Source organism: Diadema setosum, chromosome 7 (genome assembly GCF_964275005.1).
Source record: "Diadema setosum chromosome 7, eeDiaSeto1, whole genome shotgun sequence".
NCBI classification, from domain to species: Eukaryota; Metazoa; Echinodermata; class Echinoidea; order Diadematoida; family Diadematidae; genus Diadema; species Diadema setosum.
This window is the reverse complement of record NC_092691.1, coordinates 23,418,229-23,526,345: the sequence shown is the minus strand read 5'-3', so window position 1 is coordinate 23,526,345 and position 108,117 is coordinate 23,418,229. Positions and strand designations below refer to the sequence as shown.

The window sequence follows — 108,117 nt, the reverse complement described above, 5'->3', positions numbered from 1 at the left end:
CATCAAGTAACAGCAGTGTTTGGGTAAAATGTTACTGCTTGGTTGAAGTTAATTTCATTCAAAGAGAATATAAGATTGTAATATGCCAAAATCTATTTCATTCTCTTCCAAGGGTCTCCACATTAGTTGTTCACAAGGGTCCCTGAGTCCCAACCCTCCAAAGAGTGCACAGAAGGAACATTATCACCACATAAGACAGGCTCAATTTGTAGCCAACTGCAGCAGAGCTTCGGAGCATTAATGATGGCATACAGGTCAGATTAGTGACGAAATGACGGACAGGTGCTTCTTCCGCAATGCCTGCATCTTGGGCGACTAGAGAGAGTACCCAAAACCATCTTTTACAGGGAAGGACAGACCAGGTGTTCGATGGCAGGAATGCACACCAACAAATTCCTGCTTTTAACCACAGCGAGCGCATTCAATCAAAGTGGCTGGCAACCTGCTCCTAATTCTGTGCAGATGCGGCCATATATTTGACTTGTGAAATGGAAGTGCCCACACGGATCAGCCCCTAATTGGTTCTCATAAAATTTGATACTGCGCCACAGACTGCAGCCATTACATCAGCGCCGCGGCTCTCAAAGTACGATGTAACCGAATCAAGGGAGACATGTCTGGATAATTTTCAATCACCCTGATTGAAACAGACACAGTAGAACTTGCCTCATCGCTCCGTCTGAAGCTTCCAAATTAATTTTCACAAAATCTGCCAAATGAACAGGGTGGGAAAGACCAGTGATTTCAAGAGGTATCTAATCTATGAAATGCACATATATTTTGTAGAACAAAGACTTCTCTTTGACATTGTCAGATTGTTTTCCTTTAAACCATTCAGTGCCAGTGACTTTGGAGGGCGTGTACAACGCTTTTGGGTTTTCTTTGCCAATTGGCGCTCAAAGCATGCAAAGGGTTAAGTCTAGCCATTATTGACCCATATTCCCTCACTTTACTGTGTACTGTATAAATCTTATGTCATTCATTTCAGAGTTTTTATTCATCTACAAATTACATGAACAAAAATCATTCCTTTTGGTATTAACAGAGATGCATTGCATGTCTTTCAGGTGGAATTTACTTCAAACTTTTCTCCTGAAAAGGGATAACACCTATTTCTCATTCTGCCCTTGTGACTCATAATCAGAAATTCAACCACCCACAGAAATATCTCACAAATCCTGAGTACGCAAATATTGCAATTACAAAGTAAGTAACATATACAGTAATTTCTGCAAATTTTGAATAAATCAGACCTTCTTACTTTAGAGTCTCATAACTTCCTCCCTAAAAATAAGTGGGTTGAAACCAAGCAGGTTACTGTCATGTCATTGTCCAATGCGAGTAATTTGAACTGAACTATACTTGAATCAAATTATACCATACAAACTCATATAAGAATGTACTTTTAAACACTTCTTTGGGTAGTCTTTTCCTAAGATGTTAAGATTGGATCAAATCATAAAATGCATTCATTGGCTTGGTACCATTCTCATAATCATTTCACAATCTTTTCATTATTCTAAAATTAAAAATATTCACTTCAATACGAAAAAACAAAAATAAACCTCAGAGCCTCAATAAAAACACTGTTCCATTTCATTGTAAAATGACAAAAAAAAATGCTAAACAAAGATCATGCTTTTTATCTCTCATACCAATTAGAAATGATACAGTAATCTAAAAATTAAGACAAATCCAAGGTATACATAATACATTCCCATCTTAACTGAAATAATTATGGCTCTAACAGCCTGTAAAATGTTGATGGGGTCACTGAACCTTCCAAATACATTTTTGCCTTTTGTCTTGCTGACTTTGTCAGAGAACAATTACGACACTCTTCGCACGCCAGAAGTCACGAAGCTGCTCTCCCATAAAGTCATTTCATGCATATCAGCACATTTACCATTTCCCCACACCCAATTTAGAAACGCCTGCTCTTCACTTACCCCTGAAATTGAAAATCGTGCCACCCAACCTCGCAGATGATACACTTATGGGGGGGGAGGAGGATATATCCCCACGGAAACCGATGACAGGGCTGTACACTGCAATATCCTTTCCCCCCATGCCCCCTCAAATGCAGGGGGATATTAATGAAGGCAGATGGTAAGATGCATGCCTATCCAAACAAGACACTTCTCCAGGGACCTGTTCACATCTAGTAAAACCTTCTCACTTGAATGCGCAAGTCATATTAAACGTAGCAAATTATACATATATTTCTGCATAGTGTTATTTTTTTTAACCTTCAGTTTTCGTCTTTTCAGCGGCATTGGAATAATCTATGGTAAACAAAACAGGACTCGTAGAATGTTTGTCCAAATTTATCATGTAATGATTCACTGCTATACTTCTTGTCACAAATTTTGTCCAGACATCACCAGAAGAATTTCTGTGAAGGAAACTGCCTTTGATACGAGGGAAGCACTTATTGTGCATGGCATGATTCTCAATACTGAGGATCCAGACTTCCAGTTTAAACTCCAGATTTTCACAAGACATGTGAAATTCATTATAATCAAAAGGCGAAAACATGTGTGGTCTTGTGTGAAATCTATTGCCACTGCGGGCACTAGTTCACAAAGAGCATTTTGATGTGAGAAAAATGTGTGACTGAGGTCTTTAAAGTACCTCCCTTAGAGCTCTACATCCAGCATCTAATGATCGCAATTGCACTCTTCTGCAGGTGTGCTCTTTCCCATCTCGATCGCGAAGTCGGGCGCAAGAGGGTATTAAGGACACCGGGTTCATTCATTGTTTAACGCCTCTCTGGTTCTTATCGCACAATACCGTCTTGTCCATTATAACTGCTACACTAAGTCACAGAGGTGACACGACTAAGTCCAGCGACGCCATGTGAGCGCAGAGTTCGCACTCAATCTGGCTAAGGGAGGTATGAGTTACGCCAGCAATTTGTCAGACAGAGGTGGAAGCTGAGGTGCTCCTTGGCCACTAACTTGATTACCAGATGGGAGCCTCATTAGCTCTTTTCTGGGGGGGGGGGGGGGGGAGGGGGCGATGGGGGATGGGGAGGAAGAGGGGGTAGGGGAGGAAGAGGGGGTAGTGGAGGAGATGAGGAGAGTGGGGAAGATAGAAGAGGGGTGGAGAAGAGGATGAAAGGGGGGTTGGGAAGGGGAGACGTAGAGAAAGTAAGAGGACCAATGCAGTGCAGAGTCCATCTCTACGGTGGGATACATTGTAGGAATGAATAATACCTGGCATGGATTTGAAATTTTGCTTACTGGTTTATGCGCAATAGCATAGTGGATAAGACTCCCGACTCCCATTCGGAGGACCCGAGTACGAATCCCACCCAGTGCTTACATCCTTGGACAAGATGTTTTTACCCACTACGTCCCTCACGACCAAGGTTTATAAATGGGTACCTGGCAATGCTAGGGTAATAATAATAGCAGGGCCCTTTAGTAGAGCAGTGGCAACACTGAAGAGACTACCCTGGGTAAATAAGACAAGACCTTCTTATTATTCTTATTCTTGTTATTATTATTATTATTATTCTTATTCTTATTCTTCTTCTTCTTATTATTATTATTCTTATTATTCTTATTATTATTTTTATTATTATTATTATTATTATTATTATTATTATTATTCTTATTATTCTTCTTATTATTCTTATTATTCTTATTCTTATTATTATTATTATTATTATTATTATTATTATTATTATTATTATTATTATTATTATTATTATTATTATTATTATTATTATTATTATTATTATTATTATTATTATTACTACTACTACTACTACTACTACTCCAGGCGATTCCCCCCCCCCCCCCATCATAGTTTTGCTCACTTTTTCGAGTATGTGAATCATGCAGTGGTGCCAGCTAAGACCAGGCATCTACAAAATCTGGAGAACTACATAATGGAGAATGGTGCATCTGGAGAATTCTGTAAAAAAAAACACTGTGCCACGGGATCGAAAAATGGTTTGCAGTCCGTGTTCCACATTAGGTACTACCATGACAAATATGACAAAATACTGCAGAAATAACAATGCTTTGACATACCATGAGGAATCGGACAAATATTGTATGGTTTAATACACATATCTCGTGCTTACAGTCAAAGAGAATGTTATTTCATCAGCACAATTGTCAGAGCAGACTGGTGAAAAAAAATCTGACCTTGCAGTGGACTTACACCATGTCAAACCAGACATCCCTGCTGAATCTGAATCAAGAGCCACAAATCGCAGTCACCTCATTTATCAATCCCGAGTATGAATCTATGAGTCCTCTCCCTCATTAAAACTCCTGGCGTTCAGCATTGCTAGAGAGGGAGGTCACAGCTCTGATTTTTTTCCCCCTACCTTATTTCTTTTTTTCATTTTTTTTCTTTCTCTTCTATTGTCACTTATTGAATGCAGGTGCTTCAATAGGGTTGGGGTTTGGGGGAATAGGGTTATTGGATGCTGAAATGAAAATACTGGCAATATTGGAGTCAGCAATCACAGCCGAGCATGGCACATATGACGACGGTAGGAAGGGGGGAAAAAAAGAGAGGGGAGCTTGATGAAATGAAGTGGGAGGGAGGAATCAATACATCACTGGTGGTAAACAAGGATCGGGTGGCCTCGCATATAAATAGTGTTGTCATCCAGGCACTACGGCTGTTACAAATCTAAGCTGCTACAGTTCTATAGATCTGGGTATAATGCAACCTCTGTTGATAAAGCTCTACAACTTAATTTTCTATTTCGTGCTCCTCTGGTATAGCATTTACTCATAAGTCACCTTGAGTGTCATTAAACTCTTCGTGCACTAACCTCTGGTAACCCACATCCCCGCCCCCTCATACATTAGATGGGATTAACTGATATATTACGATCACATTGGTTTGCCAGAATGTACAACAGTGATTAACTTGTGTTATCACTGTCTGCAAAATATACTGTGTAAGCTATCGCTTGAATCTAGAACACTTAGTCCTCAGAGGGTGGAAATGTGTTGTGTTTTCTAAACTATCATCTAATATTCATTATCACTTGCTTCTATTTCCCTCCTCTTTCACTCCATCTCTTCACAAGATGGAGTATGTAGGCCTATTGATACATCATCACTAACCAGCAGTATGACCTCATCAAAAATAAACTCTGCCCTCTGACTTACTCTGGCATTTCAGTCCTACCACTTGTCACCTCTATGCTCCACTCCAACAGCTTTTTAAACTCTCCTTTTCATCCTTACATCATCTCTGCACCTAGACACAAAGTCATTCCTATACACCCCTTATCACCTATAGAGTAATTACAGACCAAGGGGGCCATCCATTTTCTTAAATGTTTTCCTGTATCCCTCTGTTCCTATCCCAATCATAGATGTTATTGGTGTCAGAAAGCAGGGGGCAAAGCTGAAACCCTACAAAAGGCACGCTCATGCTCAGATCAATTAGTCACCGCACAATATCAAAATCCATACAGTTTAGCCGGTCGATTGGGCTGCCTGCTATTATCGGGCAGGGCGCGACGCGTTGCTCCTAATTAACGTGATTACAAAGGCGGAGGAGGTTGCCATCTCGCTGTGGCATTTATCAGCTAATCTCCAGCTCCATCTACACGCGTCCTCCATCCGTCTCAAGGTTTGAATAACACAATTAAAATTTGACTGGCGCTCATCTGTCACAGAGCTGTAATAAATGGTTGGTAATCAGATGCACTATTTTTTTTTTTTCAATTTCAATTTAGAAATACAAGGACCACCAAAGGGCTTTTAAATTGATGACTCTTTTGTTAAACACTGCTTCATAAGTGTGCATAATGTGCAGAATACGAGCACTGAATCGATACCATCCACTCATGTGTGGATTGTTTTAATCAATTGTACACTCGGGATCTCTCCCTCGTTACTCCGGTGAGATGTAGCAATGACAGTTATGACAAAACAACAGAGAACACCATAATTACCACATGGAAGCTAGACACTGGTATAGAAAGACATTAACCAGTCCTCTGAACTCATTATACAGACACTTGCAATGAGCATGCATCTATGTCCCATCAATCATAATGAAGATGATGAATATTTTTACTGCAATTATGACAATTAACATTATTATTGTAACTATCATCATCATCCTCATGACTGCTGCCGTCATCATCATTATCATCACCATCATCATCATCATCATCTAAAATTTATATTGTACTTATAATGGGGTAGTGTGTTGTGAACAGAAAGGATCTAGACTTTCAATTGGCAGTCCAAAATTTGCATCCCAACTGATGATTTTCTCCTTGGATGACATGGTTTACCCACAATGTCTGAGGTATAAAATATGGGTAAATGGCACAGGTGGGGTAATAAATGATAGCGGTAATGCCCTCTGGAAGAATAGTTTTTACACTGAAGAGGCTACTCATTATATGATTAATATCATATGAAAATCACTATTATTAAAAGAGGTACCATCATCAACTTTTAGTTATGATTTCATCATCATCATCTTTACTGCGAGCCTCAGCCTCAGTGCCAACAGGCTTCATCTGCTGCATGTGCTCCAGAGATTGTAATTCAAGATTGAGACTATTCAGCCACTGAAGGCGGTGCAAACTTCTTGCCTAGTGCTACACCACCATCTCTTGAGATGAATAGATGCTGGACGATGATCTTTACTACACAGGTGCATGCAGGTCCTCAATGTGAATATATAGAAACATTTCACTGTAGCATAATACTGACTAGCCTATAATCTAGGCAGAGGATGCAGCTATTGTCTATGCTGTAATGCTAAACATCTTATGCGGTGAGATTATTGTTTTTGCTAAGCAATATGTCTGATGCGGTAAGACTACGAACAGTGGAAGCATCCACCGCCTATATCCACTTGTTTTGCTTTAGTTGTTGTTTTCTTATTATCGACTATGAATCAGTGGCAGTTTTTTGTACAAAAGCTGCCACCAATTCAAAATCAATAATTAGAAAACAACGACCACAGCGAGACGAGTGGATATAGGTGGTGGATGCTTCGCGTGCATCCACTGTTCATAGTCTGGCTGCATGAGATGAATCCCTTAGCAAAGACAATAGTCTCACTGCATCATATATTTTGCGTTACAGCAAAGACAATAACTGCATCTTCCTCCTGGATCATAGGGTAGATGCTGACTGGATACATTACATTATCAGTCTCCTCCCAAGCCACAAACTGGATTTTTGGGATGCAATGGATCATGTGACCAACCTCCAGGACTGGGTGACCCTGGGAGCGTTGGCGGACATACAATTTCAATTTAGACAAAGATTTCCCATCTCTGTATTCACTCTTGCCTCTGACGATCGCGAACCAACATATGTCTGATAGGCCTATATCCTATATCATGAGAGAAAACAAAATAAAGACAAAGAATTCGTCTGAAATATATGGTGGAAAATAAACCTCCCCTTTACACCAAAGGTACCTTTCAGTATTGACATCCTTATTGGGAATTGCAAATGCGAGACATTTCTCAAAGTCATCACAAATCATTCACAGATAATCTCTTAGTTTTGTTCATTTATTGTTGCTTTGTTTTTGGCAAGCTGGAGATAACACAGTTTCAGGAGATGCCCAAATGGAGAGAGAAGAATGAAAGGTAAAACCAAGCATACAAAAAAAAAGGGCAAGTGAACAAACAAAAGATATATAAAACCATATGTAAAAGGAACACCAAACTATTCTAAAATGTCAAAATTGTGGAAAAAAAGAACCTTGATAACTGTCAATCACAAAAAAGAACAATATTACAACACGTACATGTCATTCAATTCATCACAAATGGAGTTTGGCAGGCTACTTTCAATGTAGCTCTTCGGTTTATCAAATCCCTCACATTTCTGACAACACTTCATCCATGGGTGGAATTTGGAACTGAAATGGCTTGTATCAAGTTCTGGCTCAAAAGTACCACAGGTGAGAAATGAGAGGTGCTGTTCCCATTACCCCAGCAATAGGGAGCACAGGTCATCACATAAATGTTACACTAGACCACAGCAGAATGAATGCTGTACTGTGTCTGTTTTCTGCCTAAAGGTAGCTTCCATGTCACATTAAATGAGTTCTATGTGATTTCATGATTGCCAATACCTATCCTTTCCCAGGTTCTCCTTCTCTTCCCCCCCCCCCCCCCACATTATAAGTAAAAGTTTGGATAGTGAGGGTCACTACCATAGATGTCCTTGATAACATTACTTAAACAGTATTCTCATTTCAACTCATGTCTGGGTTGTTTTTTCCCCTGCCTGATTTTAAATGCAGATTTCAGGAACCCAAATATCCTTCTTCCTAAGAATGTCAAACTGTATCTCCTTGGACACACTGGGAACATGACCATAACACCTTTAAAAGCGATAATCCTGGCACGGACCCAAATCATCACTCCTGTTGTTGCAACATGCACACAGTGCGGCTGTTTGTTCAATAAACATGGGATATTGGGGCTGAGATGAATTCGGTTGCCCTCACGAACGAAAACACTGCCGTGAAAGGCTAACTACAAGGCCAGGAGGAAGCTTCTGTGCCCATAAATGATTCCTGCCATTGAACAGGGAGGTCTCTGCCAAATGGGTCTTATAACATATTCCCACTGACTTAAAGCCACCATACAGGTCATTATCATCATCGTCATCTACTATACAACACCTAAAATGATTCTAGCTATCTGATTGGTCAATTGCTAATCATGTGACATACAGTCAAAAGTACTATGGCACGCTGTCGCTGTTGAGCCATGCAATTTTTGTAGAGCAATTTGGATATTGTATTTTGTCGACTGACATCACCAATTTGCCCTGACTTCTAGTGGTAAAATGAATTCATGTAGACATGACAAACTGAAAAACACATACATATTGACAATGTTTAGTTTCCCTTCAATACTTGCATCACATCACAAAAATGTGTGCAAATTTTCACACAGTAAAATAGTTCTTCACATATCAAGTTCTGTATTTTAATCATAATAATATGATGCATAGGTGTGTGTTAAGTTGCTACTATAGTTTGATTGGCAGGTCTTTGACAAATAGAAAATGATGTTGACCAAGGGAAATTTGTACTACGATGAATGTCATGATTTTTTTTTTTTTTTTCTGTAAGTGACAAAAGATTTGACTGAAACCATCTACACACCAAGGTATTAGGGGGTAAGATATACTTTCCCAGGTAACTGCATGACACTGTGCATTCAATGGGTTTACATATGAATAATATCAAAAGACAGAATTATTAAGCTATAATATATCCAGTGTAACCAAGGGGAGTCATAACCCCTGTGGGAGGTCAATGTACTACCCATTTTGGCTGTGGCAAGCTACAATTCTTTTCCAGCTCATTTCTCACGCGCAACATAAGCGACGGCTTTAGCATAACACACACCCATGCACACCCACTAACAAAACAACAAAACAACACACACACACGAATAAAATTAACTTGATATATCATTGTCACGGCCCACACAAATCCATTATCCAAATGCCGTGCATGAATACCCCAGCCTGAAATCCCAAGGCCGGGAGTTATTTGTCGCTTGTGTTCTGCCTGTTCTAATTGAAACTTAAACATAGCAGAGAATAATTACTTGTATTATATGTGCTGAAAAACAACGGCACCACCATTATTGTTTGTGTTAACAATATATGCTGAACAGTGGGGAAGGGGAAACTTATCACAGTTTGGCAATTTTTCTTGGTGAGTTATTAAATTCTACATTTACAAAAATTCTCCTGAATGGATTTTTCTCTTTTTTTCATTTCTTAAAACCAATTCTGATCTTTTTAATTAATGAAACTTTGTTTACGATATCTTTAAATGCAACCTGTTTGTGAATAGTGTGTGAAATATCCATTAATTGTCACCACCCTGTAACAAAACTAAAATCTCATATCAATCACATGACATATCAAATCTAGCACTGGATACATACACAAAATATGATAGCTCCAGGTACACAATATATGAAATTTACAGGATGAACACATTTTTCATTCATCGAATTGGTACTTCAGTGAATGATTTGATAATTGATTGTAATCATCACATTGACATTAAATTACACATATTTAATATCAAAACTGGAAACTGCAAATATTATGGACTCATCTTATATTTTCTTACCACAAAATTCATGGATATTGTGGGCCAGGGTAAAAGTGATGGTATCACTAACAATGAAAAAAAGAAAGAAAAACAAAATAAAGAGAGCCAACTGCATATATGCAAACACACTGGTAACAATGCATACAATACAGAAGAAATAGTTTTTATACCAATAAAGTGTCTATTCTTAAAACAATACTTGCTTTTCTGTTCCCATTGAGAAGGAAGAACATTTGAATGGTAGGGGCACAAATGTTCTTCTATTACACATACGGTACTCAACAAACACAATAGTTTCCTGTTGCTGCTGTTTCATGATGCAGTCACAGGAATTCCTGTACCAGGACACCTTCAAAGAAAACAGACTTAAAGTCTGAGTACAAGATATATGGGAGACCAGAAAATACAAGTTCACACCGCTCTTTAAACTGTAATCATAAGGAAATATTTACCATTACACATGCATGAATAGAATATAAATCGCAGAAGTATGGGGGCCACAATTTTGGCTATACCATGCTGACATGAATAGCCACCACTGCATGCCCCACATATGCAAATCTGTGTTAGTAGCTCTTGGTCTACTTGCTATTTGTGAAAAAAAAAGTAACCAAAAGACAAAACAGTGCTCTAACAGTGGTCATGTTTATGTTCATCACCAGGACTGAATTAACTGTACAGTATCTGTTAGAAATGACCATGTAAAAAAGGTTTCAGCACAATTTCTCTTAAAAAAAAAAAATAATTCCAGTAATTAACACAAGTATAGTGTATCCAATTACAACTCAGGTCTTTAACAAATGGAAAAGGAAGAGGAAGATTATAATCACGTTTTATGGAATTGAAACTTGACAGAGTGAAGTGGCGTCAGAATTTGTTGACACAGGTGTTCAGATCTGACTTTTGTGGGACGGAGTACGACTGAACTACAGGAGAGAAGTGGGGGGGGGGGGGAACCTAGTACAGCAACTTGTATTGCAGTAATAGCTGGATGCGTTGTAACGTTCATACACCCAAGCATCTTGTCATTGTTTGATAGAGCAAGAGACTGAGGGAAGAGTAAGCCACAATTGTGAAGGAGAACTCTGGAATTATTGTTCGGTTTCCTTTTTGCTTTCAAAAGCCAAAACATGAAGGTGGAAATAACTAAGCAACATGTTTGACTTCTCTGGAAAGGTAGTGTTGACAAGTCCTCTATTTGTGTAACAGACAAATAGCATCTGTTCCATCCCATTTTTTGATCATTTTTTATTTCTTCATGAAACTATCTTGGTAATTTACATTCATAACATCATTGACACCAGTGGACAGTGTTTCTTTTCACTATGTACTCAGTGTAAAATACTAATCACAAAAACTATGATATACGAGGTTGCATGGAGCAAGTATCGTATTTGCACTACTTGAAAAAGAGGACATAACGGACAAAATTTCATTATCTTCTTTTTTACAAGGCCAGGAGCACTCTACTTTGTGAAAATAAACCATCATATTGAAATATGAAAGAGAAAGTTGAAATATGAACTACGAGTCTCATATTGAGATGAAGCAGACACATTTCATCATTTCTCATGTTTGTACTATAAACTGTGACATCACTGTGGCATCATTATACACACTTACGCATCACAGTACAAGATGTTCCCATCATGAAAATATTTTCGAGATGAGAAATATGTTTAGTTGCTGCTTAGCAAGATTTAAAGAAAAAAAAAAAGTATGACAAAGCGATGCACAAGCGATGTTATCACGCAGATGCTAACGTGCGCTTTTGTTTATTCCTGACAGCAAAGTGCCTGCCAACAAGGAAATATAATAAACTGGCATTTAATTTGCGGAGGGAATGTCAGAGGATGAATACAATGGTGGTGAAGTAGTTCCAGCAGAGCTGATCGTGATGGGAGGGAAAGCAAAAGTTGGCAGAAAACATCCCATGGACAATTATCCCATCAGTGGTTGGCCAGTGCTCTGTCTTTTCTAGAGTAGAAAGAGCTTTTAGGGGCCATGATAATTTTTATCTGCGTACCTGGGAAAAAGCTGACACACCCTATCGCATGATTCTGTTGGCGCGCATATCCGGGTTTCGATTGGCATTATGCCACAAACAGTATCAAACCTTTGCACGACAATTAGATGAAATGGTGGTGACTTTGGTTTTCTGTTATATGATTAGGCCTACATCCATGGCATAGGATTGCCCGTGCATTTCTAACATGAATAACACATCCAGACTTTCTTTACGTGTAGCTATGGCCGTCATTCTCAAGAAATTCTCACTGCACATAGAATCGTACGAAAAAATGCTTGAACGTTCTTGATCTTACACACACAGAATGACTCCTGGGTCTACATTTTCTCTCCGTATCATTTCTTGTAGATAGGAAACTAAAAATGCGCACATAAATGATAATGATCTTTTGGCCTTGTAAGACCATGCTTGAATACCTACCAACTTTCAGTGACTACAATTTAAGTGTTAAAACGATCATTACAACGGAACCTGTATATAGGCCTACAGTCATTTGGTTTTTATCACAACTTGATGTAACCAGACATGTGATTGTCACACAGCACTTTGAGAGGGTGAATTAGTATGCACTCTCACATGACGTACGGCTGTCACTACCGATATCACATCCCATGCTGATCCTTGCAATTTATGAATGTATCACGTGCCAATGCTTTTTCCTCCACAGTATGTATAAATGATTGGAGGGCCATCATAATGACACAAATTGTTGAATAACGATCCAAGATATTTCATGAGTCCTCAACATTATAATTTCTAATACTAAACATCAGGAAAAACTCTTCTGCAATACGAATATTCTTATCTTCAGTTTTGAACAGTGATTCTCTTGCTCTAACTCCTAGTGTAGAAACCCTTGTAGATGAACATTTCTTTTTAATAATGCTAATAATATTCCAGATTTTCTGGAGATATACAACATGTACCTCTCATTCATAAACAACACAAACAGCTTGGGGAAAAAAAAACTGTGTGTGAGGATAAAATGGCTGAGGCACAACAGCAATAATAAAATGGCATATGATATCCACTTCAACACATGTTACTCCAATATGACATTCCATTGCTATTTACTAAGCATTGTCAATACACTGCATAACATTCCGATCACATCATGCTGAACATTTCATGTATGACTGTATCTATCACACCATGACCATTTTAAACGCCGACACTCTACTGTCAAAAACCTTAACATAAACAAATCATAAAACATACAGCATGTAAATTATGCTGGAATATAATGACTGCCTCTCCTGAAAGCGAAACACATTAAAAAAAAAAAAAAATGGGAGACAAGCAAAGAAATAGCATCTTTTTAGAGAAATCGATATCCCTCATCCTAAGAAAAGTCAGGCGTCAAACTGTACACAAACAAACATGAATAAATAGAAAAATCACATGAAATGGCCAAAAATACTCTGGTGAGTGGAAATGCCATCTAACCACCAACATGGCATAATTTGAGAGAGATTGAGTGGTGAAATTATTTTCTGATGTGTGGCATCTGCATCATACAGCCCATATTCAGATCATGAATATGATTTGACAGCCCAAAATCTCTCAACAGTCGCAGGGCAAACTGCACCGGTTTCCCCATCTCGATCTGACCTGGAATATGTTCCTTGCAAAGATTCACTGATGTGACGCTTATTAACCCATTCCATACGGGAAACTGGTGGCCTATGTATTAAGTCGATGGGAATTTCACAATTTAGTATGGAATGGGTTCATGGAAAATGCTTCTCAGAGGACAGATAGACAAACTCTAGACATGCAGTGAAACAAATGACTGATCATCAGTGAAAAATTTGAGAAAACTGTGTGAAAGTCCAGGAAGTGGCAACCATCTCAAAGGTTGGCAGATCATCTAGCATTTAGTGGCAACTATGCATGCTGCTCCATGCACACCTAAAAAGACTTGTTGTCATGGCAGAACTTGCGACATTGCTTGAATAATACTCTCTTTGATGCATCAAAGTTCACCAATATCCCATTTCCTTATGACATTACCAGTTTCTCCAAACCTCCACAATAGGCATGTCAAAGATCCGTCATGGGAAGTCGAGTCCACTCTAAAGATACACAAAGAAGCATGATTGAAGTCTTTTGGGGGCTTTCCAAATGAATAAAGACTTTCCATAAAAAGCGATGCCACGATGACAAAATCAAGACAGCGGCTTTGAGGTCTTCATAAAATGACATGCCAAAGACTTGCTGGTGTGTGTTTCAATCGTCGAATCTTTCTTCACAGTTGTACATCGTCAAAGAAACTTCCCCTTATTTGGTTTCACAGAGTTCACTCCAGACAGCAGTTCCTCTGGGAGTGAAATCCCCTGCTAGATTTCATTCTTTCATCTGACACAGCCCTAGCATATCAAAAATATCACACAGAAACTTTCTCTCTCTGAAACATCACACACTTTTGAAACTTCTCTGAAACTCTACACTGATTGAATTAACACATATTCAATTCTCAACTATCTCAAATCTTGGTGACAGATTGTCATCCTGGTATTTTGTGTTCGTGGGAATAAGACTACTCTAAGGGAGGTGGGGCGCAAAATTCCAAGAAACTACTGCCAGCGGATATCATGATCGCTTGCTTCCTTGATCACTGTTGGAATGCATCCTTCAAAACATTCACTCACGTGAGTCAAGAAACTTTCAAAGACACAAAGGGGGACAATGCACGTTTTCCACGGAAAGGATGGATAACAACAGACTTACCAGATTTGATTGGTAAAGAGGGCACGATGACAGTACCTAGTTTTCCGTTTGTTTATGCTTACTGGTAGCTGAATGTCTTTCCCCATAGAACTGGCTGATGACATCTTCAACTCAGAACGGCATCACGTTCTGCATGAAAACGAAGGCAGTCACTACGACTACAAAGAAAGATGACACTGTCCAGGGTGATTTTTCACACATCTCCATTCGGTTTGTGCTCACTGACCATCGCTGTGACAAGACAATGCAAATACCGCATTTGTCCAGTTGTGTCCTTCCAAGGGATTTGCACAGGCAAGGTGATATGTTAGAAAGAGCTTATGACTGGATCAAATTAGTCTCACATCGAAGATTTATTTGTCCAAACTGTGCTATAAGACTAGACAAGATGTACAGACATATCATTATGGACCATTGATCGCGACAGTAAATCCGACAACGGATGGTTCTACCTTCGGCTAATCATCAAATAGGAACTTATCACTTGAGTGTAGGAACATTTGCCCAATTGTGTGATTGGGCAAGTGGAGTTCCAACCGATATTCAAAACTGTAGTGTACAGAAATTTTTACTCTGCCTTTTATTGCACAATGGGTTATGACTTTTCAGGAGTAAACATTAAATACAAAAAAAGAAAGGAGAAAAATCTCTCACTGCTGAGTTGTATCCAAATTGCTAATTTTCTGTCTGGACTTCTGATTACCTTCAACTTTTCAAAGTGACTGGATCTTGTAATGATCCGAGTTGCACCACTTTCAGATTATCATAGATGCAGAAAAAGTAGTTATCAAGTTGCCAGAACAACAAAGAGCAGGAATGCAACTGGACTAAACTTGTTCACATTGTTCCTGCGAGTAGTCCTATACACAAGCATGTTACACATTGTGCATCGGGTATAAGGTATGGTACAAAATGTAACTTGATACGTACCATACTGGAGCCCGAGCGCATCATATGTTTCCTATTATGTACAATGTGTGTGGATCTCCCCCTCCCCCCCCCCCCCCCCGAGAAAATGAATAAATAAAAACAAAGATATCTTTCATATACCAATAGCTGCTGAGACTATGGGCTCACCCTCTCGCATTGATAAAAACGGTTACAGCTCGTTATTCCGAAGGTTCGTTATTCCGAAGGCTCTTTATTCCTAAGATTCATTATTCCGAAGGTTCATTGTTCCGAATTTCATTTTCGGATTAACCAATCTTAGGAATAACGAACCTTCGGAATATCGCCACAAATTTTCGGATTAACGAACCCTTTTTCATTTTCGGAGTAACGAACCTCTAGGTATAGGGAATTTGCGTGTTTCGGATCAACGACCCTTCGGAATAACAACCCTTCGGAATAGCGAACCTTCGGAATAACGAACAGCACCCATAAAAAACATGTCATCATAGGATGGTTACTCTAAACCCATTGAAGGCTAGTCCCAAGTATACTCAATCAGGTGCCTATGGGAAATGCATGTTATAGTAAAATCAACTCGTGAAGTATGGACCTATGGTAATACAATCTGTGTGGTCTTTATCCACATTAATTGAATGTGAATAATTCCATGACAAATACTAAATACCATGACCATCAATGTCGTATGCTGAATCAATGCACATCATCTGTAGAGGTGGACATACAGTTTAATACTAAACACAGTGCTCTGGGAGACGTAACAAACTTCATTCATCATACACTGAAGTCTGATATTTTAGACTACACAGCCGCGGATGACATCTATGAGGATCACAGACACGTAATGCAATGTGTACCCCAAGAAGGCCCTGTGAAGCCAGGTCAAACAAAAGAGGCCTCCCAAACTCTTGGAGGACTTCATGTGAATCCACTTGTGACATCGCCTGCTTTTGATCGCGGGCAACAGCGGATTGAGGCCAGTCTCTCTGGTAGGCAGCTAGGAAATGCATTTAAGAGAAAATCAATAGCATTGAGCTGCACCAGGCAGCATGATACATGGACGCTGATCACTTAATTACAGTAGCATTGAGCGCCTGAATGAGAATCATTATCAGAAGGTGATACATGTACACACACATACCACTAACAACAACAACAAAAAATCTAATGGGTAAGTAAACCTACTGAAGAGGAAAGTTTATTTGGAATGCAGGTAAGTGAATCCGTCTCCTCCCCCTCAATAAGATAAAGGAAGAAAGAAAATGGAATGAGAAAACTCCATCATGCAATTGCCCCGGGGACTTTTTGAAACAATTCCAGCCAGAATAAATGGCTTTCACATGCACAGGAAGATATGTACACTCACACAGCACCCAAGATGGAGCTGCATGTGTATACTTTGTTTGGGTTTTAATTGTGAAGTATACCGTAGCGCATTTGAAGCAATCAAAGTAATATCTACTCGTACATGATCTATACGCAAAAAGAGAAGTGCACAGGTACAGGCTACTATGGCTCATGTGGTTTTTGGTAAATAAGAGCCAAAATTTAAAATCTACATTTTACAGACCATTTTGCCACTGAAGCCACAAAAGATAAATTGTATCATTGTGAATAAATGCGGAAAAGTTGCTTTTTACAGGTTAAGCCGACCCTTAGTCCCATCTATGCATATATATGTATACAGTGAGTGAGTGCAGCAGGGACACCCATCGCTGAAGAGGACTGAATGCCACACAGCTGACGGGCCAACATTGTTTTCTGTTTTTAGCTGCAACATGTGGCCACTGCTGCTGAGGTCTGAAGTGACTCAATAATGGCAGTGCATGTGGCAAGCTGTAATTGGTGGTTGGGGGAACCCTTTCACCCGACAAATTCAGGTACAAGAAGATACCTCCCAAGAAAATATGGTACTTCCACTCAAAATAAGAATTCCGATGGAATCCCATTTTCTTTGCTCATTTTTCCACTAATAAAATAAGAAATAAATACATAAAAATCCACAAAGAATTCCTTCTCCCACATCCCCCTTTTTACTGACATTCTCAACATATTAACTATTGCAAGTGATAGTGTCAGACACTCACAACATACTGACTGTCGCAGGCCAGTGTCAAAGTCCTTTGTTTGCAGCCTACAGCAGCCTACAGCATTCATTTGGGACATTAACAGTGCCAAAAAAAGGGAAAAACATTTTTTTTTTTGGTTAAATATACCAGTCACACTGCCAGAAACACCAGAAACTTTCCTGTGTTTTGGCAAGATAAGTGCATGCGCAAGAAAAAATAAAAACAAAAACAGAATATTCAGGCTTTTTTTTGTACATGTAATTGCCATGCACAACTCCCCGCTGTCTTTGAGTGTAGACAGGTGGGCGGGGGTAAATGCAGAGTGTAAATGCTCATTAGATTACCTTCTACATCTTCCTGTATTTCTTCTGACACTTATAAACAAATCAGCTGCAGGTGATACCGTTAATATCTCTTTGTTTACAGCCTGTGTGTACTGCAGTCATAAAAATATCAGTCCGAGATGAATACAAAAGGACGCGAGAGAGACAATTCTACATGTCATTTGGGACAAGGGGTCCAGCTTGGAATCCGACAATGGCATAGCGATCTCTCTGCCCCCTCTGCGGTTTTCCCCAGCCTACACATATTAGTGTGATGAGAAATAAGGGCCAGACAATCATACTAAAACAGCAAAGTAGCAAATCTTTGTTTTCTTTTCTCTTCAAGAGGCACGATCTCACTTTAAAGCCGTGAACACTGAGCCAACCGCAGTGAAAGGAATACAGTTTGCCTACAGACCACAAATCCTTATTCTTGTCAATCCGGAATTCTTTCCTCTTTTTCTCTCTCTTTCTATCCCTAAGACGTTGTACAACCATAAAGTCTTGACTACACTATCACGAGCTATTACTTCCTCATCAAAGACATCCATTCTGCCTTTTTAGTGTTGTTTTCTTGTTCCTAAATCCATTGCTATAATTGTGCTCGTATCAACAGCTTTGTGGTCCTCTCTCTCTGTCTCTCTTTCTCTTCCCCTCTCTCTCTCCCTAAACGCCAAGCCCGCCTTAGAGGCAATTTTGGAACAAAGGTTATACCTCTCCACAACTATCAGGATATTGTGCACAGTTTGGCGCTTCAGCTTGTTTGTGATTGTTGCGTCCGGCAGAGCAGAGCATGGGATGCTAATGGTTTGACCTGGGCTGAACTGTGACTAGATAGGACATGGTGTTTGGAAAACTGACTACTGGTATGTGCAAGCCACCAGTAAAGATAACAGTTCTGACATACAAATCTAAGAATGGTACGTGAAATTACATTGGGTTTTTTTTTAAACAAAAGTTTGCACCTTCAACATTTGTAATGGATACTAGTATGCAATAGAGAATATCATACATCTTTTAATCAGCATATACTCTAGCATGCAGTCACTGTGACAACTGAGGTACAGTGAACTAGTAAAAGTAGACACATTTCGCTCTGAGTAACAAGAACACATGTAAGAGCTACAAAAGATTTAAACACATTTCTCCAAACAACTTACTAGTGAATAACTTACTAGTACAGTTTATCTCCACCTTAAACAAGTACTGCGCTACCTTAAACTTTGAACTTTGAAATATACCAGAGGCACACTCAATAGCGTTATGAGGCACGCAGTAAGAGTGTGCAGCTGTTTAAGTAAAGGATAATCAATGCGTCTCCATCAAGATCTAGAACCTATATCGATCTTTGGAACAAGTTCATGGTGCACATTTAATTACTATAGATGTGAGGATGGCTTGGGAACTCCAGGTAATCAGAGTAGGAAAGAAAGGCAAGGATCCACCATAAACATGACACAAGGTCTGAAAAGTTGGAACTTGAGGAAATCTTCGCAGAATACCTTCACAACAGACAGGGCAGCTTCCCCCCCCCCCCCCCCAGACATTGGAAAGGGAGAAACTTGATAGCTAGCAAACAGGGCCATGTGAATCAGGAACATCATGGCCCCCAAGTCTAAAGGGGAGCATCTATGTAATCCCCATTCAGGGATCTTGGGAGGTGACATTGCCACGGAAACAGTCAAGGTGAACCCCATTCCCCTGTCCCTCCACCCCCCCCCCCCCAACAAAAAACCCCTAGTCTTTCAAGGCAAAAGAAACATTTGTTAATGTGAGTGTGGGGGGGGGGGGTTGAAGGGAGGACGAACGCACAGATTTCTACAAAGATAAATCCAGACAACACATTCACTCTGCAAGCTGCGTAGTCTTTGTCCATTTCAGCATAAATGAGTCCTCACATTCATATTCAGGGAATAATTTTCCCGGTATCGCAATGCAATTTGCTATGCATTGTTACACCACTGCTACACAAACTAACTTTTGTGTAGCAGTTTTCTTACATAGAAGTGTACAGGATATCATTGAAGATATTTTTCATCAGCTGAAATTGCTAAAAAAATCAAATTTGAGTTTGAAAATTATTCCCTGATATTCCTCTCTCACTGGCATTGAATGTGATGCAGACTTCTGGATGAATCAACTAAATGTACTAGATTTTATATATTGTTGCAATGGATTCTGACCTTAATCTGTGTTTAAAGACCATATTATGTTCCTCTAATCACTGGTGCGTCACATATACACTGACCTTCAAATGCATTCTATCTTTATTCTCTACTAGAAATCTGGCTGGCATTGGTTGTTTCCACAGCATTAAAAATAATGGCAAACGAAACGAGAATCCCTGCACAATCATTCAAAATATTGCAGTATTAATTCTTTCTTACTCTGCCTTAATCAGTCACGGAACAAATGACGACTTCCTATGGCACACTAGTTTTGTAGCAGGCCAGCTCCACAGAAACTATATCTTTTTGATTTGGAGGGATGGAGGAAGGAGGGATATGACACAATAATATAACAATACAGAAATTGGGTCTGGATTTAGACTAAGATGGAGGTAACACTGTAATAGTGTATGAGCATTCACCACCAGAAATGGTGTTTGTGCCTCATGCAAATAACTGCATACATACCTAGCTAGCTAACCTCCATATCACGGCAAAATGTCATGAGGTGCAAAGGTTGAGGTTGGAGTCATGGGAACGGGCTTATTCTAGATTCTGCCTGGAATGCTGTTGCTCAGCATTAATTCTTTTCTTTCTCTCAGCTCAACCCCCCTTCCCTCCATCAAAACTGAAAGTTGTTTACACCGTGCGTTCTCCTCCTCTTCCAAAACCTACTTCTCTGCCTTGCCTCCCCCATCCCAACCTCTTTCTCCTCCTCCTCCTCCTCCTTTTTTCACCCCTGGCCACTTGCCCTAGCTTCTTCTGCCCTGAGCTATTTTGGCCCCCTCATTTTGTGCCTCTTCCTCTATGCAGTCAATCTAGTTTTCGCATGCATGTTGCCGGAAACCCATCCCAGACGATTCCTGGGATTAATAGCATCATTTCACGGCACATTCCTCCGTGTTGTTTTCAAACGTGGCAGACATGTAGTGTAGAACATTATACCGAATTGCAGGCTACCATACTGGACGCTTAGTATTTCGTTGGCACTTTCTCTGGTTATATTCTATGCTTGATGTCATTAAACACAGCAGCATAAATGGAACATGTCCATAAAGCATACAATGAACAAAAGAGTTCACTTCTCGTAGCAATTGAAAATTGCGATCTGTGATTTTTTTATCAAATCTGACAACTACTGAAATTAGTAATTTGGCCAATTTTTTTTCCATGAATGTTTATGTATGAATCATTCAGAAAGACAGACGCCCCTTTTTAAATGGTGTTAGTGAACAGTACAATGATAACATTGATAATGATGATAATGATAACAATTGAAATATCATTCTATGCCCTGGAAAACAATGCAAAACACTGGCAAGGCCCATCCGAACTCTTGCCTCACATGTGTTCGCTTTGTTCTCCTAGGCACACGACGATATAACAAATCAGAACATAAAGAAATAAGAATAATACAAAAATATACAATAGTGTCAACAATAAAGAAATTGGAGTATATATTGTGTACTTCTACAGGTAAAAAAAGCTGTTTGAAATTCCCAAACACTGAAATATCCATACTTAAAATCTCATCTTCCATGAAATACTGCACTGAACCGGAGCAGCAATATCACTTCCTATTAATACTCAGAGATCACACAGTAAAATCAGTAAACAAAGAAACCAATTATGACTACGAGATGATAAACAAAGTGTGTGTATTATTCTGCAATAGGTCCACAACAAGGCATAAACTGCTGTAAATACATGTATGTTACTTTCAGCAAGATAGCATAAATCACAATAAGACAACACCCTTCATTTTTTTTTTTTTTTTTTTTTTTGGGGGGGGGACATATTAATTACCCAATCATTTCCTAAATATTACACTTGGACATGGGTAGCCGGGGGTCTTACAGGAGAGGTAATGCAGGTATTGTATATCCTATGGCACAGCTCAGTCTCATTGCCTCAGTTCTGTTATACATGTACCTGTTCATCATGTGATATCTTTCAGATTGGAGATACAGTACCAACAGGCTGTTGCTGTAATCCAATCTAGACATTACTGGTGACCATGCTGCCACAGAAGGATGAGGTAGTGTCACATTTCTTTAGAAAGGAAGCCATCTGCACTCACACCCCACCCCCAAAAATATATCAAAATTCTGATGGATGGATATATTTTAAATACATTTCACTCATCTGATGGTCACTCATAGACAAAGGTCAAGGACTTATATTGATAAGATTGAGAGGAACAAAAAAAAATGAAAATTGACAACTTTACATGTTTTCACTGAAATGTCACAGGAAATTCAAAGATTTTCCCTGATAAAATCATAAAATAGATAATGTAAATCCAAGATGAAAAAAGTAGGCCTATATGTGTGTTAACGCATGCTTTTGATATACTCATACATTATATTTTCCATGGAATAAAATGCTTTACAAGTAGTAACATGCTGCTGAGAGGTAAGCACAAGTAAAGTACGTTGGAAAGATAGATTGAAGTTGTGCAGAAAGAGAGAGAGACACACACATGCACTGAAAGAAGCAAGAATCCGAACTCCATACCGATTAAAAAAAAAAAATATAAGAGGATATATAATCTTTTGTTACATTCCCGCCTCGTGGCTGTCAGTTTGAAATGAGCTGAGCAAACAGTGGCAGCTTGGATAGGTTTAGCTACACAACTGATATGTCAGAAAAAAAAGGGGGGAGGAAGAGGAGAAAAAAAAAAGTCAACAAAAGGAGGCAAAGTCCTATGTCTGCCATATTACAATGGACATAATATAGCTTGATTCAATAGTCCCGCGCTATTGATTTCAGTACACCATGTGCTCCAACTACTATCGGTATGTATGCTGCCAAACATGCATTGACTTCCCCCAGCCAAAATGCAGGAATGCTCGTGTGAAAATGCAACATGGGACATTCCGCACAGCTACTCACATAGCGTGCGCCATGTTGCATTGATATAACATGTGATCCGCCATCATGAAGCGCGGCATCGAGCCGACAGAAGACTGAATATAGAGTGATACACACAGGATTGACTCTATTCTGAGTCGCAAATGAGGAAAGAAGAAATATAGTTATTTTTATACGTAGTGAGGCAATGTATAATGATGGTATCAGTGACGATATCAAAGTAGTGTTAGATTAATCTGTAGTAGTCGTAGCAGTAGTAGAAGTAGAATTAGTTGTAGTTAGCAGTCACAGCAGCTGCTGTCATTAGAAGTAGTGGCAGAAAGTGGTTAAGTGGTAGGAGTATAAAAAGGAGTTGTAGCAGTGGGAGAAGTAGTAGCATAGTTGTAGAAAGGATAGCAGTAATGGTACTAGTAGCAATAGTTGTTTGGTAGTATTAGCAATAGTAGTGGTAGTGGTAGTAGTAATGGCAATAGTAGTACCAGTAGTAATAATTGTATGTTAGTATTAGCAATAGTAGTGGTGGTAGTAGCAGTAGTGGTGGTAGAAGTAGTAGTAATAGTAGAAGTAGTAGTAACAGTAGTAGTAGTAGTAGTAGTACACGTAGTTAGTAGTAGTAGTAGTAGTAGTAGTAGTAGTAGTAGTTAGTAGTAGTAGTAGTAGTAGTAGTAGTAGTAGTAGTAGTAGTAGTAGTAGTACTGTAGTAGTAATAGTAGGAGTAGTAGTAGTGGTTGTTGTTGTTGTTGTTATTGTTCTTAATGAGGACAAGTCCCGAGTGTACTCGGGCAAGTGTCTATGGGTAATGCGTGTTGTAGCAAAATAAGCCCGTCCTCATACCTAAATACAGGGTAAATGTTGAAGCAGTATGGCATTAGTGGAAGTAGAAGCCGATAGTGGAGACACGGAACAGGTATTAGTAGTAATGCATAGATGACATTAAACTCACAGAGAGAGTGATGTCATGCTTCAGGATCAAACTCTACCCTGTTAAGATTTTATGTAATACAATCATTTAACATACAAGATGAACTGACATATCAGTACGCAAATAAAGACAACAACCTAGATGTGCAAGAGTGCACAGATATCTTAAATATAATTGCAATATCCAAGTACATAATCCGACCATTGCACAAAGATACAATGCCACAATGTCACCTAAATATCAAGCAGTGCAAATCACAACTGGGATGAATAATGCCTGTGTACAATGTAAATGTGACATATCCAACTTTGTTTTTCAAATATCATGTACAGGCTCATAACAAATAAATAATGATGTAGAAAATACATAAAATTGACTGAACATCAGAGGACTAATGATGTGTTACAAGAAATGCAGCCATACAATATTGATACAAATGTAAAGTCAATGTCATTATCGATCTATGTAATAATGGAAATCAGAAGTGCTACATTGTCATACAAAGTGGTTTGCCACAAACTGTACACAAGCTGAGAATAGCCCGACACACACAGCAGACAGTGTGTAAACTGGGCGATGACTAAAGCTATTATCACAGCTCATTCAAATTCTCTTACATTTGTCTGCTTCTCGGCGTCCATGTTTGCATTCCAACCGCGACGAGTTGACAGCGATACTTCCTCCTATGCCGCAAGATACCCAGCAAACACAGGCAGCGTGATATCTACAATGAGGCATCAAATCGGACTGGGGCGAGATATTATACTATCCCCCCCCCCCTTTACTCGACAGAAACAGATCAGCACTTACTTTATACTGCTCCTACGCAACACACGCATCAATATCATAAATGCATGTACATCATTGTATAGGTATGAGCCGCAAGTAATAGTCGGAGCTGTGTATTATATATACCTCTTACGCTTAAGTAGGCCGGCCCTGGAGCTGATTGACTGAGTTCTGAAGCCAGAGAAAAACAGACAGTAGTGTGAGAGCAGTCGAACTCCATTGCAGAGATGCAATGGTTGACTGCCATTCAATGGCCTTGCTCATAGCGCTTTGAAGAATGCCCACGCTACATGCTTTTATTGCCACTCAAGAGCGACACTTCAACCAAAGAAATACAGCACTAATCTACAACAGGCAGAACAAAACAAACAAAAAAATTATCTCTCTCTTTTCCTCACTCCCGCTCCCTCTGTACATCTCTCTCATTTAGAGGGCTTTAATGGGTAACTCTGGGTTAGTGATATCGAAAATATAAATAAATGCTGCTATAAAAACATGAAGTATATATCACACTGGTTTGTTGCTGTTATGGTAGTAGTTTGAAGTGCTGTTTATGTTCCTGCTATGAAAACATGGACAATATCAACATAATGAATGCTTGCCCCTTATAAATACTTTACTTGCCAAATAGTTTCTTTCAAGATGTGCTGCCACACATTAAGTGACGATAGTGATTACTTTTCATGTATTCCATAGAATTTCTATGAAAACAAAATGCCAATGCCCACATAAAGTCGGCATGGCCAGAGAGCTTGAGATCAACTCGTGGTGATCGACTCCAAGAAGTGACTGACCACTTTTATGCATGACTTCTAAATAATTTTCATCATAATTTACAATGAGACTGGCATAGGCATGAATATTTTATGCTAAATATTAAAATCTCATTATCCTACTTCAACCTTTCACAAAAAACAACAACAATATGTGAAGGTCTTTCCCTAGTTGATTAGATACCTCCCAGAGGTAAATCTACAGTATCAATTTTTGTACCAAAATTTACAAATCACTTTCCCTGATCAGCTTCTGTCTGGTAATATAAAAAAAAGAATAAACCTTCTACAACTATGTTTTGAACAATGTGATATTAAAACTGTTTGACAATCAGGCAAGAGTCAATGTGGGGATCTACACCTTCCACAATTTTGAGGATGGTGATCTACCGGTTTGACTTCATGCAGTCAGAGGTCACAGATCACACACAATTTGGGTTGTGGAATCGTTTCATATTTTAAGAAATCTTAGAGACTGGACATTATTTAGGGATACCTGGTCCAACCAAACATTCAAGAAATCACAAAACATGAGTTGCTCAGACTAGGTGGCAACTCTGTTGTGGATATGTACAAGATTTGGAACAAGATAGCCATTCATAATTCTTTTCCAATATATACAACAAAAAAGGAAGTCATTTGTATTGTCCAAAACATAGAAAATCTTACTTTGAGGCTATCTTTTTGTTTCTACACTGTAATAAGATGAACATGACACGTAAAACCTAAACTTCCAATTACTGTGTATGTCGGTGGTAGTTTCTTTGCAGATTTACACAACCTATGCCAGAAAAAGAAAACATGCACCATAAGGAAGAGAAACCTTTGGGTCATAAATTTATACTAATATTGACCTGATGGTGCTCACCGCTAGCATAATTACCCATGAAGAGCTTCTCGTAAACTAATTAGGTGATGGCCTACTTGACTCTGTGCAACAAGTCTTCAGCTGAAACAGAATTCACCATTAATCACAAGGAATGAGCAACGGCTCCACATATTCAAACATGTCCTGTAGTGATGTGTAAGTATATCAATGCAGTAGTTTTCTATTAGTATTATGAGTGCTTATTCAGTTCTCAATTGGTAATGGACAGACCATCTCTTGCATGGTGAGGATATGCCTGTTCAAATGATCAGCTTCTATTCCGGAATTCTTGATTCAACAGCAGCATGGATAGACTGAATATAAGATTTATTGATTCAATTCTTCTCCATAACATTTTGTTTACGCACAACTTCATCATTTGAAAAATACTCTGTACATGGGATACTCCACGTCATCATTTTCCTTCTACAGTTTGTATAAAATCACTGCAATCAATGTTGGCAAAATACTTCAATATATAATACAAGCACGCTATACAAATGACAGAAACTGATTTGAATAGCTTCTCCTATTAGGGTGTACAATATTATATCCCATTATACTACCAAGCACGCACAAGATATTACATGACGAGATCTACCTCTTTCAGTATGTTGTACACCATGTAGGAGTTGCCGGTTTCAATGAAATGCAGTCTTATTCAACAGGAAACGTTCATTCTTCCCATTCCTTTTTTTTTTTTTTTTTTTTTTTTTTACAATCACATGGCAACACGTATTCATGCATACAGCAATTGATACTGGATGAATGCATTGGGGGTGAACTATGTATATATGATAAGGATTTAGTCTGCAACAGTTAAACGAGAGTATAAAGTCCACCTGGGTGGAAGTTGAACAACATGGCTTTATACTATCAGCGGTATCGAAAACACAGGTAGGCTGTCAACAGTAAAATGCATTGACAAACTTCAGACAATAGACACACCTGTTATCTGTATTGTCAAGCAGAACATACGTGTAGACAAGTCCATGACAGATCAAACCAGGGACATTTGTGGCAACTTGCTTAATAGGAAAATCACCTTTACCATAGCAAGCAGACTGCATACACATGGAGCTTGATACATTTGATACAGCACTGCACCTTGAAATTAATGACTAAATAGATGAATAAAAATATGAACGAAGTGCCAGCATTGTGGAGGAGGTTTTCCGGACATTTCTCACAGAATCTCGAGATAACAAACCGGAGGCCACAGACAATAGATGTCCCGTATCTTCACATCTTACTCATAATGCACTATTGCAACAAAGACAGATGAGGGTTTATTTCATCATTTTGGCAAGGGGAAGTACTAAATATTACTTTCAGCAGTGCTCATTCTTCAACCTGTATATACAGTTTGTAATCCATTGTAACTCTTCATAAAACAAGGCCCTGATCTTGATGATAACTAAAGTATTTATTGAAATCAATAAAAAACTAGAAATATCACTTAAGGTGATTAATACCCCAGCCCCGTGACGACAGTCTTACCCAAGGAATGATCTTTCCTTGATCTTCTGCCATTTAAATGCCATTACCATGGCAACGCAGCTTCCGACACGTCCGAAAAATATGTCTTGCGCATCTTCCCACCAAGACTATTGTGTGTGCCACATTTCATAAGCTTTTGTCAAAAACTGAGGAAGTAGTTCAATCCACAAGATCTTTCCTTGATCTTCCACCATTAATATGCCGTTACCATGGCAACGCAGCTTCCGACACGTCCAAAAAATATGTCTTGCACATCTTCCCACCAAGACCAATGTGTGTGCCACATTTCATGAGCTTCAGTCGAATACAGAGGAAGTAGTTCAATCCGCAAGATCTTTCCTTGATCTTCTGCCATTTATATGCCGTTACCATGGCAACGCAGCTTCCGACACGTCCGACAAATATGTCTTCCACATCTTCCCACCAAGATCAAGGTGTGTGCCACATTTCATAAGCTTTGGTCAAAAAACTGAGGAAGTAGTTAAATCCGCAAGATCTTTCCTTGATCTTCTGCCATTAATATGCCGTTACCATGGCAACATACTTTCGGGTACTGTCAAAAAATGCGTCTTGCACATCTACAACCAAAGGCACACATCTGTACCAAGTTTCATGGAAATTGGGCAAAAACTGAGGAAGTAGTTTGCAACACAAAATTTTCCATCATTTTGGCTCATAATATGTGAGCTGTTACCATGGCAACATACTTTTTGTCACTGTCAAGAAATGTGTCATGCTGACCTATATCCTAAGACAAACATTCAATATGAATTCCATGAGAATTGGAAGAACACTGATGAAGCAGTTTTGCCATGAAGCATTTTGCCATATATTTTACCAATAACATGCCGTTACCATGGCAACGCACTTTTTGCCACTGCGGAAATATGTGTCTTGCACATTAACATATTCAGATGAACATCTGTACCTAATTTCATAAAAATTGATCAAAAACTGTGGGAGGAGTTCGCGACGCAAGATTTGTACCCATTTTTGCCCATAATATGCCGTTACCATGGCAACGTACTTTTGGGTACTGTCAAAAAATACGTCTTGCACATCTACAACCCAAGGCACACATCTGTGCCAAGTTTTATGGGAATTGGTTGAAAACTGAGGAAGTAGTTCGCGACGCAAGATTTGCAATGGATCGACCGCCCAACCGCCCGACCGACCGCCCGACCGTCCGCTGATTCCTATATACCCCCTTCAAACTTCGTTTGGCGGGGGTATAAAAAAATGAATGACAGCAATGTGTCAGTATAGTAGCATATGTTCAATCAAGGCACATGCCAGACAAAATGTGTTTTTCATAAATTTCACAGACTTCTGCACCACTGCGTGGCGTTCTCACCAAATCTGCCAAATTATCAGGAACTCCCATCCCATCCGAGCCTAATTAAGTCGGCCTGTTGCAGGAGACCTGAGAGAGGTGGATGCTGGCCTCAATGCGAGGATAAACACGTCAAAGCCTGTCGTGAGCCTTCCATGCAAATCGTGCCACTGTTGGCACACAGATCACAGGATCACGGGTGGCGCCCGCACCGAGCACAGAGGCATGACCTGCAATTTGGGTAATGATGCAGGCATCGCGGACGGACCCCTGCCGAGTTTCTCACGTGGAATGACAAAAGGTCTAATGACTGTCAAAATGCTGCGTGAAAAGAGGGAAAAAGGGGTTACAACACCAGCTATTAAGGGGACCATGAGCTACCGAGAGCTTCTTTACACATCAGCATGACACCTTTTTCCTGTGCAACCCTGAACGACGGCGCAGAACATCTTGCCGCACAAGGGGAGCCCCTTTCACAAGTCACATGACCTCGCCATGATTTCTCACACCATTATGTCCATAGTTCCCTGGATCTCCTCTGAATCATACAGGTAGCGCTCTTCACAAATTATTAAACTGGACAGGCAAGGAAAACAGGATTCGTGAAAGCCAAAACATCGAGTGCATTGCGCTTGCAAATAAGCAAAACATGGCCATCATCACTGCATAGAATAGTCGTGCCTAGAGGAAGCGCCATGACAGAGATAATCATAATTTGTAAACATGAGTAAAGCAATGTCTATTTAAAAAATCTGATCATTGCTGAACTTCACAACACGGAAATCAGTAATGACAAATCACTCAGATCGATATTGGAAGCGTGTAGGCCTACTGCTTTTGTGAATATCCTGTCATTGAAGAAAAGCAAAATAAAGATAGTTTCATACCACGTAACCATATGTCAATGTCATAGTTCACTTGATCATTTCATCCTTTTTTTTTTTTTCTGAGGAATTTTCTCTTTCTGGGGGAAAAATGAAAATACAGACACTCCAAATGTCGTCTTTAAGAATGAGTATTCCCATCTATCACATTAAAGTCTGAAGCCAAATCTGTTATGACAAGATATGGCTTTGATTTTAAGTGAGAATCGCCACTGGCATGATGCAAAATGTCAATTACTGCTACATCTTGCACTCAAAAGATATACCTACTTTTGTTGCCTATCTCCTTCGGCTCCAATATCCTCTCTCTCTCTCTCTCTATCCCTCTCAGGAAGATAATCAGGAAGTATCGTGGCTGACGGAATTATTAACTGACCACAAGAGAAATGGGTTACATGCGTGATACTCAATCACGACATGCAGCGAAGTCATTAACTTGATGGCAGATACAAGCAAACTGTATATGATGTCGCCGTAATGACCTACAAATTCAACAACCACTTGACATCATAAAGCCACCTGTAACATTGCACATTATATGATATCAATACACACTTGACATTGTCACACAAAGTTATCAAACATCACAATTACTTAGGTCTACAAAGAGCAGACTAAAACAGTTGTCTAAATTTGTATGGCAGAAAAGAATAACTTAAAAGTGATAAACCAAACATAAGAATAAATCTCCATCATCATGCTTTATTCTGCCATTTACATTCTGGTAGCAATGACCACAGTCTCTCCCACTTTGGCTCTTTGACTCCGAGTTAGTACATGTATTATTGTTTCAATAATTTTTGTACAAAAAAATGGAAATGATATTATTGTATAGTAATAATTGAAATAATAATTGTTACTTATTTACATTTGTTTCTTATTTTTGTGAACTCAAAGTGGAAATAAATTCAAATCAAATCAAATTAAATAAAAAAAAAATAGAATTATATCAAGACATTTGCCAGTGCTGCCACAACTCGCACATCAATATCATGGAGATTCTGTGCAATGCCATATCTCAAAAGGTGAAAATGATCTTCACAAAATTGCGAGGCTTTGGTGTTTTGTCAAGACACAGAGAAATATTCAAATTTTCAGCAAGTCTACAGGAAAATCTGCTGCTCTGCACTTGCTTGAATTTACACCATATAAGCAACAGTGCAATTCAGAATCATATTGTCAATTACGATAAACAATAATGAATAAAACATCAATCAGCCAGGAATTGCAGTTTCTGTTATCATACAGACAATCTCTATACATATTTTGGTGAACAACTGCAGTGAGTTCCCTGGAGATTGATCTCAAACAGCAACAACTTCAGTGTGATGTGCTTAACAAACATCCCATTCTTGCAATCAGTTTAGTTACTGCATCACTGCACAGGTCTGGGGCAATAGGATGTAACTACTGCCTCATCTTATCTCATATTTATATATAGGGCCTATCCCTTGCACTAATGCATGATCAGAACAAGAGGGGCAAAAAAGGTGAGAAAACGACATTAATAGTAACCGGCCACAGAGTGTCTGCAGCCTATGAGTTCCTTTCCCCTGTGGCCGCGAGGCCATTGTTTTACGTTGTCCCCTCAGCATCGAAATCCCTGGCAGATGGCACTGAACTTGACACAGTAACGAGATCCCACACCCTATCACTGACTGTTGGCTAGACGGATGAAGGGGGGGTGCAGCTAGAAAGGGGGGGGGGGATATGAAACGATGGGGCCGATACCTATGGGAAAAATCAACTGCCACCATCCAAGGACACTGGGCAGCCCTGTTCTCACACTCTAGGTGTAGGTGTTGGCTGAAAGATAAGTTCTGGATTATTAATGGTTCCTCCTCCTCCACAATCGCCCCCTCCAGGAAAATCCTACTTTATGACCCTGATGCAATAACCTACAAAACTTGTTTCCCGTTCCGTGGAATGGGCCATCCTCCTCAAGTAATCTCTGGGATACGAGAGGAAACTGAACGCCAAGTCCTCTTGAAGTGCACAGGACTCCCGCCTATAATTGCCTCAAGAGGGAGATGCTCCTTTTATTGCATTACCGACATGACTTGTTTCCATAGCAACCAAGAAATGCATCATCGCTGCTGCATATTCAATCCTGGTATATCTTCTCCCCAACACCCCCCCCCCCCTTCAGATCAAGGAAATGGTCGTTAAGCTAATATCCCTGAGAAGAACAACTAAGGAGATGCTTACGAAATTGAACCAAAACTTTACAGGCAATGCCTTGTAGTCTTGTCAGTCACAGACTCAATTCTGCTCTTAATTTTGAACCAAATAATGTCATTCCATGCTTGGCATCAAAAGTCATAAATTGTATGGAAATCCTTGCATCAACGTTCCACCTTAAAGTATATTATATGACCCTTCACATAGATTATTTTATCATTCCTATCAATTACAGTCAAAATTTACTGTCTTCATTTAATTTACAAATCACAGCTATAATATCGCAGCTTGTACGATAGCCATAATTACTTGTAAAGTATAATGTCTGATGAACTTCAGACTATGCAATCTAATGGTGGCTGATCGCTCATAATGGCCAGTTCTTCAGTTCACAAGAAAAGACATGACTGGTATCATATTGCAGCCAATCACAGGACAGCTTAGAGAGTGGGATGATTCACCGAATCATGACCCTGACTAGAGTGAGGCCGTAATTGGACTGTGCCTTGGTGTCACCCAGGGTCATCAATTATCTAAAGTCGTCTGAACTCCCAACGAGAGGGGCTACGCTTGTTCCCTCAAGTTCGGAGAAATGAAGAACCCTATGGCCAAATTGTACATTCTTCCTCCTCCTCCACCCCCCCCCCCCCACCCCCTCCCCATCATCATGATTGATGTCTGTAACTCTGCGCTATCTGTGCTCATCTTGCTTATCATCATCTATCATCTTTTAACAGCGTTGAATAAATATCAATTAGCTTGACAATGTAAGTGCACTTGATTCTGCAGTATATCCCAAGTATGATGAATCATAATGAGGGAAAAATCTGGTCAATAATCAGAGAGGGTGAGAAGGCAATAGAGGGAGAGAGAATACGACAGGAAGAGGAAGCTCATAGCCTAGATACATGATGACTGCTAAAAAAAAAACATGCTCTGTTATTCCAATCTTGTTTTACTCTTAGCTTTCATTGCTATATGTATGTCAATTTCGGATACACACCATTATTGCGTACAATCACCTTAAAAGGTTTTCTGCTTGTCCTCCTTTCTCTTGCGCCTCTAATTTCACTTCATTTCATCATAACCAAGCTATCTCGTCAAATTCTCTTTTTGTATCCCTAGCCCCACATGGATGAATATTTAAGAGATGGTGCATGTTCCTCATCAAGTACACATGTATCCTTCATCTGTTTCTGTACAACAGTACAATGTTCACATCGAGCAGATTCTGAGACAGCATCGTCTCAAATCATACATTCTGTTCATTATATAGGCCTAGCAATGTACGAAATTGGAAAATGTGAGCTGAATTATCAACACTAAATAGTCCTGCAAATATCAATTTCTCGAATTACAAAGCTAATTTGATATCTCCAAAGTTTCGGGGGGGGGGGGGGAGGGGGGTGTTTATTGCTCTTATGATACTCATCCATCCCAACATGACATGACTGACAAAAACCAGAGACCAGTGTTGAGTCCTAATACCAACATCACCATCTCTTCTCGCTGTATCCCTCTCATCCCTGTCCTCCTCCTCCTCCTCCTCCTCCTCCTCCTCCTCCACCTCCTTCTCCTCCTTCTCCTCCTCCTTCTCCTCTTCCTACTCTTCTACTGATCTCCCAACATGGCCGCCGGCCAGGGGAGCTCACTCTTTCGCAAACAAGAGATCGACTGTCGCAGAATGCCTGCGGCACGCCGACTGGCATCTCACGTACGTCCCCACACGCATGTTGCAGGGGGGGGGGGGGAGGAGCACACCAACATGAGAAGGATGTATGTACTAAGGTAAGACTGACTGTTGAAAAATTCGTATCTCCGTGAGCACCTTTCCCTCCCCCTCCCCTCTTTTCCCATTATCCCTTACCCCCATCTCCCCTCCCGCACCCATTTACGCCATGCAAACGTTGAACTCTTAATGTGTCCTCTGCCATGTGATCATGGAAAACTGTTCAAATACACTCCTAGAGGGTTGGCGCACATGATCCAGTGTAAATTTGTACGGCACGGGGAATGAGGAAGATGGATGAATATGTTTATACTCAATACTCAGGGTTGACTTTCAGCCAGTGGCCTGCATAGCAGACCAGCAAGATTCTATTAGACACCGTTGTCAATTCGCACCACGTAAACAAAGGCACCGATACATTACGTGTCAACACAGATAATCAATTTTGACAAGGACGTATTACTAGTATGTCTTACATTTGTCTCAATTTTGTAAGCTTTGGCATTTGGTATCTACACTAGTACATGCCACCATTTTCAGAACATACATTCAAACTTTGTTATGAAAACTTTTATTCTTGAATCTGGATTCGCCTGCTTAACTGATGGATTATTCATCACGATGAGGTTTCATTTTCTCACTTTCTGCAAGAATTACAATGACAATCAAAATTCTACAGGTCACAGTGATCTGATTCAGAATGCAATCTGAAGCAAACAGCTAGCACAGTGCAATTTTTAGCATGCCTCGCTGAGCAGGTCACATGACTGAAGATCAGCAAATTATTTGCAATAAGTGGTGGTGGGAGGGAGGGGCTCTTCAGAACCCGGATACGCTGAAGATCCGATATGCACTCTTGGTTTCACATGCCAATAGCTGGTTCTCAAATTACTACTACATTGCCTTTGGTTTCAAGATCATGAGAATGATTATTTCAGCGCCATTAAGTGGCAAGGTCCTGATTTTTCAGTGAGAAAGTACACGGGTCAGCCAAAAATGACAACTTGATTGCAAACTGTCAGATTTCAAGGACCCTACCACAGATTGAGACCACATCCATCAAACAGATAAGCCCTATACCACATTTCAGTAAAGAAGTACAAACTGTGTAATTACTTGAAGTTTAAAAAAAAGAAGTATTTTCATGAAAAATATAAATGGTTTTCAGAGGGCTTAGCCAACTGCAGCAATAACCATTGTCCAGCCATAGAAATGAGATTTCAAGAAATAGGAAAATAGAGTTACCAACTCCTTGTAATGTTCAAAGAAACATTTCTTTCAAACTTAACCATTCACTTATATTCTACTCATCAAGCAACAGATTATAACTGTAAAAATCCTAAATTTATCATAGCACAAAACACCATGGACCTGATGTTAGGGGACTCAACCATCTTACAAAAAAGTTTTTCTTGTAACGTATCACTCGAATTTGTAATCTTACTTTATACTGATTGACTCTCATATATCACAATCATAACTATATTTGCCTGCTACAGCAGGGAGGGGAAAAAATGAAATTACAATGCTTCAAACCAACGGCTAGTTGAGAATGGCTTTTGATTGGTAGTGGACATGTCAAAATCATACAGGCCTTATTGAAATTCATACTCTATTGAAGTCTGCATCTATGAAGAATTTTGCTGCCTATGTGGTTGCAATATAGTCAGATCTATATCAGAGAGACAATCAAAATGTGATTGTTCATGAGCCTACAAAGAAGAGGGGACAGAATGACCACAAAAAAAAAAAGAATCCCAAAGCTTCTGCTTCCTAGCACCAATGCAGACTTTGAATACCATCCTGTCACATGCAATTACAAAAGAAAAAAAAATGGGGAAGTTTTCCAACTGCGTGCGCCAAGCACAAACAGACATAATTTTGGTGTTGTATTCCCATAGACAGTCAAAACTGTTTAGGCTACTGTAAGACTTTTTTCCTCCTCCAGTAGATAACTAAAATCAATACAAATGTTTGGTCTTTTGTGATACAATAAAACCTAACAGGCATACTAAATTCCATTGAGTCACTATCTGATCTGTAACATAATAAGTACGCATCAACATCAAACTGTGTTTGGGTAGAATACTGGGGAACTATAGAATAATCTCTGTGAGGTGTTTATTGGTATTGGCCTTGAGCAACACTTTATGGCGGAGGTATACAAACTCATGTAGAAATGTCTAGTTTTAGTACTGTACTGTACTGTACATGCCATATATATATATATATATATTTTTTTTTTTTGATACGATATCTCTCAAATTGTGACTTTGGGACATTATCATGAGTAGTTGGATTTGCAATTGAGAACCCCACTGACATAAGTGAAAAAAAAAAAATTAACCTATCCCACTTTGAAAAACGATATAAAACATCCAATATGCATTGCAGGAGGCACTATCTATGAGTTGCTAAGTTTCTAAATATTGGTCAATTTGTGAAATTTTGTTTCAAGATAAAAAAATTGCAAAACATGTTGTTTTGTACAAAAGCTCAAAGGAATTGACTTTTAAATGAAGGTGACATAGTAATTGCTTCATAAAATTTCAGTCTGCTTTGCAAAAACAAAATAATAAAATACAATACAATTAAAAAGAGGTTATCGTACATCCTCCTTGTAGTTCCATGATCAGACCAGGCCTATATACTTTGCTTGTCTCCCTGCACCTTGTGACATTGTGCACACAGTCAGCTTTCTGCTCAAGTTCCACCATTTCATCCTCACATGACCTTTAGCCAATCACAGTCAATGACGACCAGCCTATGTAAAACCATACACATCTCTTCCCACTTGGGATCAAATGTACTTCTTGGAATAAAAACAAAGAAAAAACGCCCCCAACTTGGGCACAACCCCCCCCCCCCACGTCTTTCCCCACAACTTTGCCACATTCAGGTAGGAGGTGTCATCTGAAACTAAAGGGGGGGGGGGGAGGGGGAGATACCGGTAGTTGGAAATAAACTTGTTGGCACAAGGTCACAGTATGGCAAAGGAATCTGCTCTCCTAGTGAGAGAGAGAAGGGGGGTCTGGTTACAGAGACTACCTAAGACCTTGCTGTAACTCACACTCTTCTTATCAGGGCATCATGGTGTCCTCAAATGACCCTGTCTGAGGTCAGATAATTAAGGTCAAACAAATTTACACTGCTTGTGGAATTTGTAAAAACAAAAGAGGGGATTGGAGAGGACCAGGGGAAAAGGGCATGGCATGAAGAGGGAGAGAGGGTGCTAAATAAATTTTGGAATTTATTGCTGCCCCACTAACAGAGACCCAAGAAAAAAAAAAAAAAAAACATGAAGGCTATAGGCCTACAGCTCTTGAAGCAAGTCTGTAAGGCTATAGGCCTACAGCTCTTGAAGCAAGTCTGTGTATGTCAGAATACAGAATGAAAGATCTAGTAAAATGTACACCTGCTTTTGGGAATATAAATATCATATCTTCCATATACACTGACTCACATCTGTGGAGGATACGGTGTGAACAAATCACTTTTCATTTACAGCATAAATTGTCCAAAACTGAAAGGAGGTGTGTCAATGAGAATGCCTTCCGTGAGTGCAGTAGCTTTCGTCACTCTGGGTTTTTGTTTGTTTGTTTGTTGTTTTTTTCACACATTACATCAACATACATCAACTCTCTAACCGCCTTGACATTTATTATCATTATTTTTTTTTTTACAATCCATTACAGGAAGGACCACAGAAATAAATCATTACTCCTCCTTTTCCATAGTGCGTAGGCACGTATCACACCTATTATCCAACCTTATGCGTGCAGCGGTGCGCCAGTTTCCGAGATCAATTAGCGTTTCAGCTCTACATCCTCGCAGATAATATGCGCTTTCATGTAAACATCAAATGAGGTAGATTGAGTAGCTCTAATATAACGCAGTCATCGGCTCTGCACATATGTCTCGTCCCTGCTTGCAGCTTATAATTACGTCGGATGGGTCATCTACATCACAGTTGCCATAGCGATTGAAGCCAATGGGATGGGGAAAAGTCTGACTACCCAAAACTACCCTACAGCAGAAATCACAGAAACTCAAAATGAGACATACAGAGAGGAGAGAGAAATAGATAGAGAGAGAGAGAGATAGAGAGGAAGAGATGTGTTGTTCCTCCTGTAATACAAAACTTTGCTTTTCCTCACAGATCTTAATCTGAGCCTGAATTATAAAATGACAACACAAGCCGAGGAGAAATGGGGGCAAAAGACCATCAATCACAACACGACACGGAGAAGAAATGAATTGCGTTTACCTTCGACCAGCACGTGTGTCAGCCAGGGAGAGCAAGACCCAACACTTTTTCGGCGTGTGAATAAGATACTCCCGCTAATATATGTTTCCACGCTAATCAAATAACAGAGCTTCCTAGCACAAACGAACCTGAGAGGACCACATTGCGAATTGATGGCGACAAGTCAGGGTTGACGCAAATATAGCAAACTTTCCTCCTATGTGTGTCCCATCCCGCGCCGCTTTGGCTTCCCACACTGTCGCTTTTTTTTTCTGTTTTTTTTTTCCTCGCGGGTGTAATGTAACTATCACCTACAAAGTCTCAGGCCCCAAGCAGTGAAGAGTATATGTGTGTGTGGGGTGTGTGTCTCCAATACATCACCAGTGCCTCTGTATTGAGATATATGTGCATGTGTGTGTGTGTGTGTGTGTGTGCCCCAGTGTTCTTCTGCAGATGCGACAGGCATACACGTCCCTGCTAAACCTATGCCTCGCACACATACATGGGCTTTCACACACAAACACATACACACACACACACACAGACCAGACGAAACAGCAATACATCACTATGCAAAGTGCACGCTACATAAGCATCTCTCCACTGTGCCATGGAAGAAAAATTAGTCTATGCTACCAGAACACTGCAGGCTGCCCTACAAAAGCTCGCAGCGTCTCATGACCAAGACGTCTGGTTGCCACTAGACTACATTGTGCTAATGTTTATACAGGCTAAATCTTCATACGACTAGTCCCAGATTATTTAGTCTTGCATTCGAAACATTTTACTGACTGCAGTGCGAGAATCACTTGGACAACCACATGGGCAGGAATGGGTGTTCCAAAGGGTCTTTAGGAGGGAACTACAATCACAGACAGAATAAAGGATCATTATTTGCTCACAGGGTACAAACTCCAAATGGGTGACCTGGTACAGTAGGAATTGTTGATCACAGTAATTCCTGCTTGAGTCAGGCAGCTGGGCTGCAGTGCTAGTCTCAGTTCAGGAAATTGTTGCATTTGTTTGCTTTCTATTTTGTTTTTGTTCCTCATTGCACTCTAAGAGCAGTGAGAGGAATATATCATACCACATTTCCATAAATAACTGGCATCAAACTTAGATAAATACAAAATGATATGGATATAATTTATCAACCATCTTCCTAGAGGGGTACTTTAAAGATAGCCTATATCTCTAATTGCTTCAATTTCATATTCAATATTGTTTTATCTATTTTAATGAGGCCTCTATGCACAAATATGAATGTGGGCCTGTAACAGGTTACACAGTTTGGGTGAAGCGAATATCAATACATGCAATACATACTGTTGTATCAGCTACTGGAAAACTGGGGGGGGGGTACTGCAAATGTCTTAATCTCTCTATCCACTAATGATTTCCTTTAACAAAGTAAAATCACGGTATGAATTGATTTTATGGCTTCTACATATATGTTACATATAGATCAAATACAATCAGGAACTATGTAATGTTCATATTTGCCTCACCTCATGGCTTATGGAGCCTCTTGTGATAAGATTATGTAACAAGACGTTACATAATCATGCAAAGCTTAACACGTGTATATCAATAACAAGACATACTGAAACATTTAAGATAGGCCATCGAAGAATATGCTATATTACCGGTAAACCATTGTACCTTTCAATTCTGCAATAACGCATCATTTCCTGAAAGTGGACAATTTGAGGGCGCACTAAAACAAATGAAAGACAGCATATTGTCAGGGTGAAAGAAAGACATGTCGATTCTTCTACACCATTTATCAATCATTCTTATTAGAGCAGACAAATAAACATTCATTCATGCATACAGGTGTGATGATATTTATGACAAAACAATGTCTATACAGCAAGAGAGCACATGTCATATATCATATTGGATGGTAATGAACAGGATACCAATGAACATTGGCTCTAAAGAGTGCAATATTCCTTGGTATTCCACGAAATAAATATAATCTATAGAAGGCATAAACTGTAAAAAGCAATTACTACAATTTGAAGTAGACTGCACTAAAAATGTGGTGACTTGCACTTGTAGCAAGAGTTCGTGCACTTAGCAAGCATTATTCTGGCACTCACTAAGCATTCAGGCAACAGAAGAGAAAATCGTGATATCACATTTCACTTTCTTTGCTACCTGGAAATCTGTCGCCATTTCACACAAATAGATTGAATTTCCCTTGGACACAGTTCACACATTCCATTACAGTTTATAAGACAAAGAGAAAAACAACTTCTTAACATTTGTCTTTTGCTTCTGTTTTTATTAGCTGCAGCATCCCCATTTTCATTCGTGGATAAGAACTGATGTGATAAAACGGATTCATGAATGACTGTACTTTGACTATTAATGACTTAGGTAATGCACTACCCACAGCATAAGTGAGGAGCAATATTGAAGTAAATATTTTATTAACCTTTAACCGTAGAGGTCTACTAAACTCAGGCTGCCATCAACATCTATATGCTGTGGACTTGTTAGTGACATGGAAAGACTTATGATGACAGACAGGGGTGGGGTTGGGGGAGAGGCTTACAGACATAGCATCACAACAGAGACGAGTATTGCTCCATTTAACATCGTGTTCGAATGATGCCCCTTTATATCTCCTGGGGAGAGGAAGAACTGAAATATACAAAAAAATAGATAAATAAAAATCAACACAGAGGGCGGCATTCCATCTCGCCAGCAATGTTGGAGACTGTGGAGTGGTTAGAATAACACAGCGCATTGGGAACATACCAGAAGTATCTAGTCATTAGCCAGTTAACATGTATCAAGCATGAAATGATTTCATGGCTCTCTCAAAGGTGTCTCAAGGGAGGCGGCGGGAGGGGGGGGGGGAGAATCAGCTCTAGGTAAAAAAAGCAGCAGAAGATAAAGACAGATTAATTGCATCTTCCGCACATGATCACATTTTTCCTCCACTGCGATGGCCTCAATAGCAGCTTGTCTGCAACAGATGCTGCAAAATCACTCTCTCATTATATAAAGAGTTGTTTTTGTTTTGTTTTTCATACATTAAGACTTATGCTAAAATGTAATTTTTACCTTAAAATACAATAAATCAAATAAACACAGCAAAGAACGACTACAAGGAAATATGTATGAAACCTGTAAACAGTGAGGTAGCATGATTTCTTTCTTTTAACAAGGACATGACTATCCATCTCTTATGATATACTATTATACTATTAGAAATGTAAGTGATTAGGCAGAAATTTGAACTCCAAGACAAGAATATTACCTTGGTATACCAACCAATTTCTCCTGAAAGAATTATGTGGATTAATATTCCAATCTATAATCTATAGCAATTACTGTTACACAAGTGATTTACACTTCGAAAAGAAGCAGTCACTATTTGTTTTATATACCACATCCCACTCAATTTTGGATTGCCAATCTATGGTATTGAAATGAAGTTGTTGTTCTAACACTCACAAAAATTATGTAGAGTATAATTTGACAATGCACAAAAATAGATACTGTACATATGCAGGATACACTTTCACACATCTTGAAAAACTGCTGGCTGCCTGTAGGGCAGTACAGCGAAAACTAGTGACTGCACCTCTGACCAATCAGAATCGACAATTCATCAAATGAGATATTTACGTGCACACACACACACACACACAGACATACATACAAATATATATATATATATATATATATATATATATATATATATATATATATATAATTCATTTAAGTCAAAATCTGCTTGTTGTGTGGAATTACTTCGTATAAGAGGAACTGTAATCATTCACTTCTTGAATTAACTGTCAGTGAGAGAGAAGAGCTACCACTGGAACTGCCTTGAATAAAAAACAACAAAACTCCAGCGCAGCATGAACACTACACAATTCATATTTAAAATGATGTCATGGGAGATATACAGGCGTACGTTTACTGAATGCATCAGATGGCGGGTGAGAGAATGCAGACAGCGCAGACATACACCCCACCATGTCACTGGATGCACAGCAAGAGCACTGGAAGGCAGTCGAGGGACCGCGGGAGCGCAGAATTCATAATCATCGATTGTGGATACTAGAATTCGTACAAATGTCTCATTTTTGGGGGGATGGAAATGGTGCAAACATATTAGTCACACGCGGGAATCCAAATAATTTATGAGAGATATCGCCTTACATGGCCCAGGACTGACTCATCTGTGCATGCTGAACGCAAGTGAGCCTCAATGGTACGTGAGGGGGTTTGGGACACGCACGTTGGAGGGGATAGCTGCACTTATAACATGTATCTATGAATGGAAATGAGGGGTAAAGGAAAGGGGGGAAACTGGGGAGGGAGGGAGGGGGGGCAGGGGTGCAGTGTCTGATGATGATGGCTGGGCCATCTTCTGCAAGGGAGAAGGAGAGAAGAGACAGAGAGGGGGAGATGAATTGTATAATGACATATTACAACACAAATACATGGGCAGAATCCAGATGGCCCATCCCATCCCATCCCATCCTCCAGCTTGCATCACCGGTGTGTAACGACCGTGAAGTGTTTCATGGAGATGGAGCGAAATAATGTGACTCACATGTCATGGAGGAGGAGGGAGATGAACGAGGTGGAGGGAGGGGGACGGGGAACAGACAGAAGATGCAGGTGAAAATGATTGATTGCCGTGTCTGTCGGTATGGAGGATGCAGCAAACATGCTTAAAAAGAAAAAAAAAAGAAGCATGAGACGATGAGAATGGTCGGGTTCTTTCTCTGTACCATAATGCCATCTTCTATGATTATGAAAAGACAATCTGTATTCCAAAGAGCACTGTGCTATTGATGGACAAGACTTGAACGGGAGATTCAAACCCTGACAGGTGCGAACATCCACTGATGAGATGACTTGCCCTTTTATTCGCTCCTCCTCCTCTCCATGGAGGAAAACTGAGCAGTGGAAAATGGTGAGGCAACAATAATGGCTGAGCCCCCTGGAAGGCCAGTATTAAGACTGGAGAGGCAACAGCCAATAAAGATCGCTCACAAACACACAGATAATGATAACTACAATCATACCCATTATCATTAACATGAATATGATCATTAGTTTTCATTATGATTGTTATTCTTGTATTATGGCCATTATCTTTATAGTAATACCCATCATCTTTATAGTAATAACCATCATCATAAATTTAAACATGATTATTACTATTGCTATTATGACTATTATTCTTGTATCAAGACCACTATCATCGCAATAATATAAATCATCACAAACATTTAGATCATCATTACTATTGTTACTACGATTATTATTCTTGTATCATTATGACCATTATCACTGCAATAGTATCCATCATCATAAACATGAACATGATTATTTTTAATGTCACTATAATTTTTATTCTTGTATCATTATGACCATTATCAATGCAATAAAACATGAACATGATCATTTTTTATGTCAATTCTATAATTTTTTATGCTTGTATCATTATAACCATTATCAATGCAATAATATTCATAATCATAAGCATGAACATGATTATTATTGTTATTATCATTATTATCATTCCTGTATCATCATGGCCATCATCATCACATTAATGATGATGATCATCATCATTATTGGTAATTCACAAAAAAAGTGTTCCTGAACAATAAGCTTGCTATAGAAAATGGACTGATAATAGTAAATGCCAAGAATTCTGCAAAGTGTTACAATCAGTATACAAAGGATAAAACAAGAGGATGGGTCCAGAAAAACAAAAAGCATATCAACAATGAATGGTAGGGGGATCTGAGAGGCATTCATAACATAGAAGACACAGACAACACCAGGGTTTCTCTCACTGAACAAGCGGCTCACAACTTATCCTTATTTGGAAGTGTCGTTGTAAAGGGGGCTCAGAAGTGTTGACACCATCGCCTGTAATTCTTCTGTCTGAAAGCTCCAACCATAAATTACGGGAACATAGTGAGCAATCTCCCTGCTGCGACTCCTGGAAACCAGTCCCAAGTAACAACGCCAGCCCCTCTAGCATCCAAAATCATCTCACTGAGATGCATATTCTTCTGTTTGGTTTGTTTGTCTGTTTGGTTTGTTTGTTTGTTTGTTTGTTTTTGTTTGTTTTGCATGAACATGGGACTTGAAATGATTTACAATTTACCTGAATTACTGTTCAATACAATCTACAAAGTATATGAATTTCATCGCACCGCATTCATAGGGTAAAATTACACAGATGCATTTCTTTTCTTTTTTTTTTTAAAGAAGGGGCAGGTTCTAATGGGAATGACTTCAGAATGCATGAGAAAATTTGAAGGGTCACAATTCACGTTCTTCAACTTGCAGTGGATGATGATGATGAGCTTGAGAGTGAATAACCATATGGGATAGCAAGATTGATAGTACATGTACTGTCTATAAACAAATTGTCATGAAAATCAGACCACCAAAAGGACAGTTGGAAGTATGCAGTTGTTATGAACAAGTCAAAGAGATTGCAAATATTATGTTTCTCTTTTTCTCTCTCAAACACAGGCACAGGCAATCACAGACAAAACCGCCATACACGAAATACACATACACTTACAAAGTGCTAGGTAGAGCACAAAGTTAGATGTTTGGCCTGCCATACAAAACCACAACTAAATTTCAAGACAAATGCAAGAAAAAGATTTTGCTCTGACAGCTAAGAATCCTATAATGGTCATTTGATTCAGATGTTTTTTCAGCACAAAGTAAAACAAAACAACATTCATGTTGAAAGGATTCTGAAATCAGACCGTAGTCCCCTGAAATAAAACATCATCAGAAAATGGTTTCCTTTGCCAAGAAACCATAGACTCACAAACACATAAGCCCCATGAGAGACAGATAGATACAATCTCAGATGTACTAAATATCTTAATTTGCAACCATGCTAACAAAACACAACAATCACATAAATGAATGAGATATTTCTACACAAAATTCTTCTGTATCTTTTCTTCTTTTTTTTAACACCTGGAGTAATTTCAAGCACATCCCTAGGTCTGACATGAGGGTTGATGCAATGTGGGTAAAAACTCCAAGTTATTATACCAGCCTCGTGGCAAACTGCTCATTTGGTTTTCTTATATAAACAAATACATGCAGCACTCAGCAAAGATATAAATGTGTGATTGTTTCCTACTTCAGAAACTGCCACTCAAAAGGGCATGTGTATAACCATGCCATGAGGTTTGATCTCATGTTCGAGCAACCCCAGTATACTGAAACCATAATTCTGACAAGGTCACATGGCCCTATTTCGCTGAACACTTAACTGCCGCAATGAAATCAGAGCAAAAGCACGCCGCAGTGGATCCGGCTGTGCAGTCAGTCCAAATAATACACGATGCTGCTGACACACTTTCAATATCATTCTCCACAGATAATCGACAATGATCATAATGGAAAATATAAGGATAAAAAATTGGCCATACCTCGATCCAGATCATCTTTAACACACTTCAAGCTCTCTCTGTCCACCATTATCAATCACATGCCTTGGCTGTCAGTGCCGACCGTTCATCCATGAGCATCAGCAAGCATGACAACTCACACGGCTTTGAACGTCATGAGTTCTCGAGAGGTTTTCTCCCCCTTTTTTTCCCCCTTCTATCCCTCTCTTTTCCTTTGCTGCATTGTTGCTCCTTTGCCACTTCAAGTGCACATCATTCAATGTACAAGCTATGGAACATGGACCTTTGATCTTTGGAGTGGATGAACTCTGAAATCTGTGAGAATAGGAGTCTCACATGAGCTTTCAACCCCCCTCCCCCCTTTATTTTTTTTTTTCTTTCTCTCTCACACACAAACCAAGGCATACACATGTCCATGTGGCACATACAATACATCACGTGTAACATTGCAATTCGCAGACAGGTGCATAATGTTCATGCAAAAAATAATAATAATAATAATAAAAGAAAAAGTCTTCATAACTGGTATATGGGGTAAATGTTTCGAAATCACTGTTATTCTATGCTGTGTATTGTTCCTGTCTCCTGATATGAAACTTGGGGTACATGTTGGTTTGTCTTCCAGGGGGGTCAAATGTCAAGTGCAGCAAACACACCCAAGGGCTGCTTAGCACTTGTTGTTGTGATTAAGTTTGATTGTCTATGTTCCTTTGGTATCAATGTACAAACTCAGACATGGATGGAAAAAAAGGAAGCAGTCGTAGCAATAAGGAAATCCTAACTGCTTATCACGAATCTAGTGTACAGAGAGCGACATGGTAAAGACGAATGACGGGTAAAGTCTAAATGCACCCCAGATAGCTAAAGTTACAGGCATTGCTCTACTTTGGTACTAAACTCCCTAGCTCCCCCCCCCCCCCACCTCATCCCCTCAAAGAAAAACATTAAAAGTAGAAGAAATGCATCAACAACAACAAAAATACACAGCAAGTTTGTACATACACTCTGTAGAAACCAACAACAAAATTTGATTGATATTGAATCAGCTCCTTGCCAAATACAAAGTAGTTCACTGATGAGAACCCTAATCTCAATGGCAGTACCTAGACAATTAAAGGCCCTCCTGGCACACAGTACTGTAAAACGAGGAATGTTCACGTGCATTTTAATTTCGTGAATTTCACAAGCACCAACATTCGCGACATTAAACTGCATCAGCATGCAAAAGTTCTTATCTACACAATATGCACAGGATGCCAGTGCCAATTCGCGAAAATTTCATGCTGCGAGAAAGGCCGTCGGCTCCAATTCGCGAAATTTTCATGCCGCGAATGTATCGTTTTACAGTAATTCATGACAATGAAACTCGGTATGAGAAGGGGGAGGGAGGTTGTGCCTTCTTTTGGGATACTGTTATCTTAGTGAATGTTTCATTACAATATAATTGGAGAAGGTGTTAAATTTTCCTACACACTTATAGCCTATATACACAGAAAGGTGCTTAATTTCATAATGGGTCAAAATGTCTGCATGATAGGGTCTTCACCATTTGCAGTAATCTCTGACAATATTCTGTGTTCTACCAACACGTATCTACCATCAAGGTACTATTATTTCTTTCTCGTAGGAAGTATGAAAGGAACATTAAAGCAACATTATCACACCATTTCTTCATCAGAATCCTGGGTTTTTTAAACAGGAAGTGATGCCATTTTCCTGAGAGATCACTTAGCTTGCATGTATGTCCTACACAACTCTGCTCATTATGGTGAGCAGTGCAGTGAGAGCCGACAATGCTTTAATCTGTAGTCTGTTCTCCATGCAGTACTTGGTACCCCTCGCCTACAGAACACCACCCCCCCCCCCCCCCCCCAGCTGCTAAAACAGACTCCTAGTCCACACGTCAGTGCAGTCTCTGCTCTTCGCCTAATGTGACATAATTAGCACTTGCGGCAGCCAGGCCAATGCGCCGCTGTTTCGTGCAGGGCAACCCCAGGGGTGTCATCACACACATATTTTCCAATGAGTGGGACCATGGTGAATGACAGCCTTCCGTCTTCATTAAAACTGATTCATCACAGGTCTCGCTGCCCTTTGCGCATCTTCCTCTCGTTGCACCCACAGAGTAAGCTCCCTCTCTCCCAATATGACAATCTTCTTAAGATGTTGACTCATTGGCTATATCTCTTAGTATAAGTCTCTGTACCCTTCCATGGAGTCAATCATAATTATAATGGAAAGGTTTTTTACAACCTATTATAATGTGCACAAGGACTACAATGTACATGGATGCTAGAAAATACTGCAAAGCATTCTCAGGGTTACTGTAAAATAAGGAATGTTTGCATGCATTTTAATTTCGCAAATTTCACGAGAGCCGAGATTCGCGAAATTAAAATGCACGCTAAATATCTTGTCTACACTATATGCATTGAATGCTAGAGGCAACTCGCGAAAATTTCATACCGCGAATAAGGCCCTCGGCTCCCATTCGCAAAAAATTTCATACCGCGAAAAATATTGTGTTTTACAGCAGTGAAATCTAACTCAATCTCTTGATGTGAGGAAGGAATGAACAAATGTTTCACATTATTGCTCCTGTGCGTTTGCATCTTACGTTTTCCTGAATAGTGTCATATTCCAGTCGAGTGTAATCGTTCCAGCAACTATTTCTCATCATGGCTCATCATGTTCATTTGTTTGAAAGATTCATGCTTCTGGAAAGGTTCAACAGTGGACACCCATTGGGAACATGCCTTTCCATGTAAAATAAGAATAAAACCATGCTCAACAGATATTGTGACCTGTTCCAAACTGATGCAAAATATTGACGATCGAATAATGCTAGTTGATATAAACAGCAAATAAACAAGGCTTAATATCTGAGAAAGACTACTTATCAATGTTGTCCCACTAGCTCATCAACACTCAAACACAAAACCTGAGGCAACTTTTACAGATTAAAGGAGTAAAGCCTGACAGTCATCATTATTTATTCACTTGTCCGCACTTAGTGTGACATGGGAGCACGTACCTGTGCAAAGCTTGTGGGATTCAACAAATAATTTACTGTCAGTTTCTAACTGCCTGAACCTGGTGCGAAGCTTGCTCGGCTAGGTCCCGAGCATCATATGTACATTTTGACCATGTATAAATAGGTGCGCTGGGCTCACAATCCTCGTAATGCCGCACACACACAGCCAAAGCAACATGCTGGACTGGAGTTGACCATTACCAGTGAGCATACGCTTCAGTACACACATGCACTGATAGGGGAATTCTATCCCTGCAAACCTGCGCCAGTTGTAATTTTCATATGTAGTGTGATGGGCAGTGAACAAAGATGATTAATATTCAACTGAAGAACCATGATATTTGATGACCGACTCCCCTTAACATCTGGTCCAGAAATACGCTGCAGAGAATGTTATCACACAAGAGCATGAAGTTTGGTCTTTAACCTGTTGAGGACAGACTGATTTTGCTACAACACACAATTCCCATAGAGTATATTCAGGACTCATCCTCAAGGGGTTAAGATACATTATCATGATTTTAAGGCTATAACACTCTGCTGACCAATATTAAACACTGATACAGAAAGACAAAGATAATAAATTCAAAATTCTAATACAAAAAAAACCCATATCAAATATGGTAAAACATACAACTGGGCAGCTTTGGCATTTGCCTTAGGGGAAGCTGTTTGTTAATTTGTTAAATGCTTTTGTTTGTCTTTGTATGAGACAAATCATGTTGATCCTGATATACAGATGAATGTGCGGAAGACAAGAAACACCCAATGAATGTTAGGATGGCACAGCAGAAGGAGGGCACATTCTCGGGGTCGTTGGTGAAGCCCCAAACAACTGGCGAATTTCTTGCGTACGCTTGCAGTGCGTCGCTACGACGGGATGAGATGGACAGCAGCGGGGCGTGTGATGGCGTACTGAGTCACAATCCGCGCAGACAAGGAATTAGGTTGGCCAAGTCATCCCCAGCGTGTCCCTCAAGAAGCCAGTGAGCTAATAGGAGGTGTCACATCACAGGGGAAGGGTTATGGTATTAGTAATTACGGCTCTTTAGTTCAACCGTATCATATCTTGCGGTTTTCTTTAAAGGGATACATCATGCTTCATCAGTGTTTGCTTCCTGTGATTAACCCAGATTTCCTGAGGCAAAACACACACACAAAAAAAACAAACCCAAAAACCCAAGATGATGCAGAATATAAAATCCTCACCAATCCACATACCTGAGTCAACTTTGGTGTTAGTATAATATATTCGCCCTTGCTGGTTTTCCACTACCTTGGTGGTGATGAGAGTGTGTTCTTACAGCTGTAGGTTTTCAGAGCCATGGACATGGCACACATGTATCCCCCCCCCCTTTGACCAACTGATGACAACTTGATTTATACATGTATACAAAAGAAACCAATCATGTGCTGTCATGTTTTGCTTTTTTCCCCCATTTCTGGACACAGAAATAAATTATGTGTGGATAAAATTCATTCCTTTTTCATTTCATTTACTTTTTTTTGAAAAACTACACAAAAAAATTCCTAAAAAATTATTTTCCAATATTTCAAGAGCAGGAATTTTTTTTAATGCACACATATCTTTTTTAATATGTCTGTAAGGATCTCTGCAGAGGAACCACATGTCTGTCTGCTGAAAATATTAGCTGCAGTCACATTGGCAAAAGATTGAAAAGTTTAAGATCGCAATCTTTAAGATCTCGAAGTTTTGGTGGTGTGACCACAAACTTCCTGCAAAACTTCTTGCAAAACTTCTTGCAAAACTTCCCACTCAAACTTGAGCATCCAACCACGCATTCTAAACTGAAACTGGTATGTCATCATTCTTGTTCATTGTGATTTGTTATGAATTTTGAAAACATTTGTATTCCTCATCCCAATCACTATAAGTTCTGAAACTCTGCAACCAGCATAAACAATTTAAACTTGTTCAAATGCAAAAGTTTACAAATCATCTGGAGATCTCTTTATTGCCTGAATGGCAAAAACCTCACAGCACCATATTTCAGCAAATGAACATCTTTCTGCCAGTCAAAGTGAGAAATAGAAGGTTTCTTTGTCAAACAGAATCTTTACTTCAGGTTCACCCAACATTCATAAAGAAAAAGTCTTATACCCCTTTCAGGTAATCGTGGATGCGGATAATAGGAGCAATAAGTCGTAAAATTTGATTACATGAACGGGAGAGGAGTAAAAAAGTGCGCATTGTTTTGATGCTGCTATCATGCGCATTATTGCAGCATGAGGAGTTGATCGAGAATACATGAACGCGTTTTACGACTTATGCGCACTAACATTCCACAGTTCGGTCAAAGGTCACTCGATTTCCCGCACAACCGCTGATTGCTGAGCTTGAGCGAGAGCTGTGCATACGCGTGAGTATATATCACCGGAAACATTACGTCATTATAGAAGCGTGCGCAGTAACCATGACAAATACTCCCGTCTTTCGCACCGTTATATGAACGGGTGCTCATAAAAGTAGTGCGCACTTCATGGGATATATGAACGCGATTTTGATTATTTCATCCGCATTATCTGGATGCGGATAATTGAACCGCGATTACCTGAAAGGGGTATTAGTGAGATTTTTACTGTGAGCAGTGTCTGTTGTTCAAAATGTAGCTTGCTTCCTGACACATATGGTAGAGTCACTTCTTTTCTGCTTTTAATTCTCCTCTTTATGTCTTTCCTCTTCCTTAACATTCCTATCATTTTTTTTTTCTTCTCCTCCTCAAAATAGCAACGACAAACTTTAATTGAGATAGAGAATGGTGTGATAAAAAAAGAACAGCTTTAAACATCTAGCCTACAGCACTTGGGTTTCAGTAAGTGCCATACACTGCCACCGTAGTTGCATCGTAATGTTAATGACTCCTTGTAGATTTATAAAGCGCACCTTCGAGCAACCGCATCTTAAAATACTGCTAACATTATACAGGATCAGACTGCTCACCAAGTTTAGAATGGGTTCAAATCATTTTTCTTACTGTTTTCACTGTTTACGGCAGAAAAAAAAAAATCCCAGGATCTCGGGCTGTTGTGCAGAGATATTGCAAATTCCAACATTGCTTGCAATCTGCTTGCAAGTGCTTTTTTGTTTTTTTGGTGTGTCCTTTTTTTTTTGGGGGGGGGATTTTGAGGGAGGGGTAGGTGATGCGATCTCCATGCCCAAGTATGACTTAGAAATGTGCCAGACAGCATGGCTACAAAAAGCACTTTAAATGTCAAGATTAATTCAAGAGCATGCGAGGATTTCGGCATGCCACGATGTACCAGTGCAGTGGTTCCATTCTAACGGCCTGCTGATTTTGAGTAAATATCCAATGCTGCTGAGCTAAATTTGCAGTACCTCTTGATTACGCTGGATGAATCATTAACTACATGCAACGTCTGATAGTGTAAATTGCTGAGGTTTGTTTCATTTTTTTTTCTCCAACCATTTCTGACTAAATCCCAAATATTTGGGCTGCCATTTTAAAATGCACATGATATCAAATTCATATTTTCTTCACTGGGCTAATATTTGTACAAACAGACTCCTATGGTATTTGTGGCCTATTGAAAATTTCATATTCCATGTATGATCAAATTGATAATTACATGTGCAACTTTCTGAAATGATACTAATTTTTCATGACCAATAACAGGGAATAAATAAAAAAGAGAATTTTTTTAGCAGTGCAATATTCATAAAATGAGAACCAGTCACTACACATTACAAACATGGAAAACAAATTGCTCAAAGGGACTATGCGGTGCAAATGCATGTTGATTGAATTGATTCATAATACCCCAATCATCACTAATGTGGCCAAAAGAATATCGTATTATGTGCTTAATGCTTTATAACATTTGCATTATAACATTTGTATTTTTCTTCAGACTATTTGGATACATACGCACACAAAAAAAGTAGAACCAAACCAAGATTCTACCAATGATATCATTTGTTAATTAATGACAAATTACTAATATGATTAACAAAATGCTGTTTACCCAGAAGAACGCCATGAATGCAAGCGAGCGCGTAAGATGTATTATGCACTCATGTGCGTTCGCTGCATTTGCGTAATTCTTCCAGGCACACAACAAAAAGACACTGGAATGCACCTCCCCCTAGACCAAGCATAACTTGAGTGATAACATAGGTGATGTTGAGGGTATTATGAATTGACACACATCAACATGCATTGCATTATAGTTCATTTATAAGATCTTTCAAATATACTTCTTATAGTACTGTGAAAGCCGTTACTTTTGCATACAGATATTTTTGCGAATGAGGAGGACATGAACATTTTCGCAAAATGTTGTTTTAACACCAAGGCTATCATTAAAGTACACTAATGGTAGGCCCTTGTTCACAATATTCTTGCATGGTGCTAAATTTGCCACCAAAGAGTGATTTACAAAATTAGCAGAAATTAAACCCAAAATGACAATACAGCAATTATTGCTTCATAACCATAAGATACTTTACTGCAGATTAAAAAAAAAAAAATACGAGAGAGAAAAAAGACAGGAAGATGCTTCCATTGACAGCAGAAAAATCAATGTCATAATCATCATCATCACTATTGCTTACTGTATAAAAAGTGGAAATTTTCGCGGAGTTGGAATTTTCGCGCATTTCACGCAACCTTGCCAAAATAAAAACACGCGGAGATTTTTGCCTGCCGTATGTTCCAGCAGTTGATGTCTTGATTTAACGGAATGAAAAACATGTGAACTTCTTCTTACCCAGCCGAGCGCGAAAAATTAGTCGCGTGAAAATATTCACTTTTACAGTATGTTCCATGTCATGGTGTTCACAGTGTAACTACCCCAGTTACTGAGAAGTCTGCTAAAACATTGAACTCACTCTGATCCTCGGAGAGTATACATCTACTGGGCTAATATTTTTTTTTTTTTTTTTGCACATAAATGTTAAATCCAAAACCACACTTCTTTTCAACTTCCAACACCTCTCTACCCATTTCCTTTTCTACACTGGCGTAGAGAGAGAGAGAAGAATAAATTGGGGACAGCATGCGTCTTGCTCAAGGATGAAAGTGCCACGACAGGGTTTGAACCCTTGCCCCTTTGATTGAAAGCACAGATGAAATCATCACAGTGATGAATGAAAAACAACTGCTCATAAGAGTGGCTTGGTGTGATTACAACCTCATTTTTTTCATTCTTTTCCTTTCATTTTAATGATCATACAATATATCTTTTTTTGTTTACACTTCACCAAAAGCACACAATGTACTTCCCCAAGTTTATTACCCTGAAAACGTAATCTGATTTTGAAAAAACGCCCATTACGTGGTTATCTTTCAAAAGCATCTTACTTATGATGACCAAAAGAAAAAAGAAAATCATGTGAACTGTACACATCTTGACTCTTGAATTGCACTTTCAATTCATTTTCCAGTTTGTGGTTTTTCAACCTCACTGTTTTACACTTCATCGGCATGAACACACATGCACAAACAGACACACACACACACACACACACACACACACACACACACATACAAATGTGTTCAGACACTTCGCACATTGCCACATCTGATTATTAGTCCTTCCGGAACAATAATTTGCTCAATGCAATTACTCCAGCCGGACATAATGCTCCTCTTCCATCCTCTTCCATCAACTCTTCTTCTCCGTCTTGTCGATTTTGCCAGATTCATGCGCCAGTTTGTCATTGAACCACTAGTCTCTCTTCCATACTCCACGAGCAAATAATCATCTCTGGTACGGTGTCCATCTATGCATGCCAGACATCCTCCAATGAACAAGCTGAAAGGACTTCCACAAACTATTAATTGGCTCACAAGGATTTTCAGAGAACTATCAATGTCAATAAGTGTCAATGAGATGAAAGACCATCATGTTACTGCACTGATTGCTGAAAAGAAGGCTACCTTGACTAGAGATATAAATATATAGCTTCAATGGCAACAGCACCAATCTGACAAGTCATAGGAAAATTTACTGTGTTTTCTTTAATAAAGAAATGCTATGTATAAATTATGTAAAAATCCCTCATTTAGTGTATGTAACCCCCCCCCCCCATGTGTGTGTGTGTGTGTGTTGTGTCATCATTTTTTTGCAGAGGCAAACTACCAAGCAGTTTAAAGGTATTAGCCCACATTTGTAAACCTGCAGCAATTGGTCTCATAGTTAGCATGGAGTTTGGGTATGATTGCAGTAACACCTGTGCAAAATTTCGTTCCAATTAGTCCATTACTTTCATAAAAATAAATGAAAATGCACCGTAATCGGTATGCATGCGTATAACGCTCGCTACCTCCGGTCCACGTACGTGTTACATGTACAATGTACGTAGCTATAGCCCGCGCTCGTAATTCGATTTTGGGTCGGGTTGACCCGGTTTGAAAATTGACTTTAAAACGATGATTTTCTCTCTTTTATCGAATGGTATAGACAAAGAGCGACAGGTGAGGTATGTCACTGTTATAACTTGTACTTGAAGTCATATTGGACCTGTTTTATGCAGTTTTGATTTTCGTGGGTTTGCAAATGTGGGCTTGTACCTTTAAGGTAATTATTAATATGTGAGTAATTATTTGAAAATTTATTGCCACTGCACGTATCCCATGACAATCACACACATCTAAAGGCAAAGCCTGTGAATGATTGCTGTCCCTTCTCATCAGCCTGTGGCTTAGCTGAGCACTGTTTGCTCTCTGGAACTGAAAAAAAAATATCTGAGTGTCTGGGAGTGAGACTAGTGCACCTAATAAGAAACCAGGTTCAATACCCTACTCTCTCTCTCTCTGTCTATGCTATGTGGATGTTGGCCATTCGCGTTTGACTTGATGACGTGGGAGGTTTTCCTCCTTTTCTCTGAAATCCACAAATAAAACCTCAGCATATTGTTAACAATAACTGCAGAACAGACAGTCCCTTTTCCCCTCCCATTCTGCTGGTTGTTCTTTTCAAACCACAAATCAAGTTACATCACCAACTTTTTTTTATCTGCAAAATGAAATTAAACTACAGGAGCATGCTAAGTTTATCAGAAGACATTCAAAGAGAGGCAAAAACATCATGAGTAATTGGAACAAAATTACAGAAAGTGCTCACACAATTTTGTCTGATCTATATCACTAATGGTAGTAATACAGAATTAGATTCAGTACATCAACACAATGTTATTTTCAATTCAAATAATTGTTCCAAGTGATATCAAACAACATCTAAATGAAGTAACAAGACTCTGCTCTACGTGACAGACTGTGAAATTGATATGCATCATTAAACATGTTTCTAGGAAAATGAGACCATTAGACACACTTCAAACAACAGAAAAGGACTCTTATAGCAGGGAAAATAGAACACTCCAAACAATCTTAGAAAAGAAAAATATAAGTCTTCATTTCTCAGGATCAAATTCCTATTATACATAACTTTAACATCAACAACAACAAAAATCCCTTAAGAGCAGCATAAAGTATATAACTTTGTCAGAAAACTTTTCTGAGTCAATGTCAACCCCTTGACATTTGACCTCTTCTAGAATGGGGCAGAAACTTCTGGTGCGTCAAGTTGATTTAGACTTGGTCATATGCCTCGTATAATTTTGCATTCATTCAAAGAACAGCAGGGAAAAGAGAGTTCAAGAATTCTCGCTATCGCCAATGACGTAAAAAGTACCCGGATGTGGCTTTTTCGTCATGATTTAGTACACTTCGTAGCAAGGGCACTTCCGGCGCGGGGCATAATTTGCACAGCGCTAGCGTGCCCGTACATGTACCTTACCTATAGCGCCGCACCGACCACGTATAGGCGGCTGTACCGTACCGCCCGAGCCAGCGAGTGGCAGGCCTGTCGTACTCGTACACTGTTAGTCCCCGCATGCATTGCCCTAACCTGTCTCCGAAGCAACTTCTTCCAAGTAAGTACATTGTACGTATAGGCACTAGGCCTACTACCACTACTAGTAAGTCGCGCGTGCACGTACTGCGCTGTGGAGTCACCCGCAAACTTCACCCACGCGGCCATGTCACGTCTTGCATGCCAGTAAGGGTCCTATTTCTGCAGATTTTTTTCATTTATTGTCGTGCGAACAACACATGGCAGCTTCGCAGCAACAACCAATAGTCGTATTAACAGCAATTTCTTAAGAATTGAGAAATTTCAAATCATATTAAAGCTGAAATTCAAGTCGAGAAAACAGGAAGTACACGTAGAATACAGTCGGTTGTGTGTGTAAATAGCATTAGTCAAGTATCACGCGCATACGAACGGAAGTGATTTCGCTACCGGACTATCCCATAATGCACCGTAAATGACGCTTAAATCAACATCCGGGTACTTTTTACGTCATTCGTGATAGCGAAAATTGTGATCAGTCCATACTACACAACACAGTTTTGCTGCATGAGCTTGTTAAAACACTTCTATTGAAATACACACTGAGCAGTAGTTAATTTCTTGAATTGATCAGTTCATTTTTCACATTATGAATTTGATTATGGCTTCAAAAAACAAATTTGTTGCCCCGACATTTCATGAAAATATGTCTTGAGTTTCCAGCTAGAGTGGATTATATTGAGGTTGCCACCCTCATCTGTAGCTTACTGAGTTAATCAAGAAAGCAGCATCTAAACTTTTTGTTTTGATTCTCATGTTATCTAATGATTTATCTTATTACAAATAAATCAGGTAATGTGATACAGCAAAGCAATAAAAGGGTCAACAAGGATCCATTTTATCAAGAAGTGTGAAGCCTCCAACTGTTTCAAGTTCAGAATGAAGCAATATATATGCGGGATATCCATAAGCTTAAAACAGAGATACTTTTCATCTGGCACTGATCTATGGCAATGTATAAATGATGCTTTCAAAGAGCTATCATTACAAAATTTTGGTTAATCATTTAGCAGCATGTGTATCTGTTACCGTTGTGTACATCTTATGATTGCAATATAAATCATATATAGAAAAAAAAAAATCTTCTGGTAAATTCTGAATTGATTTATATAACTCCTAAAAAGAGGAATGCTTTTGAGTGTTCACCTTTTTTTTTCTTCTTCTTTTTCTTCTTTTTCTAGGCATTCAACATTGCCAGTAATGTAAGCTCATGCACACTTTTGGGAAATGACTCAAATACTATTTTTGGAAAAGGCAACATTTGTGCATAAAGTCTGGTTTAGAATGAAAGTACCTCTAAAGCCAACTTCATGGTGTTGGGATGATTTTTTTTTTTTTGATAATCTGATAGCCACTATTGAGCTTCCCCGTTTCACAAAACCATTTCTGTTTTTCTTGCAGTATGGAGATTTATGTGAAACACATGGTATGCAGCAGAGGCTTAATATCTACAAATAAGTTGAAGTCCTGTCAGAAATCCTGAGTCATGCTCTGGTATGTATGCATTTTTTTTCTCTATATATCCCTCAATCAACTATAAATATGTATTTTTTTCCTCTCTCCCAATCGATCAATTCATATATCTATCACCACCTTCCACAAACTTAAAAACATCATTCTCTTGCTTTCATTTAGATTTAAACATCTTTGTGCATTCACTGATCTATATTTGTTCCTTCTTTCACAGAGAAATAAAATAACCACACTAATCATATAATATCGGATCCTCTCACTCTCCCTCTCTAACCTATCTCCATATCTATCTATCTATCTATCTATCTATCTATCTATCTATCTATCTTTCTATCTATCTATATCTTTCTGTCTATCTATCTCTATCTTTAAATCTCTAGGTTGGGAACTGTGGTACAAACACACAAAAAGAAATCCAAGTAGTACTGGGAAGGATGCCATTTCAAAACACACCAAAGTTGGAGATTGGCGGCGTAGTGACTGTAACACCGGTGACGTCACCCTCCCATCAAATATGCGCTGCAGGACCAGTCGAACGAACGGTCATTGACCATCACAACATGAAGTCATCTATCCATCCTTTCCTATCAGCTGGGCGGTTTTCACTGTCCGTGTTTTCCATTCACTCGTATGACTCATTTCGGTTGTAAACATCGGTGCGTCTCAACGAAATCTGCTGCACATGTGACGCATTCCTATCGGTATCGCAGCAGAAACAGTCAATGCTATCTACTCCAGTGTCCTCTCTAGTCAACCACAACTGAAACTTTCACGTTAAAGTCAACGAGGGGTTCAATAACGGCAGTACATATGTAAGAAACTCAAGTAGGCCTACATATTACATTGTATATTTCATATTTTGGAGATGGGGGGGGGGGCACTAAAATTGAAGCCTGTAGATTGTTAGTCCAATTAGTTATGTTCTGCAGCAAAACAAAACAAAAATGAATAAATCAAAATAAACATCATGATCACCAAATGCAGTACATTAACTTTAAAGAATTAACAAAGTTTAATGTATATTTGTAAGTAAATCATATTTGTTTGCGGGCTAGATAGAGTATATTAATCTAACAGATATGAAACTAATGGGCAGTGTACAAGAAGAAGACAAGAATAGATAAAACCCTGCAAATATCACACGAGGCATACCTTGTTTCCACAGCCGATGGGTTGACTGTGATTTTCATGTGACACACAAACAATGTATAGGCCTAATCTGGCAATATATCAGAAGTTCTGATGCTGCAAGTTACCACTGCTTGCTGAATCAAATCCATCATTTCAAATTAATTGATGATGATGCTGCTGTGTGAAAAACTGGTTGAATAGCTTTGCAAAGAGAGACATATGCGCTCGCCTGACGTACATGTGATAGCTTTCCTGTGCTTTCTTTTAGCGCTCATCACTCCATGACAACAGAACATTAGTGAAAAATTAATGAGAAGATTGGGATAAGAATAGTGGCTGGGTGGAGAAATGCAACCATTCACAAAATTGTCTTTAGGATTCACCACTCTCTCTCTCTCTCTCTCTCTCTCTCTCTCTCTCTTTTTACTTAACACAAATCATTCTCTTTACTTTTTTTCTGGGGGTGGGGGATAGATGTCATCACAAAAAAAAAAAAAAAAACCTAAATCAGCCTTGCCCAGGGCAGTATAATTTGGAAGGGCAGGAAAAAAAAACAGACAGACATGATTAAACACATATTCAAGATAATGAGTGTTCTTTAAAAATGGAGTTAATAAGTATTTTTTTATGTTCATGTCATAATATAAACTCATATCGGGCCGACTTTCATGACAATGAGATGAACAACTCTGCTACACTATTCAAATTCTGACGACCTTTAAGGGAGATAGAATGCAGAATTCAGAGCCGATATAGGTATAGACAGCCAACTTGCATGGGAGCCCATCAACCATGGGCTTGACAAAGGTCAGCGAGATTACTGCTACGCTAAAAATTGAAACAGCACAAAGCCTCTGCTTTCTACAGTCTTGCAGACGAAGAGATCTTTGCAAGGAATGCTCGAATAGATTCCTCATCGACCTTCCTCAAGAGGCCATTTCCATTCGGCAGATTTAATCTCTCTCAGAAAGAAAAAAAAAATGCCACAAAAAGCTCACTACCATGATATTCTACAACCACATAAATATGTGTATGGGAAGGGGGGGGGGGGAGACACAGAGTTGGCCCAGTCCGAGGACAGTTCTCAGACCTCCAAGCATCTGCCAAATTGCAAACATAAACAGCTCGTTGAAATCAACTCGGATGGTTTGGACAATTGCATTGCAGAGGATGTGCTGAAGGATAAAGCAATTATTCGCATCAAATAGCCAATCTGATCTACCAGGGAAGGACAATGGCACTGAAAGGAAAGAAAAATACACATACACACAAATAAACAAGTTTCCTATTCAGATAAAACATACACAAATTTGACACCCCCACAGGGGATCTTTATACCCATACGAAAGTTTGCTATTGATGTACTGATTTTAATCACATACCTATCTCTTAAAAGGTATGCAAGAGCGATTTTACATTCTGTCACGTTTATCAGAATTTGTCTTTCAAGACAAACATAAGTATTAAACCATAATAATCACACAAGGCACTGAAATAATGGACAAGTTTACAGAATTCTGTTCTGAGAAACAACACGTGTTAAAAAGTAAGACAGCAATGTGCAATACATAAATGTTGAATCACGCTCAAGGTAAATGTTGAATCATGCTCAAGGTAAATGATGAACAGAACTCACTTCGAAATGATATAGAAATCTTATTCAAGGTGGATGATGGACCACATTTGAGGATATATCAGATACTTCATGTCATGAAAACCCTTCTGTAAAATTGATGTGCAATACCTTACACAGCCATGTTTCCATGTTATCTTTGCAATGTGTCTGTATCGTGCTAAGCATGAGTCCAAATGCAATTTAATCAATTTCACTGATTTTTTTCACCGTTTTTGTTTGAAATATTCTCAAATTTTGATAGAACTGATGCAGCTAAAATGTCAAGGAAGTGCTAGAAAGGTAAAAAAGAGCAAATTGGAATGACCGGGATATATAGGATCTGCATATACTGTATATCCAAATTATGATTTTACTGTATTCTGAAGACTTTGTGTAGCATGCATACAAGGATTAGAAGGTCCACACACACATACATATACATACACACACACACTAACACGTAAAGATGTATTGAAAGGTGCAGACAGAACTGCTTTACATACAATGTGCAGTGTATGTTAATGTCCTGCCAAGTTGTGCAGACTCTAGCCGACTGCAGCTGCACTTGAGCCCATGCAGCATACCTGCCACGGTGCATAAAGCCATCTAATAGGGTGCACCTGCCCTGGAAAATTTTGTAAGAGGGTAAAGTAAAACGGACAAACACAACAACAACAGCGTATATGCATGCAAAGATTGCTCCTGGCTTTAGCAGCGGCGATTCTGGCTTAAAGAACATGCACTGACGTACAGCACATTCTTTCATCTTCACGGATTTTCATTCTATTGCTTGTACATAAACTGTATGTTTTTTGAAAATGCATCCCAAGACCATGATACATTTGATTCCTTTGATCAGAGAGAAAAGAAAACAAATGCTATTTTTTCCAAATGCCTTTTCATCTACTCAAAATTTATGACATCATTTGATGTATATAGGTAGAAACATTTTAACATGAAAAGTGGATATGATACAAAAGCTTAGGCATCCAAATGCCCTCTTCTTCATGTTTATAAAGATACTGCAACAAACAACAAGATAATTATTTTTGAAAAATGAGTAAAAGCAAATATTTGGACCTAAGTACATAAGAAAAGTGTGTAAACACAGTCATACAAGAATACAGGCACCTGTCTATAGCATTGATAGTTGTTATTTGAAAAGATAGAAATAGGGTCTGAGTCAGCAGACTAGGCAAGGTATGTGACCTCATCGGGTCATGGCCCCCCTTGTCAGGAAGTATGAGACTCTTCAGGCCAATGGCAAGGGGAAGGGATTCTCCCCCTCATCATGCTCTTTTCCCCCCATGGAGATTTCCCCTCCCCACCTCCTCCTCCTCCTCCTCCTCCAGCTCCACCCCCCCCCCCCCTTTTTCTCCCCACAGCCCATTACCCTCGGGCAGGCGGGCAGGACAACGGAGGGCCTGGAGTGGGCTGGAGTGGACAGGGCGTAATTATCTCCCAGTGATGACTGCCCCTTGCTACATCATGTAGTGATATCAGCATCTCACACATCCCAAGTGAGAGGTTAAAAGAGAACAAACCCAAACCTCATTGTCATGGGGAGGAGGGGAAGGGGGGATAGGAGGAGGAGGTGATATTTCATGAAGGATAGATGGAAATAAGAAGAGGAAAATAGTATTGAAGTAAGAGGATGATCTAGAAGAGAAGGAAAAGAAAATAACAAATAAAAAAAATAGAAAAGGATTAGACTAAATACCAGAAGTTAGTCCCAAAAGAGTATGATGAAAAACCAAGGAGATATAAATAGTAATATGGCAAAAAAAAAATAAATAAATAAAAAATAGGAAGGGGAAAGGACAGGAAAAGAGAGAAGGATGAAATGAAATGACCAAAGAAAGGAGAGGTGATAAAACGAGCAATTAGCGGGATATTTCCATCTATCTGAACGGGCACTAAAACTCTCGGTATTTGGATCGCGATCAACACCCTGTTATCTCGCCTGTGTGAATGATACCATTGTCCACTACTAGTACCTGCACGTAAACATTCCGCTGCAATTAATGCTCACAGGGACGGATGAGGTGAATTATTTCCAATTATTTCAGATTAGATCAGTGCTTGTCCCTGGTAATTCAGTGGATCGAGAGATACAATCTGGACGAACAAATGACCACTTCATCATTTCAACCTTGCACATGCATTGCAAATGAGTGAGCATTTAATCACTAGTCTCCCATTTAATTAAAACGTCATCTTGTTTCTTCAACCTTGCCTTAATTTGTCAGTAAAGCAAATTGTTTCAATGTTGACACCTGATGTCAGCCATTAGATTGAAGTCTATACCTTAAAATATCAGAGGGACGTACTCCTGTGATTAAGATACATCAAGGATATGTTTTTCTTCCCTTTTTGTAAAAAAATAAATAAAATAAAATAAAATATCGTCAGAAAAAAAAAAGATAATAATACAGCCTTGATGGCCAAAACTGCCATTTCACTTGGTTGAAAGGAAGTAATTTCGGATAATCTACTGCTGTTGAACTGGTTCACCTGAAGAATTTGTATACAGAACTAGCATGAACAATAAATTGCCAGGCATGAAATCTTCCTGTATGGCAGGCTATTTCTAGGTGCATTCATCCTAAGAAACATACTTTAATACAAATCTTATCACATACATCTAGAGAAAAAAATTAACTCAGTATATGTCGTCTACTGCCATTACTTCATGACATGACATGGTGCATCGGCAAAAAAGAAACCACTAGTAATATCAAAATGTTAGGTTTCATGCATTCACTGTTGTGCATGCCAACACAACCTGCCAAATACTAATGTAATAGAGTATGTGTTTGATGTCAAACCAGACATTTGTGCGTTCACGAGGTGTTTCGCCCACAATATCCCTCCAGACCCACGTGTATAAATCAGGTACCTGGTAATTAACCACTATAGTGGTAATAATAATGGCACAGCCCTCCAGTTATCAGAGCAGTGGTAACACTGATGTGGCTACCCTGGAGAAAGTAGACCACTCGTATCATTATCGTTATAGACCAGGTTACACTTTGAATTACCAGATGCGTGTGAGCCCCCTGATGTAGTGGTACAGCACTGGGAAGGAAATGATGGTGGCACATGGATGAAAAAAAAAACACACAAATAAACAAACAAACAAACAAACAAACAAACAAACAAAGCTCACCACTGTGATACACACCAGAGAGAATATTGATGAAGAATTAGCCATACCAGCAAAACAGCTTTTTCTTTGGGGGGGGGGGGGGGAATTGTCTTCTTCAAACATATTCCACAAGATCGGCTGGCATAGTTTAAGTATCTAATCATAACAAATTAACAGACGATTTTTGTATCTAACAAAGAATTATGTGTGTGGGCGTGTGTATGTGTGTGCGTATGTGTGTTTGAGGAGACATAAATATCATTCGTCCACAATGTCTGATGATTAGTAGCATATGTGGCAGTGTCGTCAAGCATTTATATTTTTAGATACCCACAGGGCTTCATATGGTAGCTAATGTAAATTATTTTGATTGCACACAGCCCATAGATTATACTTACGAAATGATGGTGGGTATAAATGTGCCACATGGTTACTTCAAATGTGATCCACCATGCACAAATTTCCAGTTTGGTCCAATTATCAGAAAGATATTTCACAGCAGATGTAGGCAGAAAATTCTGCAGTCCTATTCACAAATGACTATAACTTCCCAACAATTGACTGATTGATCTGTGGTGTAAATGCAGCCTTTTTTCGGGGGGGGGGGGGGGGGGGACAGACAAGATGAAGAGGAGAGGGAGCTACGAGATGGGGTGGGGTGGGGCGAGTGTCAGAGAACGCATCCCTTCAATCCCATCATCTCAACAGAGCTCATCGGCCTCCATCCGTCCGAAGTGGTTGATCAGTATCTGCTCCCCGATTAATAACCAGCCCATCCTCTGGTACACACATAATTGCCTGCAATCCGAGACGGCGAGGGCCCCCCGCTTTTGTTTCAGGCGATATTGCGCGGAGGATTTGCAGGGTTCGCCAGCACAAGCAGGGGAGCCCCCCCGCGGGGGGCGATTGGGTTGCAGTGTTTTTTCTGGCCATTTATGGGTTGAGATGTAAGCGAGAAGGAGAAAGATGCGAGTTTGGGTTACCACATTGATTATTGGAAACATGATGATGAGGTGTGGACAGACAGTTCCGAGGTGCGCCAGACTCCATGGCACCAGATATGAAGCTGCAACGAGTAACTCTCCCCGGATTTAACTCGTCCACCACGCAAATCCTCCGCTGAAGAACATGTACACCATCGGATGTCATGATGTTTGCGACGTACACTTCTTAGGGGAAAAACAATCCTCCTCTTATCCACTGCATTGCAAATGCGAAGATGAGATCCTGGGACACTGCTATTATCTTCATTTCTTCATCTTCTCAAGTGGAGTGATGTATCAAATACTAAAGAAAGTATTAAGTTACCATCAGTATTTAAAGCACATTATTAGTGAAATTTGTCACAATGCTCTAATGCCATCATGATGCTCACATTGTAGCAATATAAAACGCCTTGTGCATTGATTAGGCATACAATAGGCATGTAGGGGGTATAACAACCATGGAGCTACTAATTTCCATGTAACAACACATACAGCCAAGTCAAGAATGACTGTTTTGTGTGTGTGTGTGTGTGTGTGTGTGAGTGTCTTTACCATATTAGGATTCACTAACTGTTAATTTATTCAGATTGTACATCAAATGAGGCAAGTCTCCCTATAATGGGGAATACGTAAAGTTTTTAATGATTTCCCAATAAAAAAGAAAAATGCATAATTAATTGAGCCATTTCTGATGATAATTACAGCTCGCTGCATATAATAGTAAGTGCTATCTACAATGTACTGGGAGAAAAATAAATTGTGTGAAATGTTGACTGAAATGAATCTGTACACCATGCTGTATCTTTGAATATATGTATTTTGAGAGGGGGGGAAGCAATCAAATCAAAATCATCAATCTTGCTTATAAGGCTTTTTGTAACTTTAAACTTCTTTTTTTTTCTGAATTGCTAGTTGACCTTGCAGAGCTATCATATGAATAACAACCCTACAGTGGGTTAGTGGAAGAAAAATTATATATTTCTGAACTTGTTACATACATGTAGTACACACAGTGAAACATCAAACTCTATAAACTCTATCTTGTTTCTTTGCCCAATATCTTTCTTTTAGCCAGCTCTAATTACTTTGTAATACAAGATCTGTTAAACAGGTTTGATGAAAATGAAACATCTTCAATATTTCTTGACTCACTTCAATTTCCTAACTTTCATGATACATCCACTATCAGGTACATTCACCTAAAGAACACACTTCATTGAGGAATGAATTTTGACAATATCAGCAATGAATTTACAATCTGACCTCAAACTTAAACTTGAGCCCTCCCCCATTTTTCAGTATCAAAAAAAAAAGAAAATAAAGCAAAAAGACTATCCGTGTCTTATCCTGTCATCTTTTGCCCGAATTTGATAAATTTAGAACATCGCTCAATATCACTGAACAGTCAGTCCTCTGCCCTTGATACACAGACCAAAGACCTTGACCATTGCGAGATTCTCCCCTCGAGCTACACACACACACACACACACACACACACACACACATACACACATACACACACAAAGTAACTATCCTGTCATACTTTGTATCTAAAAACCACAGTTGATATTATTATAATATTGTATCTATGTTGTGTTGAAACTTATGTGATTCAAAGTTCCTTAAAATATTATGTACTCATGTAAGCATTATGATTGCTTTGTATTACTTTATATGGAAATAATTTGAATTGAATTGAAAAGTACCAGGTTCGACGAAATTACAGCACACAATGTCCATCAAACGTTGTCCTACAATAGAAGAGGTAATACATGTTTATCTGACCTCGACATACATGGATGACCTGATGCGCATTTACTGTCCTCCAAGCCACCTTGGTGCAACAGCATAAAATTTTCTCACATCAAACATTGCCTGCTATCACTGGCATAAAACACCTGCAACTCTTCAAAATTTGTCTTGTAATTTCCATTTGTTTTGTTTTTATTTTTGTATTGATGCCTTTTTTTTTGGGGGGGGGGGGTTATGACAAACACTCGTCACTTTACAGGGAAGCACTGCAAAAAAAAAAAGGAGTCCTTACAAAGGTTGACCATCCAATGTCAGTCATGCAACAAATTCATGTCTTGCTCACACATATTCAAGAATGTTCCCTCCCAGCCAATTTCCACACTCTGGCGACACACGGAAATGTGGGCATCCATACAGCTTCTTCTCTCTGAGCAGAGAGCCCCAGCAAGCATCCGGTCATGCCTTAACCACTGCTAACACCCGCATCAGATTAATCGATGCACATCCGAGAATAGCACAACAGCACTCACTCCAGTGCAAGACGGAAGTCCTGTCTAGACTAATTTGGAGAAACCTGGACATGGCATGAGCTCTCCGCGTCTTAAAGACACTCTTCTTTGAGATTCATTTCCTCCCACATGTGCGCATCGGCTCTTTGTATACATTTTATGTAGGCCTACCACATAGTGAATCCAATTGTTTTCTTTTAACTTTTTCAGATATGGACCAAATGCCCTCCTTCTTTCATCCGCTTTATTCATCACAAAGATAAGAGTAGCACCTGTTCATTATGTTGCAGAAACATTGCAAAATGAAGCTGCTTTTATACACGGCATCATGCGCCACTGTGCACTTGAGCTGGAGAGTTAGAACTGTCATCAACTCATCTACGATGAAAGTTGAAAGCTTTGTATTTCTATTTGAACTTGAAATCCTCTCCCCCCCCCCCAGAAAAAAATAACTATGAATTAATAATAAATATCTGATAGATTATTCGACTTTACTCTTGACTGTATATGACTATAGAGTGAAGTAGACTTGTATATAAGGCCTAGGAGGGGAAGAGAAGAGAAGAGAGAGAGAGAGAGAGAGAGTTTTGAATTATTAATACAGGTTTGTCATTGGATGATGTACGAGTGTTTATTTCTAGGAAGTTGGATTGCATAACTGCAGCATTTTCCCAGCAGGAAGAAAAAACACAATACCACATTTCACAGTTCTCATCATGCCATGTTAAGCTTGACCATACTCAGCCTAAGAAAGAAAGAAAAAAAAAAGATGATAATAGGAAATAATAATAATTATAATGCTAGTAATTTTTAAGTAGATATTCAACATGAAAAACTATCATGTGGAGTGATGCTACGATTACACCATGTTCCCGATTGCCACAGCAAACACATTTTAGCCATCATGAACAAAACGGGATTGGCGTGAAACAATGTGGGGGGGGGGGGGATGGGATGGGCAAACATGACAGGCCATGATTGCCATGGATGCTATGCCACATTCTTATACAGTCAAAAAAAAACTTGCCATGGCAATCACAGTGTATATATAAAAAACCTGTTGGGCCGTAATAAAAAAAAAGGGGGGGGGGGGGTAAGCGCAACAAACATGACAGCACATACTAGGCCACGACAAAACTTGGAGCTGGTCCATAGTGGGACACTATGGGAAATATGTATAGTGTAGTCTGACAGATGCCGTGAGAATGGCGTCTGATACTGTAACTATATGCTCACTGGAGTGAGGATACCGTCATACAAAAAAAAAAAAAAATAGAATACAGAAAGAGGGGGAAAAAAATGAATAATATCCCACTTGCACACAGCACTGTACATTTCTGGCAAATACAATGTAGGGTCACGTGGCCACCATGAACAGGGTGCAAATGAAGCATGAGGTTATTGGTTTAAAATTGTCTCAAATAGGAAGGTTTCGTGCATCTGAAATTTTATAATGATGACTATGACTCAGTGTTTGAGGTTTATAGGACTATATTTTGATATACCAAGTTATAATACAAAGAAGTTTGTGCAACTTGAACATTTCAAGACATAGGACATAAAAAAAGATAAATACATTGAGGATAGATGAATATGAATTAAAACAAAAACCAAGAACACACACACACATACACACACACATACACACACACACACACACACACAAGAAGAAGAAGAGCTATGAAGAAGAAAAACCAATGAACATTCAAACAAAAAACCACAAGGAAACTGAGAGTATGAATAATGAAAAAAAATATCACTTGACCTGGTGACTGTAAAAGTATACGTTGAAAGAAGTACGAGGGACTAAAATAGCACAGCTGCTCCAAAGAGTTCCAGGCACTCTGCAAAGGAGCTTTGTACAATCCACAGTAAATTACTGCTCCCTCTTCCTTGTCCCCCTGGTATCACTCCTGTGGCCGTGAATGGGTTAAGGAACTCCTGAACTTGACCTCTACCAAAGAGATTGGAATCACCAGGGCAGAGAGGAAGTGAGCGGACCTGCAGGTCGGTAATCTGCCGGCTCCCAACATGGATGTTTCAATTGAATCCTTCCGCACACCTCTCTATCACTTCCTGTCTTGGCCCAGAAGTATGCATTTCACAGATTTTCCCCCTTTTTTCATTTCCTGCAGGTCTTTCTTTTATACACATATAAATAAATATATAATGTGTGTGTGTGTGTGTGTGTGTGTGTGTGTGTGTGTGTGTGTGTGTGTGTGTGTGGAGTATATATTCATCTTTCTCTCTTTTTTTTCTCATCTTCCAGGTGTGAAAGGTGTGATTACACAGCAATTATTGCTTTTTTTTTCACCAGTTCCAGACCCTTTCTGCACTGATCTCTTACTGTAAAGGCCACGTACAAGTGTACTTCACTTTTCCTTCATTTCTATTTTCCAGAAATATGACTGATATTGCATAAATTAACATATTGAGGACAGGCTGATTTTACTGTAACACGCATTTCCCATAGACATCTACCCGAGTATACTCAGAACTCGTCTTCAGCAGGTTACAAACAAGCAACGATGTTGTCTCCCGTAACACAATGCAAAGTACAGCATCTCCGAGGAGACAAATCCCAGATGTTTCTCTTGAAAAAAGATGATTTTTTTTTTGCTCATTCTTTTGTGTTTCTCTATGGTACAAAAAAAAAGGATAACACATGGGAAATTGTCCCACAAGTATTTAGATGCATGAAATATGTAGCACATTCAGTAAATTTTTTTTTTTTTGAAGGAGTCTTTATTAGAGGATGAGTGAAGAAATATTTTGCATTCATGAATGAACTGAAAAAAAGACATGTCTGTCCCATTAGCCTTCCTTACCATTTCATATACAAATGCAAGCCACTGAGCATAGAGAATGAACAAGTTCAGTGACCTTTAATCTTTGATATCAATCACATTCAGAATTGGCTAGGGCCACCATACATTATACTCCCTCTAATGTGCGTGCCCTGATCCTACTTCATTACATGTGGGTGCTGGAAGTCATCCAGCTGATGTGTTTCAATTTTGCAAGAGTTCGTTGACTTTAAGATTTTGGCCTTTGACACAAAGGTCCCTCACATTAACCATTCAGACTTGGCCATTGCCCTAGCCGAAAGAGGTGTGCGTAGGTGCAAAGAAGCACCTCCTTGGCTGGTGGGAGTAATCCAGCAATCCCATCAAAGCCGTGGGAAGCTATTGAGCGGAGAGCTTGTAAGCAGACGCACAGAAGCATTCAAGCATTCACCCACACAGAAACAGTGATGAACAGTATTTCCTTTGTCCTTTTCTTTGCAACAGCATGGGAGCAATAAGATCATCTTCTTCGACTTTCCTTTGATAGCAAAGGAGCTCATTTGGGGGCCTTCATGGAACCAGGAAAAAAAAAAACATCAACAACAAACCACGGATAGGGTGTTTCGTAAGACCATTGCCAAGTTTTCACCAGACACAAAGTCAGTGAACTCAAAAGAAGTTTAGAAAAAAAAAACACACACACACATGCACATACACATTATACACACAAAATGTAATTGAATATTTGAAGTTCTCCAGCTTTTGCTACTAACAGTTATGCTAGTGAAATACAGTTATAAACTACTCTCAGTAATTCAGACCATTTGTGAACTTTTCCAGGAGATTGTAAGATGGAACATACACAGATCAAATCAGTCTAACTCTCGTACAGATCACAGAAGACGATGCAAACCATCAACATGGTTGTGCTATGGATGTGTCCTAGACAAGAAGCTAGTTTATAGAACATTGCTCAACGATCTTTTCCTCTTTTTAAGCAGTCATTGGCAAAGCAAATGAATTCTGTTACGTGAATCCAGAATCCTATATGATCTATTTCAACTAAAGTAACTGGATTGTTTACGTTTTGAAATGCATCGACACATCGCAATGCTTGCTTTCAAGCATTGATGATTCAAGCATAATATCACATTTCACATATGATCCTGCTTTGTCTCTAAATTATGCCATAGAAACAAACACCCACCGCTCTTTTCAGAAAGTGCAACAACTGCAAATAAATGAACAACTTACCAGCCAAAAACTCAGCATTTATCCCGACTGTATCCTGCCCTCAAAGTGAGATATTGCGAGCATGCAGTTTGTTCAATGAGAAGCATGAAGCTGCACTACAAACATATGTCCGATGTCAACTTTGACCTTTGCTTCTGACAGCATGTCATATCATTATCAACAGATGAGGTAAGAAAACAAAAAAGAGAGAAGTGAAACCTTCCTGTCTTGTTTTTACGTTTCAAATTCAGATTTTAATCATGTGACAATGATATGACGCGCTACACAGTGAGTCATCCGCACAATCACATGATGCACTACGGGGATGCTGAACATACTCGTACACTGGAACTTCTCTCATGACCGAAGCTAGTGTCAAAGGTCGTATCCACCAATCATCTCATCCAACACAAAGTCATGGGTGACTTGGCTGCAAGAGAGAATAGAGAATTGCCAGGGCTTGCTTGCCGATCCTTCCGAGAGATGTTGCGATGAGACCTTATCCACGGTAGCAGCTCGACACGACGTCTCTGGTTTGGCACTGCAGCTGCATACCACCAGCAGCGCATCCACACACACACATACAAGTCTGCCGCAATCTTTTCACTTTCATTTAGCAAAGATGATCCAGGAGACGGCAGGCAAGACTACTCATCAATCACTCGGCACGGAGAAAATGGGATGCTGCCAACTCTATCTTCCCTCCACCTAGAACACACCGGAATGAATGCTTTAGCTTGTTTGTTTGCTATCATCACCACTTGGGCACAATCACCATCCCTAACCCATTGCATTCACAGCACATAGCAAAACGCGAAGTACTGACATGGCACATCTGGTAATTGATGAGACAACACGGTGTGATAGGTGTTGTGCCCTGAATATATGATATTCACGCAAAATCCACGAGCGAACTTCACAAGTCGGCGGCAAGCACGTTCCCGCGAAACAGATAAACCTCAAGGATTCGCGCCCACTCGGTTTCATGAGGTAGCCGAGTAACAGGTTTAATGTGTGCAAGTGCGTACATGACCACTATATATGGCATCCCACGTTATAATTCACTGTGTAAGCATTTTGCCTCCGATGCTACAATCCCGGAGTGAGAGAGACAGAAAGGGGAGGAGGAAAAAAAAAAAATGATTTGCGACAGTTGGGGGGCAATGTTGCTGCTGATGTGTGGGGTTGGAACATGAGGTCAAGTTAAGCCAGACACGGGAGAACATAAGATGGCGTCCCAATTCTCCTACAACCCCTTCTCTCGCTCACTGAGCTTCTTTCTTTTCTTTCTTTCTTTCTTCTCCTCATTCCCTCACTCAAAATGAATGCAAAATACATTATCGATAATCTGCAAAGGGGTCATATAGAACTTAACTTGTCTAAATGAAGACCCAGTAGAAATCTATAAGAAATGCTTTGTGCAGAATTTCTTACATACACTGTACAACCAGCACAATATTCTTATTACTTTTTTAAGGACATTATTTCCATTATCATTTCCATCATTATTTTGGATTGTAGCTATAGATGTCAAATTTTGCTTCTTTATTTTTTTTATTGTTTGGTAGATTGATGCATTTCTTTGCAATGATAAAACATGCTTTAAGAGATTCCATAAATTTGCCATAGCAATAAAGAATAAATATACACTGTATCAGCATATATTAGCATTATGCATGCATTCTAAGAAGTTTCATGCTAAGCACTAGCGTGCATTCTGATACGCCTACACACATCCATCTTTATCCTTATTGTGAGAAAATACAGCCAAACAAATAATGTGACTTAAAAGCAAATAGCCTACAATGTACCTCAGATTGGCATTTTTTTTTAAATCCGAAAATCATATTTTCTCTGACAAAGCAAAGGCTTGAAAATAAGAATTGCTATTATAATCATTTGGACATGTTGCGATTGTGCATCTGAAGTTTTAAAAACAGCATGCATAAGGTCATGAAAAGGGCTCAGGAAATTTGAACTGTGCAAACACATTTTACAGCCAGATAATAAATTTCTGCAAAACTGGTCCAATAACACAAAAAAATGAAGGAGAGTTTATTGAAATTAAAGTTTACTAAACAGGCATTGACAATAATAGATATCATCTGACTCTTGCCATATAGTTTCAAGGAGAGAGAAATCCTACACTTTGTTACACCAAACTCAGTACAGAATCCATTTTCACATGAATATGCGTAGATATACTGGTAGCAACAAAGTACTTAAAGTCAAGTACAAATGCCAATGAACTTTTTTTTTTTCTCTCTCTCTCACACTGTCTTACAAGTCTGTTGGTATACTTCACAAAGTATACTTACAAACACATTTACGTCCATGGAAGGAGACATAAACATAGTTGGCACCAAAACTCAACACTACCTTTTTTTTTTCCTCTCTCTCTCTGGTGGCCGATGTGGGCCACTTAAATCTGTCAAATATAAAATTTTGGTGGCCCAAAGTGGAGGCCCAAAACAAAAGCAAATGAAAAGATACAGAAGGTGATCTGAGAGATCTCTTGGATCACCATAAAAAAAAAAAGATCTATTTTGAATCTTATGAGGTGCCTGATGGCGCCACCAAAAGATTTTTTTTTTTTCTGGAAATCTGGTGGGCCAACATCAATTACTTGGCCTTAGGCCACCGGGCTGCCACTAATGTTGAGCCCTGGGTATATATTCTAGCTTCTGTTTCTTCACCTTTGAGAAAATGGAAAGACATTTAGAGTGTCTGTAATAACATCTATAAGAAGGCAGCTTGGAAATTAGAGATATCTGGGGCTCAAGTAACAAAGAATGACAATGAGGAATTCACTTTTGGTGACTTTTTTGTTGTTGTTAGAGTGAGTTTCATGGTTTGCCTACAATTTTGCATCATATCCCATACAGATGCTACATTCTCAAGTCAATCAAAGCTACATGTGTGTATAAAATATTGTGTAACGTATCATCTTACAAATGGATGAATGATTATCATATCTATATCATATCTTGGTACCTATTGGAGTAAGGCAGCAACAGTAAAAAAGTGATGATGATGAGGGACAATAGTTGTAGTGCCAGTAGTAGCAGTAGAGGTACATATGTTATAGGTATAACTACCGCAGTAATAATAAAAAGAGTAGTGATATTGCGGTATCAGTAGTAGTAAAACTGTAGTCGCAGCAGTAGTAGTGTGATATAATAGTTGTATAAATATTTGAGTTAGGTGTAACATTAAGAGATAGAGGTAAGAGTAGTCATACTGCAGTTGGAAAAGAAACAGTAGTAGTAGTAGTAGTAGAAATAGTAGTACTTACATGTAGTTAGTAGTAGTAGTAGTAGTAGTAATAATAATAATAATAATAATAATAACGATAATAATAATAATAATAATAATGATAATAATAATAATAATAATAATAGTAATAATAACTACTATTATCACTGCTATCACAGATACTATTATATTTTTATTACTATCATGCTACTACTACTAGTACTACAATGTACTAATGCTACTACTACTACTACTACTACTACTACTACTACTACTACTATTATTATTATTATTATTATTATTATTATTATTATTATCATAACAACTACTACTACTATTATTATTAACATTATTTTTATTCTCATCATCATCATCATCACTAGCATTATTGTTACTATTAATATTATTACTATACAGCAGTAATAAATTCAGCAAATATCACAGGCACATGATTAATACTTAGCTATTGTGGGGTCCTCACAAGGATTCCATATTATATGCCCTAGCATTGATATTCAAATACTTTGCTAATTTGGCTGAAATTGTGTTGATCAGTAATTTCAGTTTTGATTTTAATGCAATCAAATTTTTCTACAGGCCCACTGTCATCTGGAAATATTGCAATGATCTAAACGGCAATTCAAAAAATCACATTGATGAGGCACAAAAAAAAAAAAAAAACTCACGAGTTTTGCCATTGTCATACAGAAACACTATTGGCTCTGTCTACCACATACGAGTCACGTATGGCTATAGCTTGACCAATAGCCTGGCAGTATTCTGTCACACACTAGTCATGTATGGCTATAGCTTGACCGATAGCCAGGCAGGATAACTAGACATTTGATGTGTGTGGATGTGAGGAGTTGTATAAACATCAAGCGGAAGTCATGTGACAATGATGGCTGAAGTGAGGTTCATGCTGCAAAACAGTGCACGTAAACCTCATGCAAAGTTCGAAAAAATCACACCGTGGTGTGCAGTTAATTTTTTCTTGGTGATATTTCAAGTGGCTTTGCAGAATTGTCTAGCAACTTTCACTCTTTTCCACAATATAAATGCAAATGCCCAATATATAAATGCAAATCATTATTATTATTAATATCATTCACATTTTTTTTTCAAATGTTGCAGCCTTTCACTATAGTATGAATGGTTTTCATGAGTGTAATATTGCTAAATACGTGTCTCCACAAACTTTGAGAAATCTTATTAAAGATTAAATGAAATATTTCCTATACTGATAATTTGGCATAAATACAACCATGCATTTATCCTACACCCTGGCAATGTTATTGCTTACGCTGAATTTAAATACCACATATATATTCTCTCTCTTTCTTTTTTTTTTTTATTATTGTACAAATGTAATTATTGTGGTTTCACTGCAGATTCATGTTTATCATTTTTCAACATATGTTGCGTTGATTCGATGTTGAGACGACAGGAATAAACAACTCTTTTAGAATCATATTGTAATTCCTGAGCATTACGGAAACATGGTAATATAATATGGATGTTTACACCATCTTCTACCTTGCTGAGTTTTATCGCCTGAGGCTGTGATTGAACATCATGTGTAATGCTGCATCAAGTTCATGATGATAAATCCATGTGAATTTTTGTTCACAAATGTACCAGGTAGAAGTGCACATTAATCATCAAGGGTACACGTACACATGCAGTTTTATGCAGGGCTCATGGCCAAGGACATTCAAAGCTGAATCCCGGGCAACGAGATCTCACAAATGCCGTAAAATTTGATTGCTATCTCAGGATAGTTTTCATCTTAGTGGTCTAAATACAAAAGAGAAAATCATTCCTGCTAACAGCCACTGAAATGTGAGATAAACCCCTTGTATTTCTTAAATCTTCAAGAAACTTGCATGGTTACAGTCTGACTTACAATGTGTCATGCTAGAATAGAACAGTGAAAGAAAAAAACAGAAAAGCTAGATACAGATCACCCACTTACATAATCCAACTTGTTTTCATGTCAACATCCAATGCAAAGAAACTATTCAGGTGCTGTTCGTGACATTGTTCATTACAGCTCCATGTGTAACTTACATTGTTTACGTCAGATGACCATTTTCCGCTTGTGCGCAGAATGTAACTCCGAACTGGCTTATTGGTGATCAACTGGTACTTGGGATGCAATGTAAATTATGTAGCTTTTGGGCATTCAGGAGGAAATTCTACTGGGAAAGAAGGAAATCTACCCTCCTTGTACACTCACCATGGATGTCTAATGCCCAAGTGACCAGCCCTGTCATCTTGAGTGGTTACTTCAAGTGTTTTCGAATGTGCTGCACAATGACGCAGGTCACACAAAACATTGTTACGAAAAAACTCTCCAAAGACAGACAGAACAACTACAAGATCTAGCAAATGAAGCACTCTTGCATTCCAAAATTATTCAACATTGAGGAATTGAATTTTGATATTACATGTTAACCTTCCATAGGTTAACAAATCAAAATTTAGGGATATTATATCCTCTCCCCGAAGTTTGACACATAAAACACACGAACATCGAGTAATGAGTTAATTCATTCACCTGTCTACACATGAATACATTTCCAACACTCAAATTGAATTCACCATGCACTATCGCTGCTATGTTGGGGAAGTCTTGGACAAGTTTTCTGGTTTTCTGGAACAATTTTGGTTATATAAGTCCTAATAAATTTCCATTATGTCAGTCAACCAGTCTATTGTTGAATTTTACTAGGATGACCACAACTGCCAAGTGGCATTACACAGCTAGATTGTAGATTTTAAACAGATCAAGATGCATTGTATGTCATTACCTACAGAAAGAAGCACCTCTTAGAACACAGAGTCAACATATATGCTCAATTTTTAATGATTGTAGCTCTACTTCATTTTTTGATTGTGACTGCTGTTTGAACACCATTGCCAGAATAAATGTTTCATAAAGCTTTTCAATCAAACATTATGGGAATCACTGAATATCTCATTTTCTGTCAAGATCGGCATCAATGATAGGCATCTCGCTCGAATGGTTACTGCTTTTTTGCAGGCAGGGGGAAGCACTCACAAAAAATGACCATTCAAAATTGTAGGCCTAATTCATTGGAGTAATGTGTTTAAAAGGGGAACATATCTTAGGCAGAAGTTTTCCAAAGGATTATGATTGACATTTTAGCCCATAAGTTGTTGAAGGACATAATCAATGACGTAATCAATCAACTATTTGGATACACATGATGCAGATACAGCATATATGAGGAGATTGAATCCCATTGAAATGTGGTGTTTTCTCATACCAATGAATCATCTGTTACTTTTAGACAGGTTTCTAGGATGCTCCCTCCTTCAAATCATCATTCCTAACATCATTACCCCCCCCCCCCCGCCCACTCCCCTAACAAAACCCCCATCCCCCCCCCCCCAACATTACCATTAGAATCATGTTCTGACTTTGTGCATCTTATGAGCTATACACAGCTAGGATGTACCACCTCATAGAGATACGTATATTATGTACAAATCAATATCATACCACGCTCAGAGGGTAGTATAATGCAAACAAACAGGTCATCAATCTCCCTTTTATGTCCGTTTAAAGTATGCTTGTCACCAATTCAAGCCCATTCCCTACTCTAGCCTTTCCCCTGTAGTTAGACCACTGTGGCTTATCAAGAGAAAATGTTCTACTTTATGACAAAAACAAAATAGCAACATACAGGTTCTACAGCATGCTACTTATCATTCATCTTGATCTGCTGCAAACTTTCTGGTATGATCGTTTGTTATGTAGGGAACAATGGGAGAGGTTTACCTTGCTTTGAACTATCCTCTTGAATGTCTTGTCTTTCTTAGCCTTGAGGTTTGCCTTGTGTATGCCTGGGTACCCTTTGGTTCCCACACCCCCTGCTGCCTTGGCATGCTTCATGGTCTTCAGGGTCAGTTTCAGTTGTCCCTTGCTAAAATTTGTCTCCTGAACGCGAAACTTGGGGAAGTCGGCACTGCTGCCGGCATCTGCTGGCGTTCCTGGAGCATCGGAGGAGGCGGCGGCGGCCATTTTGGCCGCATCGTCCCCGGGCTTGTGGTCTGGCTGCTGCTTGCCCTTGCCTGGTTGCGCACTGCCCACTGCGCCGAGAGACAACCGGGCCTCGGCAGCCATTTTGGGTTTGCCTTCATCAACGCTCTCACCGCCTGCCTCGGCTAAAAGCTCCACGGCTTCATCAGTCTCGGCTCCTTTGACAATATCGCCGCCACTTTCCTCATCGCTCCCTGCCTCAAAATTGCGATGACCCTTGCTGCCTGTCGCAGCTTGTGTCTTGGTGTGTTCCATTTTATTGTGCTACCAGGTCAAATTCTAGGTTCAGCGTGCACTGCAGCCCACAAAGGAACGGAGGGAATACGATCCCCCTCAAAAACAGGGATTTCTCCTTTCACTCCTCCTGCTACCCACAAAGCCCACACTCAGGCACTCAGCTACCATTTCATGGCAGAATCTTGGTGGTTGAATTTCATGTCAAAGAAACAGCCAACTGGGAATGTACCTGCTCCTTGAACAGTCTGGCAAGAAGATGAAGAGAGAGAAAAAAAAAGTATCTATGAATAAATGCATAGGATTCATATAGTGTGTCCATGTCATAATTACTAATTGCCGGTGAAGCATTACAAAATTGTCACAATGCAGAAAGGAGAATACAAGTTATATTTTACTGGAATACAAATTATATATGCTCTCTATTTACAAGAAAGAAAGAAATCACATATATGACAGGATGAATGCATTATCAACTTCTGTCTACTTGAGAGGAATGGCAACTCGCACTGACCACTATAACAACAGCTTGCATGGTATTGATCAGTACATCACTTGGCACAGACCACTGCCAAAAAAAGGGTAACTCTCTCTCTCTCTCTCTCTAGCATATCTTACATACATGATTAAACACATATACATGTGTATATTTATATCTTACACAAAATATAAATAAATATATGCATATATGTACATATATCTATATAATACATACATGTATACACATCTATGTATGCACAAATAGATTTGTCTAATTAAAAATAGGGCAAACTCAGACAAATCTCCCAAAGGTTAAAAAAAACAAAAGACCTCTTACACAGGCAGTGAAAGAGACATCTTGGTTGAAATACCAACATGAATGCACCTTCCATTTTGCTTGAATCAACCTCTAATTCATGTGGGACAAAATCCTTGACATCTGCTCAAAAGGAAGATCCTATCCTTTTGGTTTTATTCATGGTGTGAGTCAGGAACTACATCTTCTCAATACAGAAGTTTAGCCCTCTGATTGTGTTCGTGCTGTATGAAGTATATAAAGTTTTGCTGCATCATCCAGTGAGAAAGAAGTCAAATCCTTCATTCAGATGTGAGAATGTTTTAGGTCAAGGGATTTTTCGTATATGAAACAGACCCAAGAGCACTACACAAGAAACAAAAATCCCCAAACTAAGTCAGTTTGTTTGAGTTACCCTTGCAACAATATTTCAGTGATTTACAGTCATTTAAACTGTAATAATTTTCATATCATGATATCCAGAATAGCTCAACTTTTCATTGATTTGTTTTATCTAGATTTTTTTTTCTATTGCCTCTATATACTGTAAAACCAGAAATGTTCACATGCATTTTAATTTCACGAGAGCTAAGATTCATGAAATTAAAATGCATGCATGTGAAAGTCCTTGTCTACACTGTAGGCATTGAATGCCAGAGGCAATTCGCGAAAATTTAATGTCACGAAAAAGGTCGTCGGCTCAAATTCGCACAAATTTCATGCCGCTTTATAGTACCACACATCCTTCTGTCTCTGGGATACAATTCAATTTCTATTGATAACACTCCTTACATGATGGTATCATACAAAAGATATGATGCAGAAAGTCATTATCACTTTAATATCACAGTTGAATATGACCTTTCTAGTTCTCACATAGTTAAGGCCTAACACTGAATATTGCACTGTGTCAAACTTGATCTTTAATGTTTCATGCTCTGTTCATGAAATGTCAAATGCATGCCGATCTTCATGAATTTGCCACACAGGAAAGTATTTGGACAGGATTCCAAGACAAAATCAAAGGCGAAGTCCAACTTGAAAATTAGTCTGCATGAAAAGAAGAAGAAAAATGGGAGCAACGGGAGAGTGAAAGTTTGAGCAAAATCTGATGAAAGCTCTATAATGTTATGATTTTTTGAAGTAGTGATCAATCAAGCACAAATTGGCAACTCTGTGATGAAACATGTATTGTACTCTCACCTTAAATTTGCTCTGTGCATAAAATTCCATACAATTTTTCTTTCTTCATTATTTATGACAGCATATTATTTTTGCCATGCAGGGATTGTAAAAAATATTTACAATGATGTTTTAAGAGTGCATGAATGACTGGAAATTTACAAGATGAAAAATTATAAGTTTTTAGTTTACGGTCAGAGCAAATGGGGGGCTTGGGAATTCACAGGTGACATAAAAGAATTGCCACTTTCTGTTTGATTGATCATAACTTTTAAAAAAATCATAATTTCCTCAGTTTTCATTAGAATTTGCTCAAACTTTCACTGTTCTGTCCCTCTAATTTTGCTCCTTCTATTAACACAAATTTTCAAAGTGGATTCTCCCTACAAAAATTTAGGTAAGAAAACCCCAGCATTGTAGTTGGATGAACTTTGGTTTATATCATATGTAAGGAAGACATCAGGGAAGACCTCTGGCCATCTTGCACTTCAAGCTTGTATCACGCAAAATGGCTGGGATGGGACTAAGGGTAACATTTCTCATGTTCCTAGCCCTTCAGGCCAATAAATGTCATGATTGTCATTCTTTTCAAAAAAGAAAAAGAACAGGCACATATGCAGTAATATGACTCATTCCTATTAAAAAAACAAACAAAAATACTACTCTAACAGTTACTTACATTAAACTTCACCTTCATCAAGAAATGTTGTCTTCTTTCCAGCATTAATATTATTATTTTCATAAGGGGTGGGGAACTTTACCATTAGATATTCTGGGCATGGTTTCCCAACACTACATTCAGGATTACTGCTGACGATTTTACATCAATTCTACCTTTTTCATTCTTCATTTGGGTTTACATCTTTATGAGTCAGCACATGGCCAGATGTTCATAGGGAATGCTATGTACAACATCAATTTGTCAGTGTAATTCAACCACTAAATGTGCATTATATGTGAATATAAACTTCTGGAAATTGGCAGGCTTAACTACTAATGCCTGATGCGAGTAAATGCGGCCAACTCCAAATATTCACAAAACCACATGATCAGTAAAATGATATCGTTAATAAAAATCTACTGTATAGAAACTGAAAGCATCTTTTTGTGTCTTGTTCTGATTTGCGAACTGGAGAACCTACTAAGGAAAAAAAAAAAGATGTCTAAAGAATTAAATGCAGTCACATCCATAAAGAAACTATACACTTGGCAAAAACAAGCGATGGCCACACAATGCAATACAGTCTGCAGTGCACAGGAGTACACTTGTACATACATACTGCTTTCCCATGGCTCTGCTGCCAAGACTTGGTAGAATATCAAATGTATTCTTCCTACACCCACAAATATAGCAACCCACATAATTTAACCGGACAGAGAGTAAAGAGGGGCAATGGATGGTTGCCACGGTAACAACTGCCTCATCGCCGCTCCATATGGAATGTGCAGCATGCAAATGTGGAAAGGGGGGTGGGGTGGGGGAAGAAGAGGAAGAGAGAAAAAAAAAATATTGTACACGCAAGTACTGTGTAAAGTACAACGTGAGCGATGAGAAAAGACCCCAAACGCGAGAAGCGTGCACCTCTTCCTTAGCATCACGTATGCACCTGTTTAATGTATATTACAGACTCACAAACATAGACACAAAGACACACACATACACACATACACATACACACACAAACATCCATATATCTAGTACGAATACGATAGAATCTTTCTTTTTTTTTTTTTTACTGCAAACCCTCATAAGAATGTCATACAACTAAATCAGTATGATGCATGCAAAATGACAACTTATGTCCGTCAGTATTTTGAATGAGAGATAGATTCTTATGTTATCGTTGTTTTGCTTTGTTTTTTTTTTTTTTTCAGCCATCAAGCATAGGCTGGATCGATAATAACATTACGTTCGCTCCATCAGGCATCAAGTACCAAACCCGAAGCTGGATATTTATAGCAAAAGGACATTCAATCATTAAATAACCTGTCAGGAACCACGAATTGATTGGTTGGAGCTGATACACCCTCACATATTCATTAAGCTTTGAAATCATCATTAACTATGCAGTGTAAAATCAATCATATCTTTTTTGGACGACGACACAAAAATGTCATCTTTCAAGTCATAAAGAAATGCATTGCAATCAAACACAAGTACTTCCCCCATTATTACTATTAGGAGAAGAATATCCAAGACATATTTTCTAATTTTACATTTGATGGATTTGGGTAATTTTTTTGATAATATTCACACAGGATTTTTTTTTTTTTAATGGTAGTAAAAGGACAAATTCTCATAGCTTGTCATCACATTCTGTAATCTCCATCTGGCATGATATATAAGCCATATGGAGCAGTTATCACATTATGTAATACTGTAATTAGTTCAATATGTGTATGACATATTTTTCCCATGAAGACCATAACATCACCAACAACTTGACCTGATATAAGTTCATAAATGAAGGAGTCAGGACCACTTATATAAAGTATAGCATTATGTGGAATACGCTATTTAAAATACATCATGCCATGAATACAATAAGACATACAAAGCATATCACACACATAGTAGAAGCCTAAAAGAACAATTAAAAAAGACAATTTGTAAATTGGATTAACAAATCTCAAATATTTCCAGATTTTTTATAACAGAATCTTGTCTGCTTGACATCATGACCTTTTTTTCTTAATAGCTCCTATATGTTATTGTGTTAGTACTTTCAAATTTTCTGAGATTTACATATAATCTCAACTTTACGTTAGACTAATCCAAGAATGTTGCATTCTCATGTAATATGATACGAACTTTGAGGAAGTTCATTCCTTTGAACAAACTAAAAAATAAACAACTATTTTTATGTTATCATAACTATGTTTTTTGCATAGGTTTATGAAAGATTTACCAGGACTATGATATATGTGATGTCATCAACTTAAAAGACACAAATCAATGGAATCATCTAGCAGATGTACTGAAATTCACACAGTCATGATTGCCATATAACATATCAGCCAAATAATCACTGGTACACTATTTCCATATAAGGCCTACTGATATAATCAACACATTTGTTGTTGTTGTTTTTGTTTAAAGTGACCTAATAATCACTGGTCTTCTGCTTTTAATTTTACTAATAACTTTCAACAACAAAAAAAGACTCTCTTTATAGTTAAAGTAACCAAAATGACCAAAGGATTCTGCTTTTAATTTTACTGACATCAAAGCAACTTTCTCTTCAGTTAAAGTGACCAAAATAATAACTGGTCCGCTATTTGTTTTACTGATATAATCAGAGCAAATTTATTTTGAATGAAAATGACTATCTGAATTGATCGCTTAATACTCTGATTCACAAAAAGCCTGAAAAGACATCTTTAGAATACAGTTTGTAGCTGCCAATACTTAACTTACTTCTTTTTAAATATATCAGCTTTTTTAAAACCAAATTTTATCAGATAAAGTTTTAATTCCTCTTAGAATTGTATGCCCTTTAACATTTCATGAAGTGGTTTCTAAGTATCTTGCAAGAAGTTTTAACCTGAATCCTCACCTTGACCAATACTGTACGATCCTTTTAAGCCTTAGCTAAAAAATATTTCCTGAATGCAACTGATACATTGTATATTGTTGGGTGGGTTCCCCACTATTTAGATAAACTCAATCTGCACTGTATTTTATATTCTGGCAAACGTTTCTGTAGTTATCACACAGAAGAGTATCGTCATGAAACATTAAACTTCAACCTACTATTAATATTTTCTGTTACCAAAAAATGTGATGTCTATACAGTATAATGTTCTTGTTGAAAAATGAAATAAAATTGAATTGAATTGAATATTATGCTGTCGTTTGTTTTAAAACATTCATTTATCTATTTTTTGGTATGAAATGCTTAGCAGTATTAATGTTCCTTTGCAGAATGTCTTGATTATATTCAACTTATATAATGTTGCACAGAGATTATCTATTTGTAGATTTGAAGCATTATTCATGGGACAATGGTATTTCTGCTATGGTCAGAACACAGTATTTACCATGGAAATTGGACAATTTGCCATACAGTATATCACCTGGGAAATGTCCAAAGAGCTAACAGAAATGACAGGAATCTTTTTTTTTCCATGTTTTTCTGCTAAATCCAAGAATGGACTCAGCTTTGGGGAAAACTCTATATCTACTAGACTCCAAGTTCAGGTTGACGTGATAAAGAGAATAAATTTAAAGAAGTAGAATAAAGAAGTGTTTAGATATAAATAAACAAAACAGACAAGCAGAGTATTGTTTTCATTATCTTTTCTCTTTTTTACATTAGTTTTCCACAGTTGTTCAAAGTATACCCCTCAAAATAACTTCTGCAATTGAGGCTTGATATATCATGTTTCTCTTATACCGGCATTATCTTCATTAAATATGACACCATAAGAAAGCCTGATTAATCATCTTTAAAATGATACCTAACTTGCTATGATTAGGTGTTCCTGGAAAGTGCAAAACAACCGATCTATGAGTATGCGGACAGATCAAAAGCGAAAAGTCATGACAATTCTGCTATTGATGATGGACAGTTTTGATGAAACTAGAAATGTCGCTATGGTGACTGGTATGCCTCTGCCATAATGCATGATTCTACCAATAAGTGTATAGTACATTGAACCATTTGCGAGAAAAGTGAAATCGTAACATTTTCACCTGACCTTTGACCTTAAGACATGAAACTCTCTCTGGAGAATCTTTACAGCAGTAGTACATGTCTACACTAAGTTTCAAGAAAATACCTTTGGGCATTGCATAGATATGGGGGGAAATAGCAACAATTTTAGCATTTGACCTTTGACCTCTTGCCAATTTCACTAAAAACTACTCAACTAATTGCCCCATCATACTTCATCCTTGGACCAAGTTTGGTGAAAGTTGCTTCATCCAGTACAGAGTTATCACATAAACATATAAATTTTAGGATTTGACCTTGACCTTTGACCTTTGACCTCTGTCCAATTTCACTAAAAAACTAATCAATTGTCCCATCATACATCGTCCTTGGAAAAAGTTTGGTGAAATTTGCTTGATCCAGTCTTGAGTTATCGCATAAACGGATACAATTTCACGATTTGACCTTGACCTTTGACCTTTGGCCTTTAGCCGATTTCACCCAAAATCTAATCAAGTAATTGCCCCATCATACTTTATACTTGGACCAAGTTTGGTAAAATTCCAGTCAATATTACTCAAGTAATCACGTAAACGAATACAGACGGACGGACGGACAACCCGAAAACATATAACTAGTAATGCCTCCGGCACCACTTCATGGCAGAGGCATAAAAAGGTCACTTCAATGAGCAATGTTGAAATGTGAGCGCTTTCAAAACCTCTAATTTTCTAAACATTAGATAGTTGCAGAGGCAGATCAAGGAAGGGGCACACTGGGAGTGAGCCCCCTTTATCTTTTGTTAAAACAAAAGAAATGAAAATTAAAAAATGGAGGAGTGCGCATGCGCCCCCCCCCCCCCCCCCACCCTTTACAGAATTCCTGGATCCCCCCTGGGTAGTTTGGGCAACTTTTGTTTCATTTCAATCTGCAGATACTATTGCAGTTTTTAATCCATGGATGAAGCCTGGAATCTAAATACAATCTTACAATGCATTCTTTTCAAACACATACTTTCCCTGAGAAAAATAAACAAATGAGGATTATACTGTTTGATATAGCAAGTTTGCTTCATTTTGCAACATTTCACATTTGACCTTTCCTCATACTCAGTCGTACTGTGTATTCCTGGAATGCATAATGTAAACAAGTGAGTTGTCATTGTAAAGAAAATTAATCAGGCTTTCTTATGATGTGACATTTGAATGAAATGATATAATTTTAAGAGAGATATGATACGTCAAACTGGAATTACAGGACTTCTTGAGGAGTAAATATCATGGTCAAAATCACAGCTACTGAATGGAATTTGGGTGCAGTAATAATGCCATCCCATCATAACTTATCCACTGGTTTGTATTAATGCAAAATTTATAATCAAAGCAAGTGCAACCACTCCCTCAGAGCTCACACATTCTAAATAATACATTACAACTCTAAAATGACCTCATACAAAGGACATGACAATCCAAAACTAATACCATCTCCTAACAAATTCCAGTGCATATTAGATTTTAGAGCTACAAGTGTGAAATTCATAAATTATGAAAAAGCTCTGTAATGACAATGATTTCTACACTTGTTACATGTAATATACTTAAATTCACTGAAAGCTGCACTGAAATTACTTTGTTCATTATCCCTCTCCTACTATACATTCACTGGATAATACGGCAAGCACTTGCATCAGAAACCAGTAAGTAAATATCTCCATCATAATGTATGTGATCTTTCCTTGTTTGATTGATCTTCTCTGTCCGTGTATACACGGTGTATATTTGCTTTCAACATTTTCGTCTATATATACATGTAATTACGCAAACCAAACTGAGACTTGATCTGCACGGTATCAAATATCCATACTATCCCTGGAAGATCGCACGTGAAGAAATTTGCCAAATATTTCATTTATCAATATCTTATTACCTGAACACCAGCTGCATCTTCAAATTATTATTCTTTGGGCAGATATTTCAGTTCAATACTGCTGTCATAGCACCTACACTAAAATCCATCTCATAACCATCTTGCCGGGGGAGGAAGAAAAAGGTGTTAAAATAATTGCACAACCCCAATAACCAAACTCTATGAATGTGTACAGTTGTTGTTTTAATATAAATAGTGACTATCAGCCTGTTCAATTTTGCCTCAGCACTCAGAAGAGTTGATAAATTATCCAACACTGACATACATGTAAAAGAGATTGAGAGAGGGGGAGAGAGAGGAAGAGAGAGAGAGCAGAGTACAGTTTGCAACACTTGATTGTCTATAAAGCACTCACTGCTGTACTTGATACATCAGACACACACAAGCACAAATACACACACATACACAATACACACACAGCTCCTGTGCATAAGTATGACCGTGCGGGGGACAGCGGCTGGTTAAGCGAGCTTTCTTGCATTCCTTCGCCTCCATCACGTCCATTGCCAGGCGGGAGTCTTACAGCACATGCGAGTGCCAGATAATAAATGCTGCAGCTATGTGTAGGTCAAAGGTCGCGGTGTCTGCAATTTGTACGCGATCAATCACGCGCCCTGCTTTGCATGTACGAGTACGGTACGAGGCTATGGAAGGAAAACGGGTACATGAAAGGAAAAAAAAATTACATTACTCTAGACCCGGCCCATGAGGGCAGGATTTCATTTCAATTTTGTTGGCTGAATCACAGGATATTTAGAGACTGAAATATCACGGGCTGATATGATGGGACATGATATTACAGGCTGCAAATATGCAGTCGCATGGGAATGTATTGATGCTGTCTGAGAACACAGAGAGGACATTATTCCTCCTGTGAAATTTTCCATATTTATATCGACAGCAGAATTTCAATCCATGGAACTTGCAGATCATGAATCAGAGCAGATCTTTTTCATTTGATCATCACTTCCCCCTTATTCATCTTTCCACTGACAATTCTAGTGTAAATGATGAAGCATAGAAGTGATTCATATTCTGGAATGTGTATTTCGTCAGAGATTGATACCTAACATTATATGTTAAATTGTAGGTGTTATACATTAAGAGATATACATCAACATATATCAGAGAGAAAAAAGTGAGATATAAAGATTTCTTCCTGTCAAAATAACACATATATCTGTACATCAATCACTTCACTTTTCAGAGAGTACATCCAGTGTGCACTGTATGTGTCGTGACGCATGCAGAACACAAAAGGAATAACATTTATGCCTAATTCATAATCCTCTGTGAATTCGAACTGCACACAAGGACACTCACTGCATATTCGTTCATTATAATCCACGTCATGGTGCTGTGGAAAAGTGCATGCCTCTACTGCACACATGTATACACGGATAGGCTAATGCGAGCTTTCTGTGAATTCTATTCCCGTAACGAGTGCATATAATTCTTTCAGCGAAACTGAATATCAATGAGCTGGGTGTAAACTCTTCTCTTTCCTTGTTGGCCTTCACTTCTGCTTTTTTTTTTTCTACACATACATTTGGACATCAACCACACTGATTTTAATTAAATTCATTCCTTGCCATAAGGAGATACTCCTTAAAGGTAGTCATCAGATTTGGGAGGCCCTTTTTTTCACTTGTTTGTGCATGTTTTTCCAATATACCACATAAGCAAAGGAGCATATCGTCGCTGGGGCGACAAGACTTCGTATCTACAAAATGTCAACTGTTCAGGAGAGCCAAAAAACATGGCAGCCAAAGCACTACAGCAAATGGGATAGCCTTTCTTTTGACATGCCGTGGTGGCTTCATTTTTGGAGTAAGACACTCAGGATTTGGTCAGGACATCACTTAACCCATTATTTGACCATTAATCCAAAAAGTCATTTTCACCAAAATTTCAGATACAAGGTCTTGTCACCCCAGAGACGATATATCATGTACTAGAAGAGCAAGTTTGCTGATGATAAACAAAATCTGAGTCAAGTAACTAATTTGAAAAATAGAAAATCAGCAGAAGTAAAAGCACTCAAACAACAGCCATATAAACAAGACATTTGTAACAGAAAACAAGCATGTCCATGAAGACTGCTTCAAGCAGGAAATATGGCAAAGAATAGATTCATATCATACAAAAATGTGTACATATTATATGAAAAGACATGATATGAACCCCCCCCCCAAAAAAAAAAAAAAAATGGTTGCTGATACATAATGTAAATACCATAGTGGTAGTTCAGATATCATACACACAGTATGTATTTTCCATATTGTATATTAAATACAAAGGTTTACAGGCAATATATAGTTCAGATATCATACACACAGTATATATTCCCCATATTGTATATCAAATACAAAGGTTTACAGGCAATATATTAACCCACTCAGGTCATGCAATCCTGAAATCTTCCTGTATTTCAAAACTTCCTGCAAACAAAACTTGAAGACTTACTTATTTTAATGTACCTATATGTGCACTGGACTTGTACTGTCACTGCCTGGTAATTTGTATATATTTTATCTCCTATGGCGACCAGGGATGACATCTCATAGCGCTTGTCTGCTAAATGTCTACTACTATTATTATTTTTACTTTACCCACAAGTTTTCCATAGAAAATGAATGAAATCCATTACTTTCTCTTTTTATTATAGCGGCTTTGGTCATGTAATCACAATATTACCTGCATAACTTACTGTAATATAACTATCATTATTATTTTTTTAATCTTGTCTCATTATGTGTTTATTTTGGCCAATGGCCTCAAGTGAGTATTTATGATTATCAATCATCAAGTAATCTGATATTTCTTATGTGTCACAATACCAGATTGACTGACAGTCAAACGTTTTTTCATAATGCTGCAAGCTCATAAATGTTGATGACTAAATCAGGAGGACATTCAGTAAAACAACACATGCTGGTTGGTTTAAAGACAAACTTAGCCTCAAATCAGGCGTTTTGATGGGTTTTCAGCAAAGTCAGTATTTAAAGGCATAATTTACCATTTGCAGATGAAACAAAAACCCAGCATTAGTGCTTTAAAATAGTTCTAAAATGTGAGTTAGGGATAGAAACAAACCCTGTAAAATTTTAAATTGGTCAATCGCTGTTAAGTATTGCTAAATATACAAAATGTGAACAATAGTTATAATAAAAATGTTTCAAGACTAAACTGTCCACAGTTATGGTTTATTAAGGAAAATACAGATATCTCCTTATATTTTAGGCTATATCGCGAAAAATTTATATCATAGGATGTTTTGTAGTACAACAGACCTACACATATGCACTATCAAAAATGTTGTGTCTTGAAAAGTTTTTAAATCAATGTTCCCAAAGGTAAACAGGACCTTTAAAGGCTACAATGTACAAAGCTTTGATCTCACTCCCCCCCCCCCCCCCCTCCCCCACCCCTTTCTCCATTATCCCAGCCAGGACATCTGATCTCATAGGTACTAATTCACATTAAAAGTTTTATGAACTTTGAATACTTTTCCTTATCAGCACTTGCAATGTGGCATAAATAAATGAAATTAAATCGATGAATAAAAGTCAAGCTGCCTGTCAAGGCTTGTTTTCATCCCAAGACACATTCACTTCAATGATGTCACATGTTTGCTAAAGTCCAAAAAAAATAAATAAATAAATGAAAATTGGAATGAATTATAAAAATATACATTGGGATATGTAGGTGATATATCGTTTGGTGTATAATGATGATGCAGGAAAGGATATTAATGAACAAATTTATGAGTTGAATAATTGTATAAAAGTGATATATATTCATAGTTTTGTATAGTTGTAAATGTTGGGTTAATGTATTACATTGTATGTTGTTATGGTGCATATGCTATTGTAAGTTAATATGAGTTAGTTTCAATCGTATTCTGTGATATGTCTGTGGTGTGCCTGTGATGTATTTAATGTTTATTTTGTTGTGATATCCAGTGTACAAAGAATTTCCAGAGTGGACAATAAAGTTATCAATCATATGTGTCTATTTAATTTCCTCTCTCTACCTACAGTAAACCTATAACTTATACACTTTTACTCATCCTCTTTCCTCCCTCCTCCTTCTTCCTTCATATCTGTTCAGTTTCCCCTCCTCTTTCTCCTTTAACACCTTCTTCTTTTCCCAAACGCCTTTCCTTCTTTCATGCATTGGGTACTTATTGGGTGTGTAATTATTCAAATTCATGACATTCTTTCAAACACTGATCAATTCAGTGAAATGCAGGGCAATTTGTCAATCAGATGCAATCAGAACAACTCGACAGAAGAATTTTATGAATTTGAATAATTACGCAATACCTGCTGCACGCTATAAGGATTTGAACCAGCACTGGCTGTTGGGTCGAATCTTGGTGGTCTAGTGGATAAGACGCCTGCAACGGTGATCAGCAGGTCGTAGATTCAAATCCTCTCCGAGTATGAATGCCCATGATTTCTTTTGTCATGGCTACTTCTAAAACACTGATCAATTCAGAGCTTATCTATGTCGTGTAGGGTAATTTGCCAATCAGTTGCAACAAAAACAACTAAACAAAGAAATCTCATGAATTTGAATGGTTATATCTGATTTTCCTATCAACCTACCACTTAATTCTCTGTCTCCCATTCAACAAATTTGAACAGTACATATGATTTTGCCAATAACACAAGGAATAACATGTATTTGATCTTTAACTCATAATGGATAATCCTTTAATTAGACATTAATAATCGCACCTTTTTCAAGGAACAGACTGCATTCCATTTCAAGTGTTGAGTACATAATAACACAAAGCTTTGTCACTGTCTTCACATTCACCATGTTTGAAATAATCTATGTGTTCACACATTTTTTTGCATGGAAGTAGTTTAATGACAACCAATCCACTGTGAAATTTCTGTTGTTACAGCATCAACTCTGCCAAATATTGTACCTTCAAATAATTGCTTTATCAAGTTGGATTCATTATCATTTGTAGGTGCTGATCAAACCATTTTGGAAAAATATGGTGGATTATGCAAAGTAAGTACAGAAAATGATAGTTCAAGTTAAATTTCATATAATGCAGATGTATGGCAGTGAATTTCTGGAAGCTTCATAGTATGACACTTATATCCACATACCGGTAGCTATGATCTCGGTGGTCAAGGCATGTTGTATATGAGCTTGCTCCTATGATAATAACACACACATACATTCATGATGCTGCATCAATAGTCTCACACAAATTCTTCTCCCTATTGCATAAAAATACAATATTTCACCACTAGTGGTCATGTCCGTACACTGGTCGTAAACTACATGCAAAGGAATTAGATCTTGCGCACCCATGTGCAACATGCAGAAGTCAAGTAGGATCACATTTTCAGTGTTTACTTGTGCACTTCCTGTAACGCAAAGCTACTATACCGCAGGTACACGCAGAGCACTTACAACTGTACATGTATGCACTATCTAATTTTTCCCTTTTTATTACGATTAAATCATTGTTACTTCACAAAAAAATACACTTTCAGAGCTTACTGTTAATTTTCTTCCTCCTATTACGAAACAAGTGCTGAAAAATCGACAAAGCTACAGTAGATAAGTGATAGAGGTGGTGCTCAAGACTTTTTTGTGTACATGTATGACCAAATAGAGCTGTGCACTGGCAGTGTTGTCAACACATTATTACTGAAATTAAATAGCGCCACCATCATTTGAGTTTTTCCATTTACAATGTATAGAAGCGACCGTGAGAATTGGATCAATACACTTCCAGTTTGCAGGAATGACAATGCTGCTAGATACCACTTAGTACAATGTACCAAAAAAATGGTGAATTTGATCAAAGTATCACTCTGTGTTTAAGCACAGAGATCACACAGGATTCTGCGAAGCACAAACTTACACAAAGCTAACAAAGGCAGATTTAATATCGAGTATAACTGAAACATAAAATCTGTCGTCATATTAGACCAAGATTCAGAATCCGTCTGAAACTTCACATTATAGAGTGTAGTATCTATATAAATTTAGCCGAGGCTTTTAAAGCGTGGGTTTGAGCTTGGATATAATAACATGACTACAACGGAAGTAATTAACTGTTTCTTAGCAAACATCTACAAGTTCAACAACTTGGGTTCCCTCTGAAAAGGCTACCATGGTAGGCTACGAGGATAAAGTGTCTCGCCTATAAGCACTACCCTACAGTTGCTATTATCCAGACTTGAACCAGGGACCTACAAATGGAGTGCCCTAGTGGCCTCATCAACTTTATTGCCATAATAGCGTCACCTGTCATGACAGATTACGTGTGAAGTGTAATGATTTCGACATACTATACTAGTTGTATGCATCTACTGGAGAAATAGGTAGCATGCCCTACAGACAAACTGCATAACAATGATGCAAAAGGATGCAGGATATACAGGGAAATATTTGCCAGCAAAATCCAATATGAGTTTTGTCTTGATAAATTGAGTGGACATCACATACTGTAAAACCAGAATGTTCATGGCATGAACCTTTTGCAAATTGGAGCAGACAGCCTTCTTTGCAGCATGAAACTTCTGCAAATTGGTGACTGGCATTCAACACATTGTGTAGACAAAAACTTTCATGTGCATTTTATTTTCACGCATCTTGGCTCCTTGCGAAATTAGCCAAAGTATCATGTACATAAAAATTGGTTTTCCAGTAATGTGTCTATCTTGCAATAGACCTGTAAATTTATCTAAACTTTGCACAAACTGCCATAAGAAAAGTGGCTCCTGGTGACCAGAAAGATTACCATACTGTCACAGCAAAACTTAAGACGGATATTAATGCACTAAGTGTGTAAAGATGGATGGAATAGTTGATTATCAGGTCCTCAAAATAAAAATATTAAATTTTGATACATTCGGAAACCAGTCTACGATAGCTACAATTGTAGCTAAGCCATCATCACTTTGGCAATTCAACGGCAGGTAACCAGCTCATATCAGCTGTAATGTGATAAGAATGTGGTAGATGGATTATATACACGTAAACCCTCTCATCAGATTGCATGTTAACTATAAACATACCAGTAGGGAATTTTGTGTTAATCTACTCCTAATTCAAAACAAAATGACTTGAAAACTACATGTCTGCCTATTAAGATAAAGTGCTCAATGCAAATTATGAGCATCTTAACCTGTTGAGGATGGGCTGATTTTGCTACAACAGGCATTTCCCATAGACACTTGCTCGAGTATACTCGAGACTCGTCCTCAACGCTTAAGATCACAGTAAACATACGTCTTTTTTTATCAATGTATAAATTTGTACGGCTTTTATCTATCAAATACTTTATTTCATTATCTGTTACAATTATACAATTGAAGAATGTCAAATTTGGTGACTGGTCATCACAGAATCGCACCTAAATCTGAACTTTTATTAATTTTCAGGACTTATGTAACGTTAAGGGTGAACATTTGACAGTTTTCCAAGAACACAGAGATGGGTTTATTCTTTTTTTCTTTTCTGCTGCTAATGTAATAATTTCTGTGAACTGTCTTCATGTTACATCTACTGAATGACAAAGAATCCAACTATTGATGCTATTACTACAGTTGTATCATCAGTGTGCATTTTGAGACAAAAAAGTAAAGATAATGTACAAACAACAATGAGGCATACCGTACAATGTATCCCACAAAAAGCATACTTTTTTTTCTATGTATTGTAGACATGCAGTACAGCTGTAGTACACACACACACACACACACACACACACACACACACATATCAACATCATCATCATCATCATCATCATCATCACCATCATCATCATCCCTGGGATAACAAAACCTTGTACAGCTGTATCTCAAAATCATGAATTTTTGGGAGATATTTCTTAATGAAGAAACATTGTTTTAGATTACATCAATAACTGTTCTCTTTAAAACTGAAAATATTGGTATTATTTTTGATAAATTCCAAATTGAGTTAGTTAATACATGCAAATTGAGGTCTTGTCACCCCCGGGACGATATGGAAATGCACAACAGTCTCACTTTTGGTTCATGAAAGAGAAGGGTAACTTGATACCAATGGTCCGGAGACCCTATTCCTACACCATACAGTTTGCACCAAAGACATAAAGTTCCTGGGGCCTATTTCACAAAGAATCTAAGTCGATCTTAAAATGTAAGATTGACTAAAATTATGGTATGCCACTGGTTTCCCTGTTTAATTTTATTAGCCTTTCACCATCCATTTCAAATTGTCATTAATATTTACAGAATAATTCCTTTGTTATCTTGAAATATCAAGGGCTACCTTTAAAAAGTCTCAAAAATCTTAATCTTCATTATAATAGAAAGTTGAGAAACACTGAAGTCACACACAGCATTCCCTAATTTTTAGTCCATCTTAAATTCTATGATCGACTTAGATTCTTTGTAAAACGGGCCCAACAACACAAAATGCAATTCACCTGTTTGTATGAAATGAGATGACAATATAAAAGTATATGCATAGTACAAACCATCAGTACTTTCCATGAGATAGAAACTAGCATGAATGAAATATATGACCTATATTCATAAACTCAGTAATCAATACACCATCTGTAATTTTATGTGCCTATGAAATAAAAGGGCATTTAATTTCGTGGCATGGAAACACAAGTTTACGTTCTCACACACAAATCACAACACACTCTTTACCATGATACCCACTGCAGTATGGGTTTTGTTTTTTTATTTTTTGTTTTTTAGTAAATATAATGTTAAAAAGGCCCTTAAGAGAAGATGCTATTTTTGGTCAACTGTGGAATTTTCATGCTAATACTTGTAGCCTGTGAATAGTCTTGACCTTAAAATATATAGCAGTATACAACAGGTTCAACAGACTTATCCGCATACTCCAAACGTATCAAATACTCCTTTCAACATTATTCAATCAATCATATTTTGTCTCCTTTGTCATTACAATGTTAGTATAAATACAAATATGATAGGTAATTCAACTTTCCTGTTCTGTATCAATGCACTTGGAAATGCCTGTATCAAACACTATACACAGGCTATCTATCATTTTCACTATGGGCAAAATAGTCAATAGAACTTCATAGGTGGGTCTACATTCTAATTTGTTTGTGCAGTAAAATGCATATAAACTACACGATTGCACAGGACCATTATGTAGTCGCTGGTAGTGGTACACATCTATTCTTACAGAGGTCTGCATTCATGTTTACAGTGGTAACCAGGTTGATATTTATGCATATGTACAGTATTCATCGCATAATCGGGACAGGTTGGGAGTAGCAAACATGGCCCCTTTAAGCGGGGTGCCCGATTTCGCGATGAGCACTCACTATACACTAACGGCATATGACATGTACATGTAGTGCACACATACACACACACACACACACACACACACACATGCATAGTGAAGTACTGTACATGTACATGAATACACAGCCGCGCTACCCCTCGGCGCGACCCTCTAGCTCTCCCTGCATTCTCGCAATGATGTAGAGTAATCGCAACCGGGTTCTTCTTCTGTCACCTCTCTTCGAACACAAAATACAACTGTATGTGGATTAAAAGCTAGCACTTTCTTAAACATTCGTAGAATTCTTGGACACGTAGGGCGTTCCGTATAAATACATATCCACAACCATGGGAAATGATTGCCCAGAACTGATGTGGGAACGTCAATGAAAAGTCCTTCAATCATTCAGTCATCACGGCTTGATTGTTTACTTGCCGCGATCACTGCACTGTACATGTGTTGTCAATATGTAGCGATCTAGCTCGCCATATATACACATGTACAGAAAAGCGAAGGCGGGCAGCGAGCTGAAATGTACATGTACTGGATGGACGGAGGTCAAAACACACCAGTCCGAAGCTTGCTTTGTAAGTTCGATGTAAACGACAACTGTTAGGGAATCTTTGAAATATTGTTGTGGCATTTTGGTAGATTTTTTTGTGTAAAATGTCAACAAAATCAAAGATCGCTTGAAGAAAAATTGTCCCGTTTATCAGAGGTCCCCGCCCGATTATCCAGTGAAAATAACGTGCATTGGAAATGTTTCTGGGAAGCGTATGTCATTTAAGCGAGGTTCCCGATTATCAGATGCCCGATTATGCGATGAATACTGTACTACTAACCGCAGCAGCGACCCCATACGGACAAATACGTACGCTGTTACTGTGTTACAGCGCCCCGCGACGGGGTTAATGTACTACAGGCTACAGACAAGCTGTACAGGTTCTACATTGAACAATACTATAATAGGCCAGGGTCAGGAATGGAGAAAGTGAAAACCTCAAGTTGTTTGTAACATGGATGAACAGTAACAACATTGAACTTTTTTAGTACAAGTAGACCCCCCATATGGATGATTACACTGTACATAGAACCTACACCTTCAAACAAGGCATCATCTGGGTTGACATGGAACCTTGCTTTGATATAAAACAACACAGAGACGAAAACCGCCAAAACAGAGGCCGGTCTTCCTGCATAACTACAGTCACGAGCCAACAATCAATAATAACACCGAAGGTCAAGACACCGCAAAATCCAGGGCCTTCACACACACTATCCCCGAAACCGCAAGCAGCTGGACAACAGCACTCATTGAACGAGGACATCCCCGTCAGTGCAGGCCGCGCTGTACCGTACCACACGGCAGCAGCTGTATTATTCATCAAGCGGCGAAGCTTCAGCGAAAGTGGTTAACGACGTACCAAATGTTATCAAGCTTTCCCCAGGTGCTTAAAAATACAGTTAAATCATCAATGTACATAATAACGTATTACTTACTTTACGGGGAACCCTGCGATAGTGAAATGATAAGGGCAGAACCGTGTCGCAAAAACTCAGCAAAGGTCGTTTTCGGACTTCATTCATATCCCTGTGTAGCGGGAAAATGTAAACAATACACTGGAGAAATTAACAATTCCGTTCACTGTCACAAGCTGGCGTCCTTCTTGTTTCTCCACAAAAGTTTATGTCCTTGAGTCAGGTGATGAAAGGAAAGAAAGTAATCTAGAAAACGCTGAATTGACCTGTTGGTTGGTCATTCTTTCCACTCTGCTACTTGTCAGAAAATACATTTCCATTTCTTTTCTTTTCTTTTCTTTTTTTAACAGAAACCTCTGTTTTCATTCATTTGATGGAGCGCACCTTGTATTGTCCTACAAGATCCTGAAATCTTCATGAACTCTGCGCCTGACCTACAAGGTTTTCAATGGCAGTAGATTAAGGTGAACTGGGCCCTGTTTTATGAAGAGTTATAATTGATTATATAGTTGATTTCTATCATAAGTCTATGGCAGCCTGTGTGGTAAGAGAATTTACAATCGGTTTTATCTTTCGATGAAATGGGGCCCTGATCTAATGATTGACTGACTTTTAAAGACATCTTACAAATAAGACTCTTATCAATTGCCTCTGCCATGTGTACCAACTGTTAGATATTATACAAATCAATTGATTTACTTTTTTGTTACTTAAAGGGAAAGCTTGTTACAGTGATAGGAAAACCAAAGGTGCAGTCAAGGTTTTGAGCACAGACCTCATGTAGGTCCTTGGCTATTAGTAATAGGTAGTAATATGTATCCCACACATACAGATGGGCCTATAGAACATTTTAGTATAGGCCTATAATCTATATAATCCAACATGATCGGGACATAAACAATGCAAGATAAAGTGGTTTAGCTTAATGCAAATGAAAACTGAAATAATTGTTATGCACAAATAATTTCATGCACATCTAAATTCACTACTGGTACCTCACATTTCCTTTAAATGATTTTTGTTGTATGCTTAAAACTGTACTGGTATTTCATTAGGCTAACTATACTCCGAGATAAATTTTATATGAAAAGTAAAATACACACACACACACACACACACACACACACACACACACACAAATGTCAAGTTTAGGTACTTACAATGAGACAAAAAGAGAGTATCATAATTCTGAAGTTTAGCATTTTGTCACAAGAATTGATATTGATCAAAATTAACCATTTATGCAAAAGAGGAAGGACATTGGTGCTATCCCCTCTCTCCACTTTCCTCTTGGTTTGTATGAAAAGCATTATTTGGTTAACAATTCAAAAACTACAAGACTTAAATAAAACTGTGTACAAAGACTCTAAGCAAAAAAAAAAAAAAAAATATATATATATATATATATATATGTCTTCATCATGATCATGTGATATAATTGAACCGGCAGTACTTAGTAACAGGCAAAGGGTAAGTGATATGTTTTGATATATTTACATAAGGTGGGTACAATGATACTAGTATAGTGTACATGTATGTCCTGTCTTTCTTTGTATGAAGATGAGAGGAATAATTAACGGCTACTTTATAACCCTTTTAAAGGGGTTATATATAGTGTTGGTCAGTAATGAGACCAAACTTCAGGTTTCTAACATTTTTGGTGAGAAATATTCTTTTTTTTATCAGAAAACTCTTATAAAATATGAAAGAGCATGTGAAGGGTTTGTTTGCAAAAACCGATAAGTCCATTTTTGAAGATTTTGAAATACGATATATGTCATAAAGTACAAAATAATACCTTTTAAATGATATATTGGTCACTACATATAAAGGTATATTTTTGAAGTTATGGTCAAAAGAAGCAAAAATTTTCTTATTATTCTCGTTATTTTTCTTGACCTTTAATCGCAAATATCTCCATTTGGCAAATATGGACTTATCGGTTTTTGCAAACAAACTCTTCATGTGATTCCAAAAGATATTCAACATGTATTTGATGAAAATTGGTTTTGAAATGGCTGAAATATCCAAAACAGAGCAATCACAATAAAAGGTGGGATCCACATTTTATTACAATCGCTTTGTTTTACTTTGTTTTGGAAGTGGAATAGTGGACTTGGCCTCTCAGAGAATAAGATGATGGTCAATGCCTGTCAGTCCATTCATTTAATGAAGTAGACTTGATGAGCATTGGTCAAGTAATCTGAAATAAACAAAGGTTGAGATTTTTGCTTATAATTGTGCTGTTTTTCCGTTTGGTATGCTTACAAATTTTAAACTCCCTTTACCGGACAAGCCCCCAGATACTGATGAACTGGAAGTTAACATCTCAGACCGATGAACAAGCATCCATGTTACATCATCACTGGATAAAAATATCATAGATTGGCAAGAAAAGCCCATCCCTCTCTTGCAAAGTCACATTATTGCTTGTTACATCTCCTGACCACCGCCTCATTTAATTTGTAAACTATTTGATGTGACTGATGTCTTCTACCTGGAGGTAATTAGAAACTTTAAAATGTTTTTATTGGGTATTGCACTAATGAAAATGAACTCACATAGTTTTGACTTCACTTCCATGCCAATTTTCTCAAAAATGTTTTTAATCCGTGGCTATACAAGTGTATCTCTGACCATCCTTGTGTTGGACTTGGGAAGTACAGTGGCAAGGTTATATCATTACAGAAAGAAAAGGACTATATCAGATTTTAAACACTTGAATGAGGAAATCAAACAATGAAATACTTGGCTTTTTGTTGACATTACAGGTGTCATATCACTATGTATATATATATATATATATATATATATATATATATATATATATATATATATATATTGACATCAAATCTTGCACATTAATAGACGTGGCTGGTGTTGGGTAGCACCCCTTTAATCATCGAGCTTTCGGGCGAAAAGCCCTTCTTCAGGATTGTGTTGGTGCTGAGTGTGGTCTTGTAGTGTTGTCTGTGTGAAGATTGTATATATATATATATATATATATATATATATATATATATTGATTAGGTAGTCCATGTGTTGGCAAGATAAAAAGATAAGTAACAAAACTGGAACAAAGTTCATGCTGTATTCACCAACGGTTTATTTCTGCACACAAATTTTCAAGCATCTCGCCGCCCTTTCTCAAGTGTTGAGAAATAGTCAACACTTGAGAAAGGGTGGCGAGACGCTCTAAAATTTGTGTGCAGAAATAAACCGTTGGTGAATACAGCATGAACTTTGTTCCAGTTTTGTTTGTATATATGTATGTATGGACTCCCATTATAACAAAGTCCTTGGGACCGGCAGTTTTCTTTATTGAAATTTCGCTATAACTGAACAAATAAACAATAAAAATACATAGACTAGATAATGTTGCGGCCTGAATTTCTACTTCATTGTAACCAGAATTTTGTTATAACCGTGTTCATTATAACGGGAGTATACTATGTGATAAAAACCTAAAATGGCATCAGACTAAAAATGCTTTATCCTGGCGAGGAAACGCATGATATAGAAAACAAGACACCAAACAGATTAGTCATCACATTCTTCATCAGTGACCAGGATGCGATGTGATGTTAGATTAAAATTCGTTTCTGAAGCAGACATACACACAAGGGTATACGTCTGCTCCTGGTCGGACGGATTTCCAAACTAACCTGCTTGTGATGGAATGCGTCTAGTCTGGTAGTTGCTGCCACAGTGCATGGTAACCGCACAGTGCCTGTGCGCGTTAGGCGTAGCAACGACGCATTCATGGACTGGTTCCCTCCATGAAGAGCCAAAGATGAAAGGATGAATTTAGTGCTAAAAAAAAATGACAAAAATGAATCCCTGATAGTTTTCAATGGACTTACATTGCCAACGTCATGCTCCGACTTACTATCACGAGGATAAACGGTTCAGAGACCCACCTCATCTTGTCTTTCACTGACGCAACCTCACACCTCCGGCCCCCATAGAGACATCCCAGCCACTCAGTAGTTGTGCCTTGTCCGTGATGGAATACTCAGACTTTCCTGATAATCAACGGTCTTTCCCGTAGTCAATCAGACTTATAACGGGAGTATACTATACTATATATATATATATATATATATATATATATATATATATATATATATAAGAAGAGTTTGTTTGCAAAAACCGATAAGTCCATATTTGCCAAATGGAGATATTTGCGATGAAAGGTCAAGAAAAATAAAGAGAATAATAAGAAAATTTTTGCTTCTTTTGACCATAACTTCAAAAATATACCTTTATATGTAGTGACCAATATATCATTTAAAAGGTATTATTTTGTACTTTATGACAGAGATCGTACTTCAAAATCTTCAGAAATGGACTTATCGGTTTTTGCAAACAAACCCTTCATATATATATATATATATATATATATATATATATATATATCACTTATGTACATACATAAATATTTATATTTGTGTGTGTGTGTGTGCATGAGTGTGTGTGTTTCTGTGAGAGTGTGCATTTTGACTCTGGTTGTGCTCAATCTTCACACATGAAACAGTGGAGGTCCATAAACAGGTGCCACTACCATGAAGCCAGCAGACATGCACAAAATATGAAGCACCCCCTCTCATGGCAGAGTCTATTGGCCGCCACTCTGGCAGAGTGCTCTACAGGCCTCGCGCTCCTTTTTTCGGGCTCCCATAGAAACCTGTGTTAAATGCAGCATATTCCATAAATCATAAAAAATCAATGGAATCATAGAATTTTTTTAAATTGAAGCAGATGAAGGGAAATTTTCTCTGCTTTCAAGCAAACAATATATTTTGGGATGTTTTCCAGCTCTAAAAAAAGTTACGAGCCTCCATACGAGATTAGTCATCCAGTCACTCTCGAAAACAATAAAAATAGCAAATTACCTCATATATCAATAAAAATTCATTAAAAATACAAAAACCCTGATTAATTCAACTTCTTCATAGCCTGCAGAAGCTCCTGTCCTCAAGCAATGTCAAACACTACCAAAGGTGGCAATTTTCCACTTGACTGATTTTTAAGGACTTTTTTGGTAAAAAATAACATTACCTCATCTTTGTACTGCCTTCCCTGTAGGCAATGCGCAAGTTGAATTAGGAGCATGAGGCCTACAGGTCTGTCACTCCCATAATACTTGTACAATTTACAAGATGAACAATGATTTAGAATAAAAATAAACAAATAAGCAATCACAGCATACATGTGTTAAATGTCCGAGATCAGAGTAAACCAAGTTGTTTATTAAGATCAACCCTATCAATGTAGGATGAAGTGATCCTTTTAAGGCAATTATTGCACCTCTCTTGAACATTTTGAGTAAGAGAGCATGACTTTGTACCACACACACACACTATATATATATATATATATATATATATATATATATATATATATATATATATATATATATATATATATATACACACACACACATATATATGGGCCGTGACGCAAGAAAAGGGCCCTTAGAGCCGCTGTGCGCAAACGCCACAAAACAGCGCGGAAGTTTGACAAAGCAATACGTGCAAAAAGAGATCAACAAGCTAACCGTGCGCACATGCATAGACGCATCAAAAAGTGACAGGATTTAGACAAAACATGTATTTTCAATGTCGTAATTGGGGCATTTAGGACTGGAATTTTAGAAAAAGGTCTGCATATCTAAATTCCTCAGAGTGAGTTCTTCAATGTGGAGGTGAAAAATCATTTTCCGTATTCAATACCCTAAGGGCCCTTTTCTCGCGTCACGGCCCATATGTATATATATATACATATATATATATATATATGTGTGTGTGTGTGTGTGTGTGTGTGTGTGTGTGTATATATATATTTTTTTTTTATTTTTTTTTTAAATACTCAATCTATAGGACTATGTATACATGGATATAATTAAGCAACAATCTCTAAAACATAGATAACTTTAGAGGACAATAGCTGGCCACCTACCTAGCTAGATAAATATATGATTGAAAAAATGTCACATATTTTCAATTAAATGATTTATTTCTATAAGCATTCCTGCATACCAACTGCACTGAACATGAAAGGACAATGTCATCTACATACAAGAAAATATCACACATAACACCCATCACACTCTCTCATTTAAATTTAAATCCAGTTTGGATGCTATCACTTTTTGTTAAAGGCATAATTTACCATTTGCAGATGAAACAAAAACCCAGCATTAGTGCTTTAAAATAGTTTTAAAATGTGAGTTAGGGATAGAAACGACCACTGTCAAAATTTGAATCCGTATAATCGATGTTAAGTGTTGTTTAATACACAAAATGTGAACAATAGTTATAATAAAGATGTTTCCAGACTAAACCGTATACAGTTACGGTTTATGAAGAACTAGAAATGTCGCTACGGCGACTGATGCCTCCGCCATAATGCATGATTCTCCCAATAGGTGTATAGTACAATGTCTTGACAATGTGTGATGACAGTTTCACATAACTGGCAAAATATCGAAATAACAGGTTTGTCAGAAATATCTTGAATGTTCACTTTCCACGAACTCAGTGGGTTTGCTATAATTGTCTATTAAAGAGTGCAGGTACACATATTTGGGGAATTGAAAATTTTTACTTGACTTCTGACCGACCTTATTATAAGTTTATGCATTGAGTATAATTTTCAAGGTATGAAGAAAGAGTGTAATTACAGTACAAATGTTTTTTTTTTCATTTAAACCTGACCTTTGACCCTTAACCTTTGACCTTTGACCTTCTGGCTGGAAATTTCCAAGAGAATCTCCATCAAGTAATACATGTACATATATTAAACACTTTTAAAACTAATAATGCAATCATTGCATATACTAGTATACATGTATGAGGGAAATACAGTAGTAACATTTTGAGGAGTTGACCTTGACCTTTGAACCCCTGACTATTGACCCATGACCCCTAAATTCCCTAGATAATCCCTGCCAGTCAGTACATGCATATGTACCATGTTCCATGAAGATACATTGAACCATTTGCAAGAAAAGTGATATTGCAACATTTTCACCTAACCTTTGACCTTTTGACCTTTGACCTTATGACATGAAACTCTCTCTGGAGAATCCTTATGCAGTAGTACATGTCTACACTAAGTTTCAAGAAAATAACTGCGGGCATTGCATAGATATGGGGGAAATAGCAACATTTTTAGCATTTGACCTTGACCTTTTGACCTTTGACCTCTTGTCAATGTCACTAGAATCTACTCAACTAATTGTCCCATCATACATCATCCTTGGACCAAGTTTGGTGAAAGCTGCTTCATCCAGTTTTGAGTTATCACATAAACAGATAAATTTTAGGATTTGACCTTGATCTTTGACCTTTGACCTCTGTCCGATTTCACTGAAAAACTAATCAAGTAATTGTCCCATCATACATCATCCTCCAACAAAGTTTGGTGAAATTTGCTCCATACAGTCTTGAGTTATCGCGTAAACGGATACAATTTCATGATTTGACCTTGACCTTTGACCTTTGACCTTTAGCCGATTTCACCCAAAATCTTATCAAATCGTTGCCCCATCATACTTCATACTTGGACCAAGTTTGGTAAAATTCCAGTAAATATTACTCAAGTTATCGCGTAAACGAAAGCGGACGGACGTACGGACGTACGTACGGACGGACGGACAACCCGAAAACATAATGCCTCCGGCACCACTTCGTGGCGGAGGCATAAAAACCCTGATATCTCCTTATATTTTAGGTTTCATTGCAAATATTTCATATGGTAGGATGTTTTATGATACAGCAGACCTACACATATGCATCAAATGTGATATCTTGAACATTTTTTAAATCACTGCTCCCAAAGGTAAACTGGACCTTTAAGGGATCGTATAGTTTTCGTTGAGACCTAGCCTCAGGCTTCTAACATTTTTTTTTTTTGTTTTTTGTGACATAATGTGAAACCTCTTATGAAATGTGAAAGAGCATGTAATTCCAAAAGGAATTCAACGTTTATTTGATGAAAATTGGTTTTGAAATGGCCGAGATATCTAAAACAGAGTGATCCTAATAAAAGGTGGGACCCACCTTTTATTGTTTTACTTTGTTTTTGGATGTCTCAGTCATACCAAAATCTGATATACATCAAATAAACTTTGAATTCCATTTAGAATGGTATGCTCAGTACTATTTCATAAGTGGTTTCTTGGTATCTTGCAAAAAGTTGAAAGCCCAACTCTCATCTCCACCAATACTATACTATCCCTTTAAACTCACATTGAATCACTGCGCAATGCACTCCTTTCATGCTTGTCCTACATGATGTGTTAATTACATTCAATTCAAAAAGGGACAACACAACAATTTTAGCTACATTCTCTCTGTAAGTTTCTCAATAACTATTTTATTTCACAGAATATTGAAATAGATACGATGTATGCATTCACACAAAAAGTTACTGATAGAAAATAAAGTATTTGGTCATTTGACATCATTCTAACATGCATAAGACAACTTCTACATCATATAACTTTTCTATAAAAAATACAGATTAAAATTGCATAAAATCTATTTTTACAAAAGAAGGACATGAAAGTTATTGTAAAATTCTTGCATACAACAACAAAATTCAAGGTAGAATCTTGAAATATTTTGCACAGCAAATTTCTAAAGCAGCTCCTATTGCCTCAAACAATCTAGTGCATCTGAAATAACTTGCTTGTTGGTCATTCAATCTCTTTGGTGAAATTACTGAAAAAAACAACATTCTAAATATGTGTATATTGCCCATCATCAAATTTGATTCAAACTTGATTCAACATTCTGAATTTCAGTGAAAGTGGTCATTCTCAGGCATCAGAAACATAGGCAGAGTTATGAACATTTAATACAAGATAGTCTAAACTGAATATGCTGACATGCAAGTCAAGTCTTGCTTCACTAATGAAACCTCTGTCAGAAATCTTCTGTAACTGTGCACATACATTAACATATTATCATGTGTGATTTGATTTCAATGAGTTAGTCTTCAGTTATCGTGAGGTTTACAATCATCTTTCACTGTATTTTACAGTGACTAACCACGCACAAGAGTTACTGCTGAAATGAACTAGCAGTAAAGGATAACATCATCATTAAAGAAAGCTATACAATTTTACATCTCAAGGCAATCAAGTGTCCGATAATTTCTGACGCCAGATAATTCTGACCCCACCCCCCCCCCTTCGATTCCATCAATCCAACACTTACACAACATTATAACAGAATGCAAAAAAAAAAAAGAAGAAAATAATGTTTTTTTATTTTTTATTTTGCTAGTTCCCAATCCAGTATATTCTTCCCAGATTATCCAATAATCTTACATTTTCTCGAGAAGTTGAATCCCATAGACATATTTGATCAGCAAATCAAAACTTGATATATTTTATATGCCATGTTAATGAGCTATTCATATTGTGTCTCTTGCACATTTGTGTTTGCATCTATATCTCATAGTTTATTATTATATTTCATATCCCGGTTGTGTTTCTTATATATCGTTTGTCTTCACATTACAATTTCACTGCCCTTGCTTTGCATTTTTACATCTCTTGTTACTCTGTTTTCTAATCTTTGGCTTCATACTTTATCTCTGAACTTTGATGTGTGTAGAAATACTTTCTATTTGTGCAATGTGTTCGTTAACAGGGCCATTGGGAAAGCAGACCCAATGGCTCTGAATGTGACTTTACCCTGTTTGTTTCTAAACAAAACTTAATAAACTAAAGAACGGTTTACTGTGCAAAAGAAAAGTCACGGCTGATACCCATTCCCTAACAAAACTGA

The 108,117-nt window shown here is 38.1% G+C and overlaps 1 protein-coding gene across 1 annotated transcript; it reads right to left on the bottom strand.

The window, feature by feature from the left end:
• Window positions 1-7,071: 7,071 nt before the first annotated feature.
• Window positions 7,072-98,423, bottom strand: LOC140231122 (uncharacterized). The gene is made up of 3 exons (XM_072311274.1): window positions 98,336-98,423; window positions 78,500-79,242; window positions 7,072-7,233 (listed from the first exon to the last, which is right to left on the bottom strand). Exons 2-3 carry the CDS (start codon window positions 79,013-79,015, stop codon window positions 7,072-7,074), a joined length of 678 nt encoding a protein of 225 aa, XP_072167375.1. The 5' UTR covers window positions 79,016-79,242; window positions 98,336-98,423.
• Between the last annotated feature and the right edge of the window lie 9,694 nt (window positions 98,424-108,117).

Excerpts from the sequence above, each read along its gene's own strand:
- LOC140231122 (XM_072311274.1), bottom strand. The coding sequence starts at position 79,015 with ATGGAACACACCAAGACACAAGCTGCGACAGGCAGCAAGGGTCATCGC. Across the intron at positions 7,234-78,499 it reads AGAGGATAGTTCAAAGCAAG|GGTCACCCAGTCCTGGAGGT; the intron begins GTAAACCTCTCC and ends CAACGCTCCCAG.